This window comes from Perognathus longimembris, chromosome 3, assembly GCF_023159225.1.
Source record: "Perognathus longimembris pacificus isolate PPM17 chromosome 3, ASM2315922v1, whole genome shotgun sequence".
Classification (NCBI taxonomy): domain Eukaryota; kingdom Metazoa; phylum Chordata; class Mammalia; order Rodentia; family Heteromyidae; genus Perognathus; species Perognathus longimembris.
Window position 1 is genome coordinate 54,788,513 of NC_063163.1, and position 144,179 is coordinate 54,932,691.

At 43.3% G+C, this 144,179-nt stretch overlaps 2 protein-coding genes and 1 long non-coding RNA gene across 3 annotated transcripts; all 3 read right to left on the reverse strand.

The window, feature by feature from the left end:
• Positions 1-20,402: 20,402 nt before the first annotated feature.
• Positions 20,403-58,181, reverse strand: Tex26 (testis expressed 26). The gene is made up of 8 exons (XM_048340605.1): positions 58,100-58,181; positions 57,946-58,005; positions 49,702-49,786; positions 42,406-42,544; positions 39,165-39,321; positions 30,835-31,011; positions 27,349-27,510; positions 20,403-20,681 (listed from the first exon to the last, which is right to left on the reverse strand). Exons 1-8 carry the CDS (start codon positions 58,179-58,181, stop codon positions 20,560-20,562), a joined length of 984 nt encoding a protein of 327 aa, XP_048196562.1. The 3' UTR covers positions 20,403-20,559.
• A 492-nt stretch (positions 58,182-58,673) lies between these two features.
• On the reverse strand, positions 58,674-80,099 carry Medag (mesenteric estrogen dependent adipogenesis). The gene is made up of 5 exons (XM_048341558.1): positions 79,486-80,099; positions 69,365-69,474; positions 66,029-66,141; positions 64,535-64,820; positions 58,674-61,631 (listed from the first exon to the last, which is right to left on the reverse strand). The coding sequence occupies exons 1-5, from the start codon at positions 79,761-79,763 to the stop codon at positions 61,507-61,509; spliced, it is 912 nt and encodes a 303-aa protein (XP_048197515.1). The 5' UTR covers positions 79,764-80,099; the 3' UTR covers positions 58,674-61,506.
• A 17,588-nt stretch (positions 80,100-97,687) lies between these two features.
• LOC125347895 lies at positions 97,688-122,108 on the reverse strand. Its single transcript, XR_007210281.1, has 3 exons — positions 122,038-122,108; positions 100,592-100,676; positions 97,688-97,704 (listed from the first exon to the last, which is right to left on the reverse strand). It is a non-coding gene; the product is annotated as an uncharacterized LOC125347895 (long non-coding RNA).
• Positions 122,109-144,179: the final 22,071 nt, after the last annotated feature.

Here is a 144,179-nt window from a genome sequence, read left to right on the forward strand (position 1 = left end):
CTCGCATTCTCTGGTGTGTGAGGCCAGCATGCTGCAGCCAGGCCAAAGGCTCTGCCCTCCTCAGCCCCTGCTTGAGTGAAGTCCACCGGCCAGCTGGACAGGTTTGAGCTCGAAGTATCATTGGCTCCTTGGGGATCACTTTTGGGTTCAGGGTGCTGTGTGGACACCACCCAAAGGCCGTCTCATCAGGGGGGCAAAATCCCATTCTGCATGAGTTTCATTTGTGTGTGCGTGTGCATGCGTGTGTGTGTGTGTGTGTGTGTGTGTGTGTGTAATGATACTAGGGCTTGCTTGAACTTAAAGCCAAAGCACTCTTCTTTAGCTTTTTTGCTCAAAGCTGGTGTTCTACCTCTTGAGCCCTATCGCCACTTTTGTTTTCTTTCTGGTTAATTAAAGAGAAAAATCAATTGAACTTGTCTGCCCTGGCTGGCTTTGAACCATGATTCTCAAATCTCAGCCTCATGAATAGCTAGGATTACAGGTGTGAGCCACCAGCAGGGGTTGATCAATTCCTTTCTGGGCAGCCCAGGTAGCCACCTTCAAAGAGATGGGTTTTAGGGGGAGAGGGGTTTGTCCAGGATCTCTGCTCTAATTGATCAAGATAGCAAATATCTGAGCCCTTTCTTCAAGAAAAGAATAGGGTCCTGATACCCATCTACCTAAATATTTCATAGTTTTGATCAGACTATAACAAGAAAGGCATAAAATCTCAGCAAAATTCATGGGAGTAAAGGATTGTAATTAAATAAAGTCAGCAACAAAGTGAACCTGACACGTACTTCATGGTAATTTTTATTGTAACACATCGTAATTAGATATAAATGGCAGAATGTTTAAGCAATAATCCTAATTACTGTTAATTTTACAACAGTGTTATGAGGGTTGTTTAGGGAAATCCTCAAAGGAGCCTGGGATTGTGACTTCTTCTGTGGGAGTTTCTATCTTAAGGAAACAGAGGCAGTAGTAGATTTTCTTAAGCAGAACTGACCTCTTAGATCTCTACTTAGGATAGCTCCTGCTAGTTTCTTGATTGAGCCAGATCTGACAGGCTCATGCCTGCAGTCCTAGCTATGCAGAAAGCTAAGATTGGAGGATATCATAGTTCCTAGCCAGCCTGGGCAAAGCAACAACAGCAACAACAACAAAAACACTATGAGATTCTTTTCTGCAATTAACCAACAAAAAGCCAGAAGTGGAGCTGTGGCTCAAATGGTAGAGCACTAGCCCTTGAGTGGAAAAATGCTAAGGAATAGTACCCAGGCTCTGAGTTCAAGCTCCAGTCTCTCTCTCTCTCTCTCTCTCTCTCTCTCTCTCTCACACACACACACACACACACACACACACTCACACAATCACAAAATGTATTCTTGGTCCTTGTAAACATCAGTAGCTTTCCTACCAGGAAATAATGTAATCCAGGCTCCCTTGACCCTGTATTTAAGGTGGTACTGACAGAGCTAAATGGAAGCATCATGGTTCATTCCTATGCCCCATCCCCTCCCCCAACCCCTTTTAATGGGACCAAGCTGTGCCTGCTCCTGCTCCCAGAGGACACTTCCAGTCCCCTTTATGCTTTTCTGTGTCTTGCTCATGTTTGCCAGCAACCAACACCCCATTAAACCCTCTCATTAGAGAAGCTCCATTGGGCCCACTCTCCAGTTCCCAGTCGTCATGCTCCCTCTGGGGGACTCAGGCTCCAGCCTGGGCTTCTCTGACCCTCAGAACCTATGGAAGGAATTTTCATCATCCACTCTCCTCCCCCAGCTCCTTCCTTCATATGCTTCCCTCTGCATTCCCCCACGTCTACTTAGACACAGACACAGAAGGGCTGTCGAAGAAGTCTTGTGCAAATTGAGGTTTAAAGCAAGCCAAGCAGTTCAGACAAGAGCTAATCCAAGCCATCACAGGAGTGCATTTGTGTGGCGCGGCCAGATCAGAGCCAACACTACCGCCCTCGGCTCCCTGCAATGCTGTCTGTAGAATGTGCTTACAAGGCTGGGAGACAGCAGCCTGTTTCAGATCAGGAGCTGGCATGCCCTGGTTGCCCATGGCAACCCAGCTGTGCTGGAGTGCTAGCATTTGTAAATGTGTGTGGGGGCTTAAAATCGTATTATTGATTCTGTCTGAAAGATGAGCGTCTGATTTGTATGTAGCTCTGAATAAATTACTCATTATCCTTTCAAGCCCTCAAAATATGAGCTACCCTCTCCTTTTTCCTTCTCCTTCTTCTTTATTTATTTTTTAATTTTAGAAAGACAGTAAATCATGTCAGCAGATGTGCAACGAAACGTTTCCCGTAACCACCACACTTGTGGAATCAACATCCAAAGTACCCGCCTGGAAAGCAGGCAGTGGAAGTGCTGAATAAATAACAAATGGATTTGGGCCACGTGGCTACTGTATATGTTCTTGGTACATTGTGTATTGTATGTATGTCTACCTGACCTAGGGAAGGGAAAGAAAAACAGGGTGTAAGATATCACAAGAAATGTACACACTGCCCTACTATGTAACTGTACCCTTTTTGCACAACACCTTGTCAAAAAATTTTTGTTTAATTAGTAAATAAATTACAAAAAAAAACCCAAATGGATTTGGGAGTGATGGGACCAGAATGGAGTCATCTTCCAAAGGGATCATAAGGTATATTTTGAATTTTTGTAAGAAGTGGTCACGAAGAGAAGGAAACAGGTTTGAACTGGATTGGATAGGTTCAACCCAAACCCAGGTTTTCTTTTCTATTTTCTTCCATGGGCAGCATATATACCATCACAGGATGAATTATTCCCCTGACCACTCACCCTCTGTGCTCTTTACCCTAAAACACTATGGCTCCTCTAGCAAAAGGAATCGTGCATTGCCCTTGACTTTGTCCTTGGTCTTGCAGCTCACTTGGACTAATTTCACAAACAAGTAAGTGGGCCAGTTCTCACCCTAGACTTCAAAAGGCTCCAACAGTTGTCCCTGTCTACCATGGCCATAAGAGCCTGCTTCAGGTAGTCACTGTCCCTTTACCTGGGACCCAAAAGAATACATGTTGGGCAGAGTTGTTCCTGTCAAACCCAACCAGCCTGCCATCTTGGAAAACTACCCCAGCCAAAGTCAACCACTCCAACCAAGCTACAGATGGGCATAAATAATGCCCATTGCCATGTGCCATTAAGATTTCACAAGTGCTTGTTATGCAGCAGGAGCTGACTGCCATAACCACCCATCAACATTGTGGCCATCAGTTTGAACATTGTGGCTACAGTTTGAACACGCTTTATATCCTCCAAGGTTCCATTGTGATGGAAGAGTTTTATCTGGAGAGTGACACTAATGGGAAGTTCTATAGAACCTTTGGAAGATGGAGCCTAAGGAGAGGTCCCTAGGTTACTGGAGACCTAAGGCAGTTCATATGTGACTTCTTGAGTTTTCCAGAGCAGGGCCCTCTGCCTCTCTCTGCTCCTGGCTGGATATGCCATTGCTTACTTGCTCCTATGCACACTCCTGTCACCAAGAGGTGATGAAGAAGGAGTGGTTACTGATGAACTGGTTGAATTTACACTGGTTGGATTTTCAGACTCAAAAATTGTTGTGAGCTACACCTATCTTATCATGCACTGCAATTGCAATTCATATTAGGTGCTCACTGTGCCATGAGACATGCTCCTAGAAGCATTCTGGAGGCCAAAGCTTCTGAGAGATGCTCCATTACTTCCAAAATTCAAATCGACCACTCCTTTTGTGGTCATGAAGTCCTGACAAAGGATGGGCAAATACATTTGCGTTGTGACTGACAAATGCAATTGTTCTTCTCAGGAAGAATTGTTCATACTGTATTCAAGCCAACCTCAAAATGAAGATCATCCTCAGAATGCCACACAGTGTTGCTCTTATGCTCTTTCTAATTTCCATGTTTACCCTCTTCTGCCAAGATGTGGCTTATACAAGTATATTCTTGTTTTGTGTGCATGTGTGCTAGTGCTGGGACTTGAACTCAGGGCCTGGGTGCTATCCTTAGTTTTCTTGCTCAAAGCTAACAATCACTCTGCCACTTGAGCCATACTTCTACTTCCAGCTTTTTTACTGGTTAATTATAGCTAAAAGCCTTGTGGACTTTGCTTCCTGGGCTGGTTTTGAACTGGGATCTTCATATCTCAGCCTCTTGAGTAGCTAGGATTATAGACATAAGCCACCAATGCTTTACTCAATCGTGTGTGTGTGTGTATGTGTGTGTGTGTGTGTGTGTGTGTGTGTGCTTGTACCAGGGCTTGCATATGGTTAGCACTCTACTACTTGAGCCATGCCTCTATCTAAAATTTTGTAGGTTCATGTGGTTCAGCGCCAACCTTGTATGTACAAGGCCTTGGGTGTAATTTCAAGAACCACCAAAAAATAAACAACACACACAACTTCAAAGCCAAGAGAGCAAACACTATAGGGCTTACTTTCCTGAGAACATGGAAACAAAATGATTCGTGATTGGTCAATTTGAGAAGAAAAGATAGCTGATTGTTAGATCAAAGAAGGCGAAATAGAAATTGATGTAGAAAGTGCCATGAAGGCAAAATGTTTAAAATGACATTCATACATTAACTAACCAAGCTCTGAGATAATGACTGTAAGGTTTCAGTACTTCCAGACCTCCTTACAGCTTTGAATAGTATTCTCCTTATTCAATTCATGCTCCTGAAAAAGCTTTTTCTTTTTATTGTGCCAGTTCTGGGGCTTGAACTCAGGATCAGGGTGCTATTCCTTAGTTTTTTCACTCAAGGTTGTGCTCTGCCTCTTGACTGACAGCTCCACTTCCAGCTATTTGGTAGTTAATTAGAGATAAGAGTCTCATAGACTTTACTTCCCAGGTTGGCTTTGAACTATGATCCTCAGATTCCAGCCTTTTTGAGTAGTTAGGATTTTAGGTGTGAATCACTAGCTCCTGACAAAGCTCTAACTCTGTATTAATCAAATGCCCTCATGATATTCTCCAGTTTACTCAAATTCAAGGTGTTGCTTTTTTTTTTTAAGTGTAATTAAGTCATCAAGGCAAAGGCTCTGATTACAGAGACAAAATTCCATAGCAACAACCAGTTTAAACACAGGGAGCCAGAAACATCACTCTCCCTATTGTTGGTGCCAGGCTGTGGGGGAGTGTGGTCAGGCCCCCAGCAGATGACACAAACCTGCCCCCATCTCCTCCTCAGGAGCAAGGCACACTTCCTTGACAACACAAACAGTTGCACTATGCTACTCTCTCTCTCTCTCTCTCTCTCTCTCTCTCTCTCTCTCTCTCTCTTTCTCTCTCTCCCTCCCTCCCTCCCTCCCTTCCTCCCTCCCTCCCTCTCTCCCTCCTTCCCTTGCATCCTTCTTTCTTTTCTTTTTCTTTGGTGCCAGGACTGAGGCTTGAACTCCGGGCCTGGGCACTGTCCCTGAGCTTAGATGCTCAAGGCTAGTGCTCTGCCACGAAAGCCATATCTCCGTTTCTGGCTTTTTGGTGGTTAGTTGGAGATAAGAGTCTCAAAGACTTTCCTGCCCAGGCTAGCAATGAATCATGATCCTCAGATCTCAAACTCCTGAGTAGCCAGGATAACAGGTATGAACTACCAGCACCCAACTTACTACTTATTTTTTTATAGCAAACAGCTCTATGCCTTGTACCTCAAGCTGAGGAACTCCTAGAAAATTCTGTATGATTTTTTAATAAGAAAAATAAGATAGCTCTTTCATACCTGTTGTCATGAGATGTTTCCAGTCTTCCCCAAGCAGAACTTGTCCTTCTCCTTCTCCAGCTCATGGTAGTTGACAGCAAATCCTGCCAGGACTCTTATTAGAAGTCTGTATACTTGGCTCCTTAGAGCAATGCTAATGGCCAGAAAGATGTTTTATGAAGAAAATTGTGTTTTCTTGCTGGGAGCAGATGAAGCCAATGAAGTTCTCTGTGGTGGAAGTTTGCCTTTTACTGTCTGCACCAAGCTTTGTAACTGGAGTACTGGGGCAGGTTCTTCCTCCTCTCCAGCTCTCCGCATCACAGGGGACAGTAACTGATGCCCATGTGAAGTTGGGGGAGGGGGAGGAAATGTCAGGGAGGGAAGAAGGAAGAAAATAACTCCCATATCAACATGCTCTCACCACCTTGCTCAGACAAGGTGTAATCAATAATCATCATAACTTATGCCTGGGTGCCATCTGTCATTCAAGAAGGAACCCTCATTGTCCAGTCCTACTCTGCCTCATCCTCTAGACCCCCCACCCCTCAGATGGAAACTCACTCTTGCAATTTCTTAGTACAAAGCCTTTGATGTATTTCCCCTCCTCTTCCAAACCCACACTGACCCCATAGCCAGTCCTGTCAGCTATGCTGTGTGTGTGTGTGTGTCTGTGTGTGTGTGTGTGTGTGTATTGGGGCTTGAACTCAGGGCCTTGCACTTTCCCTTAGATTTTTCTTACACTATCACTAACATCACATCTCCACTTCTGGCTTTTTGCTGGTTAGTTAGAGATCATCTGTAGGATTTGTCTTCCCAAACTACTTCAATCAGTGATCCTCAGATCTCAGCCTCCTGAATAGCTAGGATAACAGGGGTGAACCACCAGTGCCTGATTAGTTCTGCTTTTATAAAATATCCACACCCACCACCCCTCACATGGTGGGCCTGGACTTCAGTATGGCCTCCCTTTAAAACAATTAGCATAAATTGTACAAAAGGGATTTTGTTGTGATATTTCCAACATGCATATAATGTAGTCTTGATCAACTTTACCATTGATATCTGCCTCTTTACAATATGTTCTATGTAGAAAGTAGTGATTTTTTTCAATCTTCCACCCAACTGTACCAGATTATATGTGAGCCACTGGTGCCTGGTCTTGCACACTTGTGTGTGTGTGTGCCAGTACTAGGGTTTGAATAGAAGGCCTCACACTCTCATTTCGCTTTTCCCTCCAGGCTAGTGCTGTGTCACATGAGCCAAACCTTCATTTACAGCTTTTTACTGTTAACTGGACAACAGAGTCTTAAGAATTTGTTTTCCTGGAATGCTTTCAAACTGTGATCCTCAGATCTCAGCTTCCTAAGTAACAAGGAACATAGATGTTGAACCATTTGCATCTCACACACATTTCAAATCTGCAGTAGAAACTGTTAAAAGAGAATTTCAAATAAAATAATGTTTCTGACTTTCAATTTCTTCTCAGGAAGCTAGAGATCTAGAAAAGATGTCACTCCCACAATTGTAAGAAAAACAGAAAACTGGACAGGCTGAAACTTCACAACTGTTCTTGTGCCCCCACAAAACCTGTAGTCAGAGTGCCACTAACTTGAAGGAGACACAGGAACCTACCTGGAGACATTGGATGCAATTACTCACTGGACAGCAGACAGAAAAATACCTCATCTTTTGTCAGAATGGAGTATGAGCAAGCAGGAGTGTACAGCCCAATGGAAGTGCAGGTATAGATAGAGCCCTCCCCTGTTATAGACTATCCTCATGGACTTACTGTGTCCCTTCTCCCCTCCTCCCCCAGGAGCTCACAAAAAGAACTGGTGAACCTTGGGAGTAAACACTCTTCACAATACAAGCCTTCCTGTATAACCCTGTAGGGGAAGCTGAAATCCCACTCTAGCTCCCTCCTATCCCTCTATGCATAGAAGCCTTAATCTATGAAGGAAAGAGAAATCCTACTTCCTTCAGAGTACAAGTGGAAAACTCACTGAGCCAGGGGAAGAGAACAGAAAACACTCTCTGTCCATGGGACAGGGCAGGGATGAATGCTAGGCCCAGACCTATAGCTGGGAGAGTGGTACAAGCCCTGAGAAAGGTCACACTCTGAGACTAGGAAAACAGTGCTGCTTAACAATAAAGCTGAACATTTTCACCATTTTCAGGAGGCAACACTGATCAGAATGTTTTGTATTCATAAACTTTGTTAAATGATAACAAAAATCAATACATATCCTACAAAATTAAGGAAAGCAAGGGAAAGGGTGGGTTGGGAGAGATGGGTGGAAATATCGAAAGGGGTGACATTGATCAAGACACTGAATTCATGAACTGCTTTGTTGAATGACAACTGCTTTGTACAACTACGTAAAGATAATAGAATTTTTTTAAAAGAAAGAATAAATCTTAAGTAGGGTGCTAGTTGTTTTCAGCTATAATCCTAGCTGCTCAGGAGGCTGAGATATGAGAATTACTGTCTGAAGCCAGTTTGGGAAGACAAATCCATGAGATTGTTATCTCCAATTAGCCAGCAAAAAGCTAAAAATGGAATATGACTTAAGTGATAGAGCAATAACTGTGATTGAAAAAACTGAGCAAGTGCAAGAATTCCAGAGTTAAAGTCTCAGTACCAGCACACAAGAAAAAATATGATGTAATCAGAACCATGGAGAATACCACAACCTCAAGATTAACAAGTTTGGTTCCCTTGCTAATTGGTAAAGGTAGAATACTTCCTAGAGGATCACAGGAATGTGGAGACATGAGCACATTGAGGTGCATTAGAGAAGCCTAAGGTTGAGGACTAAGCAGAAATATTTTACCATAAATGAGTAGAAGAAATTGAGGCCTATATCAGCCATGGTCCTATAATCTGAAAGTGTGTTCCCTTCACAAGTTTATAGGCTGAAATCCTTACCCCAAGATGATGGTATTAGTAAGTAACCCCTTTTGGGATCTGATTACCAAGTGGAATTAATGTGCTTAGAAATATGCTCAAGGAAGCCAAATACCAGTGGCTCATGCCTATAAACTGAGTTACTTAAGAGGCTAAGATCTACAGGATCACTGTTCAAAGACACCCCAGACAGAAAAGTGCAGTAGGTTCCATATCCAAAGAAACTATCAAAAAGCCAAGCTGAGATGTGGCTCAAATGGTAGAGCACTAGGCAAACAAGCAAAATGAGCTGAGTTCAATGCCTGGTACTGATAGTAAAAGAGGAAAGAGGAAGAGGAGGAAGAGGAAAAGAAGAGAGAAGAGGAGGAAAAGAAGGAGAAAGAGGAGAAAGAGAATATTTTTTAAGTTTTTATTATAAAACTGATGTACAGCGAGGTTACAGTTTCATACATTAGGCATTGGATACATTTCTTGTACTGTTTGTTGCCTTGTCCCTCATACCCCTCTCCCCCCTCCCCTGTCCCCCTCTGAGGTGTTCAGTTCACTTACACCATACAGTTTTGCAAGTATTGCTTTTGTTGTTGTTTCTCGTATTTTACCCTTTGTCTCTCAATTTTGGTCTTCCCTTTGAATTTCCTAATTCTAATACCAGTACACACTGTTTCCCATACACTCAGATAAGATTACAGAGATAGTGTAGATACAATCACAAGAAGGTGATACACGAACATCATCAATAGTAGAAACTACAGATACACATGGGATGTTGAAAGTAGTTACAACTCTGATATAACAATCATTTTCATAAAATGGAGTTCATTTCACTTAGCATCATCTTATGTGATGATAAAGGTATAGCTATTGGGCTCTTGTGATCCTCTGTTGTGACTTGCCTAAACCTGTGCTAATTATTCCCAATAAGGGAGACCATAGAGTCCATGTTTCTTTGGGTCTGGCTCACTTCACTTAGTATAATTTTTTCCAAGTCCTTCCATTTCCTTACAAATGGGGCAATGTCGTTCTTTCTGATAGAGGCATAAAATTCCATTGTGTATATGTACCACATTTTCCTGATCCATTCGTCTACGGAGGGGCATCTGGGTTCCTTCCAGATTCTCGCTATGACAAATTGCGCTGCAATGAACATTGTTGTGCTGGTGGCTTTACTTTGATTTTGTTTGTAGTTTTTTGGCTAAATACCCAAAAGTGGGGTTGCTGGGTCATAGGGGAGTTCTACATTTAGCCTTCTGAGGAATCTCCATACTGCTTGCCAGAGGGGCTGAACCAGTTTACATTCCCACCAACAATGAAGTAGGGTTCCCTTTTGGCCACATCCCCTCTAACAACTGTTATTGTTAGTTTTCTTGATATATGACATTCTTACTGGGGTGAGATGGAATCTCAATGTTGTTTTGATTTGCATTTCCTTTATGGCCAGTGATGTAGAGCACTTTTTCATATGTCTCTTGGCCATTCTCATTTCCTCATCAGAGAAGTCTCTTTGTAGATCTTTAGCCCACTTGATGAGGAAAGAGAATAGTTTTTCCCATCAGAAACTGAGAAATTTGTTTCTTATACTCATAAAATGTATAGTATTTTAAAAGCAATCTGAATAGACCAAGCTATATAACAACAATGAACCTCAAGTCCAGCTCAGCTCTGACACAAACCCAAGCCAAATATCCACCAGGTGAAAAAGTGAGTCCATTCTCTGACATGAAAACTATCCCAGGCCCTACCATCCTATACAAGATATACAGCTTTCAGCTAAAGAGTACAATGCACTTGAAAAGGCAGTTGAAAAACCAATCCATACAGTACTTAAGAGAAACAGACTTGGCTATGGGAGAGATGTTAAAACTCTCTGGTGAGTCATTTGAAAAAACACTGATCAATGTGTTAAATTATCTAATAAAAATGTGGGTAATGTGTAATAATACATAGGTAATTTCAGTATAGAAATCAAAATCATAAGAAAGAAACAACTAAAATGGGAGTAATAAAAATATAGCAACAGAATCCCTTTGATAGGCTGGATGGGAAACATGATAAGAACAAGAAAAGCATCAGTGAGTTTGACAGAAGTGAAATTCAATAAACACTTCAAGTTAACCAAATTGAACTACAAAGAGAGAAAATTGAATCAGAAAACTGGACAAAGGAAGCAGCAAAAGCTGTGTGTCCTCATCAAATCAGGCAACTTGGAGGTATGAAAATCACAGAAGAAGAGGATGGAACAGGGCAAAAGAAATATTTGAAGACACTATAACAGAATTTTCCAAAATTAATGATACACCCATCATAGAATGAACAAACTCAACGAGCATCAAGGATAAGTACCCCAAACTGACCAAACAACAAAAGCATTCCCATCATGTTCAAAATGCTGAAAATACAGAGAAAAGACACATGAAGATCTTCTTTTACTCTTTTGAGAAAGCTTTATGCTGATTTCCACAGTGGTTGTCGTAATTTAAATTCTTTTTTTTTTTTCAGTAATGATTGAGAATTGTGCTTTTATTCATGTCAATGGACCAGGAAGGCCCTTCTATTATGGGGCCGTTTTAAGAGTACATGCCGCTTAGGGCCTGATTACAAATGTTGGAAAATCTCAGTCTCAGAATAAATTGAAATTGTAAAGTACTCCTGGCTTAAATTGTCAAAACTCAGGCAGGACACCTGGTCAGCTAAGAGATCAGATATCCACCTTCTTTCCCCAGATGAAGGCATTCAAAGGTAAAGTGATAATTCAACATGCTCTTGTCTAAATTGACCTACGGACGCAAGTCAAGTATTTGAGGGGATCGCCACCCAGCCTTCTTCAACCAAAAACTATTTGGTGTCTTAAAATGCCTTGCTACACAAGCCAGCCCTGGTAAATGAGGCCTTAGAATGCCAAAGTCATTTGTTTAAAAGGTTTTCTCTTAAGTCTTGGCGATTTGCAAGATCGGCAAAAAAAAAAAAAAAAAAAATGCCACTGAAAAATGTATGGCCCATATTTACTTTTCTCGCTTGAGGATCTTTTTTTTTTCTTTTTCTATTCAAATTTTTATTATCAAACTGATGTACAGAGAGGTCACAGTTTCATACGTTAGGCATTGGATACATTTCTTGTACTGTTTGTTACCTTGTCCCTCATACCCTCCTCCCTCCCCCCCCTTCCCTCCCCCCCCCCCCCCGGAGGTGTTCAGTTCACTTACACCAAACAGTTTTACAAGTATTGCTTTTGTAGTTGTTTCTCTTTTTTTACCATGTGTCTCTCAAATTTGGTATTCCCTTTGAATTTCCTACTTCCAATACCAGTAAACATGGTTTCCAATATACTCGGATAAGATTACAGAGATAGTGTAGGTACAACCACAGGAAGGTGATACAAGAACGTCATCAATAATAGAAGCTACAGATACACATAGGACGTTGAAAGTAGTTACAACTGTGATATAACAATTGTTTCCATAACATGGAATTCATTTCACTTAGCATCATCTTATGTGTTCATAAGGGTATAGCTATTGGGCCTTGTGATGCTCTGCTATGACTTGCCTAAACCTGTACTAATTATTCCCAATAAGGGAGGCCATAGAGTCCATGTTTCTTTGGGTCTGGCTCACTTCACTTAGTATAACTTTTTCCAAGTCCTTCCATTTCCTTACAAATGGGACAATGTCATTCTTTCTGATAGAGGCATAAAATTCCATTGTGTATATGTACCACATTTTCCTGATCCATTCATCTACTGAGGGGCATCTGGGTTGGTTCCAGATTCTCGCTATGACAAATTGTACTGCAATGAACATTGTTGTGCTGGTGGCATTACTGTGATTTTGTTTGTGGTCTTTTGGATAGATACCCAAAAGTGGGGCTGCTGGGTCATAGGGGAGTTCTATATTGAGCCTTCTGAGGAATCTCCATACTGCTTGCCAGAGTGGCTGAACCAGTTTACATTCCCACCAACAAAAAAATCTCACCAACAGTGTGAGGGTTCCTTTATTTCCCATATCCTCTCCAATGGTTGTCTACTTGGTAGCTGCCATTTTGACTGGGGTAAGAAGGAATCTCTGTGGTTTTGACTGGTATTTCCTTTATGGATAAGGATGTTGAAAATGCCTTCATTTATTGATTAGGCATTGCTATTTGCTTTTATGAGAACTGTCTTCAGCTTGCTTGCCTATTTATTGATCATATTACTTGTTCTCTTGCTTTTCTTTTTTTTTAAATCTCTCTGCACATTCTGGATATGAATCTTTCATCTATTCAAGATTTGTGTAGTGAAGATGTTCTCCTATTCTATGAGTTGACTCTGTCCTGATGATCCTTTTGCAATACAGAAACTCTTTAATTTGATATGGTCCCATTTGTAAATTCTTGCTCATGTTTTTTGGGCATCTGAAGTCCTTCAGAAAGAATTTATCTGTGCATATTACAAGTTCCAAGGTAATAATTCTTTTTGTGTTCCAGTCCTGGGGCTTTAATGCAGGGCCTGGACACTGTCCTTGACTTTCATGCTCAAGGATAGCACTCTACCATTTGAGCCACAGCTCCACTTTTAGCCTTTTGGTAGTTACTTGAAGAGAAGAACCTCATGGGCTTTCCTGCCCAGGCTGGCTTCGAACTGCAGTCCTCAGATCTCAGCTTCCTGAGGGGCTAAGATTACAGGCTTAAGCCACCAGCACCTGGCTGGCAATTACTTTTAAAATATATATTTGTTAGTCATGATAGGACCTAATAATTTTAGAGAGAAAACTGCTTATACAAAGTTCTTTGTTTCATTTTGAGGGTTCCAGACACACCATCTAAGCAAAGAGGGTATTTAAATTGGTTATCTAGTGTTCCCTTAACCTCCATGTCATGAAATCAAAATCATTTATCCCTCATAGTTTTGGGTCACTGGGGCAGACTAGCTGGAGGCAGCTCACACTCCTGCCAGCACCAACAGCCAGTCCAGGTTTATGTCTGCCAGCATTCCATTATCCAAAGAAAGTCACATGACCAAGTTCACAGTCAAGGGCCAGCAAAATGCACTCTCTAGCAGGGGGACTATGAGTTTAGACAGCCAGGGGTACAGACATAGGAGAAAGAAACTGGAGTAATTCAATTTACCAATGCCTAAAGGAAAAGGCTGTCAAAGGGTACATTCCAATGCTGCATTTATAAACAGCATCTCGGGCTCTAGAGTGGGTTAGTCACTTAAGCACTGCAGGCCCAAAGGTGGCTGGTTTCCTGAGTCCTGAGAGAGAATATTACTTATCCGTGGCCTGCCTACCCCAAGGCAAGAGAGGCAGTTCTGGTTTTTCTTGGCTTTCCTCCCTCCATATCACCAAGACCATATTCTGAGAAGTAATCAATCCATAGTGTGAGAGGAGGGAGGGAAGATTGGAAAGTGGATCCTGAAGATTCTTAAGGCAAGTAAATGACACTGTACAATACTGTAAGTGTGAACACGTGGCATTGCTCTGCTGTTAAAACCCATAGAATTTACAGCTGTGTGAACCTCAATGTAAGAGAGGTTTTAAATTACTCAGGGAGTCAGGGATTCCCTTGGGTTGAAAATCTTAAGACTCGCCTACAGAGGGGTCTACTATGGTTGAAAACTCAGATCTTGCTCAAAGCTTTGCTGCTATAGTTTAGAAGAGGATTGGCACAGCACAAAACTATGCACTTGTGTGATATTCAACTTGAATCAATAGAAACTGAATATACTGGAATGCACTAATTAGAACTCAGGACTTCATGCTCTCAGGAGTAGTGGACGGCATGATGGGTACTTGCCTCTGTGACTTGTTTTTGCCATGATGGCCTTCCTCACCCCACCCAACCCTGTTGTTCCTGGACAACTCACTGGGCTTCAACTACTGTGCTTTCTGTAGGTTGCTGCGACACTCTAGGATCTTCATTATTTTGAAGGGATGGCCTTCCTTCTCCACTAAACTGGAAAGCTTTTCCCCATCAAGTCATGTAATTTACTCTGATGCCTCCTCTCAAAGCCTCAGCTAAAATAAGACATCCTCAGCAGAATTTAAGTTTCCATGTCTGTCTTTCACTGGCACTGTTAGGTACACTGTAGGTACTCAATAGATGTTTATGATGTTTATGATATAAAAGGGCTGTTCATTTTTTAATGTTCAGTTCAGGATTCTGATAGACTATGGATCCATGCTTTCTCCATGCTGTGAGAAGATATATATATATATATATATATATATATATATATATATATACATATATACACACATACACACACACACACACACGTATATGCACTAAACTGAGAGAGAGAATCCACTCAAAGTTCTCGCCAATGACTGCTACTGTCCTAGCATTTGAAGAAAGGGACAACAAAAGCATAACATGCTGCAAAGGTAAAACATGAGGACTAGGTATAATGTGATAACAATCAAATGGGCACTAGGAACTGATAGCTCACATTTGTAATCTGAGCTACTCAAGAAGCTGAGATCTGAAGGTCATGGTTCAAAGCCAAACCAGGGCCAAAAAATCAGAGTCTCTTATCTGTAGTTCACTAGCAAAGAGCTGAAAGTGGAGCTGGCTCAAGTGGTAGAGAATCAGCCTGAAGTGAAAAAGCTGAGAGTTCATATCCTAGCACCAGAACACATAATATAATCAGACTTGAAAATTATATTCTGAGTAACACTGAACAAGATGCATTGTATTTCCTCACCAGCATTTGTTTTCTTGAAGGTAGCCATTCTAACTGTGATAAGGTGAACGAAACCTGTGTTGTTTTGATTTGCTTTTCTTTTATGGCCACAGATGATAAGTATTTTTTCTTGTGTCTATTGGCCATTTTTACTGCTTCTGAGAAGTCTCTCTGTAAGTCATTAGCCTGTTTGTTAATCAGGTTGTTATTCCTTTGAGAGCTTATTTTTTTTGAGCTCTAAGTATATTCTGGGTATTAGGCCTTTGATAGATAGCTGGCAAAAATCTTCTCCCATTCTGTGAGCTTTCCATTTAGTTTGTTAACTATATCCTTTTCCAGGCAGAAACTTTTAAGTATGATGTAATCCTATTTTCAACTTTTTAAATTTTTATATAGAAAGTTTGACCAGCGCCCAGGAGCCTTGGTATTTCACTATTCAACCACTCTGGAAGCAGTATGGAGGTTCCTCAAAGAACTAAACAGAACTACCCTATTATTACCCAGCAATCCTACCCCTAGGCATTTATCCAATAGAGAACAAATAAGATTACAGCAAAATTATTAGCACAACCATGTTCACTGCAGTACTATTCACCATAGCCAAGATATGGAATCAGTCCAGATACCCTTAATGGATGAATGGATCAATGGGGTATATATACACAATAGAACTTTATTCATCTATTAGAAAGAATGATATTGGGGCTGGGAATATGACCTAGTGGCAACAGTGCTTGCCTCACATACATGAAGCCCTGGGTTTGATTCCTCAGCACCACATATATAGAAAACGCTGGAAGTGGCGCTGTGGCTTAACAGGTAGAGTGATAGCCTTGAGCAAAAAGAAGCCAGGGACAGTGCTCAGGCCCTGAGTTCAAGCCCCAGGACAGGCCAAAAAAAGAGAAAGAATATTATACTATTCATAAGAAATGAAAAGTCTTGAAAAAGTGTTATTAAGTGAAGTAAGCCAGACCCAGAGAAACAAAGGTTGCATGATTTCCCACACTTGTGGTAGCTAGAAAGTGCCCCCAAATCTATAAGTAAACATGTTGGGCCATATGCAAGTGGTTACAAATGAATTAACTTAGATATAATAGACTCTACAGAGAACTCAAACAGTATGGTCTTTTGGAAAGACTTGGTCAAAGCCCAACAAAATCAACACCTGGAAATAGGTACATCCAAGAGAGGAGGAAGGGCCAAGGCAAAAAAGGAAGAGAAATGGAGGGGAGAAAGGGGAAAAATGCAGTTAAGAATTCATTGTGTATACCACAAAACTAAGAAAAGCAAGGGAAGGAGTGAGTTGAAGGGGGCGAGAATGTTGAAGGGGTGATATGGATCAAAATGCATTATATTCATAAACTGCCTTGTTACATGGCACATCTTTTGTACAATTACTTAAAGATAATTTAATAAAAAGATGCATTGTACTAAAAAATTGACATGTTGAATCAAAACCCTTTTGTTTAATTATTTAAAGATAATAAAAGGGATAGTTTTAAAGGGTATATTTAATCAGAGAAGGATTCTAAAAGTGTAAGTCCTATGAACAATCAGTTTAACAAAATGAGTACCAGGAAGCTGAAACATCTTTTGTCATGGGTGGGAAGATTAAGAGGAGGGGTCAAGCAGATAGTTGGAGAGGAAAGGCATGGGGATACAGTCATTATATTCAATGTACATATGTGAAAATGGAACCACATATCTTGTGGGTATGAATGGGTTGTGGCAAATGAGGGAAAAAGATGGAAGGGGTGACACCAATGAAGGTGCATTGTACTCAAGACACTGACATATTTACTGGAAATCCCTTTGTACAACTACTTAAAAAATAATAAAAAAAAAACCCACAAGTTTACAAGTGAAACAGTGATTATAAATATGGGAAAAATGAGACCAAAATCCAGTATTTCTATACCTAGCCAAGATTTCAAAATTTAGGATTAGAGTACTGCCTGCCTTGGCACCCATTTGAGGAAATATCTAAGTATTCTAACCAAATGAAAGTCAATTAGAATGTAGAGTTTGTGATATTCAAGGAAAAATAAAGTGGTGCAGAGAATAGTGATGGTGACATGTAAAAAAACTATGTAGATGATGTGTCTGAAGTCTTTACCATGCCTCAGGTTTCCCTTTGTAGCAGACAACACACAATCCCCAATAGAACAAAATTCCGAATTACCTTTGCATTCAAAAGCATGTCCAGATGCAGGAGAAAGAATGTGAGACAAAAAAGCAATAAGTTAAAATTAGTACTGGGGTTTGAGCTGTGGGCTTTATGCTCTTATTCAGATTTCTTGCTCAACAGCTGGGACTCTACCAGCTTGTTTTGTTTTGTTTTTGCTGGCGAATTGGAGATGGTCTCATGGACTTTTCTGCTGGGGCTGACTTTAAACTGTTATCTTCTAGGTCTCAGTCTTCTGAGCAGCTAGGATTACAGGTGGGAATCACTAGCATCTGGAAAATGCTATCTTCATAGGATAGGAGGAGGAGAAGAGTGGGGAACTAAGAGGCATTGGGAACAAAGGTTGTATAGTTTTCCTATACTGATGGACTAGTATGTTTTAAAAACTAATAGTAGAGGGAAAAATTAAAATAACCACCATATGATCAAGCAATACCACTCTTGGGCATATATCAGAAGGAATATGTTTGTGAGGATACATACAAGTGCCTGTATGCCAGGTTCCCTGCAGCACTATTCACAATAGCCAAGTGCTAGAAAAAGCCCAGATGCCCTGCAATTGATGAATGGATCAAGAGATATGGTATATGTGTACAATGGAGTCATATTCAGCCATTAATAATGAATCTATGTCATTTGTAGGGAAATGGATGGAACTGGAGATCATTATGTTAAATGAAGCAGATTGAGATGGTCAAAGATCACATCTCCTGTCTCATGTAAAGTCTAGACCTAAAAAAAAATACATGGATATATACATATGTGCATACATATGTGTAAGTACAGAGTCATCCTGGGTCTGTCTAGGGAGACAAGGAAAAAGAGACAGGGAAAAAGAATGAGAGATGAACAGTACCAAAATATATCACATCCATGTGTGAAGGTAGCACAAGGTTACCCACTGACAGCTACTGAAAAATAGGGAGGTAGAAGAACTGCCACTGTGAAACCCCTTTGTGCAATTACAAAACATTACTTTTCAAAGGAAGTATGATGCAAATGAGAATTTCAGTTAATGATAACAGCAATACAGATTTATATGTAGACAAATAATGGAAATGAACGGTGATAGCCTAAGAGAAAAGTGGATGAAAGCCACACCGGAACTCTGTGTGTTACCTATGCAATGGTTCTATAAACACAAAACTCTTCTAAAGATAATGATTTACTTTGTCAAGTATGTAGCCTTGGGTGTTAATCACCAGTGCTTTCTGTGTTTCACTATATTCATTCAAACTATGACTCAGTGTGTTTTTTTATCCTAAATTGTGTTCAGTGCAAGTTGGTCATATTGCATTTGCTTAGAGCCTGGAATAAAATGAGCACCTACATTTATCACTGGGAAGCTCAATAGTTCCAGTCTTGCTGGACAACACTGGTGTCCCACACCTGGATTCTGAGATATTCAGAAGGCTGAGACAGGAAGATTGTCATTTGAAACAAGTCTAGTTAGGAAAGTTCATGAGATTCCTGTGTTCAATTAACCACCAGAATTCTGGAAGCAGAGCTGTGGCTTAACTGTTAAGAGTTCCAGTCTTGTGTAAAATAACCTAAAGGACAGGGTCCAGGTCCTGAGTACAAGTCCAGTTCTGAAACAAAACAAAACAAAAAATTCTTTCTTGCCAAAAAGAAAAATTGAGTTCATCAATTGTTGTAAACTCTTTTTTGGAACATAATTTTAAAATTGTGCAAACACATTTTATATTATTAGATGATTATGTCATTAATGCTATATGATCATTTTACCCACCCAACCAAGTAAAGGCCAGGAGTTGTGACTTAGGAATTAAAAGTGGTTGCTAATAAGCTGAGGTAATATCATGAACAGCTCCTTCCCCTAAATGTCATTTATTTGCTGAATATGTTTATTTCAATTACAAAGACTAGCAAATAGCAATTATAATAATGGCATAGAAAACATTAAAGCAAGTGTGTAAACCATCACAATCACTGTGGACTGACTAAATCCTTTTGCTAATAAATCAAAGTTACCATATTCATTATAAAACCAAAGCATAAGGTATGCACTTAATCAAAGTTACAAAAAAGAGGCTGGAAGTTAAGCAGTGAGGCTGAGAGAGGCAATAAGGATGTGCAGGGAAAATGCAAAGAAAAAAACCCAAGCCAACCGCAAGAGCATTAGTGGGAATTAAAATGCAATTCAGCACAAAGAGCATTCACTAACTCAAAGAAGAATATGTTATAGGGAAATGTTAATTCAGTATAAGAAATAAGCCTTAATACATATATATATATATATCTTATATACGTATAATACCTTAATACATATATATATCTTATATGTATATATACATATGTGTATGTGTGTATCTGATATATATGTATACATATACATATATACAAGGAGAAATTAAAATTGCATTTATTATGCTGGGTAACAGTGGCTCATGTCTGCAATCCTCACTACTCAGGAAGCTGAGGAAGGAAGGTCACAGTTCAAAGTGAGCTTGTGCACAAATGTCTGTAAATCACTTATCTCCAATTAACTAGCAAAAAAGCAAAAAGTAGAGGTATGGTTCAAGTAGTAGAGTGTCAGTCAGCCTTGAGCAAGGAAGCCAAATGAGAACACAGGGTTCTAAATTCAAGCTCCAATACTGGCACCAAAAAAATTTTATTGCAGGATATTTAACATTCTTCTTTCAAAATTAGACAGTTCAAATACATAATTACAGAAAGATATGAAGGATTTGAAGAGTACAATAAAGCAGTTTTCTCTAATATATATTCATGTGAACATACCAGTTTAGCATATATTTAATAGCATTAAAGATAACTTTGATTCATTTCCCAATGTAGATTTTTTAACTTCATTCAAAAAACACAAATCAACCATGAAAACATTATTCATATTCTAATCAGTAGGAAAATAAAAATTCATTCCTAGAACTCTCGTTTAAAGAGGAAATTGAAACCACAAGTTGAATATCCAGAAAGGGAGAGGAAAAGACCTGATAGGAAAATATCTCACATGCAACTGAAGTTATATGCAGAGGACAATTTGTAGCCTTCAAGAATTTTAACTTGTATGAAAAACTAAAGCGAAATAAAATCTGAATCAATTTGTGTCTTATTTTTTCCTTGAGTATTGTGAATACAACTAGATAGATTCTGGAGCTCCCATGGATGTGCTGGCTTTCTTCATTGAGTTGGTGCTCTTCCCATTTTTTTTCTTGCTCGTGTAACTGTGCGAATGAAGAAAGCGGTCAAGAATTTGCCTGTCTGGGAAGCATAAGGAGAAAAAAGGATGAATATTCCATGCTGAATATTAAAGGCTAAATAGGGAAAATCTATAGAGGAGGTGAACATCTAACAAGAGTATTGATTTTTACATTGGGTAACAAGTCAAATGAATCTGTGAGTACTATATGCGAGTGTGTAATTCTTAGTAAGTAACCTTAGTATTCAAGGAATCATCAGGGAAAGAGCATGGGTTACTTTTAGCACCAAAGAAACCAAAGTTTCTGTTAAAAATATTTACCTCTGCTCTTCCTCATTTGTTCATCTTTGAATAGAAGCCATAGTACTTATTCTTGGAATGGATTAGGTATGAAGCACTGAGGTTTTCCCAGCCAAGCAAAGCCATTTAATATATCATAGCCTTGTTCTTATCCTTCATTCCTAGATGATAGGCAGGTGATATACCACTGAGCTATGCCTCCATTTTGTGCACTGTTATTTTGAGATAGGGCCTTGTGTTCTGCCTGGGCCCTTTCTGGGACTGTTGTACTCCTAATACTTTCTCCTATAGCTGGGATAGTAGGCACATAAAATAGTCCAGTGTTTTTGTAGCCTAAAACTATGACCTGCCAAACCTCAGCCTCCCATAGCAGGTATGTATTATCATACCTGCTGGAGATATATATATATTTTTTTTCCAAGAGAGAGAAGTCATCTACTATGTATATGTGTGTGTGTGTGTATATATATATATATATATATATATGCCAAGTTATAATATATATGTGTGTGTATCTCCCAGTATATGCACATACATATACATCTATAGAGACATATATAGTATATATACACATATACTGTATGCACACACACAGGCACACACACGCACACACACACATATATACTCTTTCCTGGGGTTCGATCTCAAGCCTTGAGCCTGCTAGATGAGTGCTCTCTTTCTTGAGCCATGCCCCAGTTCTTTGCTTTTCACTTAACCAGATACATTTTTGTGCTGTGGTCCAAACTAGCCTGGGACCACAGTCTTCTGATCTTTGCTTCAAGGCTAGCTGGGATTATGTTTGTGAATCATCATGCTTTAGGAGACCTCAATATTTTCTCTTTTCTTTTTGTGGCCCTGGAGCTTGAAATCAGCTTTACCCTTGCTAGCTAGGCAAGTGCTTGTAGCTTGAGCCATGAGGTAGCCTTTTTGGGTATAATTACTTTTGAGATCGAATCCCATTTTCCTTTTTGCCTAGATTAGCCTAGGCTGCAACCCCCTATTTGCTTCCTTAGTAGCTGGGATGACAGGAACATACCACTGCACTCATCTACTGGTTGGGTGGGTCTTACAATGGTTTCATCCACGCTGGCCTTTAACCATACTGCTACTGCTCTCTACCTCTCAAGTAGCTGGGATTATGGGTGTGAGCTAAAAACACCCAGACAACACCAGTATTTTTATTTATTTATTTATTATTATTATTTTTTTTTTTGGCCAGTCCTGGGCCTTGGACTCAGGGCCTGAGCACTGTCCCTGGCTTCTTTTTGCTCAAGGCTAGCACTCTGCCACCTGAGCCACAGCGCCCCTTCTGGCCGTTTTCCATATATGTGGTGCTGGGGAATCGAACCCAGGGCCTCAAGTATACAAGGCAAGCACTCTTGCCACTAGGCCAAATCCCCAGCCCCAACACCAGTATTTTTAAACTGAAGTGTACTTGTGAAAAAAATAAGGTGCACTGATATTATATGTAGATTTTGATCAGTTAACACTTACACACATAGGGGCCACACCCCATAGAGCAATCATTCTCATTAGCTCAGAAGACCCTTCTGGGTGCCCTCTAGTTAGCGCTTTCTATCCCAAGACAGTTACTCCATAGTTAAGCTTTACCCCTTGCAGACCTTCAAAGAAAGGAAATTTTACAGAAGCTCTCTGTTTCTGCTCAAAGTGGGTGTTCTACTAATGTGCCACAGCTCCACTTCTGGCTTTTTGCTGGTTAATTAGAGAAAAACAGCCTCACAGACTTTTCTTCCCAGGCTGGCTTTGAACTGAGATCCTTACATCTCAGGCTCCAGAGTAGTTAGGAGGAGCCATCAGCTTCTGACAGAAGTTATAGCATTCTTTGTGTCTACCATCTTTCATAATGTTTTTAGAAATTCTTTCATTTTTCTTCACATATCAGTAATTTGTTTCTTTTTATCGACGTGATTTTAGTTTATCACAGTTTATTTATCCATGTTCCTGTGGGTGGAGACTTGGCTCTAGTTTGGGCATGTTCAGAATAAAATGGTTATAAACCTTCTTGTACAAATGCTTTTGTGGATATGTGCTATCCTCTCAGGGAAACATGCAGAAGTAGAATTTCTGAGTCTTGGAGTAGGTGGATAGATGAGATGACAGGGAAATTACATTATTTTTAACTAATATTAAAAGGGCCAGAAGTTGAAACCAGGAGGTAAACTAAAGAAAGACAGTTAAGCTTCCTTCGCATCACACCTACTTCTACATGCTAAGTCAGAAAGAATAGGAAACATAAGTTCTGTTTATGTCTGCTTTCTCCTTTGAAATGAAGGCTGAGGAGCTGCTTTTGAGTCTAGCATAGGCAGACTCAAATCAACCAACCAGCACAAAGCTGGAAGTGGAGACATGGCTCAAGTGGTAGAATACCACCCAAGCAAAAAGGACAAGCAGAGGGCAAGGCCCTGAGTTCAAACCCCAGGACTGGGAAAAGAAGAAGGGAGATGGGGCAGAGAGAAGGAGGAGGATGACGATGACGACAAAAAGGAGGAGGAGGAATTTTGAATCTTTAACTCCCATTTCCTAAGTGGGAAAAAAGAAATGTGTCTCTCTTATATTCTGTTTCTCCTTACTTTAACCCTGCTCAGCCAAATTAAATCCTTGCTAAAATGTTCACCCTGTGAGACTCTCCCTTCTTTGAGACACCCTGAAATTCTTTTCATATGTGGATCTCAAGAACCTGTGATTTTGCATAAGAACTCGGAAGCGGATGGAAGCCCCTATCCTCTGGTGACAACAAGAAAGGAGTCAGAGCAGACAAATCTCACAGAAAACCAGATTTCAGATAATTTTATCATTTGAGTGGGAAGAAAGTGGGCAGATGACACAAAAGATAACAGATGCCCAGAAAGTATGCTTTTGGATGGTCTGAATCAGACTTAAGTTTAAAACAATGTTGAAAATAGATGGGCCACTGAAGACATCTGGTCAACCTTCATATGGATAAGGAGGCCCAGTACAGGGTGAACAGCCCTTTGTGTTTCATTCAAAAAAATTTTTTTTGCATTTTGGAACATATGAATATATATAATGATATATTTGGGGGATGAGATCCAAGCCTAAATAAGAAACTCATCCATGTTTCTTATATTCTTTGTACATATAATCTGGAGGCAAATTTTCAGCACCTGGGTTTTAACCCAGCGATAAGGTCAGGTATAGAATTTTTCCACTTCTAGGATCATGTTGGTGGTCCCAAAATTTTTTGGCTTTCAGATTTTGAGGACTAAGCATGTTCAGTTTGCATAAATTAATGGTAACAAGAGTGTCACTGGCAATGGAAGTTTCACCTTCAGCTGCTTTCTGCTCATTCCTGCTTCTCTAATCTCTCTCTCCGTCTGTCTCTCTCTCTCTTCCTTCTCTCTTCTCTCCCCTTCTCGCTCTTTCAGTCTCTGTGTGTGTGTGTGTGTGTGTGTGTGTGTGTGTGTGTGTGTGTATATGTGTGGATCTCTCTCTCCTTCCATCTCTCCCTTTTCCTTTGTGCCTGTATCTGTCTCTTTGTCTTTCCCAGTACCCTGGTCTAGGCTCTTATTCCATCTTGGCCTACTACCTGTGCAGGATAATACAGTCATGTAATTTCAGCTAAGCCGATAATGGTTCAACCTGAGACATCTGCCAGATTTTTATTCTCTGCCCACCAGCTTGGCCTCATGGCAAAAACACTGCTGAGATGCTCACAGCTAAAAAGCATTTATGTCATCACTGATGCTGGAAATGACAAGAGGCTTGGGGCGGAAGCATTTCATGTGAACCTCCCACTTGCTTGTCAACCTCTCACACAGCCGGCTTTGGTGAATGAGCTGTTCTGAAGCAGAGCCACCAAATCAGCTGGAAACCATAGGAAGCAGCTCCTGTATCAGCCCAAGGCAGCACAGAAGAGCAAAGCTCTGGGCCTGTGCCTGTGGGTACTGCTGCCAACACTACCCTCAGAAAGCCAGAAAAGCAGGAGAGTCAAGGAGAAACAAAACCCTAACTAGTCCTAAAGTGATCCTGCTAGCAATCGGTCATTTCTCACCTGTCTAAGGAGGAAAGCCTGGCAGGGTAGACTGTGTTCACCTGAGAGATTGGCTTGCCCTGGTCTCTTGAACAATGTGGACGCCAAGTTGAGCAGAAGCCACCAGGTCATTCTGAGGAAACCCCAGTGTGAGAAACCCACTCACCTGTCCAAACTTAAAGGATGGACTCAGAGACAAGAAGTACAACAAAAGTGGAACTTCCATGGCGGTCTTTCAAAACCAGGTCTCAGAAGGGCAGGTACACTCTAGGCAGTTACAACAAGCAACATATCCCACTTATGGCTAGTGTGCCAGGTCCCTTCCCCCAGCTCCTCATTGGCTGACTACTACGGGGTTTACATTTTCTCCTGGCAGTCACCTAAATTACACTACTTTCTTAGGTATTCAAATATTCATCCTTTAAGATTGGTTGAATTTTAAAAGTAGGCTTTAGTCTTCCTCCAATAACCCCCTTCCCTTCCACTTCTCACACACTCACAATGCTCATCTGCGGCAGGAAGGCTTTTTGGGTATGTGTTCTGTGGTGTATAGTTCCTACCCATTTTCTCATTTTATTGAGGTCCATTCTTCCCCTTGGTATTTAGCCCTCTTCCAACCAGTCCTGTTGGTCTACGGGCTTTCCAATGCATAAATGTCAACATGTCTGCAAGCTTACATAAGAAAACTACTGGTAATTTTCCACTCAGGGGCAAATATCTTGTCTTGAAAATGGATCACCACTGACTTTCACCTTAGAGGGTACCTAAGGGTCAGTTTGCACTTGACGCATAGACATCAAAAGAAGAAGGTGCTGGCAATCACCATGGTCCCACATAGGCAGAAGTGGGGACTACACACAGTATGGCCAGTCCCTAGGCAGATGACAACCTCTGCTTAGGGAAGACTGAAATGATTTGTGGCTCTAACACATGCGGCTGCTAGAGGTAGAAGGAAGATTTTGTACAATGCAGAAGATGGTTTTACATATCTGCATCAAATCTGGGAAAGGGCAGGAAGGCAGCCTGGGCTTTCTGCTGACCTTCTACTCTGTGTCTTCAGGGAAGATGAGACAAGCAGACATCCAGAACACTCTTAGTTTCTTTCAGAAGTGACAAACTGGCCCAGAGACATCTGTTGAGAGAGATGAGGCTCCCAACAGGAAATAAACACTTCTGCCTCTGAAAGAAGCCAAACACCTGCTTCCTGGACTTCCCTGAAGCCCAACACATTCAAATACTTCTAAGGATGGAAAAAAGATACACACACACACACACACACACACCTCCCTTCTAGTCTCATCTACAGTAAGGCTTTAGCTTTGCTTAGAGCTGTAGATTCCAGGATAAAAAGGATTTCCATGAATACTTCAGAGGAATCAGCTCTCTTGCTGGCCAAGGGTCAGACAAAGAGCAGTAACTGGGGACTGGAGAAGGTCAGGTGGGAGATAGGGCAGCTGAAGAGCTGCTGAAAGTTGGGGGGAAGTCCAGTACTAAAGCCTGATTCCAGGGCAGAAAAGAGGTATGGATCCCACACTGACTTTAACATAAAGTAGAATGCAAGAGATGTGTTGGATCCAGCAAAAAAAAAAATTAGAATCTTCACATTTGTTTATATTTCCTATTTTAAGGTTACAGGGCTTCTAATGGACATACTTTATATATTCACTGGGGTATGTGCTCAAACATGAGGATGAGGAGATGTGTGATCTACCTCCTATCCCCACCCAAAGGGAGCTCACAGGCAACTAGAAGAATTTCACTATCTCTTCTCAACATCCTTTGTTCCCTGGGTTGACATTTTATGCACTCTCCATTAGACTGATCCCTGAGCTGCTCCCAAATCCATCCCTGGCACTCAGCCCCGAAATGGGATAAGTCCCTGCTCTATAAATAAGCCAGCGCCATTCTGAGAACAGCATCTGTTCTCTTTTTGGGTGTGGACTATAGAGATTCTCATAGACCTTAAACATCCTATCCCAAAGAAGTGTCACCAAACAGGAAACAAAGCCAACAGAATTTTTTAAAAAAACAAACAATAGCAACAACAACAACAACAAAAAAAAAAAAACACCGAGCTAATACAAACAACCACTGGAGAAAACAGTTATCTGTAAACAAAAGACAAATCATCCTGGAACAATTAAACTATAGGAAAAATGATATCTCTAAAGTTCTATGTCTCCTTTTTTTTTTTTTTTAAATAAGTGAGAATAAAGTCTCCGGGGCCTTTTTAACGAATTTCAGTGGATAGAGGGTTGCAGAAGATTGTAGAATTTTATTTTAAGAAAAATTTTCTCTTTTTGGTGTGTAGACATTCACCTCCAGTTAAACTCTTAACTATGAAAACCTGTTACTCCTTTCACAAAGCAATGTTTTATGATAAAGCATGAAATGGTAATTCAAGAGCCCCATCTTACCTCTGTCAGAAACACTCTGCAGGTACTCACTGACTTGAGAAGGAGAAAAGGAGTTTAAAATCATCAGGAAGTCCATGTAGGCTTTCCCGTAGTCACTCTGGTAGGATGTCTGCTTCTTTATGCGTTCCTGATTATTAATATAGCTGTTCAGCACTATAGGGACTGGAAGACACAGATTGAAAAAAGAGAAAATCTGTCCTTCTTGCTCGAAGATAGCCCCAAGTCCAATTTGGAGTTGACTCTGCATTCCTAATCACAAGGTGCTCCATTAACCATCCCTGTAATGGCAGGTCCTATGCTGGGGCTCTGGGAGCTGCTGACTATCTCTATGGGGGCTGGAGGGTTGGAATGCCATGATCAGAGGTTGAATGTGATCATCAGGTCTCAGGAAAGAAATCTTCCCGAAGAAGAAGACTTTTCTTAACATAGGTCCATGTGTTAAAATGGTAACATTCATTCGTCACCTCTCAAAAAAAAAAAAAAAAAACAGCCATTCTTTTTCCTGTAGAATATTTGTACATTCTTGGTTAGGCACACTAAAAACACCTTCTTCCAGTGAGCTCAAGAATCTTGGGAGGAACAGTTTGGAAGAATAAAGACACATCCAGCACTCATTGTCCATTCAGACTCATGAAGGTTACAGGTAAACCCTAAGGTACAGGTAAACCCTAAGTCACTTCTTTGATTATGAATGGTATTCACTTAATGTGGATTCTGATATTCATGGCACTATCATAAGAATAATGAAGACAGATAAAAACCTAATTCCTACAACTTACCTAACATCTTTGTGAACCTAAAGAACACCTTAAATATGGTCTCCCCTTTCCAATGTCCTATGATGGCTAATCTTACTGGGGGGGGGGGGGTTGTATGTTTGTCTTTTTGTTTGTTTTTTTACCTGTTTTGTTTGTTGGTTTTTATGTCAGTCTTGGGATGGGATTCAGGGCCTGGGTGCTAGCCTTGAGAGTTTTTGCTCAACACTAGTGGTCTACCACTTGAGTCACAGCTCCACTTCTGGCTTTTTGGTAGTAAATTGGAGGTAAAAGTCTCACAGACTTTGCTGCCCAGGTTGGCTTCAAACCTGGATCCTCAGATCTCTGTCTCTTGAGTAGCTAGGATTACAGGTGTGAGCCACCAGCACCCAGCTATGTGTGGCTAATCTTGATTGTCAATTGGAATAGATTGAGGAGCACCTAGCTAATTACATCACTGGATGGGTTTGTCTGGGCATTTCTAGAGAGGATTGAGTCAGGGGGTAGAATAGCACACACTGAATGTGGGTGCATGGGTGGCTTGTTCCAACCAGGCCCTCAGACTATAGAAAGAGAAAAGAGAGAGAGAGCCCCCAGCACACACATTCTCTCTATTTTTTTTCTCTCTCTCTGACTCTCCCTGTGTCTTTCTGTCTCTGTCTTCCTCTCTCTAGTTTGAGGGATTGAAACTTCTGAAACCTTGAGCCAAAATAAACCATCCCTCACCTTTAAGCTATTTTCTCAGACACACACACACACACACACACACACACACACACACACACTCCCAGAATAACAGATTTATATTAGGTAACCTCTATGGGAAGAAAGAATATCAAATCACAGCTAGAAGGTTATCAAGGAATATTTCACTTATCAGAACTTCACTACTGTCCAGGAGTGAAGGTGTTGCCTTGGGCTTGAATACAACTCTGAAGTTTCTAGGCAGAGACAGTCACTCCTCAAGTGACAAGGTGGGGCATTCACACATGACTTGAAGCTCTGTAGTAGGTAACATCCACCTGGATACTAAGCTTCTGTTCTACTTTTCCTCTTAAGTTTGGCTGGATTCCCTCTCTGCTAGAGGTAAATTACATCTCAAACTGGTCAAGCTACTTCCTTATCACTAGCTACGAGGTGGCTAGGCCCTGGGCAGTCCATATCATTGTATTTCTCCAGGACCATGATTGTAATTGGCTGCATGATGAACAAATGCAGCAGTCATACTCACTAGACACTAGTTTCAAAATGAACTATACAACTTTTGGGCAGGGATGGGAGAAACAAACTGAGAGAAAGAGCAAAGGAAGGGGTGACATTGTCCAAAAAGAAATGTACCCATTACCTGGCTTATTGTTGAGCTCTGGCTATACCTTTAAGGGGCAGTCCCAAGAGGCCTGCCTCTTCTCCCGCCCTGGGGCTGCGTGGCTGTTATCCACTCCTACCCCCTTCAGGGTCCAGAACCAGAAGAGGTAGCAAACCAGCCCTGCCTTCCGCCTCAGCCACGTGTGTGTGTCAAAATGGCGCCGGGCCAGGCCCAAGGGGCGGTCCTATGGTATGTGATGACCGCCCATAGAGGAAGTTCTGTGACATCACTGTGATGGACAGCTTATCAGCCTATCACTAGTATGCAGTTAGTCCCTCCCCTTTCTGCTGCCATTACTGTTATATAAACCCCTCCCCTGAGTAAAACCTGTGGAAGTTCCAGAAGCTTACCCTAAAATGCCCGTGCGACTCCTGTGTTGTTTTTTAAGTGTACGAGGGGAGAAGGGGCATCTCGCGACTACACACCGCCAAGGTTTGCACATTGGGCCGCACTCCAGCTTTCTGCCCGGCGGGACGGGGCAGAAACGTGCGAGGGTGAAAGGGGTCCCGACAGCTTATGAAATAGTAACTCCTCTATAATAACAATTAAAATATTTAGTTAAAAAATTGGCTGCATGAGCCAGTGCTGGTGCCTCATATCTGTAATCTTATCTACTCAGAAGGCTGAAATCTAAGGCTGAGGATCATGATTTGAAGTCAGCCCAAGCAGGAACATCCACAAGACTCCCATCTCCAATTAAGAAGTAGAGTTGTGCCTCAAGAAGTAGAGTGCTAGCCTTTGGGGGTGGGGGTGGGAGTTGGGAACAACTCAGTAATGGTACCCAGGCTCTGAGTTCAAGCCTCCGCATGGCATGTACACACACACACACACACACACACACACACACACACACACACACACAGCTCTATGGGGAATCTTGGAGGAAGGAAACAGTAAAATTGAGTAATTAGCCAGCAATTTCCTTGTTTCATAAAACAATAATAAACATTTGTATTGTATGTGTACTCTTTGTCAAGGACCCAAAACTCAGAGGAGTGAATGGAAAATAGAAACTAGAGGGTCTCACTCAGAAGCCAGAAAGCTGCCAAAAGTTACAGTGCAGACCTAGTTACAGACTGGAAACTGTTCGATCTCTATGTACCTATCCACAAGACACTCATATCTATGTACCTGCTATAAACTATTCCACCAAGTACAACCACCCAGCCCTCTAATGCCCCTGACTCAGGCCACTTCAGTTCCTTTGCTATAAGCCATTTGGAGAGACAGTTATGAGCTGCATCCTGACCCCTTCTAGGTGAAAGTTGGAGCCACACTATTGGCTTCTGGATATGTCAGGTGGCAAGTCCCAGCCCATATCAACAGGACCTATAAGGCTGTTTGAATAACTGGAGGTGTGCTTACCTAGACCCTGAGAAGCAACCGGCAGGCGCGCATAGCATCTATACCGAAAACTGAAATCCTGTAGCTCTGGAATTTTAGCTGGAATTTGGTAATTCCTTCGAAACTCAGTATCTAGAGGTCGGGGAAGGTTCGTTTTCCATTCCAGAGTCATTGGGCAACTTTCCTTCATGTTCTGAGCTGGAGTGGAGGGAGAAAGGAAAGACACTGATTTCTTCTGGTCATCTGTTTCTAAGTAACTTTTCATTCCATTTTCCTTCTGGCAGTTAACTTCCAACTTCTCACTATGAGCCCTTTTTCTTATGTCTAGAGCCATAGTGTAGGTTTAGCAAGGTCATCCAGAAGCAATCTGCCTTTTCAGGCATGGAAACTATATGCTCAATAATTGGACTTGAACTCGAGGCTTCACAGTTGCTTGCTTGCTTAACTGATGCTCTACCCCTTGTGCCACATCTCCTGCCCTGATTTTTGCTGGTTATTTTGGAGATGAAGTCTCATGAACTTTTCTGCCTGGGCTGGATTTAAAACTTCAATCCTCTGAATCTCAGCCTCCTGGTAGCTAGGACTACAGGTGTGAGCCACCAGCAGCCAACTGCTTATCAATAGTTTCTAATGAATATATCTGAGTGTCATTTTGTTCTGCTCAGTGGGCACAGAAAGCATTCATAGCTCTGCCAGGTTTGCCTCATTATTGTACTGGGGTTATGTGTGTGTGTGTGTGTGTGTGTGTGTGTGTGTGTGTGTGTTTGTGTGTGTGTGAGAGAGAGAGAGAGAGAGAGAGACTTCAGCTAAATACTGAATAATTTTTCAGTTTCAGTACTCATATTTCCTTTAGATATATTTACTCAAATTCAACTGGAGATACTATTTTATCTGCTTAAACTGGTGGCCCTAGAGAGGTGTATATTATCTCATTATATGGAAAAGAACTATTGAAAGCCTGTCCCTTCCTGCTAGAAGGTTATGTCATTCCTGGCTAGAATATGGTTATTTCCTTGAAATATCCCTAACAGAGGTAGGCATGGTGCCACACACCTGTAGTCCCAACTACTAAAGAGGCATAGGTAAGAAGATTGACATTTGAGGCCACTCTAGCAAAAGCAATAGATTCTGTCTGAAAATCTAAAATTGAAAAAAGCTAGAGGTGGTTCAAGTGGTAGAATGCTTGCTTAGTGGGTGCAAGGCCTTGAGTTCAATCCTAATACTGCCATATATGTGTGTGTACATATGGTGATAAATAATAAATATAAATATGTCATCATTAAATGTCCATTACTCCAGTCTACAAGTACTACCAGATTAGAGGAGAAAATCACAAGCAATTTCACTTAAAACGTGCACATCCCTAATTCTTGCCACAAAGCATCAATTTGGAGGCATATCACACAACAGCAGCTTTATTCAGAAAGATAAAGCAGTTAAAAATGAGTTTCAGGAGCAATGTCCAAACAGTACAAATTGCTATTGACACTTAATTTGATTATCTTCCAAATTAGGTTTTCAAGTTCTTTTGAAGATAATTTCTAATACACATTGTATATCAAATGTGCTGTAATGGCATTTGCTGGTATGCATTGCATATGAAAGGATGCATAACTGCCTCTCCTAGTACTGGAGGGCAGTTCAATATTGATTTTCTTTTGCAGAGAAATAAATAAGGTAAGGTGCTAATAGTTCATGCCTGTAATCCTAGCTACAAAATACGTGGAGCTCTGAAGAATTGTGGTTAAAACTTGACCGGGTTTTGTTGTTGTTGTTGTTGTTGTTGTTTTGTTTTTGTTTTGTTTTTGCCAGTTCTGGGCCTTGGACTCAGGGCCTGAGCACTGCCCCTGGCCTCTTTTTGCTCAAGGCTAGTACTCTGCCATTTGAGCCACAGCGCCACTTCTGGCTGTTTTCTATATATGTGGTGCTTGGGAATCAAACCTAGGGCTTCATGTATACGAGGCAAGCACTCTTGCCACTAGGCCATATTCCCAGCCCAAATTGTGGTTAAAACTTGAACAGAAAAGATCACAACACTCTATCTCTGAATAACCAGCCAAAAGGTGGGCTGAAAATGTGAATCAAGTGTTAACCGAGCAAGCCACGTGAGTACAAATCCTTAAGTTCAAGCCCTGGTTAAACACACACACACAGACACACACACACACAGACACACACACACAGACACACAGACACACAGACACACACAGACACACACACACACACACACACACACACACACACACCAAACACCACCACCACAAAAAACGAATCTTTCTAAAACAGCAGAGAAGAATTTCACTCAGTACCTTTTACTTTGGGAGACCGGGGAGAATACTATGGAAAATCATCCACTTCCGTTCTGAGTTAACTCCCTGTAACTCCCTATCTTAGTTTTTATCATTTATGGCTAGCTTTAAAGGAAGCAGACAAATTTCTGTTGAAATGCTTGACTCTTTCTTGCATATCTCTCTTCCCTGGAACAACAGCAAATGTTCCCATTCCCTGAATGTCTTCTGTGTTGTTTGCCAAGATTATAAGTAATTGAGTCAATGTTCTGCCTCAAAACAGCCCCAACTAGTATTATTAGAGAACTATCTAGGGAGCTGGGAACCTTGTAGCTCATGCCTGTAATCCTAGCTTCTCTGTAGGCTGTGATCTGAGCAGTGAGGTTTAAAGCCATTCAAGACAGGAAAATCCATGAGACTCTTGTCTTCAATTAACCACCAAAAAGCCAGAAATGGAGCTGTGACTTAAATGGTAGAGCATCAGGCTTGAACCTAAGTGACAGTGCACAGGTCCTAAGGTCAAGTGCCATAACAAAAAAAGAGAGAGAAGAGAGGAATAAAAAGGAGAGAGGAGGAGGGGGAAGATGATGAGAGGAGAGAAGAAGAAAGAAAAAGTACAGGAGAGAGCAGAGGAGAGGAAAGGCAGAGGAGAGGAGAAGAGAGGAGAGGAGAGAGCTGAGAAGAGGTGAGGAGAGGACTATGGACAGGACAAATGGATATGAAATGTGCTGTCTTGCATGAGAAGTGTGGTTTACACATGGAAGTAAGATGTCAGGAAGGAGGAATTTGAAACTATACCTGTTTCATTTCATCCCAGAAGTTGAGGCTGTCTAGAAACAGGGTAGGTGCTAATATTGTGAAGATAAAAAACAAAACCTCCTAGGTGTTTAGGAATCATGAGGTCTAAGTTTTGACTAAAGAGCTACCAGAATCCTGAGCAAGTGGGAGCACAGTGTGTTAGAGGAAAATAAAGAAGACCTAGATTGAAAGGCAAATTCTGTGAAGGACTTTGACAATGGACCAACAAGGAAGTAAAAAAAAAAATCCCAGAGTACCCATGCAGTGTGTGCAGTGTGTCCCAGAAGGAACCAGGACAGGAAAGATCATGAATTTCTTCCCACATGGACCACTGTAGACAGCCTAGAAGTGAGGTTATTGGAGATGAAGACCCAGCAAAGGCAAAAGCCCAGGACCTAGCCATACTTCATGTTTCTTTTAAGACAAAGATGAAGTCTTGGTCTTTATTGATCCTCTACACTTAGACCTCATTAAATATTTACTAAATTTATAAATGAGCAACAGAGAACTCTAGAAACAGAATTTCTATGGATTAGCAATTAGTAACCTAGCCACACTCTGTTAAGGGCCTAGGGGAAATACACTTAATGTAATGCCTAGTATATGTTGCTCCATGTATAATGTTCCTCCATAGTGTTGGCTCAGTTTTTCTAAACAATGCTACTTGTTGCCTATGTAAAATTTCATGTTACCAAACTCCTTCCAGGCGTTTCAAAGAAGAGAGGTTCCTGATACAAAAGGACCAAGTGAGAGCAGAAAAAGAGTCTAGGTAGCAATTGTGGCAAAGGTCCCCTCCCATAGAGGTTCTACAACTCTCACCATGGCCTTGAGCAGTTCTGTGTGCAGGCCCCAGAACATCCAATCACCACGTCCTTGAGCAGTCACACATGCAGGCCCTTGGACATAATGTCATCATGGCCCAGTGTCCCTGGGAGACTTGTACATCTGATTGGACTGGTTGAACACCAGAGGTGTGCACTGGAATGGCCATCCAGTCAGAAAGCCTAAAAGATGTACAGGGAGCTCCTACAGGCTGCATGCAGTCTCTGATTAGCTCAGAGGACCAGTGTGGCCTGTAGTCTGACCCATGATCTTGAGAGTCACATAACTCTCTCCTAGAAACACCTTATCCACCCCTGTATAACGCACCCCAGATGTGCCCTCCATTGGGGCCTCTTCTGTAGAGCAGCTCTCCTTATCTTTTTCTCCAACATATCTTTTCCATTTTACTACTCCTCTGTGCCCATGGACCCATTCTTTATGGCCAGAGACACAAAGAACCTGATCCAGGTGTTACAGTTTTTCAGTATCACAAGTAACACTCAACCCCTGCCCCTCCACCCCCGATCCTGCAGCTGAAGTATAGCAGATAAGATAACCATGACCCAGAACTCAGCTGATCTCAGTGGTCCAGGACGTGGACCACAGCCAGGGAGTTGTTCTTGGGTTATTTCTACTCCTCAGGGGTTCCAGAACCCCATGTCTTTTTCATTCATGACTGTGAAGCTATACTAAGAAGTCAGTCCTCCAAAGAAACTGGTCCATTTAACATTAGGGAGGGCTGAGTAGGAAAGAGTCTTTGAGCCTTGAATGGCAAGGACCACTTAAAACCTTTAGGACCATTGGTACATTCTCCATAGCCATGTGGGAGCCTGATCTGCTGTCTTCCCAGATCTTCTGATTTAGCAAAGCCAAGCTCTCCAGACATCTTCACTACTTCTCATTCATTCAATAATTCTCATTCATTCAATAATTCTCATTCAATAATGAGAACACAAAGCAAAGACAAGGTCCCTGAGGTTCAGAAGTTTAAAGAATTAGAGAAAACCAACACACAAAGAGAGACAATAATCACAGTATTGTATAATGGGTTCCTGCAAAAGAGGTTTGAATAAAGCTTGACACCAGTGGTCCAGGCCTGTAATCCCAGCTACTCAGGATGCTGAAATTTGAGATTTGTAATTTGAAGCCAGCCCTGGCCCAAAATCAGTCAATCCCCCCAAAAAAACAAAAACCCAACTCTATAAGACTCTTATCTCTAACTAACTACCAAAAGCCAGAAATTGCTCAAGTGGTAGAACACAAGCCTTGAGCACAAAAACTCAGAGACAGCCCCCAGGCTCTGAGCCCCAAGACAGGCATACACCTGAAAAAGAAATTAAAATGGGGCTACAAATGCACATGAGAGAGGCACTAAACCAAGATGGGGATCAAAGAAGGCTTTTTGAACAGAAAGGAAGCCTTCGACTAGATTTAAATAGTGGATAGATTGGCTAAAGAAGGAAAGGAGAGGTGTTGCTTGGGGAGGAAACAATGTGTATATAATAGGGCAAGAGGCCACAGGGGGTGTGGCAAGTCTTTAAGACATAAAGCAGTGCAGTGAGTGTGAGCTAGAGGCAGTGGGGAGAAGGCGATGTGGAGTGCCATGAGGGTAAGGACAGGATGGTACATACCATAGGGTTTAAGTCTTTGAAATTTCATCTGGAGTCTATGGTGAGTTTAAGACAAAGAGTGCCATCACCTTATGTCCAGAAACTCACTGTAGCTGTAGTATGGACAGTAGACTGGAGGGGTCCAACTAGAGAAGGGAGCTGGAATAACGGTCATCCAAGGACAGATACTGGTATCTTTCACTCAGGCAGTACTTGGGGATGGAAAGAAGCAAATGGAGTGATGAGATTTAGGAGGATGTCTTGACAGGCCCTAGATATTTACCTGCACACGGGGAAATGGCAATTCATTTAGGTTGAACTTTGATTGGAAATTCAAAGGCATCTTTTAAGAACACTGGCATGGGGCTGGGAATGTGGCCTAGGGGTAGAGTGCTTGCCTCATATACGTGAAGCCCTGGGTTCGATTCCTCCGTACTACATATAAAGGAAAAGCCAGAAGTGGCGCTGTGGCTCAAGTGCTAGCCTTGAGCAAAAAGAAGCCAGGGACAGTGCTCAGGCCTGAGTTCAAGCCCCAAGACTGGAAAAAAAAAAAAACCCTAGGTCCTCAGGAGGCTGAGATCTGAGGATTACAGTTCAAAGCCAGCCCAGGTAGGAAAGTCTGTAAGATTTTTATCTCCAGTTAACTACCAAAAAGCTGGAAGTGGAGCTGTGACTCAAGCATTAGCCTTGAGCAAAAGAAGCTCAGGGACAGTTCCCAGGCCCTGAGTTCAAGCCCCAGGACTGGCACACACACACACACACAAAAAGCAATAATACAAAAATGCAGATACTTCTAATGTTTTTTCATGACCCTTATGTATATCTCCGGGAAAAGAGGGGTTTTAATCTCTTATTATTTAGCTTCAAAAATGAGTATTTTCCATATAGTCTCTCCATTATTCAGCAAATATTCCCTGAGCTGGTTCAATAGAAAAGGTCTTTAGTGATTGTACTGAAAAATTGAGTTAAGAGAAAAACACACAAACGAACCAGAAACAAGTGAATTGAGAGCACACAGCACTAGATGAAGTGGGATGGGGCAAATCTCTTCAGATGAAATATTAAGAAAAGGTGTCACGGGGGTGTGGGGAGGGGTGGCATTGACACTGAGGTCAATAATGACAAAGCCACGCTACAGGAAATGGGGAGGGAACATTTCAGGCAAAGGAGGCAGGATATACTGGCCAAAGATGGGAAATAAGTGGGCATCTGAAAGGAGCTAAAATGAGGCCCATACATATGTCTGGACATTTAGAAGGTGAGGAGGTAAGCAAGGACTAGCCTAACTGGAATTTGGCTTTTATTTTAAATGCATTAGAAAGCCAGTAAGAAGAAGAAATAGTATAACAAGATCCAGCTTGGGCACTTAGATTCACCTAGATTCCATATATTGACAAAGTTGGATAGGCCAATGGGTAATGTAGGAAGATGGCTGCCAGGGAAAGTGACCATCATGGGACTTCTTGTTAGAAGGAGAATTAGGAAACATTTGGAGGAGAAGGTGGGTGAAGAATACAAATGTGAAAGTCTAGGATCGTAGCTCTTTAAAGGAATTACAAACTCTAATAAAGCTGTAATAAAGGTCTAGTAGAGAGGGCAGGCAGGTAGTACTGGGGCTTGCACTTGGCCTCGGCACTTGTTCCTTAGCTTTATCACTCAAGGCCAGCACTCTACCACTTGACTTACAGCACCAGTTCTAGTTTGGGTCTTTTGTTTGTTTGGGGTATTTTTTAGTGGCAAATTGAAGATGAGTCTCATACACTTTCCTGCCCAGGCTGGCTTTGAAGTGGGATCCTCAGATCTCAGCCTCCTGAGCAGCTAGGATTACAAGTATGAGCCTTAGGTGCCCAGCTCAGTAATAAAGATGAAATGGAGCATGGGGACACAGAAGAGTGTGACAACACAGAAGCACAGGGAGAAGAGGACTCCAAGAAATGGCTGTGACTCCAACTGCTGCTCAGAGGTCAGGAAAGATGTGGATGGCCAGGATGTCACTGGGGATTCCACCAAAGGAGTGTCAATGACTTGATGGGGGTAGCACCCAGATGAGAGGGCTTAAAACACCAAAGGTGAGAAGTATTTCCCATGGAATCCAGTGAGATGTCTACACTTCATCAGACCAATCGCAGATTAGAAACATTATCACCTTTCTAGAAAGTGGAAACTAAATAAAATGTAGGAGATAAAGAAGAAAAGTATAGGAGGCTGAAACCTAGGTGTCTGAAGACAGGAATACAAATACTAAAGTAGACTGACCCCTACTATAGAATTTCGTTCAGCAGGGTTGCCTTTGGCAAGGAGCAACAACTACACATAAATATGCTAATTTATGAATGGCAAAGGGCTTAGTAAATGTTAGCAGTTTGTGAAGGGAAACAAAGCAATCTATGGTTGATAGCCTGATGCCAGTGGCTCACAGCTGTAATTCTAGCTACTCAAGAAGCTGAGATCGGAGGATCCAAATTCAAAGCCGGTCCAGGAGGGCATGTCTGTGACTTTTATCTCCAATTAACTACCAAAAAGCTGGAAATGGAGCTGTGGCTCAAATGGTAGAATGCCAGCTTTGCGTGAAAAAGCTAAGGGACAGTTCCCCTGGCCTTGAGTTCAAGCCCAAGTACCAGCACCAAAGAACAAAAACAAACCAAACAGGCAGGAACCACAAAGCACCAGGGAGTAGGGAGGCACTTTTCTCTACTTGGCCGTTTTAGTGGATGAAATGCTTGTGTCAAGTCTAGATTGGAAAGTCTTTGAGAGAAGAGACCTCATAGTGTTGGTGATGACTACCGTGGCAGTGCCCAGCATGTGACCTGGTGAATTAGGAAAGTAGGCTTACCTTTAGAAACATCCACAAAGTCTCTTTTAGTATGGGAAAGGAACTGATTGGCTATTGCTCTCTTCACCTCCTCCATGGATGCTGAGATTGTCCTAGGGGGGCAGGGCGTTAGTTTTGTGCTCAGATGTCCTTTAGGGAGGGTCCACTGAATGAAGTCCTAGCAAAGCAAGCACAGCGTTGAAGAGAATCTGCACAGGTCTACCAAATGCAGCCAAGAATGCAAGGACCTGTGAGTCCACATTGTGTATGTGGTGTGTGTGTAAGAGTGCATGCGTGCCTTGAACTCAGAGCCTGGGTGTGGTCCCTTTTAGCTTTTTCACTCAAGGCTTGTACTGTGAAGCCACACCTCTGCTTCTGGCTCAGACTGGTTAGTTGGTGATAAGAGTTTCACACAGAATTTCCTGGCTGAGGTAGTTTTGACCTAGGATCCTCAGATCTCAGCCTCCTAAGTAGCCAGGATTACAGGCATGAGCCACTAGCACCAGGCCACATCCACATCCTTTGGAATCCTTTATGTTCAGCTACAACATGGCAGTCCCACATAGGCAGGAAGCCTGTTAACAGGAGGCAAGGGGTTACGTGTATCTCAGGTAGCAGTGTGCATCTTCTGTGACATTTCACACGGATAATAAAGTAATGCTATTGCAAATGTCCAAGAGTTGTGTTTCCAAACTGAATTCTCCCAAAGGTAAGATCAGAGCAAAAGTTCTGGTCACACATGCTCAGAAGCAGTAACAGTGGCTGCTTCCTCCTTGGGAACTCTGGAGAGATACACAGCCTTGCAGGCAAAGGGCAGGGAAGGGTGAGCCCCATCTCCTCTTCACCCCCTCCTCCCATTCCCCACAGTGAGATTCTATGATAATTCAGCTGGAGACCTCCATCCACTCTTTCTATCTTTCCTTTCCAGTGACCAGGCTTCCTTCCTATGAAAATGGAAGTCACCAGCAGAGAAGCTCCTGTGGCCTTCCTCTTCTGTGAGGAGGGAAGAGCCAGAAGTGCTCCCAGCCACATCTGGAGCACCAGGTCATCATGTCCACTTCAGTCTGTTCCAGCTCATCACACAATAGTTCTCACTTCTCTCTTGCAACTTCTATTTCTTCTTTTCTACGGGGTGGTTACCATCATTATAATATAGCTGCTTTTCCTTCTCCTGTCTCACAAAGAAATCCCTCTCTTCACCCTACCTCTTCTTCCAGTTCTCCCCTCCCACTACCATGACAGTACTGGGGTTTGAACTCAGGGTCTTGTGCTTCTTCACTCAAGGCTGGCACACTACCCCTTGAGCCACACTTCCTTGTCTGGCTTTTTTCTGGTTAATTAACCAGAGCTAAAAGTCCCATGCATTATTTTGCCTGGGCTGGCTTTGAATCAGGATACTCAGAGCTTAGCTATTATCTCTTGAACTCCAGTCTCTGTCTCAATTCTCTTCTAATTTGTATACTGAAGAAATGAACTATGAACACAATGCATCTATTGAAGAAGCTTTTTGCTGATTGCTTCTTAGGCTATTTAACAAGTCTCTGACAACTGAACTCTGACTCATGGTAGAGCCCTTAAACTACACTATGAGGGGTGTTTGGCAAGATCACAGGTGGTAGATACTATACTATTTCTCTCTGTATAATGGTAGCAGCTATTGTGGTTCAATGGCTAGATTAACAACACTTCAGTCTAGCACAATACTTATGGGCTGAGAATATGAGTGCAGACTACTATACCAATTCTCATTGGCTGAGAGCACAAAGTGCAGTCTCTCACATTAGCTCTCATTGGCTGATGAAACACAGGCATTTAGCACATCAGCTCTCACTGGCTAGGAGCACACAGGAGGCTATCATGCCAGCTCTCAATGAGTAAGAACTTTTAATAGCACTTAAAGGGAAATTGTATGGATATGTGTATAATTTTGTAATCAACTCCTTTATGTTAATGTTAAAATTTTAGAGAAAACATTTAAGAGGCAAACAGGTTATGGTGAGTAGATTCTGTGAGGAAGGAAGTAAAATGGAGTATGCATGTATTCTATTGACTCCCAAGTCTTCACCTCCAAATTATCTTTCTCGAGATGAACTTCATCTAAGTATATTCACTTGCCTCCTGGAATTACCTTACATGGGGTTCACATTTCTCTTTCTCTTCCCTGCCAAACCTCGTTCTCCCCCATGATCCAGCTCAGTAAGCTGTCAGTGTGTCCCATACAGGTCAGAAATCTAAGTATTAATCTTTTCTGTCCCTTCTTCTTTATCTTTCATAATCTTATGATCAACAAATCTTACCAATTCCCCCATCTTGCCACCTGTTCAATGTATCCAGGTTGTGCACCCCAGGTGGTGGCCATGTTAATGAAACCCTATACCACAAGTGAGTCCTGCCTTTCACCATGAGACAAAGGCATACAGCACCAAGGTAACACACAGCGAGGATCAGTTACTTCCATTCTCCAAGGAAAGAAATTAGAGATGACTCTTTTTAAGCTGAGCCTTGAATAGATAGAGGAGCCTCTCCTTTGTGGACAGGAGAAGAACATTCTGAAGAAAAACAACCATGATAAAGGACAAGGAGGTTTATGAGTGCACAAAACTTGATATCATATATGAGGCCTTGTGCATGCCTATTCAAAGCAGCACTGGTCAATCAACAGTCAACAGGCAGAATCAACCAAATGTCCATCAACAGATTTATGGGTAAACTCCCTGCGGTATGTTCATGTGATATCCAATTATTCGTGAATAATGATTGCTAAGATGTAAGTGGAGCTCAAAAAAAGTATGGGAAGTAAAAGGAATCCGACACAAAAGATGATCTATTGCAGGATTTCACCTGAAATATATCCAGAATAAGAAATTCATGGGGATAGAAAGCAGGTTAGTGGCTGCCAAGGAAAAGGGGCAAGGAAGTGGGGAGGATTCCGTGGGTGTGAGACTTCCTTCCCAGATGATGACAATGTCTCACAACAAGACAGAGATAGTGACTGACAGCTGCATAAATTGTCAGTGAATTGTTGCCATTAACATGGCTAATATCATGTGACTTTCCTGGCAACTTTTTTGAAATCTTACAATCACTAGGGGATAGAGGAGACATAATTAGAAATAATTGTGAGAAGGTAGGCAAGAGAGTCTAGAAAGACCATGCATTTAAATCCTTACAGAGCGATGAAGGCTCTCTACAACACACCCAAACTCATTCCTATGAGTGCAATACAGTGATAAGTTCAGCAGACAGGGAGCTATTAGCTTACCTTATCAGGATGAGATTGATCTTCCTTTGTTAAATTGTCTTTAGAAGAGCATTTCCAAACATACTCATCTCTGTACAGTGTCTGAGTCAGAGGATCACTAAGTGAGTATGTAAATCCTAATCTTCGGTTACCTTTATGACTACAAAATAAAGTAGAAATTAGACTAAGGGGATATGGATAAAGGGCCAAAGCTCACATCAGTTTCAGTATTACGTGTGTGTGTGTGTGTGTGTGTGTGTGTGTGTGTGTGTGTGTATACCAGTCCTGGAGCTTAGAACCTGGGCACTGTTCCTGAGCATTTTTGCTTAAGGCTAGTTCTCTGCCACTTAAGCTATGTCTCTACTTCCAGCCCTTTGGTAATTTAATTGGAGATAAGAGTCTTACAGACTTAACTGCCCAGGCTGGCTTTGAATCTCAATCCTTATATCATCTCCACTTAACTAGCTAAAAGCCAGAGTGGAAATGTGGCCCAAGTATTAGAGTACTAACTTTGAGAAAAAAGCTCAGGAACAGCACCCAGGTCCTGCGTTCAAGTGCCAGGACACAGACATGATACACACACACACACACACACACACACACACACACTTATGAGGCATTGAGGAAATTTGATTTCTAACTGACTATTCAATATTGAAGAATTGTTTTTTTATTTTTTTATTATCTAACAAAGCAGTTTATGCATACAATGCACCTTAATCAATGTCACTCCTTCAACATTCTCATCCCCCTTCGACCCACTCCTTCCTTTACTTTTCTTAATTTTGTGATATATATAGTAAAGAGGCCAGGTATAGTGGTACCTGCCTGTAAGCTTAGCTCTGGAAGACTGTTGTCTGAAGCTACTACTGATAAAAAGTGTGAGACTTAGCTGGGAACATGGCTTAGTGGTAGAGTGCTTGCCTAACACGCATGAGGCCCTGGGTTTGTTCCTCAGTACCATATAGACAAAAATAATAATAAAATTATATATTTTTTAAAATGTGAGACTCTAAAACTAAAATAGTCAAAAGGGCTAGGGGTATGGTCCACGTAGTATAATGCTTCCCTAGTAAGTGCAAGACCTGAGGTTCAAACTCAAGTGTTGGCTACAACAAAAATGAAGAGATGAGAAGAAAGAAGAAGAAGGGAGGGGAGAAGAGGGGAAAGAAGAGGAGGTCCAGTGGGAAGGATGGGGGGAGCTAAAGTTTACGTATGCACTATTTGCTACAGATGAGTGATAGCTGGAGACTCTCTGTTCATTCCTCTGTGTATGTTTAAAGTTGTTCATATCGCTGGGCACTGGTGGTTCATAACTAATTCTAGCTACTCAAGAGGCTGAGGTAGGATTTGAAAGATTGAAGGCAGCCTAGGTAAGAACGTCTGTGACACCCTTGTCTCCAATTAACCACCAAAAATCCAGAAGTAGAGCTGTGGCTCAAACTGTGGCTCTTTTATTTAGCCTTAAGCAAAAAAACCTAAGGGGCAGTGCCCAGTCCCTGAGTTCAAACCCCACTACCAGTACAAAAAAAAATTCATATTGACTTTTCAAAAAAGACTGGCTAATTTCAGGTAATATTCAAGAGGAACAAACATCTGGGAAGTTATACCCATTTGAATGGAACTGTTTTATTTGTAGTCCTGGATTGTATTCTACCTGAGATCAAACTTACATATTCATGCAGGTCTTTTTTGTCTTTCTTTTTTATTTTATTTTATTTATTTATTTTTTGCCAGTCCTGGGACTCCTTGAGCTTCTTTTGTTCAAGGCTCCCACTCTACCACTTGAGCCTCAGCACCACTGCTGGCTTTTTCTGTGACTGTGGAACAGAGGAATCAAACCCAGGGCTTCAGGCATGCTACGCAAGCACTCTACCACTAAGCCACATTTCTAGTCCCTTTCTTTTTTTAATACAATTTTAAAAATCATCTTTAAGTACTTGTACAGAAGGATTTCAGTTCACCATATCAATTAATGAGTACAATCCATCTTGACCAGTGTCACCCCTTCCATCATTCTACCCTATCTCTCTCAAACCCCATCCATCCTCTCAGGTTACATGGTTTCTTTTTCATACATGTCCACTCTCCTCCCCCCCTCTCCATTTATCTCCTCTCCTCTCCTTAACCTCCTCACCCTCCTGACAACATGTGTTTCAGCTTCCTGGTATTCACTGTGTGGAACTGTAAATTATTTGTTCAAAGGAAGTATACCATTGCAATTCTCCCATGAGTATACCAGATATTTGTCTATGTATATAGGCATATATCCATTTGTAATCAGGGTTTATAAAAATGTATTTTTTCATATGTTTATTATTCAGATCCTTCCTTCCTTGACTTTCCTTCCCCAGTTACCACAGGGGTTAGCTCTGGATATCGGGGGGTGGGGGGGAGGAAGGTGATTTACAGCAACAGGAGAGAAAACTCAGGGATGTGAAAGCCGTTGGCAAGAATCACAAGGGTCCATGCTTGTCACTCGGCCTCTGTGCACTTGCCACAGACTGGGGTTCTCAGCGCCTTAGGCACTTGTACCCACAGTGAAAGATCTTGCTCTCCCCAGGCAGTCATAACCGACCTGGGCGGCTGTGGAGCTCAGCATGTCCTAAAGCAGCAAGGCTGAGTGACATCTAGTGAGTGATGTCTAGAGTCCTGGGTCCTAGCAATTACAACGTGTCTACCTGTCTTCAGGCAGAAGCCTCTAAGAGAACAGCAGACAGCTAGCTACAAGGCTTAAAACGGCTCTTTCCTTCATATAAAGAGAAGCATTTTTTTTCCTTTTCCTTTTTCAGGCTTTTCAAAAAATCCCTAGGAAATGTCATTAGCTAGAGAGAATAAGCAAGGGAGGAGACTTACAAGCTGCTCGTAATGACTGCTTTAAATTTAGCTAGACTTCGTTGGGACACCACATTTTCCCAAGATTACTGAATTAAACCGGTAGATAAGAATCACGATGGCTGTTTTCAGATTTTTTTTTTTTTTTGCCAGTCCTGGGGCTTAGACTCAGGGCCTGAGCACTGTCCCTGGCTTCTTTTTGCTCAAGGCTAGCACTGTACCTCTTGAGCCACAGTGCCACTTCCAACTTTTTCTGTTTATATGGTGCTGAGGAGTCAAACCCAGGACTTCGTGAATTCTATGCAAGCACTCTACCATTAAGCCACATTCCCAGCTCCTGTTTTCAGATTGTTGTATTCAGTGTTCAATAAGGTATTTTCATCTTATTTGTTTCTAAATCCAATCACATTTTGAAACATTTACTTCAATAGAATAGATAGAACCGATCCTCATTTTCTTTAACTATTTAACAGTAAAACATTTAACAGGCATCAGTGGCTCATGATTATAATCCTAACTACTCAGGAGGCTGAAATCTGAGAATCATGGTTCAAAGTTTTGTCCAGATAGGAAAGTCTATGAGACTCCTATCTCCAATTAACCAGCAAAAAGCTGGAAGTGGAGTTATAGATCAAGTGATATAATGTGCTAAACTTGAGCACAAAAGCTCAGGGACAACGCCCAGGTCCTAGTTCAAGCCCCAGAATTAGCACTAAAAAAAAAAGAAAGAAAGAAAGAAGGAAGGAAGGAAGGAAAGAAGGAAGGAAGGAAGGAAGGAAGGAAGGAAGGAAGGAAGGAAGGAAGGAAGGAAGGAAGGAAGGAAGGAAAGAAAGAAAAAAGAGGAAATTTCAAAAAGCTGTTTATCAAAAAGCTTGTATAAGAAAGCATTGATTATAATCAATAGTTCTTGTTACTATGTCCTCTGCCATTTTGGTTTGACTGCCTATATCTTAGGTCCTGTGCCCTTTCCCAGAAATCAGGTGACCAGGCCATTACTGTTAACCCCCACCCCAGTCCGGAAACTACATGTATCTCTAGCCTCCAGCTGCATTAGCAGAATGTTGTCTGCCCAGGTCTGACCACAGCTGCTGACCCACCCTGGCTACATGCTATCCCAGCTCCAGCTGGATTTCCACTTTCAGTGGAAATTCCCACCCTCAGCCTCTCTGCCCCACCTTCAGGTTTCCTGGCCATATATAATTAACCCTCCTGCACAAGGACAGCCTGCTACTCTCCATTCTGGGAGAGCTAGCCTGTCAGCCCCTGCTGACAATGAATTCCTTTCCCTGCATGTGATTGCATCTGTGTGGTCTTCTGGGATGAGTGCTTTCTGTTCTATTTTCTTTTTCTTTTTTGCTGGTCCTGGGGCAGAACCTGGGCACTGTCCCTGAGACTTTTTATGCTCAGGGCTAGCACTCTATCAGTTGAGCCACGGCACCACTTCTGGCTTTGTCTGAGTATTTTAATAGAGATAAAGTCTCAAATATTTTTCTGCCCAACTGGCTGTGAACTACAATCCTCAAATCTCAGCCTCCTGAATAGCCAGGACTACAGGGGCAAGTCACTGACTTCCGGCTTGAACAAAGTTTCTGAACACCAGCATCTATACATTGGAGAAAGGAAAATGAGCAGAAAAATAATTAATGTCCCATGTAATCCCCATCCCCAAAATAATAGCACTCAAAACTAAATGCTTGAATTCATTGAAAACTGCTGTTAATTTCATAAACATGTAGTTCCAAAAATTGCTTTTCATATTTAGTAATTATTAACATTGTCAAGACATTTATTGCATTAAGCAGTTGTGTACTAAAAATAATTGTGATAACTCAGTTCCCAGGATCACTGAACATGTTTAAAAATTAATTTCAATTAATCCATTCACATAGTTGCAAAGAGGTATTATATGGGGGTCAACAAACTACTTTCAGACATAAACTGTATCACACAGGGAAAGTCTATGGGAGAAATTGAGTAGAAAGAGTTCTAAGGGAAGGGAAAGCAGCAGGAATGTAGAGGCACAAGTTCAAGTCCACCCTGGTTCACATGGTAAAACCCTGTCTCAAAACCAAAATCAGCAGGTTGAAATCTGAAGGATCAAAGTTTGAGGCCAGCTGGGACACAAAAAGTCTCCACTTCTAAAATAACCACTAAAAAAAAAAAAAAAAAAAACTAGGCTGGAGTTGTGGCCAGCTGAAAAAGCAATCCAAACAAGTATAAGGCTCTGAGTTCAAAACCAGGGACTGATTAAAGTGACAGGGGAAGGGAAGAGAACAGACAACAACAAAAGTGGGTCTGAAAATGTATCTTAAGACCTTGGTTCCAGTCTTAGCAAAAGAAGCTGGAGGACTTTTTAAAGGTCTCCTGAAATGTATTTGCTAGTTTAATTTGCTAATTAATATGCAGGTTTATTTTAGTCAGGTACCGGTGGCTCATGCCTATAGTCCTAGCTACCCAGGAGGCTAATATCTGAGGATCACAGTTCAAAACCAGACTGGGCAGGAAAGTATGTGAGTTTCTTATCTCCAATAAAGTACCCCAGAAAAGCTGAAAGTGGGAATGTGGCTCAAGTGGTAGAGTGCTAGCCTTGAGCAAAGAGGCTGAGGGACAGTGCCCAGGCCCTGAGTTCAAGTCCTAGGACTGACACAAATTATCTTAAAATGTCAATTGTTTAGATTAGGCTGGAAGTTTTCTCTCTTGAATTTAAATTTATGCTGAAAACTTTACATATATACATTTGAAGACCACTGACTTAGACTACCAAAGTATCTCTTTGGCTTTGGCTCTCACTCATCCCAAATGTTTCTTGCTCAGAAAAGTGTTTCTGTCTGTGCACCTGCCATGTTCATTGCAGTCACATGATGATTCTCCCAGTTAAGGGAGAGAGAGTGGCTCCCTGTGCTAGCCAGAAACCCTGCAAGCAGGCGCCCCACAGGATTGCACTTTTGAAAGTCTACCAATATATTATTCTGGGGAAAATGAATATGAGTTTCAGCATAACTTCCTTGTGCCAATCATTCTGCTAGTGGGATATATATATACACACACACATACATACTGGGGCTTAAACTTAGAGCCTGGGCACTTTCTTTTAGCTTTCATTGAGTGAAGCTAGTGCTCTACCACTTGAGCTACATCTCTACTTCTAGCTTTTTGATGGTTAACTAGAGATAGGAGTCTCATGGACTTTTCTGCCGAGGCTGGCTTTGAACTTCAATTCTCAGATGTCAACCTTGTCAGTAGCTAGGATTACAGTTGTGAGAGCCATCGGTGCCTGGCTTCTGCTGGTGTTTTAATTGTGTCCTCTGTTTCCTCATCAGACAGGGGTCATCATTCCCATTTCTCCAAGAATAGATTCACTCATGGCTTCCCACTAGTTTGGGGAAGCAGAAATGGCAGAATCTAGCGCCTGCTTCTCACTGACTCGAAGGAGAAACGAACTTCTGTTGTAGAAACTGTCCACATAGCAAACCCTAGCCATGAAGGCTCTCAGGCTGGCTCTATACCTGCCAGTGTCATAAGGAGAGACAGGCCATTGGCTGCCAGGCTGAGCTGACAGGCCACTGAGGCTAGGCATGCCCAGTGCCCTCATCTCAGGCATGCCTGCAGGGGGCACTGCAAGCCAACCTTGCAGGAACAGAGGAGTGAAGAGAAGCTTCCAGGACGAGTGTTGGTGACCATGTTAGTAAGTATGCCATTTACAGGCAAATGGAAGGAACTGAAGATCACCCTGTGGAGCCAGAGAAGCCAGGCTCCAAAGGCCAAATATTGAATGACCTCACGTATTGGGGGAGTACAGGCCTAGAAAGATGATGATGATGATAACAAATCAGACTTCAAGGGCAAAGGATTACCTAGGAGGGGTCAGTGGGAGGGCAGAGGGAGAAAGGAGAGGATTCTGAAGGGTAAAGAGGATCAAACTGTGTTACATACACACACACACACACACACACACACACACACACACACACACACACGAAACCCATGCAACCCTGTCTGAAAAGGAGGGGGGAGGTAATAGAAATATGAAGGGAGTGGATTGGTTCAAAGGGCACTGTTGCATGTATATCACAGTGAACCCACTCATATTACAAATGGAAGCTAACTCAAAAATGCCTTTTAGACCATTCATTCATCCATCCACTCATCAATTCATTCCATCGTCAGCTGGCTGCTGTAGGCTAGGGAACAGATTGACTTCATGTGTAATGTTTCGGCAACCTGTATACTGGGTCTCTAGTGAACCCTCAATGTGGAGTAACTCTAGAAAGACTGATTTCCTAGTTTTCCTGTGGGGGCCTGGTTGTCCTCAGGGAAAAGGAATTGTCACGATATTTGGACCAATAGCGCCCCCTCCACACACCTGAGTGCATTTTTGTATGTTTTCATCTATTTCTGCTGGTTTCGGATTCTGAATAATAAAAGACAGGCGAGCAAAGTAAAGTTTCTGATTCAGTCAGTCTGGCTCACACAAGAACCTACCGAATGGAAGAAGACATGGCTCCTCTCTTGGGTGTGAACGCCGTCTTTGTCGTGGTGGCATAGGAATCCCACTCATTATCACCTGCCAAAAGGTCAAAAAGATAAACATCATTTGAGATGTGGCAACACAGGCTATTTTGATCAAACATCATCAAGTAAGGTGGTTGGGCATGGTAGTTCACACTTGGAATCCCAACTAATGGTGGAGTGGTCAGGACGATTGTAGTAGATGACCAGCCTGAGGAAAAAATTTAGCAAGACCTCATCTCAACCAACAAGCTGGGCTTGATTGTACTTATCTATAATCCAAGCTCTGCAGGAGGCTCGGGTAACAGGACCAGTCTATTTGCTCCAAGCAACATAGTGATTTTCTATATTTTTATTTTATTTTATTTTATTTTTTTTGGCCAGTCCTGGGGCTTGGACTCAGGGCCTAAGCACTGTCCCTGGCCTCTTCTTGCTCAAGGCTAGCACTCTGCCACTTGAGCCACAGCGCCACTTCTGGCCATTTTCTGTATATGTGGTGCTGGGGAATCGAACCCAGGGCCTCATGTATACGAGGCAAGCACTCTTGCCACTAGGCCATATCCCCAGCCATTTTCTATATTTTTAAAGTTATCTTTTTCTTAGCTCTGTCATTAATGGTGTCTTAAGGGAAAACCATATGATTTACCTGAAGCAGGGCTGATCTGACTTTGTCATAATGGCACCATTCTGGGGCTGGGCTGTTACTGAAAGCTATGAGAGCATTGAGGGAGAGAAGAGATTAGAGAAGTAGAGGCTGAAGCCTGGGTTCTCAAGGCCAAAGGAGGAGGAGTCAGTAAAGTCTGAGAAGAGCAGTCAGTTAGGTGGGAGGGAATAGCCTGGAATTTCTAAATAAAGAACAATTCCCTGGGGACAAAAGGGTCCTCTACAGTCAACTATCTGATAGAACTCTCTGTGGAGTGGACTGTAGCAGCTGCCTCAACCTCCTATCATTGTCAAAGTGCCAGCCACTTTCCTAGGAATACAGTGGCACACGCTAGCCATGCCCATCTGTGTACTGTGACAGGATCTCCTGCTGCCTAGTTAGTATCTCCCTGACCAGCATATCCACTCTGTATACACCATCCACCTGTTAGTCACATAGCAACCATACCACATGATAACCATGTTTGCTTACAGAATGTGAGTGTGTGTGTGGGGGGGGGGGGGTCTTGGACCTATCCACTCTGTATAGTGAGGTCTGTATACTGTGTCTTTCAACAGTGAAATTCAGCCATTCTCTCATTTTGCAATGTTACCTCTTACTTTTTACACACCATGAGAATTTGGATTGAGATCCCTCTAATTTTTTATTCAACACAGCTGCCGGGCTAGCTCACACACTTGTAAGCAGGAGGATGAGATCTGAGAGTTGCAGTTCAAAGACAACCCATGCAGGAAAGTCCATGATACTCTTAACTCCAGTGAAACATTCAAAAAAGCTGCAGGTAGAGGTGTGGCTTAAGTGGTAGAGTGCTAGCCTTGAGCAAAAAAATCTCAGAGACAGGGTCCAGGCCCCCAAGTTCAAGTCCCAAGACTATTAACATAAATAATAATATTAAATAACTAAGTAAATAAACTCAGCTGTCTAGGATCTATTGCCTCAATCCACTCATTCATTCTATTAAAATTACTGTGTCTGTTTTGCAGTGTCTCAATATTCTTAAAAGATCTATGCCTTGCTTAGCATAGAGAGACTTCATTAATCATTGACTGGTTTTGCCACCTGTATATTATTAATTTTTTTCACTTGGTGGTCATAGGATTTGATCTTAGAACTGAGCCACCAGGATTTGAACTCAGAGCCTCAATCTATTGCTTGGTTTTGCTTGCTCATAGCTGGTACTCTCCCACTTGAACCACACCTCCAGCCCTGGTTTTGTGGGTTTTTTTCGTGGCTATTTTGGAGATGGAGTCTCTGTGACATTTCTACCCTAGCTGGCTCTAAATCATGATCATCCACATCTCAGCTCCCTGAGTAGTCACTGGTTCCTGGTTTCTAACACCTTGTTTTGCACTGGTTATTTTAAGTTATAGTTTTGAGTTTCACCTGGGCATTGGCCTAGACTGCAATTCTTCTATTTTACGGTTACCACAGTAACTGGAATGACCTAGTTCTTTCTATTGAATGGGCTCTTGTGAACTTTTCTGCCTGTGCTAGCTTGAAACTGTGATCCTCTCAATCTCAGCCTCTCACCTGTTTGGGTGAGACCATGATGCCCAGCTATGGGGTGAAATTGAGTCTCTCAAGCCTTTGGCCCAAGCTGGCCTGGAACAGAGCCCCAGGCAACATCTGCCCATCAATCACATGACCAATATGACCTCTTTGTACCCCTAAGGAGTCTTTCCTCTGTGGATCACAAGTGGATACTGACACATGGCAGTCATGGATGGCACGGTGCCTGTTGCAGGAGTCTGCAGGGACAGGACCAGCATCCTGGCTGCCTCTAGGACTTACAGTCAAGTGCTTTTCCTCTATCTTTTTTTTTTTGCCAGTCTTGGAGCTTGGACTCAGGGCCTGAGCACTGTCCCTGGCTGTCCCTTTTGCTCAGGGCTTGCACTCTGCCACTTGAGCCACAGCTCCACTTCTGGCCATTTTCTGTATATGGGGTGCTGGGGAATCGAACCCAGGGCTTCATCTATACGAGGCAAGCACTCTTGCCACTAGGCCACATCCCCAGCCCCTTTTCCTCTTTCTGTGTTATCTAAGCACAGACTGTGGCTTCTTTTGCTCTCGAACGCTAATGTGCTAAACATTAGAGACAATTCATTATTGCCAAGAGAAAGACCATGAGAGGGGATGCCCACGACCACACAGTAACCATGCTGCTAGTGTTCCAGCTACAGTGGCTGGCCACTGTGTGGCACAACCACACAAAGATGAGCTGGGAAACTGGAAGCCTCCAAGCAGAATCAGAGGGCAAAGGTCTCTCCATCCATCACCCACAGTGGGAATCTCAGCACTGCCTGGGCAAAGACTGCCTAAATCCAGCACATCCCAGTCTCTGCTGCAGGCCAGGTGGGGGCCCTACCTCTGCTGCAAAAGGGGAGGAGCTCCTTCTGCCTTTTGCTGCATCCTGGTCGCGATGCCCTCCCCCGCCCCTTTCTGCTTACCAAACCCAATGGGGATAGGACTCAAGCCCAGCTTGTTCTGGTCTACCTTCTCCATGTCTGTCCCTTCATTCCCTCCCGTCTGTTGAAAAGGCCCTGCTCCTGCCTTTTTCCTGTAGTCTCCTAGCCCGGGACCCCTGGAGGATGTTTAATTTAGGGCAAGGTTGGGGGAGGAGGTTCTCTATAAGGAGGATGAAGAGCTGGAGAAGGGCATCACTAAGAACACCCTCACCCTCTCTAACCCTTCCCCTGCCCCCATTCCTGAGGGGCAGGACTTTTAAAGAAGGAAGACCCTGGTTGCCCAGTAGGTACCCTTCCCCAAGAAAGCCCCCAGCTCCACCCTGCAGACAGGCAGGGACCGCAGTCTTACTTGGCTGGACCTTGTGACCGCACACACAGTGGTTCCTGGCCTTGGGCTCAGGCTGAGCCATCCTGCCCCAAAGGGCAGCTGTGATCCCAATGAAGATTCCTATGAGACTGGGAGCGATGCTTTGTGACGCGTCGCCATGGAGACGCGGGTGGGGGTGGACTCTCTGCTGCCCAGGCTCCGCCCACTCCGCGGGGATAGAGAAACTAAGTGGGCCGCCCTGACTTGCTTGGTTGAAGCAAAGGGATGTGCCTTTCCTGAAGTGCTTATCCCACCTTCTGGCATGGGGCAGTTTTTGCAATGAGCTTCCCTGGCCATGGTCTTGCAAACTGGGGGAAGAGGAGCAAAGAAATGCAAGAAAATGAACAGAAAGTACAGTGTGAGACTTTCAAGGGCTAATTTTCATCCACTCCCTAACTTTCAGCTTAAGCAAATGTGAGCAACGTTGTCATGGAACCACGCAAGAGGGAAAAAAAATACCACAAGTGATCTGGCTGAAGGAGAATTAGAAGCGTTTCTGTGGTGGTTCATACTGTCTAAACAGGTCATCCTCTGCACGGGTCAGCAGTGGGATACTGCAAAGGAAAAGCCTAATGCAGGCTACACAGGAAGTGGAGAAAGGCTTGATTTGGCTTCCGGTTTTGGAGGTTCAAATCCAGAGGCATAAAGCAGTCTTGGCAAGGCCACTCCTTGACCACGACCTCATTGCTGGGAAGGCTGTGGTGGGAGTGGGCATCAGAAACAGTGGTCTGGAGCCAAGATGCAAGGAAGAGACCCAGGTCCTGCAGTCCCTCTGGACAGCACCCCCTATGATCCTATCCACTTCTCACTGTGTCCCTGAAAATCAACAGGACCTCCCAAGGGCAGCACTCAAGAAAACCACCGTATGGCCTTTTAGGAGACATTGACCAGATTGAAATCACAGCCTCTCAAGAAATCAGAGAGGGTGCCATTTATTCAAGCCAAAAGCTTGAGATGAATGAATGGCTAGTACACACACACACACACACACACACACACACACAGAGAGACAGAGACAGAGACAGAGAGAAAGAGAGACAGAGAGAGAAGAAAGTGAAAAGCATGCTTAGAGTTTAGAAATGAGACTGGGAAAGAACATTTGTGTCATGATTCTTTTCACCAGGCCACATTCCTGCCACCTACTATTGTACTTTATAATTGCCAGCCATGGCTTTGGACTCAACTCCATCTTCCACCCCTGTACAACAGTTTCCACCAAACAGGAACAGTCTTTGAGCTCTGTGATATTGCCAATACTTGGTACTCGGATACACGGGAGGTGCTTATTAACTACAGAATGGCCAGAACACTGCTCTCAGTCACTCTTGTGAAGAGAAGACAGAAAATGCACCTTGAACTCTGCTGGTGACATGTTTAGGAAGCAATTTACAGCATTTCCTTATCCTGCACTCACTCATTATACTTAGGCCCCTAGGTGGGCTACAAAATGTAGCAAAGGAGAAGACAGACTCTCAGGAGCATCTTTGCATTGAAGAGCTAAACTAGAATGTGCTGAGGGCAAAGTCTCGTCCACATATTCCAGGGAATATAACATTTTTTAGATCCTCAAAAGTTTAAAGCTATGAATGGTGGAACACATCAGGAGGCCCAGACTTCTGCCAATGTTATTAAAAGCAATGAGTCTAAATTAGAATTTAGTAGTGGCATCTAAATTAAGAAAGTAACATCCAATAGCAGATTAACTGTCTGGAAATGGTAGGGCTAATTAGCATAGCATAATTTAAGAGAAATGCATTTTTAAAACATGGCAGCAGTTTCTATAGAGTTTTAACTGTGAATTCTTATTAATATCATATATTTGGCTCCCCTTTTGAAAGCTGAAATGAGGAGTTATGCACTGACTGGAGAAAGAGCCAGAAAATCTTTGTGGCTTTCTCAGGGTGAAGCTCCAGTTTCCTTATCTATAAAATGAATACTAAAGAAACTGGATTTTTCGATTCCCCAGATTCCAAAAGTCTCAAGTTAGGACCAGCCAAAAAATTTCCCCCTACTAGAGATCTGGTAAAGGGCAGAGAAAAGCAATTTATTACATGGCAGCCATGGGAAGGCAGCACTTCAGTTGTCTTTCACTGTCTTCAGGGATGCAGTCATTGGCTTCAAGTTAAATACAGAGAATTGTGGGCAGGGGGTAAGAAAGGCATGGATCCATAAAACAGGCCGAAGTCACAGATATGGCATGGGTGACCATTAGCTCAGCTTCTGTCTCTGAAGGAGTTGTAGAGAAGTTATCACTTTCACTGGAACAGAACATGAACAGGGTAATCTCCTGAATTTTAGGCTGTTTTCTTTGAGATGATAAGAAGACATTGCCTGTTTGAAGGACTGTTTGCCTTCCACACAAGATTCTTATGAGTCTTCTCTTTCCTCCTGCACACAGATGACAGCGAAAGGACTGCCACTGAGAAGAGCTCAGCTCATAGGGCCCAAATACAATGCTGGGAGACTTTTGGTTAACTCGAAGGACCCAGTAAAAGCATTCTTTCCGTTGTCTCTTACACTAGGGCCCACATTGCTGAGCTGTGACACTGACAATCTTGATAATAGTGTATCAACAGTGAGCCACACAAACATAAGATATTGATTTTTTATCTGATTGCATTTTGTGTTTGTTATTTTACATTGCTTTACTTCTGGTTCTAGTGGTTACTTGGAGATAAGAGTCCCATAGACTTTCCTGTAGGAGTTGGCTTTAAAATGTAATCCTCATAACTAGCCCTCTTGAGAAGCTAGGATTAAGCCAGTGGTGTCTGGGTAAATGTTATTTATCCAAGTGAGAAAGGAATAGTCAAGTACATAGGCTGTAATACACATAGGAAGCAAGCAAAGACTATCAGAAGCTACAAGCTAGAGCAGAGGGTCCAGCTGGAGGAGAAGGTGTATTTGTGAGAACTTAGACTTGGAGTAAGGTGGGTAGGCTGAGCTGCTGCACCCAGATACTTCACAGAGCTGGAGACCTAGAGCCTTCCCAGAACAGCCTCTGTACCACCAAGGATGCATTACAACTATAGAAGCTCAGGTCTCACACAGAGCACCTGAGCTCTGCTCTCTAAAAAACTTCCAGAAGAGTCCTAGGTATGTACAAGTTTGAGGAGCACTGCTCCAAGTAATAAGGAAGACATCATTTCTTCGATAAGAGTGGGGATAGGAAGGAGTTGGTGAGTTCAAAGGGAAAGTCCTTGGTGGAGGTATAAGAAGTTCACAAGTAGCTGCTTCCAAAGCCCAGAAGAGTCTAAAACCAATCTACTGAGATGTGTAGCAGTTTCAGGTGTAAACACACTGAAAAGGTATTTCTAACTTGGTTCTTTTTTTAAAAAAATTATTTTGTGTGGCTGGGGATATGGCCTAGTGACAAGAGAGCTTGCCTTGTATACATGAGGCCCTGGGTTCGATTCCCCAGCACCACATATACAGAAAACGGCCAGAAGTGGCACTGTGGCTCAAGTGGCAGAGTGCTAGCCTTGAGCAAAAAGAAGCCAGGGACAGTGCTCAGGCCCTGAGTCCAAGGCCCAGGACTGGCCAAAAAAAAAAAAATTTATTTTGTTTAGTCATGCACAAGTGTCAGTTTATGAGTATAATTCATTTTTATCAATGTAACTGCTTTCACCATTCTTCCCCTTGCTTCTTATACTTTAGATAAAGCCCCCCCCCCTCTCTTTTTCCTTTTTAGTGTGGGGACTTGTCGGGATCTGGACAATCCCTTTCTCCCCAATTTCCCAGGGAGAAATGGTTGAACTCCAAAAACTATGAGAGCGCACTCGGCCTTATTTCCCCGCCCGCGGGAAATGAAGGCGTGCCCTCGTGGACTTGCGCTAAGTTGAGGAAAGGTTGCTGAAGCCTCCCCTCCCCCCGTCCCCGGGTGGGGGAGGAGGGAAGAAGGCACCAGGGAACCGCCATGATGGTGGGATGCGTCTCAGCCCCCAGAGGGCGGACCAGAGAAATTTATTACAATGACAAAGGCGGAAGGGGAAGGACTTGGGGTGACTGACTGATTGGCTGACTGGGCTGCCCCTCAAGTGGTGTCATGGGACTTCTTTTGTGGGCTGGACAACCCTATCATGATGGCATGCACGTGTTTGCCTCCCAAGGGGCGGGGGACTTCTTTTCCGGTTGACACCGGAAGGTGGGAGGGACTCCCTCCCACACTGTCCCAGGGCTGGGGGAAGGGCAGCGTCTCGCTCTTGGCGCCCTTCCCCCACCAAGGCCAAAACAGTCCCCAACAGGGACTGAGGCTTGAACTCAGAGACTGGGTTCAAGACTGATGCTCTACTACTTAAGCCATGTCTCCACTTTGGCTTTTTGGTGGTTAATTGGAGATAAGAATCTCACAGATTTTCCTGTCTGATCTGACTTTCAACCTCAATTCCCAGATCTCAACTTCCCTGAGTAGCTAAAAATTACAGGAATGATGCCACTGGCACCAGGCAAGCTTTTCTAATACTATGTAGTATGCAGTGCTTTCAAGCATACTGGCATTAAAAAAAAAAATTGTTTATTCTCTTTATTATGTGTACAGACTCTTAAGACATTTTCTCAATATCCTAAATTAAGATTTTCCAGAGAAACAGAACTAATGGGAAATCTACCTACAAACTATTCATTTCAACTACTTAGATTACACAGTTGGGAAGTTGGCAATCCATAGGGTAGCCAGGAAGTTCAAGACTCAGGAAAGGACCTATATGCTACAGCTAATACGCAATTACTATCTGTAAAAGGATTCACTCTTGCTGGGGAAGTCAGGATGTTTTTGTATTTGCTCCCTCAATTGACTGAAACAGGCCCGCCCACATTAGGGAAGGCTATCTGCTTTATTCAAAAATCCATCATTAAAATGTTAATCTCATCCAGAAATACCTTGATAGAAACATCCAGAATAATGCTTGGCCAAATATCTAGATGATGTAGTCCATCCAGGTGGACACATAAAATCAGCCATCATAAACTTAGATCTTCCTGAGGTCCACAGGTCCTACTGTCATGAGGAAAGGTATTGGGCAAGTCGTCTCAGAATAATTCTAATCCTCTTATTGAAAATTACAGGGGGAAAAAAAGCTATAATTTCTATTTCATTATGATAGTCTATTTTAAAGGTGCTAACTTCTAAGATCTTCCGATTTGCTACTCATCAAATTTATACATCAATCAAATAAAGTCATAAGAGCAATTTTCAGACTATCAAGCCTATCAAACCATCATAGATCTTAAATGTGACATTCTGGGCAGTCCCTGCTTTCACTGACTCTCCTGATTTTCTCTTCTCTGAATTCATCAGAAGAGAGCCATGGGCAGTTCAGGCTCATGTAGTAGAAACTGTTCAGGCCTATAAGTAGCATTTTACATCTGCCGAACCAGCTCACATGCACATGTGTGCACATGCGTGCACGTGCACACACACACAGGCACACACAAATAAATTGTCTTCTTCAAAGTAACTTTTAATGATACTGCTACTACTGACAGCGTTTTTGAAATTCTTGAGAAAATCCCTTTTGAAACTGACACACACATTCTTCTAAATTTCTCCAGTGGGGAAAACAGTTTTGCTCTTTGAAGATAAATTGGTTCTTTAAAACCATAAAAAAAAATGCATTTGAGCTAAACATTAAGGTTAGGTGATCATTTTGATAAATGTTATCCTGTAGCCAAAAATCAAATTCTGACCATGAGGAAAAATAATGTCTTCACTGTATAAATAATTTCTGGATTTCGAATTTGCTGGCCTAAATAATAGCTCCTGGTAAATCATTTGGATAAATCAGTCATCATATATTTGTTTTCGAACTAAATTTATAATTTTGCACCCAAACTACATCACAGGTGTCCTTGATACTTCCCCTTTTGAGTTTCTCTTATTATTGTTCTTGTTAACATGTACATTAGCTTTTTATTTTTATATTTTAAATTTGGTGCTAGGGATTGAAACCAAGACCTTGTTCATGCTAAGAACCCTGAGCTATAGCCTCCAATTTTTCTTTCTTTTTTAAAGTGAACAATTAGAATCTCCATGAAAGCAAGATGTTTAGGCATTGCTGTCTGCTATAGCATCTACCTCAGTGTATGTCACACCATAGGCATATGGTGTGTTGAATGAGTTGGTTGAGTGGAAAAATTGCTTAGGTCATTGTTGTGTGTCAGAAAAGTTTCTGCTACTATCACAAAGTACCTGAGGCTGGATACTTTCTAAAGGACAGAGGTACATTTTGGTTCTAAAGCCCAAGAGCATGGTGCTGGCTTTTTCTCAGCTTCTTGAACATCTCTTGCTTGGGGACACCCTGCAGGGAATTAAGTTGGTGCAGGGAATTGCATGGTAAGTCAGAGAAAGCTGGCTGGCTTGGGTTTCTTTTCTCATAAAGCCCCTAACACCGTCATGAGGGCTCAATCATTGAGACTTTCTCTGATCCTAGTAACCTTCCCAAAGTCCACTTCTGAATACCATTAACAAGTGTCTTTTGGGATTACGTTTCAGCATGAATTTTCAGTAGAGATAAACTATGCTGAAATCATAGTGTCATCTGACAGATTTCTATCGATCTTAACCCGTTAAAATACCCACATGAGGAAAATATCCAGACTGATGTCTGTTTTATCTAGCATGGTCTGTGATAGATTTTGTGATGATTTTTATAGATTTCCTAGTCTCATTTTTTGGGTAATATTTGCTATGAAAGTACACTAGCAACCATGCATAGTTCCTAGAAGGCAGTTGATAAATGTTTGCTGTATGAGTACTGAATGAATGAATTCACTTGTTTCAGAGACAACTAAAGTTTTTAATGGCAAAAGAAATCCCCTAAATCTTTATTCCTGGGGTGACTACTATGGTTCTTCTCAGTTCGATTTTGGGAATAGAATTTCTGTTTTGTTTGAGAAACATTTAATACTTCATGTCCACTGAAGGTTTGTTTGCACTGATACAAAACTTATTGTCAATACTTTTATTTACTGAATTGATTTTTAATTGAATAATGGATGTTTATTCTCTTCTGTTACTGAGTAATACTTCTCTCCTCTTTTCTGAAAGGTATCAAATTTTGTTTTCTTCCTCCAAAAACTTCATGACCTTGTTCTCCAAAAGGCTCTTCTAGAAACCACAATTCTTTTTATCAGTTAATGACAAGGCACATACACAGCCACAAACCACATGTCACCAATCACACCAGCCCAGGGTCACAATTTAATCAATTCTACTTTGAATGCTAAGAAATATTTTAATTGTGCAAACATACTGCATAACATTTCAAATGTGAATGGCAGGATCACTGGCAGTGCTATCCAACTGTATAATACAGGAATATGTTCTTAATGATAGAAAAACAATACCCATAAAGTTTCCTCATTAGGAGCATATGTAGTGATTCATTTGTGCAAGCTTTCATATGGAGATTGGATAAATTTCTTTTTCTTTGGAAGAATTCCACTGTGAGGATGAGGTGGAAATACACTGATGTAGCGATGCGTTCTGGTAATGATACAGCTTTCATCTATTTTTCTTTTCATGTGAGCATTGCTGGGAGCATGTTTTAAATGCCCGAGTGACTCGATGGGCTGTCAAAATGGGGACACTGTCATGTGCATTATGGATTCTTACCCTGCCATGGATTGCTACGACCCCACCTGGTTTTATTCTGCAAGGGGCAGAAGGTGAAGGAGCATGCCAAGTGGGGTTTACATTTCAGGCAGTGGGGGACAGCCTAGCCAGTCCTCCAATAAACTCGATGTTGAACATTTCTCATAAGGTTTCACATGGACAGGATGAAAGATCTCATTTGTCTTTTGTCCCAAAGGACAAATAGTGGTGGTGTTTGCCTAGATTTGCTAGGTTTGGGTGTGAACAAGGATCTCCCCAGCCAAGTGCCACACCCCCAACTTACAAAACATCACAGGTCAACATTCAAGACAGACACCTCCTACAAAGGCCCTTAGGAAAGCTCTCAGGGTGCCTATGCTAAGCAGGACATTCTGTTCCTCCTGTCTCTTTGGAGAAGTGTTGAAAATAGAGGAAGCCTGCCCCTTTCTCAAGCCATTTGGCCAAAGCTTTTCCATCCTTGTAACCATAACCTGGGAGGAAACCAGTTAAACCCAGCCTGCCAGGACACCATGCCCAGGAAAATGAAGCCTGAAGCCTTTCCATCAAAGCCATGGGAAGAAGGAGGGTACTACAAGGGGGTGAAAGTGCCTGCCTCTCACCATCTCCCTCCCCTCAACCTTTATTGTGGCAAAGGCCTGGTATTCAGGGGTGAAAGCAAGAATGTTCTGTCCAATCAGATAAATGGGTTGGGTGTCTCTTCAGATTCCAAAACACTTGGAAATGGTAATTCTGCCAAAAGAGGCTCTGTCAGAGAGGAGCTGGGTGACAGATTGCAGTTGAAAACGTCATCTATTGAACCTACAAAACAGTAAATAAAGCAATCATTATTACCAACAAAACAACCCCCCCCCCAAAAAAAATGCCTTTAACACTCAGGCAACATAACCATCTCAATAATTAGTACAGAATCTTAGCTTCCAAGAAAAACTTAAAAATGTGACTAAACAAAAATGTGCTGCTTTTTGCTTATCTGTGGGATGTGATTTTCACTCACTTCCCCGTGGGTTGGAGATCTGCAGTGGGAGGAATGTACTCTTCCTTCCTAGGTAGCAAAAGGCTCGCACTTGGGGAGCAGATGTTTAGGACAGAGGTGGGGTTCTGAAGGGCCCAGAACTAGGTTACCAACCTTGGCAGCCTAGCTTGGCTCCAAGACCCACCTGCTAGGACAACAGGTATCCCTAGTTACGCCATTTGTTATATCTTCCAGGAAGGCTCCTGCCCCATTATTCTGGAACCCAAGGGGGTCCAGGATTGGTTGGTTCAGAGGAAACTTCCCAGAAAGCATGGCCAACTTCACAAAGGCTTTAAGGTCATCTCATCTCTTCTTCATTGAGTCAATGAAGCTGAAATGAAGCTGCCCAGGCTGCTGTAGCCAGTGGGGAAGTCTGAGGATATCAGAGAAGGATCTGCCAAGTGTGACCTTATTCCTGAAGGGAAAGCTAATCTTCCCCCCAAAACCAGAATCTGTCATGGGGCAGGGCAGGGCAACTCTGTGAGAAGGAAGAAGAGGACACGGATGGAGGAGTAGAGGGGAAGGAGGTGGAGAAGGAGGGGAGAAAGGAGAAAGGGAAAAGGAAGGAGAAACCCAAGAGGGAGAAGAAGGGAAAAAAGAAGGGAAGAGAAAAGGTTCTGCCATGGTCTTTCCTTTTAAGCTTGTTTACATTTTCTGTTATAGCAATTATATTGGTATGGTTTGTTTGTTTTGTTTTGTTTTTTGGCCAGTCCTGCGCCTTGGACTCAGGGCCTGAGCGCTGTCCCTGGCTTCTTCCCGCTCAAGGCTAGCACTCTGCCACCTGAGCCACAGCGCCCCTTCTGGCCGTTTTCCATATACGTGGTGCTGGGGAATCGAACCGAGAGCTTCATGTGTAGGAGGCAAGCACTCTTGCCACTAGGCCATATTCCCAGCCCTGGTATGGTATTATGTTGGTCCCAGAGAAAGAAAGCTAAAGCAACATTGAGTGACAGATGGACTTACTGGGGAAGGGGGCATTAAACAGAGATGGAGAGAAAGATAGTGGAGGGAAGAGACAGAATTGGAGAAAGATGGAGACAAAGAGAGAGAGAGTGACCAAGATGGAGGGGGAGAGACAGATTCAGAGAGAGAGAGAGTCAGGGACAGATGGAAAGAAATTGATAGACACTGACAGAAAGGGGAAAGGATGGAAGGCAGAGAGGAAGGGGAATAACCAGAGATAGGAGAGGGAGAAAAAGGAGGAGAGAGGGAGAGAGAGACTGAATATAAAACAGCTGAATAAGCATGTTTGTCACATGCTGGAAGGAAGTGACTGTCACTGAACACAATTAATAAAGAGTGTGTTTTACATATCTACTTTGAGCCCTCCACAGGTTCACAGGCTGCTGGATTCCTGGAATTAAAAACCAGAGTCCTGAATTGGGGAGGCTGCTAGCCTGAGACAGAGAGAGCCAGTCCGCCACAAACACACCCAGACAAGACATGATCTGCACCATCTGCCTGAGCCACATGGATATCAAAATCGAGAACCTGCCATATGTCATTTTTCATTGCTTAAAGGAGTCCTCCTCCAGAGTTCTTCTGCTATGGTCTTGCACTACTGGGGATCCTTTCCACATACTGTTAAAGATAGACACCCTGACCACGTGCTTCCCCCTGATTGACAGCTTTGGTGAGTATTCTGCTGTCCAGAATACATACATAGGGGATGCAGTGTTCCTTTAAAATATGTCAAAGTTAACTATACTGAAATGAACATAAATCCTCATTTGAATGAACAACTTTTAAGATTATTTCCTAGGTATACTGCACAATATGACTGCTATGTCAGAAAACATAAACAAGCTGGAAAGGAAAGGCCACTGTCTTTGCTCTTTTCCCCCACTCTTTTTTCCCCCTTCCTCTCCCTCTTGCATTGCTTCTTCTTTTCTTTTTTTTCTGTCTTTATTTATTTCCCCTCTCTTCCTTCTTCCCCTTACTCCTCCATCCTCTTCCTCTTCCCTTTCTTTTCTCCATTTCTGTCTCTCTCTAGTTTGAACCCAGGGCCTCAGACTTGTTGGGCTGTTTCTCTATCACTTGAGACATATCTCCAGCCTGGCTTTTTGCTGGTTATTTCCAAAATGGAGTCCCAGAGACTTTGTCTGCCCAAATTGGCTTCAATCACAATCCTCTGAATCTCAGCCTTTTGAAAAGCTAAGATTACATGTATGCGCCATTAGCATGAAACTCCTCTCTTAGCACTGGATCTTGCTATGTTGTCAAGAGTGACTTTGAACTCCTGTGCTCAGGCCATGCTCCCACCTTGGCTGGGTCCACAAGTATGCAACATCATACCCAGTTTCACTTTTGATAAATGTTTCACAACTTTCTTTGTTTTGTTTTTGTGCCAGTCCTGGGTTTTAACTCAGGGCCTGAGTACTGTCCCTGGCTTCTTTTTGCTCAAGGCTAGCACTCTACCAGTTGAGTCACAGTGCCACTTCCAGCTTTTTCTGTTTATGTGGTGCTGAGGAATCGAACCCAGGGCTTCATGCATGCTGGGCAAACACTCTACCACTAAGCCACATTCCCAGCCCCTCTTGCCCAACTTTCTGAATTGTGTAATATCATATTTCTTTTCTCACCAGGCCTGACCTCTGACCTCTCCAGCTGATGGACTCACCACTTCTAATACATTACCCCCACCCTTGGTCAAGGCAGCTTTTGCTGTCCCTGAGAAATTTTAACATACCTCTGGAAGTTACACTGAATTTCCGGCCAGAGAAACTGCTCCTTCGGATTAAAGGTTCACTCATCTTTTCCAGAAATAACTTAATTGTCTCCTTCTTTTCAGGTCTTGTACTTGAAAGATTCAAGACCTTCCCATTCACCTTCACAGTGGAGTTGCTGAGCCCAAACCAATAGAAGAAATCAAATAAAGCATCAGCCTTGAATTCATATGCAAAGCTCAGATTTTCTCCGTGAATCACTTCAGTTCCTGGAGGGAAAAAATTCACCACTACTTCTTGAAAGTCAAACTGGAAGAAAGAAGAAGCATTTCATTGATCCATGGATATGATTATCATGTCAATGTATAATTAACTACTACCCAAATATCCAAAGCACTCCCCTTTTTATTTTGCTTACACTCTCACAAATCTTTTAAGATGTTGTCTTTATGTTTGTAGAAAGAAAGCAAAACAAAACAAAACTGCAGGGCTGGGAATATGGGCTAGTGGCAAGAGAGCTTGCCTCGTATACATGAAGCCCTGGGTTCGATTCTCCAGCACCACATATCTAGAAAATGGCGAGAAGAGGCGCTGTGGCTCAAGTGGCAGAGTGCTAGCCTTTAGCCTTGAGCAAAAAGGAAGCCAGGGACAGTGCTCAGGCTCTGAGTCCAAGCCCCAGGACTGGTCAAAAAAAAAAAAACAAACAAACAAAACAACCTGCATCATTGCTTTTCCAATTATATTCTGTCTGAGATAAAATTATACTTATTCCCATCCCATTTTAAATAGATAAAATTATACTTATTCCCATCCCATTTTAAATAGAAGCTAAGTTCAATTTATTGATGACAATGATAACACAGTAATAAAACAAAATGTCAGATCTGGAAAAGTCCCTCTTTGTCTATGGTTTTACTTTCTACAATTTTACTGACCCATGGTGTGAAAAGACAAAATGAAAAGCTCCAGAAAGAAATAATTTGTAAGTTTTAAACAATTCTTATTACTTCATATCATTATAGTTGTATAGTTATAATTGGTTATGGTTATGATTGAGACTACTTCATAAATAAAACTATCAGCTGGGAGTAAGTGGCTCACACCTGTAATCCTAGCTACTCAGAAGGTGACTCAAAGCCAGCCCAGGCCAGAAAGTATGTGAAACTCTTATTTTCAATTAGCCACCAGAAATCTAGTAGTGGAACTGTGGCTCTAGTGGTAGAGTATTAGCCTTGAGGGAAAAAAAAAAGTCAGAGACAATGCTTAGGCCTTGAGTTTAAGCCCCAGGCCTGGCACAAAAATAAATAAATAAGAATAAACAAAATGGTGTATTCCATCCGTATGTAGAGGAAAAGCTAGTATAAATAAAGATTCTCTATCTATGGTACCAGGCATTCATGGGCCATCTTAAGCATCTACTCCAGTTGGGTAGGAATTCTAGAAACATAGTCCTTGGATGAACAGCACAGACCCCTTGTATGTGGCCTGCAGCCCTGGATTGAACAGGCTAAGCTGACCTGAAGTCGGTAGCTTTCTCCAATCACAGAGGAGATGACCATGTCCATCCCCTGCTCCAGCTGTCTTCTTATCTTGGGATGCCTTGTGTTCACAAGAAATGCGTATGTCCTTTCTAGAATCAACAAAAGCAGAATTCAGCAACAAGTATGTGTGCGTGACAGGCATGTGCTTTTGATGATTTAATAAAGCAGAGTTTTCCACATTCCAGAGAGTATTTTTTTTTTCATTCACAGCCTCCCTTGTTGGCTCCCACAGCATCTAATGAGATTTTTAGAAATGCTCTGGAGAATTCTGAAGATTTGGGCGGGGGGGTGGGGGGGAGGGTGGTCACTGGTATGACTTGAAGGGAAAGCTCAGGGCTAGTCTAGGAACTAGTTTAGGAAATCAGGGTCCTCGGGGCTACAGTGTGTCACTTATGTCCTAGGAATCACAAACTTCACTCTATAATTACCACCCATGACAACTTGACCTCCACACTATGCAGCCAGCATAGAGAGAGAAAAAAAAATGAAATCTCAGCAAGATCAGTTTTTGTGTCTCAGACAGAGTTCTCTATGTTGCTGTATTTAAATCACAACTTGACTCTCACAGAGACATTTCCACACTTGCAAAGCAGAGTACGAGCAGCAAAGCGCAGCAACGCCTTCCCTTCCCCACCCCAGCTTCTCCCCCCCCCCGCCCCCCTGCACACCTGGCAGCATCTCTCTCGCCTGGCTTGTCCAGGACGTCAAGGATTAAGGCACATGAGGCTGATTTTCCTCTACCTTCCTAAGACAACTCCAAAGTGGAGAAAATGCTTTACCTGCTGTTGAAATTAACACCATAGATTCGAACTTGCAGACAAAGGTGTTGTTGTTTTTTTATTGTTTCTCTTGCTTTGTGTTCTGTTCAAGGAACACTTGTTCACTTTGTAGGAATTTGCAATGTTATGAACTATCAACCTCTTAGCTTTTCTAATCTCCAGGATCAAGATCCATAGCTTTGCTGGGTGTTGGTGGCTCAAACCTATAATCCTACCCACTCAGGAGTCTGAGATATGAATGTCCAGGTTTCCTGGGCAGGAAAGTCCAAGAGACTCTTATTTCCAATGAATCACACAAAAAGCAGAAAGTGGAGCTGTGGCTCAAGTGATACAGCACTAACTAGCCTTGAGCACAACAGTCCCCTGAGTTCAAGATCCAGAACTGGTACAAAAAGATACATGGCTTTAATTTTAAACTCTTCATGAAGGGAGACACAGAAAAACCTATGTCATCTTCTGTTTAAAAGTAAGTATGAGCCAGGTGCTGGTGGCTCAGGCCTGTAATCTTAGCTACTCAAGAGGCTGAGATCTGAGGATTGAGTTTGAAGCCAGCCCAGGCAGAAAAGTCCCAGTGAGACTCTTAGCTCCAATTAAATACTCAAAACCTGGAAATGGTGCTGTGGCTCAAGTGGTAGAGTGCTAGCCTTGAGCACAAAGCTGCTCAGCAACAGTACCGAGTCCCTGAGTTCAAGCCCAGTAGTCAACAACAACAACAAAAAAAAGTAAGGATAATCCATCATGCAATTTTGCAAACTGAATATTTTGTACTTGCTTCTGGATATTGGAGCAAACCTGTGGGCCTCCAGGAACAAGGAACACATTTTGAGCTAAGTCTATTTATCTTAATTTTCCTGCCCATGTTTTCCTGTCTTCTGAATTAATCAGGCACTTTACACATAAACAGCCTATACTTCATTGAGACAAGTGACAAGAAAAACAAATCAAGCAAGCTTTTGGTACCTTGAATTAAATTCCACAGAAACCAAATCAAGACCTTCAGGTTCCTTAAAGGAACCTAAGGCAGGGCTACTATATTACTCAGTGATGTTGGATGGTCAGGATGTACATACACTGCACAACTCTGGAAGACTTCCTTCACATTTACAGACAGTAGTAATTGTCCTGAAGACATGGCAGCTTTTATCATTTTTATAAGAGTTCAGCTTAGAATAGAGCAGGGCTGATAGGTTGCCTTAATCACAATTCCCATAATCTCAATCATCTTATTTTTACCTACTATAGAATCTCTTTACTTCACAGCTTTTCCCAAGATCAATCAATGGGGAATTTCTATACCTCCTTCCTCAATAATCGTCAGACAAGTGTGTACTTTCTGTAGGCAACTCACAAATGGAAAAGTCTCTTATTCTTTCTTTAGATTCCTCCTAAGTGATTGATGCAGGAGATGTTTGTGGAAGAGCTGTGAATTACTTTTCCCCAAAACCATCCAGCTCTCTGGTCATCATCAAGCCAAAGCACACGAGGGGCTTGACAAGTACTGTTTGTCACTGTGTGTTCTGGCCCCTTCTTCACAACCAGTGTCCTGCCTTTAAACTAGGAAAGGAGTCAACTCTTGAGTCAACTGATCTGAAAGACAGTGACTGTTGGAGGACATCTACTTGAAATTTGTAAGTCATTTATTACCTTGGACTTGTTTTAAGAAAGCTATTTAGAAGCAAGTTCAATTTACCCTTATCATTGAACATTATGCCCCATGACTTAACCCTGAGAACAGAAAGAGAAGGAGAAATGAACATTTTCCTACTGGAATTGAGCTGTTACAGTAACAAATGTGTCTACACACAAAATTCTAACATAAAAACATAAAGCACCAAAACTTGATGTTTATTTTCTTTATCTTAGTTTTCTCATCTATAGAATGAGGGTAATATAGGTAGGACAAATTTATATTTTAATTTCCGGGGTCATTCCAAATGTATACTATTGTTCAAGAAAAATAGTTATTATCGACTTCCATACCTAAAATATTCCCCATTTGGATTATAAATCCCAGAGAGCTGTTGTGCCAATTAATCACAGTAAAGCAAGCCTAAAGCACAATGAGTGTTTGATAAGGAACAATAAATTACATGTCATTTTTTACCAGTCCAGGCATTTCTACAACCCCTGAAGGCCTAGGAGGTCAGCTCCCTCCCCTGAAAGCCTACAATGACAGCTCCTAGAATGTCTCAGCTCTGCCTAAACAGGAAGTAGAATCTCTGAAGGTGAAATCACTTCCTGCCTAGGAAAGAAGCTTCCAAATAGAGAGCCTCTTGCTCTAGGATCATTAGAAATTGGCCCTTTATCAGAATTGTGAAAATGTAACCCCTCTTTACAACATCTTAATAATGACAAATTTTAAAAGAAATTGGTTCTGCAATCAGGTGCCATGTGCCAGATAGTCTCACATACCAGACTCCTTGCTGTTGACCTTGCTATGAGACATCCATACTACTTTCTCCATGCCCCATCAGCATACCTTAGCCTATAATCCAGCGAGGCAGAAACCCACCCAAATTATTTATATACTTACCTTTTGAAGTGTCTTTTTTGGTTTGTATATTAATGAAGAACAGCATGGGTTTGCTCAGTATAGTCTCCCTATAGTCTTTATAATCACAGTAGTTAGTCAATTCCACATACCTATGGGAAAAAAAGAAGAGAAATTGCAAATGTCTCATTTTAGGAAGAGAATGTACTTACTAGACCTGTGCCTGCTCTAGCTCAAGCCTTTAAGGGAAGGGGTCCACACAGAGGTCCCCACCTTTTGTACCATATAGATAATCTCTTTCTCCTTCTCATATCTGACTGGCCAAGGGTTCAGTGTATGACCCAAAGGTGACCACAGTCCTAAAGATAGCTTGATATCAATGCTTATCTCTTAAGGTAGCTTTTAATTGATGAAAGCCAGATCCATCTGTTATTTGGGCTGAAAGAGTTCATTCAAAACAAAAACAAGCTCTTAAGTCCTTGTGGCTCAAGAATGAAGTACACTCCTTGAAATTAGCTGAATTTTCTGGACTTATCTCGCCTAACTGGTAAGGCTGGTATTTTCTTTTTCTTGTTTCCCACTTCTTCCCTTGAATCCCAAGATAAATGCAGCCCTTTGGTTAACAACAAAATCAAGCTATACCTGTACGAGTTATTACTAACTTGTATTTCTTCAGTCCTGAGCTTGTGCAGTTTAAAAATAAAACTGTTATTGGACTTTTGCCCATATCCTCATTAAATTTAGATTCCTTGGTTTTAGTTCATTATTCTAGTTTAGAAATATTTTTCTGAATCTTTTTTTTTCTTATTTATTGCAAAGTGATGTATAGAGAGGTTACAGTTTCAGACATTAGGCCTTAGGTACATTTCTTGTACTGTTTGTTACCTCCTCCCTCATATTTTTCTAAATCTTGACTTATTTTCTAGTGGCTTAGTGGCCTCCCACTACCCTATTTTCTAAGCAGCCTTTCTATGTCACTACCACCATTGTTAGTCTAATGTTCCAAGTGCAAATTAGCTTCCTTTTAGGAAGGTGGCTGATTTTTTTTTTTCTGAACTACAGCAAGATCACAGACTGTGTGGGTGACACAGACAGCTGAATGGCATCCAGCGGGATGAAGGATGCCTTTTGTCATAGTCTCCCCTGAACATAGAGCTGGCTTCCCATTCAGACATTTGGCAACATCTGCATGGAGTGAATGGGCTGGCTGAGCAGACAGCATGAGATGCCTTTTGCTACAATACCAAATGGCTGCCTCTGTCTACTCATAGCAGAGACGGCTCCAGGTATTTCTGTCAGATTAGCTGTCCTTCCATTGCCTGACATGAAAATTACAGCCTTGGAAAGCAATGGGCTTCTGCAGAGAACTATGGCCACACTGTTTCCTTGGCATCCTTCCCACTTGCCCACGATCCACAACCCCCTCCCGGGGGCCATGTACAAGATGGTGACCCAGATGAGGGTCAAAAGGAGAATGTTGACCCCAGGCAGGAAAACACAGATCCTGCTTGGCAGTCTCCAAGCTTGACTTCTTAGAAGTCTATGTCATTATCTTTTTGCAGGATTGACAGACATGATTTTGAAAACCTTTAATCATGACACCTCCTTGATGGAGCCACTGAGGTATTACCTGCCTTCTACTTTATCTGCCTTTGAAAATAGTCTCCATGTCAAAACCACCTGAACTAGTGACAGTTTGGGGGTTGTTCCTGTGGTGAAGAAGGGGAGGAAAAGACCTGGAGTGTATTCCAGAGTGGAAAAAGGGGTAGAGGTGTTTGATGCTCAGGGGTGTGTGAAAGAGAGGAATCTGAAGAGGAAGGTGGAAATGGAGGAGGAAGGGGCAGGAGCTGGGGTAGGGCATATGATCTGAGTAAGGATAGGATAAAAGAATGCAGACAGGGCTCTGGTTGAAGAAGGCCTGCACCTGGAATCCTAGCTACTCAGGAGGCTGAGATATGATAATACAGGTTCAAAACCAGCCCAGGCAGGAAAGTCTGTGAGAATTTCATCTCCAATTAATCACTAGAAAAACCTGGAAGTAGAGTTGTGGCTCGAGTAGTAGAGAGTTTGCATTGGGCAAAATGCTATGGGACAAAGGCCAGCCCTGAGTTCAAGACCCAGGATGGGAAAAAATGAAAAAGCAAAGCAGGATTTTTGTATGGTTTTCTCCTGCCTGCACCAACCACCCTCATCTGAGCCAAATATGAAAAGAAAGGGTGAGGTGCAGATACCTCAAAAGACTCAGAGTAGAGCCAGACACTAGTAGTTTTCACCTGTAATCCTAGCTACAAATGGGAGGATCATGGTTCAAAGCCAACCTAAGCAGACAAATTTGAGAGAGTCTTATTTCCAATGAACCAATGAAATGCCAAAGGTGGCTATGTGGCTCAAGGGGTAGATGGTCATCCTTGAGTGAAAAACCCAAGCAAGAGCCTGAGGATCTGAGTTCAACCCCCATTTCTGCCTATATATAAATGCGCGTGCATGCTGGCATGCATACACACACACACACACACACACACACACACACACATTCAGGATGGGAATAGGACATGGCTCATATGGAAGAACAAGGCTCTGAGTTCAAATCCTAGTAGTTTCTTTTGGCCTCTAAAAAGAAAAGAATGGTCACCAGTAAAAAGAGCTACCCATTTTCCAAAGACTTCTACGCAAGACATTTTGAATTCTGCATAGGACTCAAAAAGTAGTTTCTTGGTGTGTGTGTGTCTGTGTCTGTGTCTGTGTACTTACATAGAGACAAAACGGGGTTTGAACTCAGGGCCTCTCATTTTCTGGATAGTTATATATGGAGTTAGAGGTATAACCTATACAAGAAGTATCCATTTTGGAATCTGAATTTAGTTAAATACATGAATAATAAATGTATGTATAACATAATTTAATCTGCTTTTGATTATTTGGAGGCCTTTGAAGGAAAGCAGTAAGTTGTAAATCTCATCACAGAGCATGTCCTCCATGTCGGTAACACAGATGTGTGAAAACACTTCAGATAAACATATCTGAGAGGATGTGATACTAGAATTTGTGGACAAGAGCGTGTGATAAGATCCTTACTTAATCAACTTCCTGCCTCTAGCTAAGCTACATAAAAGCTACAATAATTCCTTCTTAGCCTCTAGGGATATATTCCAAGGCCCTCAGAGGATAGTACCAGGCTCTACACACAAGCATTGAGATACCTTGATAGTCAGTACACTACCTTAGAATCCTATCAAGTGATTAAAGGAGGGTAGCATATACAACATAGATACACAAGACCAAGGGCTGGGCTTAGGAGGAGCATGGGAGCAAGAGAGTTCATCGTGTTATTTGGAATGGTGCACAATTTAAGACTTCTCAGTTATTTATTTCTGGAAATTTCTATTTCATATTCTTTGATCACAGGAGACCATAGGTAACCGAAATCTGGAAAAATTAAATTATGAACAAGGGAGCCTACTGGTTCTTTGTAATTCCTCCATTTCTTGTTTCTTAGTTATGATCCAATTGTTAAGTGCCTCAAAATTCTAGTGAACTAAGTAAATATGAGCATTCCTTTGAAATTCACTGTTATAAGATTTGAATATGTAAGGCACTAAAGTACAAAAGGATCAAAGGATCTAGTTGTTAAGTCCTGCAGGTATTTAAGTAATTGACATTTAATCACTGGTTTTATTCAAAGATGAAACTTAGTAGAATGCATTAGGGACCACTATTTGATGTTTAATCTGTGAATATTTCCGAATTAGTAATGCAAATATAGCTTTTACATTTTGAATATTTATTATGTTTGCTGAAGTTACATTAGGGATGAAAAGAAAACGGTTTAAGTTATATAGTCCCTTTCCCTTCTCAGTTCTTCATTGCTTTTAACCTGGCCCCTAAAACCTCTAGTCTGAAATTTCCTAAGCTTGGCTTAGTGCATAGAGTGGAAGAAAAAGCAGTGTCTCACAATGAGATCTAATTCATGTCCCAGTTGGTGCATGAACTCTATCCCAGGGCCAGGGCCATAGTTTGCTGTGACGTTGGGTGAAGTACTTCACCTGGCTGGCCTTCCCCTCCCCTCTGTCGGAGGAGCATGACAGAACTTTCTCATGGGCCATGATAAAAATACAGGATATGTAACATGGACCCATGGACTTGGGCTCCTAACTGATGCTTAATGAACATCATGAGCAATTCTAGTCCTGCCCCCCTCCACTGGTCCACAGAGTGAAGTTCTGTAAGCTTTTGTAGACACCAATGTGGCTTGTGCTCATTTGAGTTCCCAGGATAACAGGAGCCATTTCTCCTTCTCTACTCCAACTTCTGTCCTCATTTTTTCAGGCTGGGAGACTAAAGGAAATAGCTTCAAGAGGTAACATGTGGAAAACAGGTTCTGGAAACAGCACTGTGTTCTGCTGGTAACAAACCCAGGAGTGGTCAGAAGATCAGCTCCCCTGGGTGATGCCACCCTTGGGCTCCCCTCCCCCCATATTTCACACACACACCAGCACATTTCACACCCTTGCTGCGCATAGATATGGAAAGCAATCCCAAGCTTCCCCAAACTCTAAATAGAAATTCAAACCCAAGGTTGACTCTGTGTGTGTGTGTGTGTGTGTGTGTGTGTGTGTGTGTGTGTCTGTATATATGTGTGTGCATATGGTATGTGCTAGTACTGGGACTTGAATGCAAGGCCTGAGTGCTGTCCCTTAGCTTTTCCACTCAAGGATGGCATTCTACCACTTGAGCCATACCTCTATTTTCTGGCTTTTTGGTGCTTAATTGGAGATAAAGGTTTCATCGACTTCCCTGCCTGACTTTGAATTGAGATTCTCATATCTCAACCTTCTGAATAGCAAGGATTACAGGAGTGAGCCACCAGAGCCCGGCATGTCTGTGTTTTTAATACATATACACTTGTACGAAAATATACCAATGAAATATCATAAAAATCTTTTAACTATTTGCCCATTAAAATAAAAATAGCACTTTAGACTCCAAATAAACAAGTAAAAGTGGAGACTCAAATACACATTTAAACACCTCTGTTTATAGCAGCAGCATTCATAGCGGCCCAAATGTGGAAGTAGCAGAAGAGTGGATAAACCCGTGGTGGAGGTCACACTATGGAATTACTTAACTTTGAAAGAAAGGAAATATTGACCAAGTCTGAAACATGAACCTTGAAGACAACATGCTAAGTGAAATAACCCATGAAATAAGACACAAAAAGTAGGAGGTGACGTAATTCAACTTGTATTAGTTATGCTGAATAATCTAATTCATACAGGGAAAACAAATGGTGTTACCTGGGCTGGGAGAGGCAGAACTAAGAAATTCTTTCTTGGGCCCAAAGCTTTCATCTGGGATGAAAACATTCTGAAGGTGGCCAGAGGTAACGGTTTCATAAACATGTGAAATTACTTAATGACACTCAACTATACTCTCAAAATGGCTAAAGTAGAAAACTTCATGTGGCATGTTAAGTGATCATCACAGTTCAAAAGGGGAAAAAAATAGATGGATTGCAGAGCAGAGAGAAAGAGGAGCCCACAGCAATCATGTCTGTGTATGTAGGAGGCCCTGAAACTGCTCATGGCTCTCACAGTCATTTGCTGGGACTAAGGAAAGGCCGCAGGCACAGACCACTGTGTTCTCAGTGATTGCTTGGCTGCTTTGTGCAAACCGCTGTTAGGTTCACTGCCTTCCCTTCTCTTTCTACGCCAACTTCAGTGAGAGTTAAAAAAATATTCTGACTTGTGATGCTCACAGCTGTGGCTTGAATCAAGCATCTACATGTCCATCTGTTTACTTAAAAAGTAGCTTGTGGGTGCTTACTGTGTTTAAAGCACTGATTGGACAGATTTTGTCCATTCATGCATATGTACCATAAGGATTTGCTAAACTTCTGGGTTCTGGGTTCTGAAAACACAAAGATGAGAAAAGAAACCATCTTGCTTCCAATGGTCTCTTTGACAGATAGAATATGCCATTTCAATATGAACTGGTGGATGAATAAGACCTTCTTGCTCTAAGTGTAAACCTAGTTCACACAGTGCTGGGATCTTGTTAAAATGCAGATTCCAAGCCTAGCTCTGGTGGCTCACACCTGTAATCCTAGCTACCCAGAAGGCTGAGATCTGAGGATCATAGTTTAAAGCCAGCTTGGGGCAGACATGCCCATGAGACTCTCATCTCCAATTAACCATCAAAAAAGCCAGAGGTGGAGCTGTAGTTCAAGTAGTAAAAGCCCAGTGTAGCTCAAGAGCACTAACCTTCAGCAAAAAACATTCAGGGGCAACATCAAAGTCCTGAAGTCAAGCCCCAGGACTGGCAAAAAGAAAAAAGCAGACACAGAGCCCCTATGAGTATTATTCCATCATAATCTGTTTTGGATCAATATCACCAGGAGACTTGCAAGCTTCATTGGAAGCATAAGAAGTGCCGGAGACATAACAAACCAATAATTCATTCTAATTCCAAGTGCCAGAGAAATGTCTAATATCTGATGCATTCACACATCCAAATTCCACTAGGTTATGTCTAGTCTGTTTAAATAAAGGGAAATGGAGGGGAGAGAGCCAGGAGTTAAAGCCATTGACTGAAATGAGACAGATATTAAATGAAAGGTTGTTCTGACAGAGCAAACACACTCATAGAGAGACTGGCAAAAACAAGATGGAGATGAGGACCCCAGAAGAACCACAGCTTATTCTTGGGGCTACAGAGTGGCTGCCTTCAACAGGTCAGGTAGGCCATTGACAGTGACCATGTGAGCCTAGGAGATTAATCCACAGTGTGGCTGGAGGTCAGAGTCAAGCTCTGGAGGAAGAAGCCAGGAAAGGACTCAGCACTGCCTTGGCTTTAGAACCAACAGATGGATCTGAGTGTGATGGCCAGTTCTGTGATTTCCACAAGTGTTTGGGCTGGGAACACGGCTTAGTGGTAGAGTGCCTAGTATGCATGAAGCCTTTGGTTTGATTCCTCAGTACCACATAAATAGAAATGGCTAGAAGTGGTGCTGTGGCTCAAGTGGTAGAGTGCTAACCTCGAGCAAAAAGAAGCTCAGGGATAGTGCCCAGCCCCCGAGTTCAAGGACCAGGACTGGCAGGAAAAAAAAAAAAAGTGTTCAAACTTAATACACCTTCTTTTGGAAGGCACCTAAATACTTAAACATCTGCCTGCAATTAATTTTCCTTACCTGTGCAATCAGCTAACAAAAGGTACTCTATGAGGTTGCGGCTAATAAATTAAATGATGTGTGCAATGCACATGGCATGTGGGGCTAAATAATAATAATAATAAAAATATTTAAAAAGCTTAACCTGACATTAGTGACTCGAGTCTGTAATCTTAGCTATGTAGAAGGCTGAGATCTGGAGAACTGAGGTTTGAGGCCACCCCAGACAGAAAAGTTAGTGACACTCTATCTCCAACATAACCAGCAAAATGTCAGGCTGTAGACTTGACTCAAGTGGTAGAGTGTCAGCTAAGCAAGTCCAACATGCTTGAGTCCCTGAATTCAAACTCCTCTACTGGAACACACACACACACACACACACACACACACACACACACACACACACAGAGAGAGAGAGAGAGAGAGAAAAGATTCTAACATCTGTCAAGGGGCCAATGTGTACCAATCACTGTTTTTTGAGGACTTTTCCAATTTTAATTCTAAGATCGGGAAGATTATTATTCCTACTTCATAGCTGGAAAATGGAGTCATGCAGAGTTGAAGGATATATTCCCAGGTGGCTGAGCTGGTACGGTGCTGTACCAGGCACTCCCGGCTTGTCTCTACTTCCTCTAATATGAGTCTCGCCAGACTACCAGCTCGATTTGGGATTGAGTATCATTTCAACAGGGTCATGAGGGGTTCTGTACAGAGGCTGCTACTTTAGGCAGGTTTCCACATCTGATACTTGAGACAGAGCAGAGGAGGGTCACAGGACAGGTGCGCAGCCCTGCAAGTTTCATGTGCAGCTGGAACCGCTGGGCCTGGGCACAGACAGCTCTGCTATAGGGGGGTCAGGGCGCTTCTATACAGTACAAATAAAAATGTGTTCCTTCCCTGACTCTTCCCTAGCTTTTCCCCGTGAGTCTCTCCTCTCTGCCCCAGAAGTGGGTATAACTGTCACACATCTAGCCAACAGCTGGCCAGATGTGAGCAGAGCACATTATACCTCTGCTTTCAGGACCTTCCTTAAATCCTCTGCACTTCCGTCCTCTTTTTAGGCTGATTGTGGAAGGTACCCACGGGATGATGGATCCCAGTTATTGACTTATTTCCTCAGTTATTGACTCTGTGAAAAGCTGCTGCAGGCCCAAGGAAGGAAGAGTCATTACTGGCTCAAGGCAGTTTGTTGGCAACATGGGTTCCAGGATTGGGGAACCTTTTTATCTGCCAACAACCATTTGGGTATTTATAACATCATTTGAGGACCATACAAAATTATCAATACAGGCAGAAGGCAGCAGACAAGAAGTACACAAAAACCATGCTGTGTCTGTTCAATCCTGTACCAAATGATTTTGAGGGCCTTTTGTGGTCTGAGAGCCAGATGTTTGACAACCCTGTTAGATGACACTACATAAAAGCCTGGTTTCTACTGCTTTCAGTGTCTGCCTAAGGTTCATCATTAATCTCTGAGTCCTTAGTTTCCCCATCTGCAAAATGGTCAGGGATAATAGTGCCAACTTTGTGAGCTGGTGTGAGCTAACGTTTGGCACCCTCAAGTAAATATTAGTAGCCAGTTATTCCTTGTGCTTACTCTGATTGCCCATGATAATTCTTCCATGCCATAGGACCACCGGACAGAATCAGATAAGGGTCCTCTTTGCTAATCTCAGCCTGCCCAGACTGGCTTTGAATCACAACCCTCAGATCTTAGCCTCCCAAGTAGATAGGATTACAGATAGGAGCTTGTGACTGGCCCAACACTTACCTTCTTGATAATCCTTTAGAAATATGATTTTGGATTCCTTCCTTTCACTGTGCCCAGCTTATAGGCTAACATTTTCCTATCACTAAGAAAGCAACTCTTGCTGGGGAATGACTTTTCAGGTGTTCAAAAGCTTTCTTGGTAGGGAAAAGCAAGTCATCCCTCCTGCTCCCCCACGCCTGCCTTCCAGCAGCCAAGAAGAAGGCCCTGTAAATCTCTCTCTTATTTTTTCCCTGCCTTCCTAGGATCCATCCCACCAACTGGGCATCCTGTCTTTCTGAGTCACAGGGGCATGGGATCTTTAGTAGCTGGTGGGCTCCTGAATCAATCACACTCTAGATCTCAACTTGCCACTCTGGAGTCCCTCCATATAACAGAGCTTTTCACCCTCTTCCTCTAGAGTGGTCCCTGGGGGGGGGGGGGGACGCGGGGTGGAGGCCATATAGAATCAAGCATAAATTGCCCTCCCTCTTTGTATGCCAAGATGAATGACCCGCATCCCAGCCTTAGCATTTCAGTTACTTGGGTCATCACAATTAAGCATCCTAGATGCCTTTATTTAACTAAAGATTTAGGTTTGTCCCACTGATGTATGAGAGACTCTAAAAGCTACACTATTGCATCCATTTCCCCACATGCCCCTGGCTGGGCTTCCCCAGGCTTTGTTCCATACCCTCATCCCCCATGGCTGATTGGTTCATTCATGAAACATCGAGAGGTCCAAGTCTCCAGGGAAGTGAACTTCTTCCCCCATTGCTTCTCTACTGGACCTATCTCCTCACCGAATAAAGCAAATGTTCCAAATGGTGCATCCTTCCTTCCCTGCACCCCCATGCAATCTGCACACTCTACATCTAAAGCCAAGGGGTGAGTGAGGACACTGCAAATATTTCATAAAGGGTGTGACCTCCCCCCAATCTGAGCTCATCCGACCCAGTTAAAGAGCAGGATGGAAAAAGCACTGGGTGCATTGAATAGAGGCCAAGAAAGTCTCCACCCCGTGCTTCCCAAGGCGCCCCTCAAGCTGACTTCTGTACTGCTGCAAGCTGCAGAAAATCTGGGCAGGAAGTTTGCAGGCTCCAGGTGATATTAGCAATCCATCTAGAGGCAGCACGGAGGGGGAAAAAGATAGGCTCTGTGCAGGGAAGGTTTGAGGTATCCACCACGGCAAGGTGCAGGATTTGGGGAACCTGGAGATGATTCTCAAGGGAGGTCTGCGAGGACACCCACCTCTTGATGTAGCTGCTGAGGCGGTAGAGCTGCCCATCCAGGCTCACCAGGCCGTCGCCAAAGACATTAAAGCCCCCGTGCACTGCTCCTGGGTTCCCTGGCCCAGGCACCACCAGCTGATCGCCACGCAGCTGGAAGGCGCCTGGCTGCAGATGCAGCAGCTGTGCCAGCGGTAGCAGGGCCAGCTCGCAGTCGCAGGTCCAAAGGCTGCGCAGCTCCCCCGACGAGATGGAGGTCAGGCTGGGCCTGGCCATGGGCTCGCATGCTGCAGTTGCCATGCCGGTCTAGAGGGTCCTTACCCCGCCTGCTGGCTGGCGTCTGGCTCCCACCAGCCCCAGCTGGCACCTGAGGGTTGTGGGCTGTCTGGGTGGGTGGGGAGGGGGCTCGGTCTGTGAGATCGGGTGGTCACCTGCCCACCCCAGCACAGCTGGCCTCTCCTGAGCTGCTGCCCACCCCACCAGGAACGCTGCAAGCAGGACACAGAGAAAGCAGCCCCTGAGCTGGGCCGCCTGTTTTATCCGTCCTCCCGGCCCACGGGCACGACTCAGGGCCCAGTTAGTTATCATCGGCTCATAACTTGGCGCCCTCCTTTTAGGCTGATCAGAGCCAAGCCTTAGTTAGTCATTCCCCTCTGGGTCAGTTATGCAGAGCCCGCACTGAGCCCCACCCTACCAGGCAGACACTGCCCTCCCCCCTACCCCGCCCACTTCCATAGCTGGGGATGGGGAGAACCTTTCCCCAGATGCCCGGGCCTGGCTCAGGATGAGTGCCTACCATGCCATGCCTCCAAGCCTCTCATCCCACTCTCTCCATCTGGGACTCAGGGGCCATCAGAGGGCAGTCTGGGGTTCCATCTCCATCCTCTACAGCACCACCCCCCAGCCCTTCCCAGCCCCCAGCCAGATCAAGCCTTGCATTTCCTTCCCCTCAGTCTTTCCAGGCGCTGGCTCATGTGCCTGGATTTCCTCCCACCTAGAAATGCCATGATCACCAAGCCACTTTTCCATCTGGCCTTCACAACTCTCCCTTGAGCCTGATCCCTTGCTTTTCTCACTTCCCAAGGACCCTGGGGTGGCAGGCAGAGGTAGATTGGGGCCACAAGCACCTAGCCATCCTCCCTACCTTTCCAGCATCCTCTCTACCCTTCTGCCTTCCCCCTGAGCTGTGAGCTCCAGGATTGTGTTCCTTCCTTCACTCTATAAATATTGGAGGGTGCAGCTGTGTGCTCATTAGTCTCCTGAGGGATGAAAGGAAGACTATTTCATTCAATTTAATTACATGACTATTTCCAGGACAACTCATAGGGAATAGCGAATGAGCTAAATTCTGAAAGGACTAGAACAAATAAACACAATGTGCCTGCACGTTGTCTAACTTATAGTCCAAGAGGCAAACAAACACCCTGACAACCATGTTGTGTTAAGTGAAAATCTCTGCTTACTGTATGAAGAGAGGAGAATCTAGCCCTGGGCTTGAGCCTTCCTGGAGGGCAAGATTTAGGACTCTAAGCTACAACCTAACAGGTAAATAGAATTTAGGAGTGCTGATCATTTGTCTTTGGGTGCCTCCAATAGTGGACTCTTGCATAGGTTTAATTAAATTCAATGTGAAGTCCTTCTGCTCTATTTCATTTGAACCCTAGGATATAATGGAGCTCCATTTTCGACTCCTGTTTTAGAAAACCTATCTTTTCTCCATACTTGGGCTTCTCTGAATACATCTAGCTCACCATTCAATCAATACTGAGCAGGATGCATTCATCAGGGAAGAAGGAGACTCTTCCTGTGCAATGAAGTGTGAGAATCACCACTCAGAGGATGGGACTGGGGCAAGCTGACTATAGAGAGGACTCATGCCTAGGCTATTTTCTCTTTTCTCAGAATGATGTGGACCCCAGGGTTGGATCTGTCCTGCCCTGCTGGTAGCTCACGGACACTGAAAACATTTACTATTACTGCTGAGCAGCATGTATCATCTTCAGTTCTGGGACAACACACACAAAACTAAGAATATAAGAAATATATAAATCTTCCCTGCAACCTAGCCATACCACTCCTGGGCATCTACTCAGAACATCACAAGCCAGGTACCATAAAGAAGCTTGCAAATCCATGTTCATTCCACATTATTCAACAGTAGCCAAGTTAAGGACACAGCCCAGATGCCCTACAATAGATGAGTGGATCCAAAGAAATGCTGAACCTATACACAATGAAAATTTACACAGACATTAGGAAGGATAATACTATGTAATTTGCAGGGAAATGGAGTGATCTAGAACAAATCATGCTAAGTGAGGTAAGCGAAGCTCAGAGAGACAGATGGTGCATGTTTTCTTTCCTATGTGGAAGCTAGACCTAAAATACACTAGGACATGATAAACTATACAAGACTATAGGCATTCATACACAGTGAGACCAAAGGAGGACATTCTTAGGAGAGGAACATGAAGGTGCAACCACCAGAAAGCTGGAAGTGGAGCTATGGCTCAAAGTGGTAGAATGCTAGCAAAAGATCTCAGGAACAGTGCCAAAGCCCCAAGTTCATACCCCACAACAGAAAACAGCAACAACAACAAATATATATCTATATCTATCTATCTATATATGTGTGTGCTCTCTCTCTCTTTCTCTCTCTCTCTCTCTCCTCCAGGAAATGGAAACAAAAGGTTTGTTCTTTTTTGCTGTTGTTGCTCTTTTCTTATTGTCTTGTTTGTTCATTTATCGGTCTTTGGGAGAGTAAGAGGGCACAGAAATAGAGGGACAAAGGGTGAACAAATGCAGCAGTGGTGCTCATTAGACACTATGCTGAAAATTAACTATAGCACCTGTGGATGGGGTCAAGAGGGAAAAACTGGGAGAGAATGAGGAAAGGGGTGATGCCCAAAAACAAATGTACTCATTACCTGACTTGCGTAACTGTAACCAATCTGTACATCACCTTTATAATAACAATAAAAAATTTTAAAAGAAATAAATTAATCAGGCATGCATGGTGGCACACACCCATCATCCTTGCTATTCAGAAGGTAGAGGGAGAAGGATCATGAGATCAAGGCCAGCCTGGACAAAGTGATCTAGGAGCATAGTTTAAGTCATATTCATATGACTTAGATCTTGTCTAATACATTAGAGGCTCTGGCTTTACCCTCCAGTACCACAAAAAAGGGTGGGGGGGGAGGGAAGGAGTACAATAGATGTAGGAGAAAGTCCTGTGACAGGAAGGTACCCTGGGGACAGCACTCAGGAATGACATGAAGACTTGGCTTTGAGGGCTGGGGATATGGCCTAGTGGCTAGAGTGCCTGCCTCATATTCATGATGCCCTGGGTTCAATTCCCCAGCACCACATATACAGAAAATGGCCAGAAGTGGCGCTGTGGCTCAAGTGGCAGAGTGCTAGCCTTGAGCAAAAAAGAAGCCAGGGACAGTGCTCAGGCCCTGAGTCCAAGCCCCAAGACTGGCAAAAAAAAAAAAAAAAGACTTGGCTTTGAATCCAGTTAACAGCTCCCAGGTGAAGGAGCGCTGCCAATAGGAATTGGGAGAGAAAATTGGAGACCAGTTTGGGCAGAAAGAAGGTATGGTCTACTAGGAGAAAAGTGGGAGATTTTGAGTAGCTAAAGAAATGCAAATCAAAACAACATTGAGATTCTACCTCACCCCAGTAACAATGTCCTTTATCAAGAAAACTAACAATAATAAATGTTGGAGGGGATGTGGCCAAAAGGGGACCCTACTTCATTGTTGGTGGGAATGTAAACTGGTTCAGCCACTCTGGAAAGCAGTATGGAGATTCCTCAGAAGGCTAAATATAGAGCTCCCCTATGACCCAGCAGCCCCACTTTGGGGCAGCTACCCAAAAGACCACAAACAAGAACACACTAAAGCCACAAGCACAACAATGTTCACTGCAGCACAATTTGTCATAGCTAAAATATGGAACCATCCCAGAAGCCCGTCAGGAACCGAATGGATCAGGAAAATGTGGTACATATACACAATGGAATTTCATGCCTCTATCAGAAAGAATGACATTGCCCCATTCGTAAGGAAATGGAAGGACTTGGAAAAAAATATACTAAGTGAAGTGAGCCAGACCCAAAGAACCATGGACTCTATGGTCTCCCTCATAGGGAATAATTAGCACAGGTTTAGGCTAGTCAGAGCAGAGGATCACAAGAGCCTTATAGCTATGCCCTTATGAATGCATGAGATGATGCTAAGTGAAATGAACTCCATGTTATGAAAACGACTGTTATATCACTGTTGTAATTATTTTCAACATACCATGTGAAATCATAGCTTCTATTGTTGATGGTCCTTTTGTATCCCCTTCCTGTGGTAGTACCCTCACTATCACTGTATCTTTTCTGAGCACATTGGAAACTGTATATACTGGTATTAGAACTAGGGAAGTGAAAGGGAATATCAAAATTGAGAGACAAAGGATAGACAAATGACTCCAAAAGCAATACTTGCAAAACCATTTGGTGTAAACCAACTGAACAACTCATGGGGAGAGAGGGAAAGGGGAGGGGAGAGGGGTGAATGAGGGAGGAGTAACAAACAGTACAAGAAATGTACCCAAGGCCTAACATATGAAACTGTAACCTCTCTGTACATCACTTTGACAATAAATAGAAAAAAAAGTAGCACATGCCCATTTGGGATTAGGGGGCTGACTTTAATAAAAGGTGAGACCAGGAAGGGAAGCTGGAGACAGATTGTAACAGGCCCCTGGAGTTGGCAAGGAATCTGAATTCTTAGGATAATAGAGGGACTTTCAGTGATTTTAAAGATAGAAAGTAATACAATTATGGCTAAGTTTAGATAAGATACCTTTGCTTATGACAGGTAGCAGAAAGTAAAGAATGAAGAAAGAGAAACAAGTTAGCGAGTTGATGTAATAATCCAGGCAAGCTATGATGAGGGCCGATGGGAACAGAGAAGATGGATCTGGGCCATTTATAAGCTAAACTCAGCAGGTTTTCATAAGCAAATAAGTGAAAGGGAGTAAAGAAATTCATTTAGTCTCTCTCTCTTGGGTACCGAGTCAGATGGTGCAGCCTTAATGAAACTTGGGGTTGTGGGAGACAAAGCAGGTTTTGGAAGAGAAAATGATGAGTTCAGGTGGGGCCGTATTGATTGTGAGATACTTATGGGACATCCAGATGGGAAAGTTCAGGAAGAAGTTACCTAGCTGGCAGGGTATGAACTTTTGGAGACAAGATAGAACTTGTGGTTGAGATTTGAAAATAATTAGCTCAACTAGGAGGGTTGAAGCCAGCTAAGTGGATGGGAGTGTGTTTAGTCCGCTTTCCATTATGATAACAAATACCTGAGGGATACTATTTAAAAGTAGGAAAGCTGATTTGGGCTCGTGGTTTCACAGGTTTCAGTCATACTCAGTTGCTTTGGGCCTGTAGTGACATGGTGGCAGGAACACATGGCAGAGGAAAGCAATTCTTCTTGTGGCATCAGGGAAGCAAAGGAGAGAAGAAAGGGCTGGACTGACGATATCAAGAGCGCCTCCCCCAATGACCTAACTTCCTCCCACTACGCCACACCGCCTAAAGATTCCACCCCTTTCCCAGTAGTACCTCTGGCTGGTGGCACTATTGCAGGGGGAAAGCCTTAAAAGTCTAAAAAGTAGGGCTGAAAATATGGCCTAGTGGTAAAGTGCTCGCCTTGCATACATGAAGCCCTGGGTTTGAGTCCTCAGCACCACATAAACAGAAAAGGCCGGAAGCAGTGCTGTGGCTCAAGTGGTAGAGTGCTAGCCTTGAGCAAAAAGAAGTCAGGGACAGTGCTCAGGCCCTGAGTTCAAGCTCCAGGACTAGAAAAAAAGAAGTCTAAAATACAACAAGGAGCAGCTAACTATTGAATGATAAAGTAGGAATTTGAACTCAAGCCTTTCATTTGCTTTGACATGTGTTCATTGAGCATCTTCTATATTCCAGGGCAAGTGTTTGGCTGGAAATAACACAGGTAAATAAATAGATTATATTTTCAATGACAGAATAAATGCAGAGCTCAGCATAAACTAGCCTTCCAATTCTACATCCAACTATATGACTGAAATCTAGTTATGTTTTGCTTACAACATGTTCTAATCTACTAGTAGGGTACCCCTCAAGAGCAATGATAGATACAGAAGTTGTTTTTGTAATTAGTAAGGCCAATAAAAGCAGAGTGACTACAGAGGTCCACCTGGCTCTAATATAGACTGAACTCAACAACTATTATTTGCCCTTATAAATCTTCATTGTCTGTTCATGATGTGGCTTTGTTAGGATAAAACATATATAAGAGTTTTACATCAGAGGTACATGAACTTATTTAAAATTAACATAACAGTTCCATTAAAATCATACTGTTCTTTTTCAACATTTGTTCTCTGAGGAGGAATTTTCCTTCCCTATCATAGTTTTTGATTATACAGTTTTTCAGCTTACTTTTTTGTGCCAGTATTGGAGCTTGAACTCAGGGCCTCATGCTCTTCCTTGACTTTTTCTCCTCAAGGCTGGTACTCTACTACTTGAACCGCTTCCAGCTTTTTGCTGCTTAATTAGAGGCAGGAGTCTCATGGCTGGCCTCAGATCTCCATCTCCTCAATAGCAAGGATTACAGTGTGAGTCACCAGTTTTGTTTTTGGTTTTTTGTTGTTGTTGTTGTTGCTGCTGCTGTTGTTGTTCATTTGTTTTCCACTTTCTAAATGATTGTATATTGTTTTGTACAGAAAAGTGATGTTGAACATAATAAAAACATTTTAAAGGTGTTTCTGTTGGTGTGTTATCAAGAGATTTCACACATTTTCAGTAAAACATCAGCATTTCTTTGAGGATAATTTGTGCACAACTAAAATGCTAGAAGACATGGGAAAGAGAGCAGCAAACAGTTATGTTGAATGTAACATTGGCCATCTCCAATAGTAGAGAGCTACAGAGCTCTTTGCATTTAATTTCTTCTTCATAATCCAACTACTGACCAGGCAAACATAATCACTGCTGATAAAGTTATTACAGTCTGTTCTTCTTGTTGCTTTGTTGACATCATTACTTTCATGTGGTAGAATTTGTATTATGCTTTTTCCATTGAACACTACATGTATATCATGGTTTGAAAATTACTTTATAAAAGTATTTAGTTTTTATTTACATTAAGTAGTTGTACAAGAGTTCAATTCAGCATGTCAATCTGTGAGCGTAATGCATCTTGATCAATGTCACCCCCTCAACGTCCTCCCCCATCTCTCCAAATCTTACTCATCCCCTCAATCTACCTGCTTCCATTTTCACATATGTACATTGAATATGATGCCTGTACTTTCTCCATTAATATGAAAAACCTCCTCATTATTTTTCATCAAGTAGATGTAGTCTTGTTTGCCAACAAATTTCTTTACTCTTGAATATGTTGGTCACTTCTACTTTTTCTTTATTATAAGTCAAGATGCAAGGAACATCTTAGCACTGTAATTTTTTATGGTACCCAAACTCTCCAAAAATGGAATTATTGAAATAAGAGATATGAGAATGCAACATTCTGGAAACATGTACCATTGCTTTCTAAAATAATTCTTCTATTTCTCTATCAATCAACAGTGAATTCTTATGGTTTCAAACCCTTGATACCAATGTTATTTGTGTGTGTGTGTGTGTGTGTGTGTGTGTGTGTGTGTGTGTGCGCACCCATACATCCAGGGCCTGAACTCAGGGCCTGGTCACTGTCCCTTAGCTTTTCCACTCAAGCCTGGCACTCTACCATTTGAGCCACAGCTCCACTTCTGCCTTGCTTTTAGTGATTAGTTAGAGACAAGAGTCTCACAGACTTTCCTGCCCAGGCTGACTTTGAACCACGATCCTCAGATCTCCTGAGTAGCTTGGATTACAGGCCTAAGCCACTGGGCCAAGCTCAATTTGTGCTTCTTAAGCTATTCAGTGTGTGGGATCTCATGACAACTCCTTGAACTGACAAAACTCTTCCTGCCTCTTGGCTTGACGCAAATGGAAAGTGACTGCTAGCTAGCTAGTTCCTTTGGGTGAGGACTTAGCTTCCCCAATCTGTGCTGTACCCAGGCAGTTCCTGCTATGGTACCCCTTTCTCACTCACTTTCCAAGCACAGTTTCAACATCATCTACTCAAGGTTAAGTTAGATGGCTTTCCTTTTTGTCTCAGAAGACAAATGGCAGCCACCATGTCCCACCTTGTCCCACCACCACTACAAGTGTTATACTGCCGACTTGTCTGTCTCTCCCACTAAACCACTGAGAGGAAAAACAACAACTATATCGTGAGCCTTTTTTATTCCAAGTCTAGTGTAGCTTTGGAGAAATTATCCAATTTATTTTTATTAAATGAATGGAAAAATGAATGATAAGCAGCCTTGTGTCATAGTTAGAAATAAAGTTCTTAGAACATGGTCTGGCATAAATAAGCACTACTGAGTGTTTGTTAAATAAATGAACAAAACATCCTGAACAGGCTTTGGATCTTCCCCCTCCCCCGCTGCAATTGTAACTGTCAAAGTCTTGTAAAAGCTCAAGTAGGAACATATGGAGAAATAAAAGCCCAGATTTGCTAAGATATTTTATGCAAATGAGTTACAATTCGTACTTCTTGCACTGATTCCTGACAACTTTACTCATGCTTTAACAGAATGGGAAATTCTCCTGCCTCACTGGATTCTGGCAGTGTGGTTCCTTGAGCTCATTACTTCCTGTCTGGCCAAATAAATACTCCTCCAGTGTTTACACACATGTCTACCCAGGCCAGTAGGCTGATGCTGGTGACGTACATTCTTTGGCACCTTGGTTGCATCCTTCATTGCTAGTGGGTCACTCAGTGCCATGAGGCAGTGAAGCTAATACAGGCTAGGGTGCTGCTGCAGCTAGGTTGCTGCTGCAGCTAGGTTTATTAGGCATGTGAAGAGGAGGGATGGAGGCTCATGGAGGAGGTGAGAGTGAGGCTAGACTGAGTCTATCCATGAGAACCAAGTTCAAAGCCAGCCTGGGCAAGAAAGCCTGTGAGACTCTGATCTCCAATTAACCTCCAGAAAACTGGAAGGGGCGGGGCGCTGTGGCTCAAAGGTAGAGTGCTAGCTTTGAGCAATAAAGCTCAGGGACAGGGCCCAGGCCCTGAGTTCAAGCCCCACAACAGACAAAAACAAAAAGAAAAAAAAAGAATACAAACTGAAGAGTGGTTCTCTGTAACTGTGGCTGCAAATCAGTCCCTCCTGGGCTGGGAGTGTGCATGAGAAGGTCTGAGAGTCTTTCCAACCCTAAGAGTTTATTACTCTAAAATAAGAAGAGTAGGAAGACCAAGTGATTGACCTGGAGACCACATAGTGCCCTCAACACCATTGCTCCTTCTGGAACTAACATATGGGCTAGCCTGGTATTGGAGTGTCACATCCTTCTGCATCCCAGCTACAGCGTAACCATGACAACAATCATGATAATGGCTAATATTTAGAAAGACTTCTCTGTGCCAGGAACTGTTGGAAGTGCTGTAGTTAGATTATCTTTTTAAATTCTCTAGATTAACGACTATTCACAACGTGTGTGTGTGTGTGTGTGTGTGTGTGTGTGTGTGTGTGCGTGCAAGCTTACATGCACTGCTAGTACTGAGGCTTGAACTCAGGACTCAGGTGCTATCCCTGAGCTTTTTCACACGCAAGGCTGACATTCTTTTCTTGAGCCACACCTCCAACTCTGGCTTTTTGATGGCTAATTGGAAATAAGAGTCTTCGTAGACTGTCCTGCTCAGCCTGGCTTTGAACTGTGATCCTCAGATCTCAGCCTCCTGGGAAGCTAGAATTACAGGTGTGAACCACTAGCTCCGGGCATCATATACTTTATGGAAAGGGAACTAGGGTGATATGCTGGAAGTAACACAGAAAAAGCACTTGCGTAAGTCCCTTCCTACCCAATGGACAGGTATCTTAGTCTTTTAGGGTTATTTTCATAAAAACACATCAGGCTTAGGCAATATATAAACAAGAGAAACTTTCATTTCTGGGGGAAAATTCAAGATCAAGGCACTAACAGATGTGGTATGTGTTGAAGGCTGCTCTCTGCTTCCTAGATGGCTCCTTCCAGGCCCCCTCACAGGGAAGAAGGGTGGTCCCCATCAAGGGGGCTCCACTATCATGACCCAGTCAGCTCCCAAATGTCCATCTCCTCATACCATGCCTCCTGTGATTCAATGTCAATATGGACATTTAATTGATATGTTAGTGTGGGCTCACAGACACCCAACTGCTATAATGGAGAAAATGAAAGCGTTCCCACTTCCCATAAGCATGGGCTCTAGAAGCAAACTTGAGTCAACTATGGCCCCAGGGAAAGTCCGGCCTACTGCTTGTGTTTGCATAGCCAACCAAAGTGAAGAATATTGGTTATGTTTTAAAATGGCAGATATCAAAAGAAGAGGGACTGGAGATGAAACTTAATGATCAGAGAGACCTCTTCTAGAAACCCCCCAGAAAACAATCAAAAGAAGAGTAATGTGAAATCAAAAATATTATTTGAAGTTCACAGTTAGCATCTATAAACAACATTGTATTGAAAAGCAGCCCTATTGTTTATAAATGAGGCTTTTTGTGTAACAACAGCAAGGCTGTGGATAGTTTCAACAGAGACTTCCTGGCTCCAGAAACCTGAAACATAGTGGCCAGCCAACCCCTTAGAGAAAAAGTTTTCCAATCCCTACACAGGAGTCCAGGCTGGGATCTAGAATGAGTTGTTCCCTTTTCTCCAGACAACATTGAGCTACTCCCATTCCTCCAGAACATAAGAGACTCCAGACCTACAGAGAATCAAAGCTATCTCTAAAATCCAGACTTCCTGTCTCTTTATTCATGAAAATTAATCCCTCTCTTCTATTAAAAAAAAAAAGAAACTTTACATAATGGCTGCTTTTTTTTCCCTATGGCCCATATCCTTTGACATGTTGGAAGTAGCTCTGTTGATGCACCCATTCATTCATTTGTTGGAGCCACAAACACCATGGGTGGAGCCCGCAGGCCCTGTTAATGTTCCTCCCCAGGATTCTTGAGTGGAAAAGTCTCCACACCATCAATAGTTACCACTAGTCTTCATCCAGGACTTTTCAACTGTCAGACAGAGACTTTGAACCTAAGAGACTTTGAACTAAGTTAAGAGCCTATCACTTCTATCCCTGAGCTTTGTACTGGGCCTGAATGATGGTGAAGATGCCCTGATCTCCCTCCCTGAGAGCCATCAATTAAGTAAGTTGTGCAAAGCACTTGGCCCAAGCCAAGGCCGGAAGCTGTAGCAGCCATCATCATCACCATCGTCATCTTGGCGATGAACAACCTAGTTAGATCCATCCTAGAGTTGATAAAATTTGATACTAGATTCAGTAATAAAAAAAAAAAACAGTGCTTACAAAATTCTTTATTTTTTCATTATTTTGCATTGTACACATACATTGACTTATGGAACTGTAACCTCTGTATAATTACTTAATAACAAGAAGGAGAATGAAGAGGAGGAGGAGAAGAATGAGAAGGAGGAAGAGGTCGTGGAGGAAGTATCAGCATGCTATTTGTTATAAAATCTAGAGCCAAAGTGAGTTGAGCTAGGGGGAAAAAAAAAAGATTTTTCCTCATACCAATGCCCTGTGGGGTTCTGAGCAAACAATGAGCATAAATCACAAGGATCTCCGTGAGGCTGGTGGGCAGTGGTGGGAAGGAGGCCTCGCCAGAGCCCTGACTGAACACACAGTCTGCACGTCAGGCCTTTGGAATGCTGGCCTCACGCAGTAATTCCTTCAGAAGGAAACCTTAATAAGCACAGAATGTTCAGAAAGGAATTGAATGGAATAAAACAAATTAATTTAAAAAGAAAAACACCCTCGGACCCATTTTCTGTGTTTGTGAGGTTTACCATCAAGGACTTGGCAGAGAGCAAGGGTTAGGAAAACTAAGCAGGGCCTCTCTCTGTCCTATGTTGGCCTATATAGAACCAAAGCACTGGAACAAAAGGAATGTGAAATGTGCTCAGCTTGCCATGTTTACAAAACCTTGTCGTGTCTTACCAGGAAGCAATTTTTTCAATGCAGAAAACCCAGAAAATATTGATTTCATTTTTATATTAATAAGAAGAAACCCTTTCTCTATTGTACCCAAGGAGATGAGCTGATGTTGGTTCATGAGGGTCCTCTGAGACTTTCTTGGTCCAAGTCAAGCAGAGCAGAACCCACAGAGAGAGTCTATTCTTTTACCTGCAGTAGCGCAAGGCAGAGATGGTGGAGCCACAGTGCCTGGATTTGAGTCCCGGCTCTGTCACTTGCCAGCAATGTGATTGCAAACAAATGCCTTCCTCTTTGGCCTCAGTTTTATCACTTGGGAAATGGACTTTATTATAGCCCCTTGAAAGGGCAGTAGTGAGGACTAAGTGGATTGTTTCATGTATAAAGACCTGTACTACCTCCCTGTCCTCAATCTATTTATGTGTGCATGTATTCACTAATATATGCACATTTCTCTCTCTGTGTGTGTGTGTGTGTGCATGCACACATGTACATGGGTCATAGGGCTTGAAGTTGGGGCCTGGCACTTTCTCTGATCTCTTTTGCTTAAGGCTAGTGTTCTGCTATTTGAAGCACAGCTCCACTTCTGGCTTTTGTGGTAACTAATTGGAGGTAACAGTCTCATGGATTTTCTTGCCTACGCTGGTTTTGGATTGTAATTCTCAGATCTTAGCCTTCTGATTAGCTAAGGTTACAGGTGTGAGCCACCAGTGCCCAGTCACATTTTTCTTAAATAAAATTGTATTTAATTATTTCTAGATGTTGGTAACATTTTGAGTAAATTATAATATATTGCCAATATTTGAGCTTACAGTGAGTTTTCACTGTTCTAAACAAAAATACTATTTACATTTTTGCTCTTGAATCTTTGGCAACTTGTCCAGTTGTCTTCTGGGAATTTGTCTCTGCAGTGAATCCAAAGTTATGCTTTCTTTCAAGGATTTTGATATAGAATGTCAAATTGTTCTCCAAAAGGTCACACTGCTTTAAATTCTCAGCCACATAGTATAAAGTTACCTATTTCTTCAACTCCTTGCCAATCCTGGATTTTTTTTTTTTCCCCATCCTGGGGCTTGAACTCTGGGCCTGGGCACTGTCTCTGTTTCTTTTGCTTAAGACAAGCATTCTACCACTTGAGCCACAGAGCCACTTTTTGCTTTTTTGAGTCATTTATTGGAGATAAGAGTCTCACAAACTTTCCTGCTCAGGCCGGCTTCAAGCCACGATCCTCAGATCTCAGCCTTCTAGGATTATAGGCATGAGCCACTGGTGCTTGGCTGATATTTGATATTTTCATTTTTATCCCCACTAGGTTAGAGAATTATATTGTTTTATTATGTCACTCAAGAGTATGTTTATATTGATTGGTCATTATTATTTTTTTCATTGTGAATTTTCTCTGTAGGTAAAATGTGGATTCATCTTTTTCTATATTGGTCTATAGGAGCTCTTCATAAATTAAGGATGTTTATCTTTTAAAAAGATTATCCTTTGCTTTTTGCTTTATTAAATAATAATGGTCAGCTGACTATAATGTTTGCATTTGCATGTGCATGTTTTCGATACTGAAATGTAGAAACATTTTCCATTACGACTTTTCTCCTGGGAGTCTCAATAAGAGTTTTCTGAATTCCACCCCCCACCACACACTAAATCTGTACTTTTCTTTAAACATCCATGTTCTCCTATAAAGTGTGAAAATAAAATAAGAAATTCCTCTGCTTGGAGTGTTGTGAACGAACACCTCTTAAAAGTATCAAATATGCCAGGTGCCAGTGGCTCACACCTATAATCCTAGCCACTCAATAGGCTGAGCTATGTGGATTGCAGTTCAAAGCCCAGGAAAACCTGGAAGACTGAAAAAAAGCCAAAAGTGAAAAAAAATCATACTAAATGAAGTGAGCTAGACCCAAAGAAATATAGATTTTATGATTTCCCTCATAGGGAATAATTAGTACAGGTCTAGGATAGTCCTAGCAGAGGATAACAATAGTTCAATAGTTATGCCCTTATGAATACATAAGATGATGCTAAGCGAAATGAACGTCAAGTTATGGAAACAAGTGGTATATCACTGTTGTAGTTATTTTCAACATGCCATGTGAAACTGTGCCCTTTTTTCTTTTCATATTCCCTTTGTGTGGTTTTACCCTTGATATCACTGTAACTGATTTTAGTACACTGGATATTGTATATATGTGTTTTGGAACTAGGGAGGGAAAGGGAATGCCAAAATCAAGAGACAAAGGATAAAAATATAAACCAATGCAACAGCAATACTTACAAAACTATATGGTGTAAACCAACTGTACAACTCATGGCGGGGGAGGGGAATGGGGAAGGAGAAAAATGAGGGAGGTGGCAACAAGTTGTATAAGAAATGTTCTCATTGCCTTACATATGAAGCTGTTGCCCCCTCTGTACATCATTTGGACAATAAAGAAATGAATAAATTTTTTTAAATGATCACTGAGAAAAGAAAAAAAAGTGAAGGTGTGGTGCAAGTGGTAGAGCACCAGCCTTGAGTGAAACAGCTAAGGGACAGTGCCCAGGCCTGGAGTTCAAGCCTCAGTAGTGACACATTTTTTAAAGAATACTTTTGTAGCTCAGAAAATAAGAAGTGGTTAATTATCAGACATTGTAACAGGAAAAAATAAAAAATACTAACTTTTCCTAAGTTGTTTTGACTCCTAATAAACCTTGTGCCAGATTTATTAGTATTATGCAAGACTGCCTTTTCAATTGCACAATATTTGTAAACTTTCACCCTGTTCTTTCCTCTAATCAAAACATAGCAGATAAAGAACAGGTCCCAAGTGTCATGTCAGATCAGGTCAGCAGGCTTGGCCCCCAGTGTCCTGGATTTTGTTAAGATCTTGAGCCTCCGCCTTTGGTGGGATTTCTGTGCCATTGTCAGCATGGCCAGAGGGGGCACTGGTGAGAGTTGCCAGCCTCTTGCTCTGCCTCAGCTTTTGCCTCTGCATGTGAACAACTCATTCCATTGACAGGTTACAGGACTCAACTTCAAAGATGAAATTACCCAAGAGGAAACAGGACTGAAAAAAATTGTTCTTGATAACAAGAAGCTGCTGAATAATCTCAAATCATCCGTCTCTTATATTGTTGTTAGTTTGTTGGAGGTCCTTCAGGACATTATCAGAAAGATGAGCCATTGGGAATCGTATTCAAGGATGTAAAACATCATTTTCTGAGAAAGCTAGAAAGTCTCAAAAGAAGATCACACAGTGTTCTGTCCTTACTATACAGATAGGATTCAATTTTGAGGAAGAAATATTTTGATTCTCTAGGGGGAAAAAGCATGCTTCTCATTTTCTTTTTCTCTAACAGCTATCTTCCCCCCCCCTTCCCTCCCCCTTTTAATAAAAGCAGGAACTGGCGGCTTACACCTGTAATCCTAGCTACTCAGGAGGCTAAGATCTGAGATTCACAGGTTGATGCCAACATCAGCAGATAGACTATTATCTCCAGCTAGCCACCAAAAAGCCTGAAGTGGAGGTGTGGCTCAAGTGGTAAAGTGCCAGCCTTGAGTGAAAATGCCAAGTGAAAAATCAAAGACCCAAGTTCAAACCCCAATACTAGCGTGTGCGCACACACACACACAATTACATAAGTAAATGCAGAAAATAAGTGTGACATTGTCTGACTTGTATAAAAAGGCTCCCAAATAGTGGCATCCTTCCATTTCCTACATACCTAACCCTATCACGTTTATTCGGACCCATTTTCCAGATGAAGAAAATCAGTCTTTGGGATATCATTTGCCTAAATTGTCAGAGGCAGGATTTGAATCCTACTTGGTCTCACTCCAAAGTTTTTATTTTTTTTTTTCTACCCAGAGCTGACTCTCCCACCCAAACTTGACCTCCAAAATGCATACCACATACATTTTGCTCTTTCTCCCTGCTTCTCACAGGGTAGAAAAAGACCACTTTGTTGAGTTTTTACATCCTAAAACAATTTTCATCCATCAATCTCATACACTTAATTTCTTTGAAATTTCTATTTGATATAAGGAGCTAAATCTCTTGGTTATATCTTCTTTCAGTCCCACATCCAGTCCCAAGAGGACTACAACTCCAGGCTGTCCTCTTGATTACTAAGGTTGAGCCATATTCCCACGTGATTTTCCTTCTACTGACTCCTCTACAGCCAAGCAGTCTCAAATCTCTATATTGCCTTCATCTAGGAAGCATAGCTTTTTGATGTACTATAATACATCCTAAAATAGTGAAACTCTTAATGACTCCCCAGAGAGCTGAATGATCAGACACCATAACATATAGCCAGAAACTTAGGCAGAGACTGAGAAAAATGTAATTTAATATGTGTAAGGCATTCTGTCTGCACTAAACTCTTATATAGGATAATTGGCTTGGCTTTCTGCCCAAAAAAGTGCCTGTTCTCAAGGTAGCTCTATGTAATAGAAAGGGCACTTCAAAACCAAGTGTTAGTGGTTTATGCCTGTAATCCTGGCTACTTAGGAGGTTAAGATATGAGGATCATGGTTCAAAGTCCACCCAGAGAGCTAAATTCAAGAGACTCTTATCTCTGAGTAGCCACAAAAAAAAAAAAGCCATAAACAGAAGTGTGGCTCAAGTGATAGAGTGCCAGCTTTGAGCAGAAAAAGTTAAGGGATGGCATCCAGATCCTGAGAATGAGGCCCAGTTCTGACACACGGAGACACAAGGAGAGGGAGGGAAGGAGAGGGAGGGAGGGAAGGGAGGGGAGGGGAGGGGAGGGGAGGGGAGGGGAGGGAGGGGAGGGGAGAAGAGAAGAGAGAGAGAGAAAGAGAAGAGAAGAGAAGAGAAGAGAAGAGAAGAGAAGAGAAGAGAAGAGAAGAGAAGAGAAGAGAAGAGAAGAGAAGAAGGAAGGGAGGAAGGGAGGAAGGGAGGAAGGGAGAGAGGAAGGAGGGAGGGAGGGAGGGAGGGAGGGAGGGAGGGAGGGAGGGAGGGAGGGAGGGAGGGAGGGAGGGAGGAAAAGAAGCAAGAGAGAGATAGAGACATAGAGAAAGAAAAAAGAAAGAAGAAAGGAAAAGAGAGAGGGGAAAAAAGACAGAAAAGAGAGAGCATTTGTAACAATTAGTTTATGTCTAGGACAGCCCTAGCAGAAGATCATGATAGCTCAATAGGTATGTTCATATGACCATATAAAATGATACTAATCGGGGGCTGGGAATACGGCCTAGTGGCAAGAGTGCTTGCCTCATATACATGAAGCCCTGGGTTCAATTCCCCAACACCACATATATACAAAATGACCAGAAGTGGCGCTGTGGCTCAAGTGGCAGAGAGCTAGCCTTGAGCAAAAAGAAGCCAGGGACAGTGCTCAGGCCCTGAGTCCAAGGCCCAGGACTGGCAAAAAAAAAAAAAAAGATACTAATCAAAATGAATTCCAAGATGTGGAGCAAGAGGTTTTGTTTTGTTGTTGATGTTGTTGTTTTTTATGTACTGTATGAAACTCTTTTCTTTTTCCCTTTGTTTTTACAACAAAATAAAAGCAAATTTAAAGAAAAAACAAAGGTAGAGAAAGACAAGGAAGGAAGGAAGGAAGGAAGGAAGGAAGGAAGGAAGGAAGGAAGGGAGGGAGGAGGGAGGGAGGGAGGGAAAGAAGTTCTTTGTGTCAGTTAGGGCTTGAACTCAGGGCCTTGGCAAGGTCCCTGAGCATCTTTGTGCTCAAGGCTGGCACTCTACCACTATGAGCCACGGCGCCACTTCCAGTATTTGAGTGGTTAATTGGAGATAAGTGTCTCATAGGAACTTTTCTGCCTGGGCTGGAAAGCTACTGCTTTAACTTTAAGCTCATTAAAGATGTCAGTAATTCTTTATTTTCAATTCAGCGCACTAGTGCAAAGGGTATTTGAGTATCTAGATTCATGCCTCCCACAGGGAAAACTTTTGGTGTCTATGCTGGCATGAATGCATTATTGTCCCAGTCCATTTCTTGCTGCTTATCACATAATACTATAGATTTGGGTATGTTTTAAAGAAAGGAGATTTGGGGGGGGGGGTGGTTCTGGTCCGAGGTTACGAGGCCATATCTACCATATTTGGTAATGGCTTTCTTGCTGGCAGCCCCTCAGCAAAGCAAGGCTTCACACAGTGAAGAAGGCCCCGCCCCTGGCACATGCCATCTCTTCTTAATTGCTCTGACAGGATTAAATTTCAACCTGGGTCTCAGAGGAGACAAACCATATTCAAACCATAACCATACTAAAACCAACCCTAGGGCTGGAGGTATAACACAGCAGTGGAGCACCTACCTAGCAAGTGCAAGATCCTGAGTTCAAACCCCACAGCTGCCAAAAAAAGAAAAAACAATCTATCCTTTTTAATATTTTGACTACATGCTTTGATTTGCTCTTTCATTCCACAAACATGTATTATGACCAGTTGATAAGTACCATAATAGTACTAGAAATACAACTAAATATGTGCACACTCTGCATTCTCATATGGCTTGCTTTTTAGCTATCTATATATTTAACCAAGAGAAATGCCTTGAATGCCCTTTTCATGTAAAATGAGAGGAACAGCAGCTTTTCTAAACATCCTTGTGAAGATATTGGAAAAATGAGGTAAGATAATATAAGTTGAGTGAAGGGGCAATGTTGTCCAAAAAGAAATGTACCTATTACCTGACTTGTGAAATGGTAACCCCTCTGTATATCACCTTTAGAATAACAATTTTCAAAAGCAGCTCAAAAAATACAATTTGTAAACTCCTAAGTTACATACTAACAAATCATTATGCTACTGATTTGTTTTAGAGTTGGCTGTGCCTCACAAAAGAATAAGGAGTCAAAGGTCATTTCCTTTAAGTGAGGAAATGTTAAAAAAAAAAAAAACAAAAAAACAACTAGCCTAGAAGCTGGTCTGGTTACAGACTTGAGAAACTGAATCTTCTAGCATGAAGACAGGTTCAGAGCAGCAAGGCCATTCCCAGGCTGTAGAGAGAAGGAGCGAAAGGTGTCAGGAAGCTTTAGGTAACAGCAGGAGTGAGAGTCTCACCACAATGACAATGCTATGTTGACAGGACCCAGAGTGGACTTGCCTGTGGCTACCAGAAGCTGTAGAGAACCTTGGATGGGCTTTTCTTTGGCATCACTAGTGCATTGCTCTTCCTCTACACCTTGTTTCCTGGCTGCTGGGTTGTTAGCCTTAGCCCCACCCTCTGGCAGTATGCCTGGCTCCCTGGCTGTGGCTGGCACCACTATACTCTGGCCTTGGACCCTCAGCAATCTATGAATCAGCCTCATTGTGTGTGTTAGGGGCAGGGGAACATGAACACTGTGATTGCACCAAGCTCTCTGGATTCTCCTTACACCCATCACCCTGCACATGCTCCAGAGTATTCGTGTGTCAGAACCTTCAACAACTGGCCCGAAGATGGTGTGCTTCCTGTTCAGATAAGCATGGGAACAAAACATGATAGACCAGGCCCTGTTCCTTTTGGGCTTTGAGTTGGAGCCTGAGGATGGCCATCCTGTGCATTGTGTTGGGCACAACTTTCTTTGGCAGGCTAGTTATCCTAGCTACTCAGGAGACTGAGATCTGAGAGCTGTATTTCTAAGCCAGCCTGGGCAGGGAAATCCATGCGTCTCTTATCTCCAGTTAACTACCAAAAAGCTAGCAGTGGAGCTGTGGCTCAAGTGGTAGAGCACTAGACTTGAGGCCTGTCTTTGATGGACTTTCCCTAGTAGGAACCTACACAATATCTGGGCCCACCATTTTAGAAAGATAAATAAGACAGACACAAGCTGAAACCAATCAAGCTTTCTGTACATCATTTCCCATTTCTGTATCTCACTTCTGGTTTCTATGACTATAAATAAAACTTGCCCCTCTCTCTACGTCATTTCCCATTTCTGTATCTCACTTCTGGTTTCTATGACTATAAATAAAAGTTGCCTGTGTCTGGTGAGCAGTCTCAAGTATTTTTCATCCAGACTGAAAACAATTTCAGAAATGTAGTAAAGCCAATCAAAATCCTCAAAACTAGAAGACTATGTTGTAATTTTCTCTTCTCATACCCCATGGGTGGTGGAAGCCCACTCTGGAGAGGAAAGAACACTAATAATAATCAGGGCCCAACTTCCCACAGTGACTTGGGCTGTTAATTTCCCTTTTATGAATCTCAATAGCCTACTGAGATAAGGATACTGGATCTAATGGGTGCCATCTTGGCCACATGGTGGGTGATAGGAGTATTGGGTTTAACTGGCACCATCTTGTCTTCATAGTAGAAGCAGGGAAGTTCTACCTCCAAGGTGATGGGCATGCCTGAATTCCTAGAGGCAGGGGCAGGGACTTAGACAGTAGGTTACTGGACCTGGCAGTCCTGTGCTTTGAACTCTCCAGTTTCCTGTAACCCCACCCCCTGATGCTGACCCTATTTAGGTCCAGACCAGCTCAGGCACCATTATGCCATGCCATGTCTCATGTCTCCTAGCTCTCCTCCAGTCAACAAGGCGTCCCACTTCAGCTCTCCAATGAAGTTGATCTGGTTTTTTGGTATTGTTTTTCTGCTTCTTCTTTGCTTTACTACTGTCATCGCTCAGTTTTTTAACAGTGCTAAGTGTATTCGGTGGACTGCAGGTCTTTGAAACAAGAATTCACCTGCAGCCACTCGCTCTCCAATAAAAACCCCCAATTCTACCTCTTAAAATGCAGCTTCACTGTTTCTGGCAACTGAGTTCCTGTATGACTCTACATGAAAAATCAAATCCATAATCATAACAAAATGTAACTTTTTTTGTTATGTGACAAATTTATACAAGTGCTTTCATGTACATTATCCAATTTAACAAAATACAGGCCAAAGCACTTGAGAAAAAATAAAGCGTTTAACCTATGTGAGGAATTCTTTTCTCTTTTAAAAACTACACTGAGAAGTTTGACTGTCATTTGCTTAAGAGAATTATACAACTTTGAGACATAGTCCCTTATCTTATGTAGACTAAAGGGCAATTAAACAATCATTGGTATCACAGTCTGATGTAAGGACAGGACTGTTTCAAAAAGGCTCGTTTACACCACTGAATAGAAACAGAACAGTATATAAATTTCCTTCTGGAAAATCCTCTCCATATGGCCCCAGGCAAGAATTTCAAACTCATCTGTGGGAGAAAGAGACAGAAATAAACCATTAGCTTTTTTTACTCTGATTTCTAACAGCCATTTCCTGAGCAGCCTATGGAAACGATCTGTTCTAAAACTAGGTTTTTAGACCCCAGGCCCAAGTCCAAGAGTCCCAAGTTAGGTCAGGCCACTTGCCCTCCTATTTCAAGTAAAAAGACATGGTGAAGGGCAGAGATAGGAGATTTAGTCCATGGCAGCAATGGGAAGACAGCACTTCAGTACATCTTCAGCCATCTTCACAGGTACAGACATTGGCTTCAGGTTAAATAGGGAGAATTAGTAGAGGATGAGAAACATATGCAGAGTTTAAACAGTCTCAGGTCATAAGTGTGACCTGGTTGACCATGAGCTTTGTCTGTAGAGGAATTCCAGAGGAGTTATCATCTTATCACAGGAGCAAGGTGGTCTCCTGAGTTTGGGACTGTTTGCCCTAGGATAACGGAAAAGATTGTCTGTTTGAGGGGCGGCTTGCCTTTCACGCAAGATGCTTACCTGAATCTTCTCGTTCTTCCTGCACACAAGGTGATTGCAAAGGGCCTGCAGCTGAAAATACCTCAGATCAAAGAGCACAGATTCAAAGTTTGGGGACTTTTTGTTAATTCACCGGGCTCAGACGAAGCATCTTTTCAGTTGTCTCTTTGAGTACCCTTAAACAAAAATGAACTAAGAGAAAGGATGTTTTATTTCTCTGTGCACAGGGATCGTTTGGTTATGAGTCAATGTCTTTTCTGAGAGATAAGGTGCGAGCCACAGAAGTTGGTCATATCTAGGACATTAAACTAAGTATCTCTGTACTGGTCCCTCTCATTTTCAGATGCCAACAATGAAGACAACAATAACAGTAAAATGCAGTTAGTCACCCCACATCCAGGTAGGCAAGACACTAATTTCCTAGCACAGCATTAAGTCAATAGCCAATATAGTTTGAATATAAACCAAGGCCACCCCATCCCCACCTCCACATTTTACCATGGCCTGTTGGCTACATCCAGGAATCCCCCATTTCTACCTCTACTTCCAGGAAGGAATCACACTTTCTAAGGCTTTCCCTGTTGAGATGAATGGGCCCAGAACCCACTCACACATGTGAACCCAGCCTGGACCCTCCTGGAAAGGCGGAACAACACAGACCAGTAAACAAAGTAATTTCAATCTCTTATTCCCTGAAAAACCAAAGGGAAACCACAGCTTACTATAAGAAGCATATTCTTCCATATGTTTGCAGCCCATTCCACAGTTTCTAACTCCACCCTAAACTGTCCAAACACCCAACTCTGAGGCTCTCTTCTCTCCCTTTCCCCACATCCTACATCCTCCAGTTTTTTATTACAAAGCTGTAGCCTGAGCAAGTGTCAAAGTTTCTTGTTTTTGGAAGGAAGAAATGAGGAGTAATTGGGCTTGGCCCTGACAGAGTGTTTTTGGCAGGCTGAGAGGGTGGAGGCTAGGACTATCCCAGTACTCAAGATTGTAGGAGATTTGAATTCCTTTAGTTTCTGGCTGTGAAAACCAGCGTTCATGGCTCTCCCAGTCCATCCACTGAAGACGAGTAATAGCATCAAAGCCTGAGCTGCCACCCAGACCTCTGTGCTAAGTGGCAACATGGGTAAAACTTGGATTAAACAGGTTAGGGAACTCTTGTTGGGTGCTGGTGGCTAACATCTGTAATCCTAGCTACTCAAGAGGCTGGTCTGAGGGGCTGGGGATATAGCCTAGTGGCAAGAGTGCCTGCCTCGGATACACGAGGCCCTAGGTTCGATTCCCCAGCACCACATATACAGAAAACGGCCAGAAGCGGCGCTGTGGCTCAAGTGGCAGAGTGCTAGCCTTGAGCGGGAAGAAGCCAGGGACAGTGCTCAGGCCCTGAGTCCAAGGCCCAGGACTGGCCAAAAAAAAAAAAAAAAAAAGAGGCTGGTCTGAGAATCGGTGTTCCAGGCCAGCCTGGGCAGGGAAGTCCATGAGACTCTTATCTCCAATGAACCACCAGAAAACCAGAAGTGGCACTATGGCTCAAAGTGATAGAAGGCTAGTTTTGAGCAAACAGCCAAAGTTTAAGGCCCAACATACACACACACACACACACACACACACACACACACACACACAATTTTTTTTTTAGGAAGCTGGGTGTCTGTATCATACCTGTGATCTTAGTTACCAAGAGTCTGAGAGCTGGAGGAGGTTCAAAGCCAGCCTGGCAAGAGAAACCTGAAAGACTTCATCCAAATTAACAACAACAAAAACAAAAACAGGGCTGGCAGTGTGGCTCAAGTGGTAGAGTGGCAACCTAGCAGACAAAGGCCCTGAGTTCAAGTCCCTGTATAAGAAAGTGAAATGTTTGAATGAGGACAGTGTTTGCCAATGGTGTGTTGTCTGCAGCTCAGCCTCAAGTCGTGACCCTCCTCTGTTCCCCTGAATTTGGTACAGTCCTACAGTCCCAGTACTCAAGGACTCTCCTGGGCATAATGCAGAACACTACAGTGCCCATTTTAGAATTCTTTCTCATTATATCCTGTTGGGGGAGAGGTTTGAACCTGAAGATGAGTCAAGACAAAGTGGGATTTTTTTATCTTTTTATTTTTTTAGCTAAACTTAACCTGCTCCCAAGGACAGATTTCCGTGTTTGGAAGTGCATCTCCCATGAGCATTTGCTCTGCCCAGTGACCCTGGGTGCAGCATGTAGCTCTCAGCATGAGTCATACCATGCTGGGAAGGAGGTTAGAATTCCAGAAACAAGGCTATTACAGAACTGGCTATGTGCTTTGCTAAACCACAGGGGAAAGGGCGGAGAAGCAGCTGGCGCCCTGCTGAAAGGTCACAGAGCATTATTTTACTTTCCTATCCAGAATCCATGTGGAAATAAACAGAGAAGGCCTCTATCTAAGTAGAAATAAAGCGAGGGCAACTGTGCCCTTTGCACTCTCCACTGTGTGCTTACTGTAAGAGAAGACAAACCCACTGGCCATGGACCCTAAGCACAGGGGAACAAGGAACAGCAAGAACAGGGATGAGCATAAGGACGAATTGCAGATCACCAGAAGAGCATAATGTGCCTCCAGGGTAGGTGGCATTCCCTTGGGGACCCAGGGAACAGTACAGATGCAGGAGTTAAATGCAGATGTTCCTTGAAAGGAAACAAACTTCTTTTCTGGGACCTGAAACTCTGTAACTATGTGCATCCTTGGTTCTTTGGGTAACTATAATCTGGTGAGCCATTTGAGGAATACAGGATGCTGTAACTATGGTAATAAAAACCACCCTGAGCCCCATTCAGAAGAACCAACCATAGCAGCCTTCAACCCTTTTCTCCCAGCAGTAGCTCAGGGAGATCCCACTCTGCTCCTTGTGATAAAGAAAAACGTCCTGGCTCTTTCCAGCAAGCCAATGGCTTTAATTTAACCACTTTTAAATTTAACCACATCTGTTGCTAATGGCCGGTTTTGCATCATCAAGGACCGGATCTTTCTTGCAGCTGTTGATGTTGGCTTCTATGTGCTGAATGTTGCCGGAAGATGCTCTCCTCACCTGTGTCCCTAATGAACTTGGAAGGCTTTGTCTTCCTAGTACACCTTTCCCCAGGTGGAACTGGCCCCAAGAATCCCAGCAATGGAGCACATATGAACATACCTTCTCCAGATCTTCCAACACACCCTCAGTAGTCAGTTCATGTCTGTGAATAGGTGCTGTGGAAAAGCACATACAACTAGCAAGTACTGTGGAGAAGGGTGGTGGTGATCTCTGCATGTTTAGTAGGACCTTTTACTCAATACCAGCAAATGTTCAAGGGTATCAAGCTTTAGTTCTCCAGTGAAGAATGCTTTTTGTACCTGGATATTAGATCTCACCCCATTACAGAAGTTGATGGCTTGGCTCTTGGCTTTCTTTTAGTTATAATACAATTCAAAACCACAAATGAGGCCTCCAGAAAGAGGAGAATGCAAAGTGAATGATAAAAATAGCTAAGAGGTTGAATATGGAATGTTATTAGACCCTATCCTATAGGGCCTTTAGAAAAAGTCTAGGAAGTAGGTATGATTAGTATCCCTACTTTGTAGGCATAGAAAGGATAAATAACTTACACAGCTCTTAAATGAAAAGAGCAGTCATTCAAGTCCAGCAAGAAGGTGGGTTCGTGCCTTGCATGTGTCAAACAAGATAAGAATTTTGATTTTCTGGTATACCTGTTTCTTACCACACTTAGAAAAGATAGGTCAAAACACCAGAATTAAAATGAGACACATGAGAGTTAACTAACTTGAAGGGTTCACATTCAATAAGTACAGGGGAGTCTGGCTTTGTGCCTGGTTTCTCCTCTTGGATCAGCAAGGTACAATATACTGTGTAACATTGGCCCAAAATAGACACAGATAAATACCTTAGCAGAATCCCAAAACAGCTCTGAGGGGGAGCTTTCTCGACAGGAGAGCCCACGGTGTTAGATTAGGTCCCTGAGAGTCATGGAATGTTCATGAATGATCAAGGAAAGAAAAGCAGGAGCACTTTGGAAGGGGAAAAAAAAAAAACCAACAGATTTCAAGATGGAAAAGTGTATTGAGATCCAGGAAGAGTGAGTCTGAAATTGGATGAACCAAGCAGAACAAATGGATGATTCCAGGAAGAAACAAAGAAAAAAATAAAAGGGCCTAGATTTACTAGAACTATCACCAATGAGACACAGTATTTTACACACACACACGCACACACACACACACACACACACACACACACACACACTCTTCCAAAGCCCTTGGTAGTAGCCCAGGGACAAAGAGTTCCAAACACTTGGATGTCTTGGTTTTTCCCTGTGGCTGGAAAGTACAGGTTTGTTGCTTCTTTCTGTCCGGCACCCTGCCCACTCTCAGGAAGGCCATGTACGTCAGTTCATGCCTACAGCATCCCATACTCGGGAGGCAGAGGTAGGATAAACACAATCCAAGGCTGGTTTATCAAAACCCTTGATACTGTACCTGAAAATCAGACTGAAAGCAAAAGAACTTGTAGTTTACATGGTCTAGCAGACATAAGAATTCTGTTCCCCGGGGCTGGGGATATGGCCTAGTGGCAAGAGAGCTTGCCTCGTAGTATACATGAGGCCCTGGGTTCGATTCCCCAGCACCACATATACAGAAAACGGCCAGAAGTGGCGCTGTGGCTCAAGTGGCAGAGTACTAGCCTTGAGCAAAAGGAAGCCAGGGACAGTGCTCAGGCCCTGAGTCCAAGGCCCAGGACTGGCCGAAAAAAAAAAAAAAAAAAAAAAAAAAGATTTCTGTTCCCAATACTACCAGGAGGAGGAAGAAGGGGAAAAGTAAAAGGAGGTGGTCTCTGTGTGGACAGATCATACCTCTACCTTATATCTGACGAATTACAAAATAGGTTTCAACACTTAGGTATATTGGAGGTGTACATTAAATAATGCCTATCTAAGAGTTAACAAAGACAGCTACGTGTCAGTGATTCATGCTTCTAATCCTAATGACTCAGGAGGCTGAGCTCTGAAGATGGTGGTTCAAAGCCAGAGTGGGCAAGAAAGTCTGTGAGACTCGTATCTCCAACCACCACCAAAAAGCCAGAAGGGAAGCTGTGACTCAAGCTGTAGAACACTAGCCTTGAGCAAAAACGTTCAAGGATGGTACCCAGACTCTGAGTTCAAGCCTCATTAGCAGCACAAAATAATTTTTTTTAAGTTACAAAAACAAAGGTTCTGGGGGACTGGGAATGTGGCTTAGTGTTAGAGTGCTTGCCTAGCATGCATGAAACCCTAGGTTCAATTCCTCAGTACCACATACACAGAAAAAGCCAAGTGGCTCAAGTTGTAGAGCACTAGCCTTGAGCAAAAGAAACTCAGGGACAGTGCTCAGGCCCTGAGTTCAAGCCCCAGAACTGGCAAAAAAAAAAAAAAAGCCTCTGGCTTCTGCCTTTGTATCTAATGGCGACCACAGCTGGTTTTGGAATCTAAAGTCAGTTACTCTTCTCCTAACTCTATTTGGTCTGAACTCAGTTTTATGCAAAAATAACTCATCTAGTTTCTCTCATAAAGATACATAGGAAAATCCAGTCTCTCAATGAATAAATAATCCTCTATCTCCAGTCAGTGAGCAGCAAGGAGAAAATTTAATACAAAGTCAAAATGTTGGCTGCTCAGCAAGGCAGACACTGTAGGGCCAAACTGCTACATGAAAGCACCTTCAAAGCATTCTCATCCTTTTCTTTTCTTCAGCTAAAGCATTTTAATGTTGCAAGGTTAGCATGCCCCAAAGCATTCTTGTGGGCCATTTTCACCTTTCAAGTATATGTGCCATGACTTAAATAAGCTTGTCAAAAATCTACCCACTATCTTTCCTTCCTGAACTATGACCTTGAATTGAGCATGTTCAGAAATATACTCCTTAATTGAGCATATTCCAGAATATGCCTACCCAGAAAGTACCCTTCTATGGAAAGTATGCAGGTTCCTTGAATACAATCCCCATGCTTCCTTACTCAGAGAGGACATCACTTTAAAAATAACTCCAACACCCACTTTACCTGGTGCAGGTAATAAATCTTTCTCCACTCTTATTTTTTGGGTGTGTTTGTTTTGGCTTTATGCTCACCAAGGTGTGAATCCATTGTGTTCAGTTACAAAAACACAGACACTGACACAAATTCATTAATAAAGCTGATTTTAATACAAAGCCACCTTTTATTTTCAAGCAACTAAATTCAAGAAGTTAGCCATGCAGCAGTGGCTCTTGCCTGTAATCCTAACTACCTGGGAGGTTGCGATTAGGAGAACTGAGATTTCAGCCCAGACAGAAAGTCCATGAGACTCCTTTGCCACGGGAAGTAATTGAATGTGATAGTGTGCACCTGTCACCCAGCAATGACAGAAAGCCTAAAACAGGCATGTCACAGTCTAGACACATGCTTGTCAGGAAGTGAGACACTATCTGAAAGATAATTAGTGCCCAAAAGGGCTGGAAGTCTTGGTTTAATGGTAGAATGTCTGCCTAGCAAATGAGTTCAAACCCCACTACTACTGAGAGAGACAGAGAGAAAGAACATTAACTAAAAATATAGACTTGACAATGAGTTAAAAAGAAATACAATACAAAGTACTTCGAAACAATGAGACTAACTGTAATAGACCAGTTGGGCTTGCATTTTGCAGATGGATTAGCCTATTTGTACATGATCTACAGTACATCTAAGAAAGAAAGAAAGTCTGTGGAAATCCTTGAAGAACAGAGAGCAGTCTATAGAGATTGTTCTAACCGTCCTTTGAACCTGGACATGGACACCCTTGGGGTGACACACAGTCTGTTTTTTTCTAGAGGGTCTGATTTCACCGATGGATGCTGTGTGTTGCTGGATTTTATTACTACATGAAATTCAAAATCATGGTGTGTAATGCATCTTAAACTTTTCCTATTTCCACTTGGCTATGTAGGGCAAGATGTCTTGATTTTCTGGGTGCATTTCTGACATTTCCTAATGTTCATGACATGCTTTGAGCACTACAGACCGGAAGCTTACTTTTTTCTGCTTCTCTCTAGACTCTTCTGTTGCTTATTCATGGGGAAAATATGGATAAACAATTTTTAATCAAGTCCTGCTCCTAGAAGCCTCCTATTTAAAAAGAATGTGAATTAAAAACAAGAAAAAAATAAGCAACTTGAGCTAATTTTCACAATGAATAGAGACCAAAGAATTTGGACCTTCCCTGCTGTTTTATTTGGGGGAGGGAGGAGTAGATTCTGGATTCCAAACATTTCATAAGTAACATATGACTAGCTATGTGAATTACAAGGTGCATACCATGTCAATTACACACACAGGGAGCAATTGAGTTTTAAAGTCAGGCTGATTCTCATTTTAACCCTGTCAAACTGTTGTTGACTGTAAAGTCAAAGGTACTTTATGGCATATTTTAACATGAAAGCTTCAAATGTGTACTCTAGAGTAGGGTAAAGCCTGATGATGTTCATTTACTATCTCAAAAGGGTATTGTACCAGCTACATTTTTAAAGGAGGGAAGAGAATGTCTCTTGATCTATATGTGTATGTCTACATAAACACATGGAATTCACTAAGTGTCAGCAAGCAGCCCTACAGCAGAACCAAGGTCAACCATTGGAAAATGGACATATGCAATTCTATGAAGGTTTAGCTTTTTAGCTGGGATTTGGTGGCTCATGCCTGTAATCCTAACTACTCGGGAGGCTGAGATCTGAAGATTGTGCTTCAAAGCCAACCCAAGTAGAAACATCTTTAAACTCTCCCTCTGTGAGACTCTTAGCTCCAATTTGCAACAACAGAAAAAAAGGCAGAAGCAGAGAAAGAACTCAAATGATAGAGTACCAGCGTTGAGTTCAAAAGCCCAGCAAAGTTGTAAGACTATAGAGTTACTAGCACTAAATAAATAAATAATTTTGTAGCTTTTTACCTTTGCAAACACAATGAAATACATAACAGAAACAGTTCCTCTTCAATCAAATCCAATCTGTTTTCAGCCACTCAGAGTCTGAACAGATTTTACCCTAGAGAAGAGAAAAGCTTCCTAACATATTCACTCTCTGCCTATGTAATTTCTGCATACCTGAAATGTAGTAAATGGAAACAATGGTATAAAATACTCCAGCAGAAACCCCTGTGGGCAACAAGAAACTGTGTATTCTAATTTGTTGGGCAGCTATTTTTTTATAGTCAAGGAACGCCAAAGACATGGAGTTTATTCCAAACACATATCACCATTGACTGAGACCTGGGAATGGGACAGATAGAATGTCTAGGTCCAAGTTTAAAATCCAAACCATCAGAAGCAAATACATGCATGACTTAATGAACTCTGACTGCAGGCCAGGCACTACTGCACACTCTGATGTCAGTGAGCAATAATAAAGAGATTTGAATGGAGGCCCCTCACAATGATACTCCAAAACCCAACACCTGGGACCTATGAATGCAATTTCATTTGGGAAAGACAGGTGCTTTTGCATCAAGATAAAGATCTTGAGAAATTATCCCGAATTGGCTGAGTAGACCCCAAATCCAATAACAAATGTCCATCTAAGAGATAAAAGATATACACATAGAGACCCCAAAAGACGGAGGGGGGAGCTCTATAAAGATGGACCCAATGATACACTCTGGGAACCAGCGGAAGTTGGAAGAGATGACCAAAGATTCTGCCAGAACATTGAGAGAGAAGATGTTTACTTTCAATCTCTGGCATCCGGGACTGTGCGAGGATAAATTTGTGTTACTTCAACTCACCAAATTTGTGTTAATTTTTTATAGCAGCCCAAAGAAAGATATATGAATAGACAGCTCACTGGGCAGGGGGAACAGACAAACTTATTTCACGACCAAGAAAGTAATTGGTAGTGTCAGACGCTGGTGGCTCACACCTGTAATCCTTACTACTCAGGAGGCTGAGATCTGTGGGATGTAGTTGGAAGCCAGTCCAGGCAGGAAAGTCTGTGAGACTCTTATCTCTGTTAAACTACCAAAAACAAAGCTGGAAATGAAGCCGTGGCTTAAGAGGTAGAACACTAGTCTTGAGCAAAAGAAGCTCAGAACAGAGCCCGAGTCACAAGTCCAAGTCCCAAGACTGGTACAAAAAAAAATAAGAAAAGAAAAGAATGTGTATGTGAATTTTTTAAGAGTCAGGTTACATTAGGATTCCCAAGTGTGTCTTTCTTATAGTCATTGTTTTGGGGACCTTCTAGTCTCACATGCTGACTGAAGCCTGGGCACTGTGGGGTTCGGATTTGGGGCTGTAGTATTTGGCCTTTCCAAAGAAGAGTTTCATGAGAGGTGCGGAGAGCGGGCGTGGGGAGACAGCCATGCCTTTCATGCTGGTGTGCACAGCATCTGGGAACTTGGGATTTGGAAGTGGATCTACACGTTGTGAAGGCCTCAGCCTGGCCTGCCCTGATACAGGGCCCCGTGTCAGGATTCAGCCATGGCTGCTGCGTCTGGCAGCTGCAGAGTGAGGCTCATCTGAAGTCCACAACAGGGACTAGAAAGTTCTCAAGCAAGAAAATGCGTGCCCCCCCCCCCCAACCAAGATTCTACCTAGAGGTCCAGCAAACTCTTCAGTTTCTCTGAAATGTTTCCAGTGAAATGTTTCTGAGAGATTGTTTTGGGGTTTTATCATATTCTCAAAGGCTTGTGTCTCCTGGAAAATAAAGAAACCATGAAGTAAAACAGCAGAGCAAGTCTGAGGGAGGGAAGCCTCCATTGTCAGAAAGAAGCTTCTAGAAACAAAGTTGTACCCTTTACTTACCAAGGTTCCTGGAACCCATTCTGGGAGGAGGGCAAGGTCTGTTGGAAGGAGACAACATTGTAAGTGACATGGAATGTTTGGTATGGATGCGGGGGATCTCTGGGAGCCTTGCACTGGAGCCTCCTCTCAGGGGCTAACACAGCAGAGAAAGTGTTACACACACACACACACACACACACACACGCACGCGCACGCACACACAGCCCACTACAAAGCTTTGGCACACAGAGCCTGTAATGGCCACCCATGGAGAACACAAGCACCCTGCACAACATAGACATTGCCTCTGAAGACTTCTGGAAATACAAGGGGTTCAGGAGGCTGAGTGTCCTGCTTTGAGCTGGTAGTGGGAGCGACAGAGCCAGCAGTTTTTCCTGAATAAATATACATACCCATATATATTATATAACATATGTACATGTTTGTATGTATTATATATGTATGTATACACACACATTACTGAGGCTAAGACAAACCCTTGGCCTCTTACTTAGACTTTTTCCACTCAAAGCTGATGTTCTACCATTTGAACCATACCTCCACTTCCAGCTTTTTGCTAGTTAAGTAGAGAGAAGAGTTTCATGGACTATCTTGCCTGGGCTGCCTTCAAACCTTGATTCTCACAGGTCAGCCTTCTGTGTAGCTAAGATCACAGGTTTGATATGACTTTCTTGCGTGTATGTGTGCCAGTACTGAGGCTTGAACTCAGGACTTTGCTTTCTCACTTGTTTTTTGTTGTTGTTGTTGTTATTCAAGGCTAGCACTCCACAACTTGAGCCATAGTTTCACTTCCCTGAATATAAAATGAGTAACACAGCACTGAAAAACACATGACACAGGATTTTTTACTCCCAAAATGTACAAATGTGGGTATGTCAATCATTCTACATTAATCTACTGACAAATTCTAATATTCAGTCTCATTTGAAAAATCTTCCAGATTCTTGCTCAAGATCTTGGGGCCACAGTGGTAATGGTAATACTTAGATCCTAATGTGCACCCAAATAGTCCTGTGTTTCAGTCAATGACAAACTCCCTATATGCTGGGGGTCCCAGAAGATGATAATGGCAAAAAAAAAAAACCACAACAACCCAAAACCTACACCTAAAACATTGCAGCCATCAAAACATTGTAATACAATACAGTGCTTACCTGTTAGTCATGATGGTTGATGCATATATACCTGTGCGGCCAGTCATCAAAGATACATCACATACAATCATGTAGATACATAAAATTTAGTGATGCTAAAAGACTATATTCATGGTTTATGCATTTAACTACATTATACTATATGGTTAGCATGAGTTCTAGGAATACAAAATGGTAGATGTAACTTGTGGAAGATAATGTGTGGCTCATCATGGTGCTACTTCTTCCCATAATGCTCTGGGTTCCCAAGAAAAAGAGATAGGGCCAGGAATGCACAGCCCTCAGGCAATCAGCACAAAGCTCAGGGAAGGAAATATCAGAGGAGCCCCTGAACACCACAATCACCTTCTGAGAGGTCTCTATTGGACACTCGGCTCTAGATGTCCTTTTTGTACACAAGGGGTCCGCTTAGCTATTTCACTCTCAGATAAACCTGCTCTGTCTGCTTAAATATTTTCCTGACCTTTAATCTAATTTTTTTTGTTTGTTTGCCAGTCTTGAGGCTTGAACTCAGGGCCTGGGCGCTATCCCTGAGCTTCTTTGTGCTCAAGGCTAGCACTCTACCACTTGAGCCACAGTGCCACTTCCAGTTTTTTCTGAGTGGTTAACTGGAGTTAAGAGTCTCATGGACTTTTCTGCCCAGGCCGGCTTCGAATGACTATCCTCAGATATCACCCTCCTGAGTAGCATGAGCCACTGGTGCCCAGCTCCTTTAATTTTTTTTTTTAAGTGTCAGAGAAAATGAACCCAAGCCTTAGGTATCACTCTTGCTTATTAAAAGGTTAGTTAAACACACTATACCATGTAAGAAGGGCTGTTCCTCATACTTTTTGAGTCTACTGTGTCTCTTTGTTGAAACAGAGCATGTGAAATGATGACACCATCTAGGTTTGTGTAAGTACACTCTGACATTCACACAACCATCAGCCAACAAGGAAGATCTTAGGAGAGGAGCCTATCACTAAGTAATTTGTGTATGTGGAAAACCCTGGGTGTTATAAGGTGGACACGGCTCTGCCAACTGCAGTGGGACACTCACAGACTCCAAGTCATCTTCCATGGGTGCCAGGGCTGGCTGGACAGTCTATTATCCTCTTGGCAGGAGCTCTGTGTATCTGTTGCACACTGCAACCATTCTGCAACACAGTCTTTTCATGGAGAAAGGCAGAAAAACCAGGTTCCTTTTTCAAACATTTGCCAAGGAAACAAAGCAAAACAAAACAAAACACACAAATGCATGTTTTGTTGAGTTTTGTTGCTTTTTTATGGTCTGGACATAGGCAGGTAAGGACTAGAATATATATTTATATAGAATGGGATTTCTATAAAATAGCAAAGAGCTTAGAGAGATCCCATTTGGTGGCTTGTTTAAAAAAGAGAAAAAGAAAAAATGCTCAAGCCTCAGCTCTGTTGAAAAAAAAAAAAAAAAAACAGACAAGAAGGACTTGGGAAGAGGAGAGAATGCATTTCTCTGGGGCCTACTCAGTCGTCACCATGGTGACTCCTGAAGGTTCCAGGAATGACACACCGAATTTGCCAGGAGCCTTTGAAATGCAAGCAGCATGGAGCACAAAGACAAAGTTAGTCTGCAGCCCTTGAAGCAGATGCCTTTGACTCTGGATTGACAGCCAGGATGAGGCTAGGCCTGCATACAGCCTGCCCTCCCTGGTATCAGTATATGGGGGCACTTTGCTCCTAAGCAGAATGCCAACTATACTTTCCTTGGATCGAACTCTTCCAAAACAATTGGGAAAATACTGATGCAAAGTTCTGGGTGTGAACTCATGAAAGAGGAGTCTGGGAGCCGTTGGATTCCTGAGAAAGAGGTTTTCAAAAGCACTAGGCTGGAAAAGGAGTATAGGCCCTATGGGCCAAGAAGGTTTTTGTTTTTGTTTTATTGTTTTGGGGGTTTATTTTTCTTTCTTTTTTTTTCCAGATAGCTGAAACTTATTCCTCTAGCTGCCCCTCTGGCTGTGTAACACTGGCTCATATCAGATTCCTTAAGAAGAATACAGACCACGTGTGAAAATGGCCTTGGGCTTCATTTCCACCTGGGCAATGAGCCAAAAGCTGAGAGCCACAGAAGAAATACAGAGAGATACCCAGTCCAAACTGTTATCCTCAGAATTCCTCTAAATGCATCCCAAGGGCAACCTGTAGTGTTGAAAGTCTCCTATTCAGCATTGCAGTGGGGTCCTAAAACCAGGTGTTTGGACTCTAGACCCCAAATGCCTAAGTACCAAGTAGTCACACCCTTTCTCCATGTGTCAAATAAAGAAACATACTGAACGGCAGGGGAAGCCATGGGAAGACAGTGCCTCAACACATCTTCAGCCATCTTCAGGGCTATAGACATTGGCTTCAGGTTAAATAGGGAGAAATGTAAGCAGGGAGGGAGAGAAGTATGCATCATTCATACAGCCCCAAGTTATAGATACGGCTTGGTTGACCATTAGCTCAGTCATTGTCTCTGGAGGAGTTCCAGAGAAGTTATCACATTATTACTGGGACAGAATAGGAACAAGGTAGTCTTCTGAGTTTTTCTGGCTGTTTGCTTTAGGACAATAAGAGGATGGCATTGCTTGGTTAAGGGGCAGTTTACCTTCCACATATAATATGGCTACCTAAATTTACTCTTTCCTTCTGGAAACAAGGCTATTGCAAAGAGACTGTATCTAAGAATAGCTCAGATCAAAGAACACAGATACAAAGCTGGGGGACTTTTAGTTAATTCACAGCACCCAGTTAAAACATCTTTTCAATTGCCTCTTCTAGTCCTGCCCATGGCTCTAAGAAAAACCTACCCTTAACAGAACCAGCTCAAGCAAGTAGGGAAAAGCCTGCTATTGCCAGAACCAGCTTGATCAGAACTGGCTTGAGCTTTACACTGCAAGTAATTTTCAAGAAACTGAAATGGTAGAGGCCAATCAAAATTCAGAACACCTGCGCTCTACCCAGAACTAAAACCTAGAAGCCAAGTCAGGGCTCAGATTGCAGAGTAGGAATTCTTTTGGGCCTACCTTCATAATACACCTGAGTTCTTCAACTCTCCAAATGCTACTTGTCCTCCCCCCACACCACCCCACATGCTACACAATATTTTGGTTCCCTGACTAGGCAACAGCAACCCAACTGAGCTACCCTCTAAGCCACCATTGCAGGCATCCGCTGTCAGGGGTGTGAAGTTCCTAGGAGTGTGTGAAGTTCCCAAGTTTGAAGGAGGCAAGGCCAACTGATAGTTATTCAGGTTCTCCTTCTCTGGGAGGCTCACAGCTCTGAGAAAGCAACAGTCTCCCAAACACAGGAGAGATGGGCCAACTGTACACATCTGTTTCTGAATCAGGTAAGGGCCTGGGGGTCTCTGGCCCAGCCAGCTTCATCCACTAGGACAGTACAAGCATGACCTTCTCTTGTCTGTCCGCAAGAGGGAAGCAGGGAGAGACATGGGCCCCAGTCATTCAGACTCAACAACCTTAGATTGCCTGCTTAAGAACTTTAAAGGGGGCTCTTCTGGGGATTACAGAATCAAGATGACTCCCGGGCATCTTTGGACCCTCTGTTTTGTCAAATGGCTGCCTTTTGGTATAGAGCCACCAGTGGAAAGCACCCTCCAGTCCTAGCCACGAGACAATTGAACCTTCTGGTGACAGGAGAGCCTGTCACCCAGACTAGTTTCCCTCGGTAGACTCCTGGTTGCAGGTTGCCTTAGCCCTGCCAACATGGGTGAGCTTCTATGCAGATTCACAAGGTCATTGTAGAGTCTTAGTAAAGAAGCCCATAGATCAGGGGAACCCTGAACCTCTGCTGTATGTCCTCACTGCCCCTCTGCAGCAGATAGAGGTGCCTGGGGCATTGTCTGAAAGCATGCCACCATCAGTCTTGCCCCAACTGGTGGGGACAGACCCCCCAAATCTGTGGATTGATGGCTCAGATCTACATAGCAGGCTCAGGATCAAGCATTGCAAATGCCCCTCCGAGAAGTGTGGAGCCCTTAGCCAATTAGTCTGGATGGCACCAGTCCAAAAGGGGCTACCTGTATTCTATTATCAACCCTTCAGTACTACTGACATCTTGAAACACCATATAGCCCCTTATTCAGAGAAACCCCATCTTTCAGACACACCCACCAACTTGGGGTGATTGCTGACAACTCTTCCTCACTTTATTCAATACTGAGAAAAGGAGGTACATTTTGACAGAAGCCCAAAAGTGGCTCCAGGAACATGTCCCAGGTGGCCAATTAGACCCAGAAGCACGGGCCTGGGCCGCTAACGCAGACACAGACCCTCAATGGGACTCTAACAACAAGGCACATAAAGATCATCTGGTACAGTATCTTGTAACACTGCTCTAAGGAGTTAGGGCAGAGGCCAAAAAGCCAACTGATATGCCCCAAACCAAAACTGTGCTCCAGAAACCCAAGCAAACACATGCAGACTTTTATGAAAGATTATACAAGGCTGTTTCTTTACCCTTTTTGATCCAGGGAACTCTGAAAACCAATGGTTGGTGAACACCATGTTTGTGGCCCAGTCCTATATAGATATATGCAAGAAATTTCAAAAATTGGAGGGATTTGTGGGAATGAATGCCCCCCTTCCCCCCCCCCCCCAGCTGCTGGAGACCAAGATGACTGGAAAGAAGCAGATGGGCAAATCTTAGCCATCTTAACCCTATGCATTGGCCTGGACTATAGCAAAAGTACACCCTGACCAACAGATATCCCCTCCCCTACAGAAAAACGAATGGACCTATTGCAGGAAATTCAGCCATTGAAAAAACAGATGCCCTAACCAGAATGGAGGGCAGGCCAATTCAAGTGAGAAGGCACCACACTGAAATAGTATTAGGCAGAGGCCCTGCAGAAAAACTTCATTGGTCTAGCTGCACAAGATTCAGACTGGGGGGGGGGGGGAGTGGGGACTAGCTTGGCCCCTGGGAACCCCACAGTCGAATTGATGGTGGAGGGACCAACCAATGACTTCCATGGTAGATTCTAAGGCGGAACATTCTATTGTAACACATCCAGTGGCACCATTCACTGGCAAGGAAATCACCATCGTGGGAGCTACTGGCTCCCAGGTCACACGACCTTTTCATCCAACCCAAGTCTGCCAACTTGGTGGCTATCTAGGGTCCCATGAGTTCCTATACTTACCAGACTTCCCAATCTGTCTAAATTGGTAACTCAGGTTACCTTCATCCTGAGGGAGTCAGCCTACCTGACACTGAGAAATGAGGTGGCCTTAAGAATAGAAAGTGACACATCCATGAGAATCGCCATGGTGTTTCTGCAATCAAGATGAGAAAAACAGGGTGTAAGATATCACAGGAAATGTACACACTGCCCTATTATGTAACTGTACCCCTTTTGCACAACAACTTGTCAAAAATATTTAATTAATAAATAAATTTTTAAAAAAATTTTAAAAAATTAAAAAAAAAAGATGAGCTGACTAAAAATCCACCTAGCCTAGTACCTTTCTTGGCTGAAGGCAGTCCTCCAGGCATGGCTAAAATTCACCATACTCCAGAAGGAAACACCATAAGACAGAGGTTATATCCAATGCCTCACGATGCTCTGCTGGGCATCAAAACCCATGTCCAGAGACTTCAGAAAGCAGGTATCCTGATGGAAAGCCTGTCGCCATGGAACACTCCCTTGCTGCTGGTGAAAATACAAGGGGGAAAAGCACCCCTCACCTTGGAAACTAGACTCACTCTTAACAAGTAAGGGAGTCAAAATGGTCCAGAAACTGAAAAAAAAGATAGGGGCGCTGGTAGCTCACGCCTGTAATCTTAGCTACTCAGAAGGCTGAGATCTGAGGACTGTGGTTGGAAGCCAGCCTGGGCAGAAAACATCAGTGAGACTCTTGTCTTTAATTAACCACAAAAAAGGTAGAAGTGGGGCTATGGCTCAAGTGGTAGAGTAATAGCCTTAAGCAAAAGAGCCCAGGGAAAGTGCCCAGGCCTGGAGTTCAATCCCCATTATTGGCATACCCACATAGGCACACAGGAGAAAAGAAACTATTTCCACTCAGTTGGTGGGGCCCCATGTTGTCACACCCACTAGAAAGTTTACAGGTATCACTCCTTGGATCCACCATGTATGAGTTAAGAGCTATCCCAGAGGATCCAGAGACCTGGAAAGTAAAAAGCTCACCACCAAGACCCACTGTGAAGAAATCTGAAGAGAGAACAAGACAACAGCCCCATTTTGGTCACCCATCAGCTGACTGATCCACACACATAGCAGAAGCTTGAGGATGACCTTTCAGAGTATTAGCAATAAATGCTGTGTCTGGACTGTGTATAAAAACTATAACATTTGAGGATGAATATCAGGACTGAGTATACACCACCAGATCAGAATAAACCATATCTTGGACATTAGTTTATGGGTTAAACTGAAGGCCAGGGACAGTGTTAGCAATTTCCCCAGACCCACCCATTAGGAGCTGTTTGGAGGATGGTTCTCAAGACTAGGCAGACTCTAGACTTAGCAGGCCTAGTCTTATCCATAACAGCAGGTGCTTAATCACTCTGTGCATACTCCCCCTCATAGTTCACTCTTTAGCATCCTAGAACAGGCAGTGGAAAGGAAGATGGGTGCACGTCCTTGCATTGTAAGGATATCAGCCTCTAGATCAACACAATTTATTAAAAGATGCTGTTCTCTAATATATAGAGAACATCAAAGGGGAGGTAATTTTTTAAAAACTGCCATTATCAGAACTAGCTCAACCTGGTAAGGAAAAGCCTGCTAGGGCCAGAACCAGCTTGATCAAAACTAGCTTGATGACCTAGAGAAGGGAAAGAAAACAGGGCATAAGATATCACAAGAAATGTACACACTACCTTCCTATGTAACTGTACCCTTTTTGCACAACACCTTGTCAAAAAAATTGTGTTCAATTAATAAATAAATTAAATTAAAAAATAAAAAAATTAGCTTGAGCTTTATACTTTGAGTAATTTTCAAGAAACTGTATTCATTCAGATAAAATAAAACTCAGAAAAACCTGTCAGCTACCCAGAGCTAAAACCCAGAACCCAAGAGCCATAAAAGGATTGTACTCCTGCCAGTCAGGGTTCAGCCTTCAGGGTAGGGAGTCCTCTGGACCTGCCAGTGTAACAAACCTGAGTTCTCTAACCTTCCCAGTGCCACTTGCTTCTCCCTGGAATATTTTTTGCAACAATGGGAACCCACACAACAGGAAGCACAGCATGACCAGTATCCCCCAGAAAACCACCTTACCACACACCTGGGGTGTCGCTTTCCCAAGGGAACTGATATTGTAGAAAGATCCTTTTCATGGAGTCCATACAGTCAGGTACAGTGGAAACATGTCACCACTCAAAATGCCAGCTACCACCGCTAACCTCAAGGGCCTGGTGACCACCCTGTCATAAGCCTATAATAGGCCTCACTCAGGCTTGGCTGCTTACCCAAGAAGCCAGGCACAGCCATGCTGACCAGCCACATTGGAAAGCCTAGGAAGGTACAGAAACTTCTCCAGTGAGGCCCAACTTCATTTTGAAGGAAAGAAAGGGAATTTTTAGGTAGATAGGAATAAAAAGCGATGGATAAAACATGTAGCAGGTGATACATGGGCCATCATGGCATTCCTTGTTCCATAATGCTTTGGACTCCTAATCAAATGCTTTCTTCCCATAATGCTTTGAGTTCCCACTCAAACATTTCTTCCCATAATGCCCTGGGCATTATGCTCAGTTCATGAAAAGAGCCAAGGTGGCACATACACAAGCCACCAAGCAACCAATATAAAGCCCAAAGGAGGAGCTATGGGAGGAGCCCCAGAGTACAAAATTGCCTTCCAACAGGAATCCACTGAACTCCTTTTTGGGGGCCCTCTCTAAACAAAGTCCCATTACTTTCAGGACTTTCCTTTCACCTTTGAACAAACTTACTATTACCCTGTCTTTTAATTCTTTAATGGACAAAGAAAATGGATCCTTTTCCTAGACAACATCAGTCTCAGACCCCACAATAGCCCTGAGTCTAAAACTGAAGGGTCTGGCCACAAGGTCTTCCATAACATTTTTCTAAGATGGGACTTCCCAGAATTCCTTAATCCAAAATGCATGGAAATGACCCCTTTCTCCCTGATAAGGACAGACCCCATGTGGAGCTCTGTTTTCTTTCCTTCCCTGTCCCTAACATGCATCTTGATGATTGCAAATCTGCCCAACCCAGAAAGCAAACAAGGAATAAAGTTCTGAGCAAAATCTGCACTCACCTCCCTAAACTATTTATTCTGATTTTTCGACAAGTGAGTTAATTGGATGGGTCCCCGTGACAGACATTCCATCCTGAAATTCATAGCTCCCTGCCAAAACAACATATTGCATGCTGCTATATTTCCACACTGGAATCAGAGCTGCCGCTGAGTGTGGATCCTGAGTGGTTTTATTTGGAAATGGGGAGACTGAAGACCTAGAAAGACAGCACCTCCTGAGTTCCAAGTCACCTGCCTGCTGCCCTTGATGGCAGCACCTGCTTCGTTTGTTTTTTTATTGTCGCTTTGGCTTTGCAGAGTTCAGGTTCAAAGGCAGCCACAGGGAGTGAAGAGGCAGATACCTGTTTTGAGGTGTTACCCAGCTGGTGGGGGGCCTCCTTGAAGCCAGGGAAATATTGGTCCTGTCTACCTACCACCTGATGGTCCTACATTCCCTTGATGGACAGGTTCCTGTCAGGAATCCCTGTCCTATGTCCCCAAGCAGGGCACCTGGATCTCCAGTTAATCTGGCTGCTTCGTAGGGGAAGCAGAACTGGTCCTGACCTTCCAGAGAGAAGGATAATAAATAACGAGGAAAGCACGGGGTTATTGAATGAATTTTGGTCAGCCCTCAACCACCCATCTGTAGCCCCAGTGCTGATCTGAGGGGCCTATTCCCTTTCAGCAAAAATCAGCATCTGATTCCCCTGACACAAAGATGTTCAGGTCCCAGGGTTTCTGTCTATCTCAGCACCTGTCCATCCACCTGGCAGGGCCCAGCATCCACAATCTCTTGCTTCCCAGGCCCCTTTCTCTGGTCCCCTTACAGTTAAGGAGCACCAGTGCTAAAATAGCAGAGACTGGGCTGTCCTCGCAGGACTTGGGGCTGCCCTTCTTGCCCCCTCCACACTGTGTACCCTGCGCTATCACTACAGATGGAGAGAAGCGTGTTTGCTTCCCATCTTGGTTCCCACAGGGGTCAGCACTCAGCCAACAGACAGCAGATATCTGCATCCAAACCCCTAGGGTCCCCAGAGCCTCTGACTCCTCCCTCAGAGTCCCTGGCCCCGCCCCAGAGCCCCTGACTCCACCTTCACAGAGCTTGACTCTGCCCTCAGAGCCTCTGACCCCACCCTCACAGAGCCCCGACTCGGCCCCAGAGTCCCTGGCTCCGGCTCTGTAGAGCCCCTGATCCCATCTCTCAAAGCCCTTGACCCCAGCCCTAAGTCATTAGCCATACCCCCGCAGAGCTCCTGACCTTTCCCTCACATAGTCTCTGACCTCACCCTACAGACTCCCTGGCTTTGCCCCCATAAAGTTTCGACTCCACCCTTTGGGTCCCCTGCTCCTGCCTCATAGAGCACAGAATCTACCACCTTAAGAACCCCTGATTCTACTTTCACAGAGACTCACCCCACCCCAGAGTCCCTGGCTCTGCCCCGGTAAAGACCGTCACTCCATGCCACACAGCCCTGACTCTGCCCTCACAGAACCCTTACTCATCCCCCACAAAGTCTCTGACTCTGCTCCCACAAAGTCTGTGACTCTGCCCCTACTGAGCCCCTGACTCCACTCCCTGTGGCCCCCATCAGCTCAGTGTAGTAGGTGACACTAAGCCCAGTGGTCTCCCAAGCCCCAGGTGTCCTTACTCCAAAATGGCTTCACCTGCATGACCTACCATTCTCCAGCTCCCTGCCCCTGGCACCTCTCCATTCCATAGGTCACAATGGTGAACTAACAATTGCTCCATGTGAGTCTGGAATGCATTTGGTGTCCCCTCCTCCTCTCCAGGTACCCTGAGATACTTGTCCTAATCTGATGGTGACATTACCAATGCCTCTCACCTAGAATGAAGAAGTGACAGGACATGAAGAATAAAGCCCACACCAAGGAAATTACTTTTTTTTTTTTTAAGGGAAATTGACTCAACAGAAGGAACTCCCTGTTTGGGGGAAAAATGTGCTCTGAGACAGCAAAACACCCCAACAGATCCACCTGAAATCATCCATCATTACACACAGGACTGGCTCCTACCCTGGCCTGATCCCCAGCTCCTTTCTCTGTGCCGGCCCAGCTTCATTCCTTCCTGGAAAGAAAGAAAGCTCACATGCCTCTCCCCTCTGTTCCTGGGGTGCCTCAACTGTCTCTAATCTTTTGTTTTCTGCAACAACAACAAAAACCAGCATATGTCCCTTAATTTGTCCTAGTTGGTATTTTGTTTCAAGAGAGTCCCCCAGTTGCTGTGTGTTTCTGCTGTTTCTTCATCTGGCTAGAAACCTCCTGAAGGTAGAGTCAAGTTCTCATTCGTTTCCTAAGGAAATCCTTTCTACAGGTAGCAGCCAAAAATGCAAAGACCTTTGAGCTGAGCACCAGTGGCTCATGCCTGTATTCCTCAAAGCTACTCAGGAAGTAGAGATCTGAGGACCATGGTTTGAAGCCAGGCCAGGTAAAAACATCTTATCACCAATTAACCAGCAGAAAGCCAGAAGTAGAGATATGGCTCAAGTGGTAAAGTCCCAGCCTTTGAGTGAACAAAACTAAGGGCAGCAATGGGCCCTGAGCTTAAGTCCCAGTACCAGAAAAGGAAAAGGAAAAGAATGAAAAGACCCATCTCTATTTTTGAGTAGGCCTGTCAAAGTTCCAAGGTGACTTTAATTAGTGATAGCCTAAATTTAAGGACTCCTGTCTCCTGGTCCTACTCTAATATCTCCTGTCTTGATGAAAGGCTTCATCCACCATCTGCCAGGTCACTCAGGAACCTAGGATCACTCCAAACTCTGTTTGCTTCTCTCTTAACGCTGCAGAAGAAGCACAATTTTAGACCCTACCTTGAAAATGGGGAAACCGAGATCTCAAAAGGGCAAGACACTTTGCCAATGTCATACAAGGGGAAAATAATGATGCTGAGTGAGGTTCATACCCTTGATGGATATGATTCCCGAGGAGGTGACCTTACGGGAGACACACACACACACACACACACACACACACACACACACACACACAATCTTCCTGCAGTCAGTACAGCACCTGCTTTCCCCAGCGGGGGGCCCAGGAGACAGGGAGAACCCATCAAAGAAGAGAAAGTGGAGCTTCAAAGCAGATGAGACCCACCCTAGGCCACTGTCGATGGGTCTTCTCATTCACTGTAGCATGGCTTCCTTCCTTCCACGGATTGGGGCTCCAGAACATTCATTAGAACTTCCTTCTGATAAATGTCAAATTCCCACGTGTGTTCTGACAATTCTAGTTGATGATGATGGGCAATTGCTCATTCCTGTTGATTTAGAATAAAAAGAAGCGTGGGTGATCAGTGGTGGCTCGTCCTTGTAATCCTAGCTACTCAGGAGTCTGGGTAGCTTTTGGTTCAAAGTCAGCCTGATCAGGGGCACAGACTCGACAAATGGGACTACTACAAAATAAAAAGTTTCTGCATAGCTAAAGACATAGTCACTAAACTAGAAAGACAGCCAACCATATGGGAAAGGATCTTTACCAGCACAGCAGCAGACAAAAGCCTAATTAATATCCATCATCTACAGAGAACTCAAAAAACTAAGCCCCTCCAAACCCAGTAAGCCAATTATTAAATGGGCAAAGGAGCTAAAGAGAGACTTCACAGGAGAAGAAATAAAAATGGCAAAGAAACATATGAGGAAATGTTCAACATCCCTGACAGTAAAGGAAATGTAAATGAAAACAACCCTGAGATACCACCTCACCCCAGTTAGAATGGCCTATACTCTGAACTCAGGCAACAACAAATGCTGGAGAAGATGCGGGGAAAGAGGAACCCTTTTCCATTGTTGGTGGGAGTGCAAATTAGTACAACCACTTTGGAGAACAGTATATAGGTTCCTCAAAAAGCTCAGCATAGACCTACCCTATGACCCAGCCATACCACTCCTAAGCATCTATCCTGAACAACAGGTCTCAGGATATCATAAAGACATTTGCACATCCATGTTTATCACTGCACAATTCACAATAGCCAAAATACAGAAACAACCCAGATGTCCCACTACAGATGAATGGATCCAAAAAATATGGTACCTGTACACAGTGGAATACTACATAGTGATTAGAAATGATATAAAATATTGGTATTCGCAGGGAAATGGTCAGAGATTGAACAAACAATGTTGAGTAAGACAAGCCTAGAACACAGAGAACAAAGGGGCATGGTCTCCTTGATATATGACTGTTGGAGTCAGGGGTTGGGGGGCAACAGTAGAGACCAGGTCTACAAAATAACAAACTTCTTTTCAAATGGTGTTTCCACATGTTTGGGTCGGCGACTTTACATTATGTATCTAAAACCAAACAACTATTTTTTTTATTTTTTTTTTGGCCAGTCCTGGGCCTTGGACTCAGGGCCTGAGCACTGTCCCTGGCTTCTTTTTGCTCAAGGCTAGCACTCTGCCACTTGAGCCACAGCGCCGCTTCTGGCCGTTTTCTGTATATGTGGTGCTGGGGAATCGAACCTAGGGCCTCGTGTATCCGAGGCAGGCACTCTTGCCACTAGGCTATATCCCCAGCCCTAAAACCAAACAACTATTAAACAAACATAAAAAGGTCTAGAATAGACCTATCAGAGGTTCACAATAGCTCAACAGCTATGTACACATGATTATATAAGACGAGGATAAGCAAAAACAACTCCAAGAGAAGGACGCAGGAGGATTCTATTGTTGATGTTATGTTTAAAGTTCTAGGTGAATTTTCTTTGGCATGCCCTACGTGATTACTGTATGATTTTGGTACACTGGGTATTGTATATATGCCTACCTGAACTAGGGAAGGGAAAGAAAAATGAGGGTGTAACAGATATCACAAGAAATGTACTCACTAACCTATTATGTAACTGTTCCCCTTTGCACAACACCTTGCCAATAATATTTAATTAATAAAAAGAAAAGCCAGCCTGATCAGACAAGTCTGTGACACTCCATCTCCAAAATAATGAGCAAAAAGCCAGAGCACCAGTGAAGGGAGGGTGGGGGATGAAAATCAGTGGTTTGAAGTTACAGCATGAAAGATTTAGGTTAGTGAATTTTTAAGTTTTTAAACTTTCTAGGTCCGGGTAGCAGATAGATTTTGTACATTTTATTAAGGCCTGCTTTCTTTTTTTCTTTCTTTTTTTTTGTGGGGGGGCTAAGGGAATCAATGCAATCTCTCTTCTCTCTTTTCCCCTCTTCTACCATCTCCCCCCCTCCCCTCACATCCTCTCTCTTCTTCTCCCCCTTTGCTGCCTTCTCTCCTTCCTTTTCTCTCCCTCTCCTTCTCCCTTCTGTCCCTCTATCCCTCCTTCTCCTCTTCTCTATCTTCTCCACCACCACCACCTACTCCTCCTTTTCTTCTTCTTTTTCCTCTCCCTCTCCTCCTTTTACATTGTCTGTCTTCCTCCTCCTCCTCCTTCTCCTTTTCTTCTTCTAGTTGTTGTTGTTGTTGTTGTTCTTCCTCCTCCTCCTCCTTTTCTTCTTCTTTTTCTTCTTCTTCTTCTTCTTCTTCTTCTTCTTCTTCTTCTTCTTCTTCTTCTTCTTCTCCACCTCCTCCTCCTCCTCCTCCTCCTCCTCCTTCTCCTTCTCCTCCTTCTCCTTCTTCTCCTCCTTCTCCTCCTCCTCTTCCTCCTCCTCCTTCTTTTTCTTCTTCTTCCCCTTCCTCTTCTCTCCTTCTCACTGTCTCTCTCCCTTGGAAATAGCTCCAAGTCCTGGTATGGCCACAGGAGTTTGAAACACTGAACGCTTCAGACTTGCAGGCATGTTTGACTTGGCACCACTGGTGCTTTCCATGAAATAATCAACAGAACAAACCAGAGCTCCATGGCCCAGTTGCAACACATATGCAAGGTGTTGGTGCATGGTACCTCTGCCACCTCGGGTAGCAGCTGGCTGGTCCACGTGGCCTGGGCCAAACCCGGCCATGTAGCTGTGGTGTTACCCTCCTGGTCTCTTTCTGCATGGAACTTGGTGATCGCAGACAATCCTCCTGCATCCAATCTTTCCAATAGGCACCTTTCCACACAGCCAAAAGCTGAGCTCTGCCAATCTTAGTTCCACAACATCAGGGCAGGGACTCCAAGCAGAACTGCTTTGCAAAGAAACATCTAATTCCCATACTTGGCTTTCATCGTCCCTTGAAAACACAACACACTCAAGCTCCTTTCTTGCTTATCTTCTGCACCATTGTTGAAATGCAACCTTATTTCTCCAATTTGCCAACTTTGCCTCACTGTGGGCCATGTGGATTTCGACCTAATGAAAGCTCCAGAGCAGGCTGGAGCCTGACGGATAGAGGCCAAACTCTGTTTACTCTGGTGCTAATCACAACCACGTTTATAGGAAAATGCCCTCATCTGCTTCCAGCAGCTCTGCTGCTCAACCATGTGAGAGCTGTCTTCCAAGTCAATTGCCTGTCATTTTGCTGATTTATGTCGAGCAACTGCAAGGACCCCTCGAGGTATTTGTAGCCAGCTTGATGGTTCCCGGCTTATAAAAGTGGCACTGGGCAGAGCATTTCAGTTCAAATTTTCATCAAGACAGAATTTCAATCCCCAGCTCTGCTGCGGCCGTGAAGCAATGTGAACACTTTAGATAAGCAGAAACAGTCAAAACCTAAGTGCTGGGAAAAATTATAACCTAGACTCCTCCAAATGGAGCCTGAACTCAAATCTTCTTTCAGAACTTGGATGCGAAAGTGATTCTAACAGTCTTTAAAATAGTGATCACATGGGCCTTTTCCGAAAGAAGCAACGCAGGGCTAAGAGGAGATGGGAACTATCAGCAAAGACTGGAGGAGTTGGGATATGCATTTTCTGACCCCCTCACCTGAAGTCTTACATTTCAACTCACACAACTTAATTTCTTTGGAATTATTTTGCCATTTAATAGGGAAACAATATTTTCAGTGAAAGTATTGCTGGTGCTGGTAGCTCACATCTGTAATCCTAGCTATTCAGGATCCTCAGAGATCTGAGGATCGTGTTCAAAGCTAACCTGGGCACAAAACTCTGTGAGCTTTTTATCTCCAATTAGCCACCAAAAAACCAAAGTAGAAGTGTGACTTAAGTGGTAGAGCACCAGCACTGAATGACAAAGGTAAGGAACAGCACCCAAGCCCTGAGCTCAAGCCCCTGTACCAACACATAAAAAGAAAAGAAAATATTACCAAAAAGTGAGACATACTAAATTATTAACCTATTTGCTCCTTGTTTAACTTTTATTTTAATGGAGTACAGCCTATCTGATATGCCATTCCCACTTAGCCCTTCCCCCTCATGAGCTAAAAGTGCTAGAAGCTTCCAGATTCCTAGGAGCTGGCTTTTATCTGCTGATGTTTCAGCAGATTCTTTCTGAGAATCACTCATACTCTGAAACAATCCCTTCTGTGCCTTTCCCCGCTAGTTCTGACCACCAGAAGATGAAAATAGGTGTGTGTGTATGTGCATGTTCTGCTTTACTTACAATTGGAATTAGAAGCCATGCAAATGATGCAAGTTATGCACACAGATTCTATTTTCTGCATGTCTTTATATCATGTTTACTGGGTATCTCAGAAAACAAAGGAGACATGGAGGTCTTGCTGGTCTCTCTAAGGGAAGAAACTGGGGTACAGTGACTTCCCTCAAACTCAGTGGAGCCCCAGCATCTTTAAAAACTGGGATATGGGTGAAACTGACTCATCCCAATGGAGACAGACTCATTGAATCATCTTCCTGACTTTTCCCTCTCCTCTTACTTGAGAGAAAGTGTGTGTTCTTGCGTTTAGAAAGGATGGCTCCAATGTGCCATCCCATTACATTTCTTAATTCCTCTTCCTGCTCCAGCTGTCTCTCCCCATGTTTCTGTCACCCGCTCTCTCCTTGGCCATCTCCAAGCTAGCTATTGTCTGTTTTAGGTGAATGCTTGTTCTTTTTCCTTCTGCTTCTAAGCTTCTGTGTGTTGTCATACTGCATCTCACCACTGGGTGTCAGTGTTTTAGAGCTTTCCTAAGCCCCAGCAACGTGGCTTTGGGCAGGGCTGCTGGCTGCTGGTCTTTTACAGCACAAATAAGGCCGGGTGGACTGTCAGGTCATGTTCAGGAAAGAATGAGTATTAGATATTATGGTAACGAGCAGCAGACGTCTGCGTTCTGTATCCTGATTCAGAGTGTACTCTAGCCACAAAAACACTGTCTTAACCAAAGAAACCCCAAATCTATTTGGGAGGTATACTTAAAAAGAAGGGCCATCACCTCTCTTGTGATTTTTCAACCACCATGGGGCCCTAATTTCATCCATCAAAACAAGCCAAGAGGATTGGAAAGGCAGTGCCTGGGAGCTTTATGTGTTTGATAGACAGGATAGTAATGGTCCAATCCTTCTAACGGCTCTGGTCAATGCAGGATATTAGCTATTAGAAGGGTCTGTTTTAAGGGGTGCGGGGAAGGCATGACCATCTGCTGATTACAGCACACAGGGAGTGGAAAGAACATTTAAAGGGACACAGCCTCTTGATTATGGATACAAATAAGCAGTTTGCCATTCATTCTAAAGGCATAGTTAGTGATTGAATTTTAGCATCTGAATGATTTGCATAGTTCAAAGTCTAAATGTGATATCTGGGAGGAGAGATGAGCCCAGGAACTATCTGGTACCACCCCCTTTTGGGGGTGAGGGAAGTGAAGAAGAACTTCTCAGGCAGAGACTGTAAGGAATGTGACTCAAATTGTTTCAACATTTACATGATGAGTTGGAGCCTGTGGAAGTCAGGGCAAATGTTTTTAGTATAAACAGGTCAGCCCAGAGCTAGACAGGGATGTACATGTTGGACTGCCAAGCTTCCCACCCCAGCCCCTCCCCCCCCAGCCTCAGCCTCAGCCCCACCCCCAGCGTCCACACAGGAAATGCTCCCCTCCACCCCAGTGTGTCCCTGCCTCTCTGGCTCCTCCCTCCTATCTTGACTCTAGCTTCAATTAAACACCCCAAAAAAATGCAGAAGTGGAGGTGTGGCTCAAGTGATACAGCTCAAGTATTAAGCAAAGAGGCCAAGTAAGAGCACTAGGGTCTGAGTTCAAGCCCCAGTATCAACACACACACACACACACACACACACACACACACACACACACGGAAGTATAGTAAGGCCAAAAGATCAGAAAGCAACTGCCACTGACATGATAGTTTATTACAAGGGGATGGCATGTCATGTGGTGGGCACATAGGGCTGCACCAGGAAGAGAGAAGAACTGCGGGCATGAGCCTTGTTATAGCACATTCAGAAGGAATGGGTAAGCCAGGGCACACAGGCTCTGGATTGGCTAGTTTGAATACAGTACTTTCTGTGGGCTCTGGTGCATCTTTAGATTCAATGGTTAACATCTGGAAGGTGTGCTGGGTAGAGAGGCAAAGGCCGTTTGTTTAAGATCACTAGGATTTTGCTGATCACTCCAGGATCAGCAAGGACCAGAGGTCAAAGCATCAGAGTACAGAAAATTAAAGATGTGATGAATACACCAAGAGATCATTCAGGGCTGGAGGCTCACGCCTGTCATCTAGCTACTCAAGAGACTGAGATCTGAGGATCAAGGTTCTAAACCAACCTGAGAAGGAAAGACCATGACACTCTTATCTCCCATTAACTAGCAGCAAAGTAGACGTGGAGCCATAGCCACAGTGGTAAAGTGCTAGCCTTGAGCCAAAAAAGAGCTAAAGGACAGCACTTAGGCCCTGAATTCAAGCCAGGGTACTGGCACAAAAGGGAGAGAGAGAGAGAGAGAGAGAGAGAGAGAGAGAGAGAGAGAGAGAGAGAGAGAGAGAGAGAGAGAGAGAGGAAGGAGAAAGGGAGGGGGAGGGGTGGGGGAGAAGGAGGGGGGAAGAGAAAGAGAGAGAGAGAAAGAGAGGCTGTAGCAGTGCCATCATTCTATCATCCTAGACCCATCTCTCCAGTACTCCAGATTCTGTGACCTCAGCCCCTCCCTCATGGACCTGTCCTCTGCTGGCTGCTCCCATCTACAGCTTGGCTCCCAGGAAAAGATCAGAGGCCTCCATGGCCCCGGTCCAACACCAGTTGCTCTGCTTGGGTAGCTTTTTGTGTCAAGACACCCATGCTGGCTGCCCATGAATCAAGCTCCCACTCATAGTCTAATCCATTTACTAGTGGTTCTCAGGGCTTGCCGAGCTTTGCTTTGGGTCCTCTGGTCGGGGGAGGCTAGGAAGAGAAAGCTGATCTGAGAATTCCGAGAAGGCCAGCACCTCACTTGGTTTTTCCCGTATGACACTGGTGGATGCTGGGAAAGGAGCTGAAGTTCTGGTTGCAGATGTGCCCAAGGATTCAGAACTGAGCACTGACATGTCAAAGACCATTTTTCTGTAGGGGATTCACCTGGTTGGAGACGGGAGGGCTTGGAAGATTCTGGAGGACCCTGTAACAGGTCCTCATGGATCCCAGAGTAGCTGGAGGGGCCAAGGAGATGGAGCAGAAAGGCAGGCAGGGTTTGATAATCGATGGACCAAGAAAAGAAGAATGAGACAATACTGAAATCGAAAGTCCAGGAGGAAGAGAAAGATGCCTTGTTGAGAAACATAACAAAGGATGCAGAGGGGAACTCGTCAGGAGTTTAATTTCAGCAGATAAACCATATCAGTGGTTAGATAACGTATCAATGGCTTTCATGTTGCTGTGACTAAAATACCTGGTGGTGACAATTTAAAGATGGAGGGATTCATTCTGGCTCAGTCTATCCTAATAGGAAGCCATGGTCCATGGTCAAGCACAGCAGTTCACATCATGGTGGCAGAAGGTAGAGAGAAGTAGCAGAAAGGGACAGGGCAAGTTATGGAATCCAAGGGCACATCAAGAACACTTCTTCCAGCCAGGCAGAAAGTTTCACCGCCTCAGTAATCTACACAAATTTTGAATCCATCAAAAGATCAAGCCACGGGCTGGGGATATAGCCTAGTGGCAAGAGTGCCTGCCTCGGATACACGAGGCCCTAGGTTCGATTCCCCAGCACCACATATACAGAAAACGGCCAGAAGCGGCGCTGTGGCTCAAGTGGCAGAGTGCTAGCCTTGAGCGGGAAGAAGCCAGGGACAGTGCTCAGGCCCTGAGTCCAAGGCCCAGGACTGGCCAAAAAAAAAAAAAAAATCAAGCCATTCATTAAGATCCTATCATCATCTTTGAGAACATCTGCACAGATACCTTAAGTGTTTCTCAGTCTGTCACCATGATCATCTAGATTCATTATCACAAAGATGAGCAACCAATAGCTCACACCTCTAATCCCAGCTACTTAGGAAGCTGAGATCTAAAGATTGCAGTTTGAAGCCGGCCCTAGCAGGAAAGTTCCTGAGACTCCAATTAGCCACCAGAAAGCTGGAAGTAGAGCTGTGGTTCAAGAGCACTAGCCTTGAGTAAAACATAAGCTGCGGGAGCACACCCTGAGTTCAAGCACAGTACAGACACACACACACACACACACACACACAAAATATCAGACACCAACAGCCCAACTCTTGGTGAATAGGAAACACTGTGACTGTACAAATGAGACACTTCACTGAACTAATAGTATAGTATATCTTACTTCCTACTCATGAGTCTAGCAAGTCCATGAACACAACCACTACATTCCTAGATTTTTTTCCTCAAGTTTCTTCAGAGCCATTAAAGATCAGATCCAGGTCCAGAATATAGAGCTGCCAACAATGCATACATAGCATTCCCCCCTTCTTCCATTCAAAAATGAGTTCTAATGAATTTTAGTGTTAGTGGCTCATTCCTGTAATCCTACATACTCAAGAGGGTGAGAGCTGAAGATCATAGTTCAAAGCCAGCCTGGGCAGAAAAGTTCATGAGACTCTTGTCTCCAATTAACTGCCAAAAAAGCTAGAAAGTGGAAGTGTTCCTCAAGCGGTAGAGTGACAGCTTTATGCAAAAAAAAAAAAGCTAAGGAACAGCACCTAGGCCCTGAGAAAGAGGAGGAGAAGGAGGAGAAGGAGGAGAAGGAGGAGAAGGAGGAGGAGAAGGAGGAGGAGAAAAAGGAGAAAGAGGAAGAGGAGGAGGAGGAGTGGAGGAGGAGGAGGAGGAGGAGGAGGAGGAGGAGGAGGAGGGGAGGAGGAGGAGAAGGAGGAGGAAGAGGAGGAGGAGGAGGAGGAGGAGGAGGAGGAGGAGGAGGAGGAGGAAGAGGAAGAAGAAGAAGAAGAAGAAGAAGAAGAAGAAGAAGAAGAAGAAGAAGAAGAAGAAGAAGAAGAAGAAGAAGAAGAAGAAGAAGAAGAAGAAGAAGAAGAAGAAGAAGAAGAAGAAGAAGAAGAAGAAGAAGAAGAAGAAGAAGAAGAAGAAGAGGAAGAAACAGGAATTGTTTCAAGTTCCGCTTAGATGAGGAGTCATTCCAAGGCTTTCCAAATTTAATTTAAAAAAAAAAGGCCAAATCTGACTCATCTCAACCTACTTCCATTCCTGGAAGACACTAGGGGTGAACCCCAAACCCTGAGCACTTCATGATAGGTGTTGTGTTGCTGTAGATCTTATGATGAGAATGTGCATCAAGTACAGCAGATTCTCTCTTGAGCCTTGTGCACTCCATGAAAACAATAGAAAAATGACCTCCTGGTCATTTCAAGTGGACACAGAAATGTGCCAAGGTTGGGGACCTAAGGTCACATGAGTAGGCTGGTCTAGAATTTATACTAGAATCCAGCTGCCTGACCCCAGGTCAGGGATTTGCATGTTTATATGCTGCTCCCTGAGCTTCGTCTACCCAGGAATTCATCCATTATGTCTATGAAACAAATGATACCATAACCATAATCATATTTGCCAAGGCAATAAAGGGCCTGTGTAGAAAAATACACCAGCTGAAGAGGAAGACAGACTGGTCTTTCATTTGTGGTTAGAGGAAGGCAAGGTCCTCCTCAGTGGGTTCAGCTGATGAACAATGAACTTGATTCCCAGGATGGTTGTTTAAACACAGAGAGGGATCCCAGTGCCCACAGGAGTGTAAACAACGGGGCAGCGAGGGCTCCTTCCTTACCCACGCTCATTGAAGGACAGAGCTCCACGCAATCTGGAGCTCCAGGGTCCCAGGTGACTCACCAGAACAGATGAAGGTGGATGGAGGTGAGTGGAGGTGTGTTGGTGGGAGGTGGATGGAGGTGTGTTGGTAGAAGGTGGGTGGAAGTGTTGGAGGGAGGTGGGTGGAGGTGTTCAAGGACACACAGTAGTACCTGGAGGGTGGCTGTGGACTGCAAACACTCCCTGCCCAGCCATGATGAAACCATTGCCTTTCCAAGATAACATCCCACAATTCATAGATCTTTGCAAACGAGACAGGTTCACATAGGGAAACAGCTAAAGATGATGCATTCGGGTTCCAGATTGGGGTCCAGTGAAAAAGAGGCAGTGTCCCTAGGAGAAACAAGAGAAAATCTTCTATGGCTTTGCAGAACCCAGCAAGGCCTTTATATCCAAGCTCTAGACATGGAGATTTGAGCTCATCCCTTCTCAAGCCCCAGCAAGGTCCCCACGCACACATACATATCATTGATAACTTTAAATCCTCCATTTCCTGTGACCAATTCTTGCTGTGGTCTTTCTTTGTTCTTGTGCCAGTCCTGGAACTTGAACTCAGGGCCTGGGAGCTGTCACTAAGCTTTTTAGCTCAAGGCTAGCACTCTACCATTTGAGCCTCATTCCACTCCTGGCTTTTTAGTTAGTTAATTGGAGATCTGAGTCTCATGGACTTTCAGCTTCACTTCCAGCTATTCACTGGTTAACTGATGATAAAAGTCTCATAGACTTTCCTACCCTGGCTGACTTCAAACTGTGATCCTCAGATCTCAGCCTCCTGAGTAGCTAGGATTAAAAGCATAAACCACCAGCACCAGGATATAGCTGTAATTTTCCAGACAAATCCTCATTTATTTTCCCAGAACATTATAATCCTAAGAAATGCTAAAGGGAGCATGTTCTGATCACATCTGGGGAACTTTTAGATGAGGATCATCTCATGAGAATGCCCAAGAACCTGGGATGGAAATTCAATCAACGCTGCCCTCCTCATAGAACACCAGTGCTCTTCAGCCAGTACTTCTCATGAGGCAGGAGGTTCACCTGTTCAGTGGGTGGATGGATGCTCTATAATACATACTATTTATATCTGAGTACAGTGGCTGTGTTAGGTCAAAATCTATGCAGGGGTTGGGGGGGAGGGGGTCTGAGATCTCATCATCCTTGCCAAGGCTAACAAGCTTCATGGATGCTGACTGAAACCAGAGACTCCTGGATCAGAGATGGTTAGTTATGGGGCTCTCATTTTGTGCTGTGTTTGCATACTTACTTGTGCCACCTTCCCTGTCTCAATTCTCGAAGCATGGCACAGCATGGCCACATTCACTGGGATTGAGAGACCCAGGGTGGAGGGCGTAATCCTTTACAGATGAACAGCAAGCATCATGACAAACAGGAAACGGGCAGCTCTCCCTCCTCCCTAGAGGAGCAGCATCACGGGTACCTCGACCTACTTAGATGTCTGTGGGACTGGCTTAGCCACTCCTGGGCCTTGGGGGGTGTGGAGGTGCTTCAGCACATGCACCAGTGGATGTTGGGGTGCTCAGTGAGCAGCCGATATCCCCCATCCACCCAGGTGATCTCTCCTCAAATCGTTCCATTGTGAGAGGATGTGGTTTAGAATGTCCCTGTTCCTTTGCAGACAACTGAAAATCTGGCCTGATAACTAGATCTCCCAGGCAACCCATCTCTCTCCAGAGGGAAAAAAAAAAAGAAAAGAAAAAAAATCACTTCCAGAAGAGCAAAGGAGAATTGAACATACACACAAGGCTTTCCCGTCCTTCTTGAGTGTTGGGCTTGAGCGACTCCATTTATAGAGGCACTGAGGTAACACGCACAATTGTGCGCATGCACATAGGCACACGCACAGGCACATGCACATGTGCATATGTACACACACAATCTGTTCTTCCCTCTGCCTCCCTGTCTCCAGGTATAGCATCTCCACTCATAAGTTGCTCAATCTAGAATAACTGTTGTTCTCTTTAATCCTCCTCCCTCCATTCTGGTCCATCATTCGATCCTATCAACTTTTCCATTTCTGTCCACCCCTCCTAGCTCAGGTTGTGTTTTTGTTTGTTTGTTTGTTTGTTTTTGTTTTTGGCCAGTCCTGGGCCTTGGACTCAGGGCCTGAGCACTGTCCCTGGCTTCTTCCCGCTCAAGGCTAGCACTCTGCCACTTGAGCCAAAGCGCCGCTTCTGGCCGTTTTCTGTATATGTGGTGCTGGGGAATCGAACCTAGGGCCTCGTGTATCCAAGGCAGGCACTCTTGCCACTAGGCTATATCCCCAGCCCCTCAGGTTGTGTTTTTTAATGTGTGTGGGGTGTGTGTGTGTAGGGTGTGTGTGTGTGTTGTGTGTGTGTGTGTGTGTGTTCATACACATGTTGGTACTGGGGCTTGAACTCAAGGCCTGGGTGCGGTTCCTGAGCTTTTGTGCTCAAGGCTAGCTCTTTACCACTTGAGCCACAGCTCAGTAGCTTTTGGGTGGTTAACTGGGGATAAGAGTCTCACAGACTTGCATGCACTTCATGGCTTCAAACCACAATCTCCAAATCTCAGCCTCCTAAGTAGCTAGGATTATAGGCATGAGCCACCAGTACCCAGCACCTGGCCCAGTTCTGAGTCAGACTCATAATAGCCTGGACAACCACAATGCATTTCTCCCTACCATAAGCTAGTAGCCTTGCTATCCATAAATCATTCCCAGTTCTGCTTGCTTTAAGGCCATCATGTGTACTTGGAATCCAATTCAGATCCCTTCTTGTGGAAGACATGACCCTAGTCACCTCTTCAGCTGACCCTCACCACCCTGTACTTTGTTCTACCTAGTCTCCCCATGACTCCTGCACTTGCTGCCTGCCTGGGTCTTCTCACACAGTGTTCCCAGGATGCACCAGGATCTCTCTGCTTCTCTCTCACTCCAGGCTCAGGTCTCTTCTCAATGAAGCATGGTGTGGGGTTTGCTTGAGCCAGCAAAATGTCAGTGGAAGAGACACATGTCACCTCCCAGCGGAGACATCCAAGCACTGAGTGCCTTTCTCCACACTCCACTCCCCACGTAACGCAGCTGGGAGAGATGCCAATGAGGTGCCCTGAGATCAAAGCCCCGTGAATGCCAAGCCATGTGTGGGGAGCAGTGAGCCTCATAGGAGCAGGGATGGGGGAAGCTGCCCCAAGACTTGCCCAGATCCTTAGCCAACTGATGGCAGAGAAGAGTCAAATGTCACTGCAGTGAGCTCTGCAGTGTGGGGACTGCTGTTACCAATGAGTGTGCCTGACAGAGTCCCATCTACTCATAAAGAAGCTGGCCCTGTATGCAGAACTAAAAAAATTACCTTCTTCCAAAACAAAACCGCAAAGAACCAATAGCCCCCTCATCAAGTGGGCTAAAGACTTACAAAGAGACTTCTCTGATGAGGAAATGAGGATGGCCAAGAGACATATGAAAAAGTGCTCTACATCACTGGCCATAAAAGAAATGCAAATCAAAACAACATTGAGATTCCATCTCACCCCAGTAAGAATGTCATATATCAAGAAAACTAATAATAACAATTGTTGGAGGGGATGTGGCCAAAAGGGAACCCTACTTCATTGTTAGTGGGAATGTAAACTGGTTCAGCCACTCTGGCAAGCAGTATGGAGATTCCTCAGAAGGCTAAATATAGAACTCCCCTATGACCCAGCAGCCCCACTTTTGGGTATCTATCCAAAAGACCACAAACAAAATCACAGTAATGCCACCAGCACAACAATGTTCATCGCAGCACAATTTGTCGTAGCGAGAATCTGGAACCAACCCAGATGCCCCTCAGTAGACGAATGGATCAGAAAAATGTGGTACATATACACAATGGAATTTTATGCCTCTATCAGAAAGAATGACATTGCCCCATTTGTAAGGAAATGGAAGGACTTGGAAAAAATTATACTAAGTGAAGTGAGCCAGACCCAAAGAACCATGGACTCTATGGTCTCCCTTATTGGGAATAATTAGTACAGGTTTAGGCAAGTCATAGCAGAGCATCACAAGAGCCCAATAGCTATACCCTTATGAACACCTAAGATGATGCTAAGTGAAATGAACTCCATGTAATGGAAACGATTGTTAAATCACAGTTGTAACTACTTTCAATGTCCCATGTGTATCTGTAGCTTCTTTTATTGATGATGTTCTTGTATCACCTTCCTGTGGTTGTACCTACACTATCTCTGTAATCTTATCTGAGTATATTGGAAACCATGCATACTGGTATTAGAAGTAGTAGGAAATTGAAAGGGAATACCAAAATTTGGAGACACAGGGTAAAAAAAGAGAAACAACTACAAAAGCAATACTTGCAAAACTGTTTGGTGTAAGTGAACTGAACACCTCAGGGGGGGAAAGGGAAAGGGGGAGGAGGGAGGGGGGTATGAGGGACAAGGTAACAAACAGTACAAGAAATGTATCCAATGCCTAATGTATGAAACTGTAACCTCTCTGTACATCAGTTTGATAATAAAAATTTGAAAAAAAAAAAAGAAGCTGGCCCTGACCTTACACACACACACACACACACACACACACACACACCCAAACACACAGATGCATGAACAGACACATATACACACATACACAGACTCACATATATATATATACATCACACACAGACACATGCACCCCTACAAACACATACTACAAACATATACTACACAGATACACAAATACATATACAGATACACACATCACACAATACACATATCAACACATACACACATAGATATACAAACACACATATATACACATATCACACACAGACACAGAGATACATACACACATACAATACACATATATATGTGCACACACATATACACAGCGACACATCACACACATATACATACACACACCCCTAAATTTAGTTCCCTTGCTATTTTCTCATGGACTTCTTTATTCTTTCTTTCACAGCCCATATCACAGTTCTAATTATGTATTTCTTTGTATTTTTCTTAACCACCTGGATAGGGACTGTGTAAGATTTGTATGCCCTGAGCCTGTCCATTGTAGACACTTACACAGTTCTGAGAAAGAGAGAGAGAGATTGGTGCCAGTGGTTCATGCCTGTAATCCTAGCTACTTAGGAGGCTGAGATCTGAGGATTATAGTCCCAAGTCAGCCCCAGGCAGGAAAGTCCATGAGACTCTTATCTTCAGTTAATCACCAGAAAACTGGAAGTGGTACTGTGGTTCAAAGTGGTAGAGCACTAGACTTGAGCAAAAATGCTCAGAGATAGCACCCAAGCCCTGAGTTCAAGCCCAGCAACCAGCAAAAAATAAATAAATAAAGGAGAGAAAGAAAGGAACAAAAGAATGAATGAATGAAAGGGAGGGAGGGAGGGAGTAAGGAAGGAAAGGAGGGAGGATTGGGATGAAAGGGTTTCTGCCTATGGCAGCCAGGCCAAGAAAGTGCAATGTGGTAGGAGGCTCAGACAAGAACTGGTAGAAAGGGCCAAATGATTGTTTTGTTGTTTGGGTTTTTTTGTTTCATTTTTGTCAGTTGTGGGGCTTGAACTCTGGGCCTGGGCACTATTCCTGAGCCTCTTTTACCAATTGAGCCACAGTGCCGCTTCCAGATTTTAAGTGGTTAATGGGAGTTAAGAGTCTCTGAGACTTTTCTGCCTGGGCTGGCTTCAAACCACGATCTTCAGCTCTCAGGCGCGTGAGTAGCTAGGATTATAGATGTGAGCCTCCAGTGTCTGGGGAGTGAGTGTTGAACAAAATGAAGCCTAACAGTCAGAGGTCAACTGTGTATGTGTGGTGCTTTGCTACAGCCTTCTGATGTCATCCTTTCCCTCTCAATTTCCGAAATAATTCCTCATCTGTCTGGTCATGGGCCTGGGAGGGTCTGGTGTGGAAATACAGAGGCCATGCTCTGTGTCATGCACTGGTTGACCTTAAGATGCCCAGAGGAAAAAGAGAGTTCAGAGTGAGAGAGTGTGATCAGAAATACTAGTTGGGGCCACGGGCATCTTGGAGGCTTTTCCCCAACTTACACTCTCATCTCAGCTTCCAGAACTATTCTGGTCCCATGCAGAGGAACAAGAGCCACAGAAGGAAAAGAGTGGATGGGAGAAAGCACATAATCTGACTGTGCATCCCTCTCTCACGCTGTACATGTGTGCTGCATGTGGGCCCTGGGCCTGCAAGAATATGGCCACCCAAACAGGCCCCAGTTCCATGAAAACCTGCTGAGAACTGGGTTCCTTACTGCCTTCTCCACAATACTTCCGCACCAAGGAAAGAGAGGGCTGGAAAGACACAGGGAGGAAGCTGGCTTCTGGGATGGAGAAGGAACAGAGACTGCAGGGAAGAGGAAGGAATGCTTATCCCACCTCCAGTCTGAGTGTGAGATAAACAGAAGCCTTGTATTAGAGCAAGGACTGAGGAACAGCAGCTCTGAGACTCAGAGTCAAGATGGCTCAAGCCTATAACCCTACCCACTTGGGAAGTGGAGATAAAGTAGAACAAGAGTATTGTTACTAAAAGAAGCTACGTATTATTTATGTGATGTTCAAATTGAACTTGAGGTCCTAGTTTGGGGTTGCTTGTTTGCTTTTGCGTATCCTAGAGTTTGAACTCAGGGCATGGCGCTGTCCCTGAGCTATTCTGCTCAAGGCTAGAACTTTACCACTTAAACCACAGCTCCACTTTTGGTTTTTAGGTGGTTAACTGGAGATAAGAGTCACAAACTTACCGCTCAGGCTGGCTTCAAACTGTGATCCTTACAGCTCAGCCTTTGAGTAGCTAGGGCTACAGGTCTGAGTCCCAGTGGCCTGGGGGCCCTGTATTTGTTTTTTGTTTTCTGTTGGTGATGGTGGTGGTTATGGGGCTTGAATTCAGGGCCTGGGCACTGTCCCTATAAGCTCTTTTGCTCAAGGCTAGCACTCTACCCCTTTAAGCCACAGCTCCACTCCTGGTTTTTGAATGACTAATAGGAGAGAAGATTTTCATGGGGACTCAACCTGGGCTGGCTTTGAACCATCATCTTCAGATCTCAGACACCTGAGTAGCTAGGATTACAGGAGTGAGTCACTGGCGCCATTTGGGTTTTTTGTTTTGTTTTAATGTGCAAAGCCTGTTTACCTATTAATAGAAGGCATGGTGGTGCAAATGATATTTCCTCTGTTTATTGTTTTTGTTTTTAATGCCAGTGCTAGAGCTTAAACTCAAGGCCTCTTGCTTTGCTTTTTCACTCATGGTTATCTCTTTACCACTTGAGCCAAAGCACCACTTCCAACTTTTTGCTGATTGATTGAAGATAAGAGTTTCGCAGACTTTGCAGCCAGAGCTGGCTTTGAACCTCAGTCCTCAAATCTCAGTCTCCTGAGTTGCTAGGATGACAGGGGTGAGCCACCAGTACCCAACATCCTCTCTGCTTTTAAGCACAGGTGAGACAGATGCAGATGAGCTGTACACTCAACCCTGACATGCTTCAGAGACTTTCCTCGGTTTACCCTTGAAGATCTACAAAGGGATAGGTAATGCCATTTCTCCCTTCTGTCCAGCTGCCTAGCACATAGCCCCTCAGTGGCTCTTGTCCTCACTCCAGCGCCCGTGCTGCCGAGGACCACAGGACAGGGATTATACATGGAGAGAGCACCCCCCCACACACCTAGTCTAAGACATTTTTGGTAACCATAGCAAAGGCAGAATGGCAAAACACAGATTTTCCCAGCATGCACCACCACCACCACTACCACCTCCAGTGTCACAGTAGTTCTGCTCAGAACATTCCCGAACCAACTCATCGAGATGCTAGTCCTCAGCAGGCCTAGGAGGACAGCTGTGCACAGGTCATTGTGATCCACCTCTAGGTCTATATCAGACAGCTCCAACTTTCAGCTGTACCAACAATCTGAGTTCAAACCCCAGTGCCAGGGGTTCCCCATGCCAGAGTCCTCAGCCTCTATGCCAAAGGTCCTTCCATGCTAGGAAGTCCTTCCTGCCAGAACTCTCAATAACAGGGACCCCTAATGTCAGTCTCTGCAATTCCAAGGGCTACTTAAAGTCAGTGCCCCACAGTGGTTAGCTCTCTCTCTCATAGGCCAGGATGCTTAATGCAATGAATAACCCTCCCCAGATGTTGTCTAGCACAATGTCTGAAGGAGACAGCTGGTTTGGGGCTGTTTCATGCAGACATGTTGGGGAATGTGTGCTTTTCTACCACACCACAGCCCCCAGCCACCCCCTGATACCCTCCTAGGGAGGATGGAGAAAGCTAGCCATGCTGAGTGTCCTGGTACCTAGAGACAGCCAGTACTTGCTAGTGTAGAACACTGGCCCTGCACTGGGGGTCTCCCAACTCTCCCTGGATATGTGTTCCTGCTGGGGACCCTCGGCTCCAACACCTCACTCTGCTGACAGCTCAGTGTTGAGCTCTGACAGCAGTAGTTTCTCACCTCCAGCCAGACTCGATCCTTACCTAGAGGGTCTCTGGCACTTAAGAACAGGTAACTGGGCAGTACTGATTCACACCTGTAATCCTAGCTACTCAGAAAGCTGAGACCTGAATATCTCAGTTCAAAGCCAGCCCAGGCCCTGAGTTGAAGCCCAGTACAGGCACACACACACACACACACACACACACACACACACACACACACAGAGAGAGAGAGAGAGAGAGAGAGAGAGAGAGAGAGAGAGAGAGAGAAAGAGAGAGAGAGAGCAATGAAAATCACCAGTCCAAGGCTTTCCAAGGGCCACCCAGGCCTCCGCTGCATGGCAAGGTGTTTCTGGCAAGAGGAATGACTAACATTACTGCTGCCCATGCCCTGGCTGTTGGCCAGCAGTGCTGTCACCACCTCAACTGCGCCACAATCAGGTGTGGGCAGGAGACAAAGAGGCCTTCTGTGTGTCAAGGGGGCAGAGTAGCCATAGAAGTAGGACAACGGTGTCTCGAGCTGGGTGGGATGTGGGGGGGCTGTGGATGAAAGAGGGGGCCTAGATAGGGGCTGGCTATTCAGAATCACTCACACCTGAAACCAGGCTGAGCCACCTGATTCTGGGCAAGGTGGCCCCTGGCTTTGAACAAAAGGCAGAGCCAGTGCCTCAAGCCTGCTCCTTTAGCAAATGTACTCTGGCACCCCCAGAGACACTGCAAGAACACCCAACATTCTGTGTGTGACATTTCCTGGGAGCTCAATGTTGCCCACAGCATCTGTCCTATTTATCTTTTTGCGCCCATGATGCCCCACTATGTAGGTGTTATTATTCCTAGAAAATGAAACTGAAGCTCAGAGAGCTAAGCAACCAGCCCAAGGTCACACAGTTCAGGCCAAGGCACAAATTCAAGTCTGTCCTACTCCAAGCAAACCTTGTCCCCATAACTCCAAACTGGGTTCCAGCAGTACTGTCATAAATGCCATTTCTTGTCCCTCTGAGAAGGGTCAAAGGATCAGTGTGCTGGCTTTGGGTGCAAAACTAAAAACAAAAGGAGTAGGAAATTCATAATCATGATAAATAATTGTGATGGATGTCAAAATTAATACAAAATGCTCACATTGAACAAAGGATCTAAATTATAAATACAGTCCAGTTTGTGCAGCCTTAGGCTCTGTGCTCCCCAGCCTCACCCCTCATCTGGATTATGATATAATCTCCACCCCTGCACAGCCTCTAGAGCAACTTCATCCTGACAGTCAGCAGCCTCTGGGCCTTTGAGTTATAAGTCCTGCCTGTTCCACATCTCCTCCACCCCAGTGATGCCTGCAGTGGACAAACCAAGGCTTTGGCCTCCTGTTTCTCCTCTCCACGCTCTAGCCTGCCTCTACCCCTGCACTTGCTTTGCTCAGAGCTGACTCAGCACACTCCAGGGTCAGTGATCTCAGGCAATGGTCCCCAGGGCTCTGGACCCCGGCTGTGTGCAGAAATCGAATCAGGCCACCTGACTCTCCCTAGCCAATCATACACAGTTATTGAGTGAAGCAAGATTCCAGGGCCATCATGTTCTATTCCTCTCAATGTCCTGATCTGATGCTGGGGACAGGCCCAGGTGGCTGTGCTCATGGCAACTCTCCAGGTGATGGCAGAGTGGAGAGCTAATGGTGGATAGAAATGCAGGGGTCCTGTTTATCCAGGACTCCCAGTGAATATCTGATAATGCCCAACTAAATGGGTGATCTCTCCCCCATATGCCCTGATGTATATATTAATATATTAGGTACTATAAGAAGTTAACAAGTAAAAAAGCAAAATTAATACAAAACACCCACATTAAACAAAGTAACTAAATTATAAATAAAGACAGTTTGTGCTGGGGCTTTGTCTTATTTAAGAGATTACCAACAGCATAATAAAATAGAGCAATTATAGCAATATGCTGTAAGAAGAACTATGTGAAGGCTGTCTCTCCCTCCCGAATTATATAATGAACTATTTAATATTTTTAGACTGTTTGGCCATGAGTAACTGAAACATAGGTTAGATTCAGAATTAGGGAGCTCATTTTCACAAAGGTCTCTCAAACATGGAAGAAAAAAATTGAAGCCAGGCTCAAGCCTATAATTCCAGCTACTCTGGAGGTAGAAACCAGGAGAATCCAAGCATGAGGCCAACTCATGGGAAAAGTCATCAAGACCCCATCTCAATCAACAAGCAGGGCATGGTGACATCTTACTTATGTAGGTAGGAGGATCAAGGTCCAGGGGCATAACCAAGAGACTCTGCCAAAAATATAACTGGACCCCCCCCAAAAAAAGGAAAAAGAAAACAATCATGGCATGATGTGGAGTGCTTGCCT

Coding starts and splice junctions, on each gene's coding strand:
- Tex26 (XM_048340605.1), bottom strand. CDS start 58,181: ATGGCTGATTTTATGTGTCCACCTGGATGGACTACATCATCTAGATAT. Junction 39,322..42,405: donor ATCAATCTCATCCTGATAAG/GTAAGCTAATAG, acceptor TTGCTTTGCTAG/GACTTCATTCAGTGGACCCT. Junction 27,511..30,834: donor GGTTGCTTCTCAGGGTCTAG/GTAAGCACACCT, acceptor TGTGTCTTCCAG/TCCCTATAGTGCTGAACAGC.
- Medag (XM_048341558.1), bottom strand. CDS start 79,763: ATGGCAACTGCAGCATGCGAGCCCATGGCCAGGCCCAGCCTGACCTCC. Junction 66,142..69,364: donor CAAAAAAGACACTTCAAAAG/GTAAGTATATAA, acceptor TGTTGATTCTAG/AAAGGACATACGCATTTCTT. Junction 61,632..64,534: donor ATTCAGTGTAACTTCCAGAG/GTATGTTAAAAT, acceptor ACTGTTTTGTAG/GTTCAATAGATGACGTTTTC.